This window comes from Acomys russatus, chromosome 25, assembly GCF_903995435.1.
Source record: "Acomys russatus chromosome 25, mAcoRus1.1, whole genome shotgun sequence".
Classification (NCBI taxonomy): Eukaryota; Metazoa; Chordata; class Mammalia; order Rodentia; family Muridae; genus Acomys; species Acomys russatus.
The window spans coordinates 23,965,024-24,109,202 of NC_067161.1; the positions used below are offsets into that span (position 1 = coordinate 23,965,024).

General features: G+C 36.6%; 1 protein-coding gene across 2 annotated transcripts; it reads right to left on the reverse strand.

The window, feature by feature from the left end:
- Nucleotides 1-19,649: 19,649 nt before the first annotated feature.
- Gabrg2 (gamma-aminobutyric acid type A receptor subunit gamma2) lies at nt 19,650-103,897 on the reverse strand. 2 transcript variants are annotated; one of them, XM_051167767.1, is made up of 10 exons: nt 103,444-103,895; nt 77,763-77,914; nt 75,773-75,840; nt 72,911-73,131; nt 68,591-68,673; nt 66,268-66,405; nt 30,488-30,640; nt 25,362-25,567; nt 22,746-22,769; nt 19,650-21,342 (listed from the first exon to the last, which is right to left on the reverse strand). In XM_051167767.1, exons 1-10 carry the CDS (start codon nt 103,545-103,547, stop codon nt 21,067-21,069), a joined length of 1,425 nt encoding a protein of 474 aa, XP_051023724.1. In that variant the 5' UTR covers nt 103,548-103,895; the 3' UTR covers nt 19,650-21,066. The 2 variants fall into 2 exon arrangements, with proteins under 2 accessions (XP_051023724.1, XP_051023725.1); XM_051167768.1 differs by lacking the exon at nt 22,746-22,769 and having other exon boundaries at nt 103,444-103,897.
- Nucleotides 103,898-144,179: the final 40,282 nt, after the last annotated feature.

A 144,179-nucleotide genomic window follows, 5' to 3' on the forward strand; every position in this document is an offset into this window, starting at 1 on the left:
GTCTCATCCTGGTAGCCTGCTTATTCTTTCTCTGAGTGCCACCAGGCATCCCCACCAAAGGGAAGTGGTCAAATATGGGGCACCAAACTTTTATGTTGTTTCAAATGTGGATATATAATATGAACAGTATTCAAATTATAGTCGCAATCATTAGTGCTTGATTGGCAGTGTCAACTTATGTATGCATTGATTTTCAGGTGGCATCAATACTATGATGTGGGGTGACTTGGAATTTGTAAGAAGCTTCTCATAGCTTTGACTGTTATTGCATGAGTTGTAATTCCAGCTAACATAATTCAGTAAATATGGTGTTAAAAAGATGAAAAATGAGACAAGTAAGCAGAATCATTGTCATGCTTATTTCTCTACTGTTGCTAATATATCCAAGTTTATTAATAAGAAATGAAGATGTAGATGTGTGGTTAAATTGAAAATCCAATAGCATTAACTGTGATGAAAGCAGTTGAAATGTGATTTCACTCCTCAACTCTTTTCTGCAATGGCTTTACTCAGTGGAATTACATTTAATCAACAGTGTGATAGCTTGGACCATCTGGTATTGCATTATTAGTACTAGAAGAAATTCAGTCATCTTCCAGCAGTTAGCCTATGGTGAAACACTTTCAAAAGAAAGCATAGTACTCTTAAGTAGGTGGTTCATGCAGACTCTAAAAACATATATGAAAACAAAGGGAGGTAGCCTTGCCATATCCTGCCAGGAGTTTAAATTACATTTAGGCATTTTTAAAAGACAAACAACTGAAAGCAAGCACAATGGAACTCATTGCTACTAAAGTCAAGAGAAACGAGAACAGAAAATGCTTTGCGGGTGTGTAGCAATTGCAGTGATTACACATTCCTGTTGGAGCTATGAAACTCTGCAATGTGCTAGGCTAAGTTCTAGTGATTTACAGTAAAAACAAGTATGTCTCTCCTGTGTGATCTAAAATTCCATCACTAGCTATCTGCTCAAGACACATAAAATCATGTGCTCCCAAGTGACTCAAAAATCAAAATCTATAGCAGATTTGTTTCTGATAGTCTTAATATAGAAAAAAGTTTAGAATGCATCGTGTCAACCTGATAAATAATATTTTATTTGAAATTAATCATTTTATTTAGAAATATTATAGAAAAGGGTACATAAAAATATGGTTGATTATCAGATGTATAGCCCCTTATAAAAAAAACAATTTGCAATAAAAAATTTCATGTTTTCATTTGAGAGGACATGCCAGAACAATTGTTCAAAACAATTGTTGCTTTTTTGGAAATTGATCAGAAGTTCCTGTGATTTATCAGGAAGATAGTCTATGGGGACAATTAAAATGGTATTGTTAAATTAGTTCACATTTATTTGGGTAGCAATGTCTTCAAGCTTGAACTCACCTCTACTCCTTGTGAATTTTGCATAGATTCCTGGTGCTCATTTCCAACTAAGTACCTTACACGTAGTCTCCGTCTCAACTCCATATTATAACAAACATCAGTTTCATCAATACCTTTGTAGATCATTCATCATTGAACAACATAACTTGAACCTTTTAATATCTCAATTCTTTTGTTAAATAAAATTTTAGTATTAATTCTTTGAGAATATCATACAATGTACTTTGATCATATTTAGCCTCTTTCTTCCTGCTACCTCCTTTCTGATCTATCCATCACCTTCTCATCCCTCCCAACTTTGTGTCATCTTTTAATTTTTGAAGTACTTCATCAAGTCTAATTTGTGTAGCTATCTCCTCAGAGGTGTGGGGCCATCCGCTGGAACATTGTTGACCAACCAGTGGCCACGACTTTAGTGAAATCTCACTGTCTCTCCCCAAAGCCAGTGTCAACAGCTGCTCAGTGTTGGAGGAACCAGGACTTGAGAATTACATCCCTTTCCATGCTAAAACACTAACCAGCTTGATCTCGTACAGGCGATCAGAGATGCAGTGAGTTCCTACCTGCAGCAATCATAGGATGTCTAAAAGAGGCTACTTCAATTCAATATCACTGGATTCCTGGCTCTTAAAATGTTACTGTTCCTCCTTATCCAGTGTGCCCTGGACATCTGTGAGAAGAAGGGTGATACAAATGTCTGATATGTAACTGAGTATGACACAGTCACCTTTTCTCTGCACTTTGATCACCCCTGAGTCCTAAAGTTACCCACAATCCACTACATGAATAAACTTCTCTGATGAGGTCTGTGAGCTGGGCTAATCTATGGGCATACAGATATAAATTTAGACATCTGCATAACACTATGTCCATTTAGCAACACACCAGTAGTAGGCTCTTCCCTAGGCACCCTATGTTCTGGACTGCTAATTTAGTGGTCCAAATCAAAGGACCAGGCATTTTATCTTATAACTGTTTCACTTCCTTGGATAGGTTTATTCCACAGCTTTTGTTTGAGTTTTGAGGCTATTGTGAGTGAGACTGTTTCTGTGACTTATATCTAGGTCTGTTTGTTCTTGACATATAAAGTGGGTACTGATTTGAGTATGTTAATTTTATGTATGGTTTTTGTTTGTGTTTGTTTTGTGTTTGTTTGTTTGTTTGTTTTGAGACAGGGTTTCTCTGTGTAGCCTTGGCTGTCCTGGACTCACTTTGTAGACCAGCCTGGCCTTGAACTCACAGCGATACACCTGCCTCTAAATCCTTATTACTGGGATTAAAGGTATGTGCTACCACTCCCAGCTTCAAGTATGTTAATTTTATAATATACCACTTTGTTGAGTCTTTGTCAGTTATAGATGTTTCCTGGAGGAGTCTTCGAGGGTATTTCATGTGTAGAATCATGTTATCATTAATAGGGATGTTTCAACTTCTCTCTTTTCTGTTTGCATCCCTTTTATTTATTTTCCTATTGCTCTAGCTAAAACTTCAAGCACTATATTGAATAAAAGATGTAAGGGTGGGCATTCTTGTCTTGTTGCTCATCTTAGTGGAAATGTTTTGTTTATTTTTCCTTTTCCCCAGTTGATATCATGATGAAGATTGGTTGGTTAGAAATAGCTTTCATTGTATTGAGGTAATCTGTATAATATAGAGGTAATCCCTATATAAAGAGGTGTGTACCTCTGTCCTAGCCTTTGAATGATTCAGATGTTATTTCTTCTTTGAAGATCTGAAAGGATTTTTGCTGACTCCATCTGCCACTGGGCCTTATAGTTGGGAAATTTTTGATTACTGCTTCTATTTTATTGTTTGTTATATGTCTTCTTAAATAATTACTTCATCTTAACTCAACTTTGATAGGCTGTATGTATCCAGAAATCATTTTTTATGATTTTTCCAACTTAGTGGAATATTAAAATTTAAAGTACATCCTCCTGACTATGAATTTCCTCAATGTCTACTCTAGTGTCTCTCATTTTATCTCTAATTTTATCAGTTTGAGTTTCCCCTGCCTTTTGATTAATTTAATTAAGGTTTTTGTCAATTTTGTTGTTCTTTACACATATATGCACAATTAAAAAAATAATATTTACAAATGATAAACAAGCTAAAGTTTTGTGATTTTTTAATAAAACATTCAATGTGTTATATGGAACTCAAACGTGTAAAGGCCCAGTTTCACGTAATCAACCACCTACCACATAGCTTCAACTAATAAATAAACAAAACCTTCTCAACAAACACTAAAATGAAAAGAGTCCTAAACTGAAATTCCCCTTCTGATTTGCCATTGGATAATAATCCAGATCTGGAGCAATATACCCACTTAAAACCTTGGGCAATTTATTTTCCCAACTCTCCACAATAAATCACAATTACTATAATTTCTGTTCTTTTGTTGTTGATGCTGTTGATTTTATTGAAAAATAGATTCTTTCATACACTACCTCTCAACCAGCCTCTTCCTCCACTCTTCCCAATGCCCTTGTCTGGAGATCTACTCTCCTTTTCCCTCCGTTCTTTTTTTTTTCTTCTTCTTCCAGAAAACAAAACAAAATACAGCCCTCTAACAGCAAACAGGACAAAATACCACAAGAATACAGTACTTACTCCCCACTGCTAATGTTCATGACAGTAGCTCTCCTCTGATTGCCTGTAGCGCTTTCTTAACTGGTGTCCATTTTTCAGGTCATGGCCTCTTCAATCCATTTTTCACAATTCAGTCTCTCTGATTTACAGAAGTCCAATCTTGTCATGTCATTTTTTTTGGCTTATTTAAAACCTGTCAATAGCATTCCACTGCCTTCTGGATGAAGTCCTGCTCCTTAGCAGGGCATGTAAGGCCAAGCATGAGGAAGCATCTGCTTAAGTCCCCAGCTACTTCTATCAAATGGATTCCTCTTGATTCTAAACTCCAAAGGCAGGAGACTTGAGGTATCAGCCACAGTGCATTTGATCTCAGTTTTTAAAAGATTTTTAAAAAAAGAAGTTAATTTTCTCCTGCTTAACAATTTTATTCTCTTCCCATACTTAATCACGTCATTCACAATTGGTTCACAGGCAATTTTCTCTTGTGGTCTTCTCCCCAGTGAAGTTTCCCTTTCCTTTTGTTCAAGAGAAGTATGCCTTTCCATGATCATAGAATTCACTGGAACCTTTCTTGTTTGACTTTTATCCCCACAGTTTCTATCCCTTCAAAGGTAAATAACTTGACTTCCTTTTAGCTTAGTTTTCTCAGGATGAAAATCCAAGTGATGGAATCAATGCAAACAATTTTGAATGTGACTAAAGGAAGCAATTACAAGAGTATAGGCATGGAGAGGAGAAGAGTTTGGATGTATTGCCACCACATGTATGTGAAGCTTACTATATTGGAGCATGCTAGGAGTTCCTGTAAAATCTGTGTCTCTGTGTCAGTCCAGCTTAAGAAAGGTTAATATTTACAAAAGAGACCTATTTGAACAATTTCCTGCTCCTAAGACCATCTCCCTTTAGTTATGAGTTGAAAGCAGAATAACTGTGGAGGTGAATAGCTATTAGGTCCTCGACACCTTGAACTTAAGGTAACTAGCAGCAGATAGATATGGACTCCTGATAGATTTCACTCCTGTGATAGTCTGCAGCTTTATAGGCATTCAAAACCATTTATTATATAAGTGAAAATGTAAAGAAAAGAAGCAAAACCAAACTTTTATGATTTTCTCATTATTTTTCTCGCCATCAAGCATTCTTTCTGGTACCAGATGCTTTAGATATTTTATCTATCTAACTACTGTCAGTCAGTCAGTTAGTGTCTGTCTGTCTGTCCGTCTGTCTGTCTATCATCTATCTATCTAATCTTCTCCCCACTGCTAATGTTCATGACAGTAGCTCTCCTCTGATTGCCTGTAGCGCTTTCTTAACTGGTGTCCATTTTTCAGGTCATGGCCTCTTCAAACCGTTCTTCACAATTCAGTCTCTCTGATTTTCAGAAGTCCAATCTTGTCATGTCACTTTTTTGGCTTATTTAAAACCTGTCAATAGCGCTTTACTGCTTTCAGGATATATTTCCAATGAATAATTTAGTAAAGGCAGATTATCTTAAAGGTTCATAGATGATGTAAGATTTCAATATATATTTACAACACACACACTCATTCACACACACACACACACACACACATACACACACACATCTCATCCTGTCTCTTTTCCTACTCTTTCTCTTCCTGTATTTCTCTCCTCTGTCTCTCTCTGTTCCTCTCTCTTTCCCTCTTTCTCTTTCTCTTCCTCATCTATCTATCTATTTATCAATCTTTCTTTCCTTCTTTCTTTCTTTCCTTCTTCTTTATATCTATATCTCATTTCATACTGTCCTTCCCAAACATATGGGTTTATTATCTTCTAAGCTTTTTGGTGATTTAATTATTCTTAACCAGCCCACATTAATGAAGAAGACTTTTGTAGCCTTCTTTCTTCAGTGTCACAGCATAGTGGCTGTGAATAATTAGCAAGAGTACCATGGTGATGGGGTTTGAGGGCCCTGTCACTTAAGAACATTTAAAATAACACTGTGGAGTGGTGGAACAAAGATTTACTGTTGCCAGCTGGCCTTCACCAATGGCATAAATGAAATGACAACCCCAGTCTCCAGAGCTACTACCCCCTGTGTTCCCAAGAGTTCTTTCTGTATTTTTTTAAACAGAAAGGAAAATAAAAATAGAAGCTTGGGTGTGGGAGAAGGTGTGTCTTCAAATAGTTTCTTGAAATATCATATAAAAAGAAAAGGCTTCCTGGGGCAGGACAAAGGGATTGTGTTGAAACATTAGGATAAATTGAATGCATACAACTTTAAATTGTTAAAACAATTGTCAAACCCAAAACAGAAAACTTAATTAATTTATTAATTTATTTTTGTTTTAGTGAATTTATCTGAGATCTAATTTTCTAGTTCTGTATTTTGTGGTAGAGTTTCCATTTGTTTAAAATATACTTCTATATTGATAATTTATATATCATATTTTTAGATATTCTTGTCATAGGAATTTCTAACTTAGTTCCATACCTCATTTTAAAAGATGAATTAATTTATACTAATGATTGTAGCAAACATCTGTAAACACCAGTGTGTTTATATGAAAAGCCATACATAACTTACAGAATGCAAGACATAAGAAGTAAAACCAGAATTAATGTGATCCAAAGCTCTCATAAGAAAATTCAGGATTAAAAAAACACATTTTTTCTTGACTCACAGTGATAGCTATTTTTAAAAAGGAACTAGAATGAAAATGCTTATTTACTGTAAAATCCCTTATAGCATGTCTTATGCTTTATGTATGATAAAATAAATACATATACATATTTAATAAATTTGAATTTTTACGATAGGTATAGAAATATATTCATGAATGTGCCTCTATGGACACTGATACATATATGGCATACATTTACATAAATACACACAGATATGCAAATAAAATTTTAAAACATTTCTTCTCGGAGCTTCACATTTGTTCTGCATTAGCAATGCCATATCCACCAACATCATTATGTATAGGACTGTTAAGAATTCTGTATTTTAGAACATGTTACTGAAACAATATGCCATATTTTTCAGACAAACTTTGACTAAGTGGCCTTTGCTAGCTTAGAACTCAATATGCAGATCATTCTGGTCCCCAATTCATAAAGATCTGCCTGCCTCTGCCTCCCAAGTGCTGGCATATTAACCATGCACCAGCGTTAAATATTTTTTAATCTTTTGTGCAAACAGTAGGCATTTGTAACATGCTCATGATTTGGATTATTTTTAACAAATAATGAACCCTCTTTCCTATCATCTTTTTGTGGACATATTTATTCTTTTAGAAAATCGAAAAATGATGTTTATATATAATTTATCTTCAATATTCTCAACAGTTTTCCACTATATTGTACAATATATGCTTTGTGAGACACATATATGTGTGTGTGTGTGTGTGTGTGTGTGTGTGTGTGTGTGTGTATGTAAACTTGATGCAAGCTAAAGTCATCTGAGAGCAGAGAAACTCAATTAAGAAAATGTCTCTACAATATTTGGCTGCAAGGCATTTTATCAATTGATGGGTAAAGGCATAGCCTATTGTGGGTGGTGCCATCTCTGTATTGGTGATTCCAGGTTCTATAAAAAGTAGGCTGAGCAAGCCATGTGAGCCAGCCAATAAGCCATGCTTCTTCATGCCTCTGCACTACTTTCTGCCTCCGTGTTCCTGCCATTCTAAGTTCCTGTGCTGACTTCCTTTGATGATGAATTGTGTCTTGGAAGTGTAAGCATAATGAATCTTCTGCTCCCCAATTTTCATCATGGTGTTCCATCTCAGCAAATGAAACCCTAAAACATTAGCAGAATATTAGTATTGATATTCTTCTACAGCATTTATAATGCTGAAAATTTTCTTTCATTTTGCTTAAATTTATTTAAGTGGTTCTGTAGTTATCTAACATTAACTAACTAATTAATTAGATATCTTCTTTCTTTCTTTCTTTATTATTAATTTATTCTTGTTACATCTCAATGGTTATCCCATCCCTTGTGTCCTCCCATTCTTCCCTCCCTCCCATTTTCCCCTTACTCCCCTCTCCTATGACTGTTCCTGAGGGGGATTACCTCCCCCTGTATATGCTCCTAGGGTATCAAGTCTCTTCTTGGTAACCTGCTGTCCTTCCTCTGAGTGCCACAAGGTCTCCCCCTCCAGGGTACATGGTCAAATGTGAGGCACCAGAGTACGTGAGAAAGTCATATCCCACTCTCCACTCAAGTGTGGAGACTGTTCTGACCATTGGCTATATCTGGGTAGGGGTTTAAAGTTTACCGCCTGTATTGTCCTTGGCTGGTGCCTTCATTTGAAAGGAGTGGTATAGTTGGTTCTTGAAGGAGCTCTAGTCCCAGCTGCCTAAGAAACTGCCACACTGTTTCAACAGTTCCTGTATAAGTTTGTGTTTTCATCAGCAATGATGAATGTTCCCCTTATCTCACATCTTTGCCAGTGTGAGTTGTCAGTTGATTTTTGTTTGTTTGTTTTAGTTTTTCTTTTTATCTTGGTCATTCCAACTTAGGTAATGAAATATCAAAATGGGTTTGATTTATACTTCTGTCATTACCAAGGATTTTCATTATTTCTTTAACTGTTTATACCCCATTATTAAGTTGGGCTATTTGTTTTCTTGATGCTCATATTTGTAGTAATATAAGATAGATAGAGAGATGATAGATAGATGGATGGATAGATAGATAGATAGATAGATAGATAGATAGATAGACAGACAGATATTAGCTCTTTTTGGATGTGTAATTTGTTAAGCTCTTTTCTATTCTGTACCTTTTGTTTTGTCCAAATGACAATGCCCTTTGTCCTACAGAAGATTTTACGTTTCATGAGTTCCTACTTATTAATTGTTCTTAGTACCTGTGATATCAATATCTTTTTGAGAAATTTTTTTTCTGTGCCAATGAATTCAATGCTATCCCCTGTATTCTCTTCCGTCTCTCTTCCACATGTTCCATCTTTCTCACCTCTCCATCACACATTTGTCTATCATAGTGGGGCCCACAGCAGGTGTTTGGGTGTCTTTCTTTGGGATGCCCCAGATGGCAAGGCTAGGGTAGATGTTTGGGTGTCTTTCTTCCTGGTTTTGATTCTGTTAATAAACATGTTTTCTTAACATTCCTCAGAGGAAGGATTGTGACCATGGGCCTTGAAGGGTTTGGTGATTCATATTACACATATATGAACATGTATTAGGATATCAAGTCCTGTTGTAGAAATTTTAGAATAACAGACAGACTCTGCTACCTTACCTTTAAAAAGCTTGTAGCCTCATAAGAAAGGGTTATTCCTTATAGATGATGCATATATTGCACCTGGTTTACATTTATTCAGCCAGCCTTACTCTGAAAATATTAAAGGAAGACACAGAACAAGCTGTTCACTTCAAACGACTCAGTTGTTGTCACTTTAGGTTAACTAGTGCCAATTAAAATGCAATTGTCTTTATAGTCATTGCATTTGTAAAAATAGGACTTTGCCTTAGTTATTTTTAGGCTTGAACCCATATAGAACTGTGCTCTTGGGCTTCCAATGACTCAGAGCTCTGTCTTTTTTAAGCCTTGCGATAACAGATGAAGGCTGAAAACGTCCATGCCTGGCTAAAACAGTGCAAGGCTGTCTTGGCCTGCGACCCCTGACTAACTTGGCAGCCTTGCTGTGGGACTAGACAGTGAGGTGGCCATTACCCTGCATTAACTTCTGGAAAACAGTTGCTTAAAGGCATTTATTGACCTTTATAAAACCATTTGGAACTTTAAAAAATGAATCGTATGGACCTCTAATATATATTTGAATATTCAAATACAATGTTTCTTATTAAACACACTTCTTTTTTCCATTTATTTTTTTTATTAATTTATTCCTGTTACATCTCAATGTTTATCCCATCTTTTATATCCTCCCATTCTTCCCTCCCTCCCATTTTCCCATTATTCCCCTCCCCTATGACTGTTCCTGAGGGGGATTACTTCCCCCTGTATATGCTCATAGAGTATCAAGTCTCTTCTTGGCTTCTTTATCTTTATCTTATATGCATGGCATTTTGCCTGCATATTATGTGCTTGGTGCTTAATGAGGCCAGAAGAGGTGATAGATACCAATAACCCAGGACTGGAGTTGCAGGTGGTTTTGAGCAGCCATTAGGGTGCTAGAAATCCGACACAGGTAAAATGGTCCAGTATTTTTTTTTTTTTTTTTAATATTTATTGTGCAACATGGAGGGCCTCACTCTTGACTGGCATTGTTTCCCAAACTTTTAAATTGATATTACTCTGAGAGTCTTGGCAACCTTCTTTTTTATTTTCTGGTAGAATCTTGAAGACAGTACAAGCCTTCAATAAGTTTTTATAATTTTATTATATTTTTAATTTGTTCGCTTTACATGCTTATTGTATCCCCATCGCCCATTGCCTCCTGGTCCCACCCTTCCTCCCTCATACCCCCTCTCTCCCTCCCCTTGTCTTCAGAAAGAGGAAGCCCTCCTTCCCTAATATCTGAACCCAGACTAACAAATCTCATCTGGATTGCATATATCTTCTTCCTCTGTGGCATGGGAAGGCCACCCTGCCAGCGGGAAATGATCAAAATGTGGTGACAAGAGTCCATGTCAGAAGCAGTCACTACTTTCCATATACTAGGTCCCCCAAGGAGACCCTTCTGTATATCTACTACATCTGAGCAGAGGGTCTAGGTCCTCACCAGGCATGGTCTTTGATTGACGCATCTGTCTCTGCAGCACCCCCTTCCTCTTCCCAGATTTGTTGGCTCCACTGGTCTCCTTGTGGAGCTCCTGACCCCTGCAGGTCCTTCTATCCCCTAACTCATACATAAGACTCCCTCTGCTCCACCCTGAAGTTTGGCTGTGAGTCTCAGCAGCTGCTTGGATCCCCTGCTGAGTTGAGTCTTTCAGAGGACCCTATGCTAGGCTCAGGTCTTGTTCCTTCTAGTCAACTGTTTCTGCTGTCTGTTCTGTTTGTCCTTCTGAATGAGAATTAAGCATTATCCCTAGGGCCCTCCTTGTTATTTAGTTTTTTTACATCTCTGTATTGTAGTGTGGTTATCCTGTATTATGTGGCTAATATGACCTTATAAATGAGTTTATACCATGTGTGTCTAACTGGGTCTGGGTTACTGCACTCAGGATGATCTTTTCTAGTTCCATCCATTTCCCTACAAATTTAAAGATTTCCTTGTTTTTAATAGCTGAGTAATGTTACATTGTGTAAATGTATCAGTTTCTTTATCCATTCTTTAGTTGAGGAACATCTACGTTATTTCCAGATTCTGGCTGTTACAAACAAAGCTGCTATGAACATAACTGAGCCCTTGCTATGCAGTGGAGCATCTTTCAATATAAGCACAGGAGTTGTACAGCTGGGTCTTGAGGTAGAACTATTCCCAATTTTCTGAGAAAGGACCAGATTGATTTCCAGTGGTTGTACAGTTTCCTCTCCCACCAACAAGGAGGAGTGTTCTCCTTTCTCCACATCTTTTCCATCACGTACTGTCACAAATTCCAACATCTAGTCATGTTAAAAGTCTTGGAAAGATAGGGAACACAAGGCACACACACAAACATAATAAAGGCAATATACAGCAAGCCTATATCCAATATCAAACTAAATGGAGAAAAACTCAAATCAATTCCACTGAAATCAGGGATACAACAAGGCTGTCCACTTTATATCTCTTCAATAAGACAACTTATAGAGATCAAAGGTATATAAATCGGAAAGGAAAAAGTCAAAGTATCACTCATGATAGTATGTGTGTATGTGTGTGTGTGACCCCCACAATTCTACCAGAGAACAACTGCAGTTGATAAATACCTTCACCAAAGTGGCTATAAACAAAAATCCATTTAAAAAATCAGTAGCTCTCCTTTACGCAAAAGATAAACAGACTGAGAAAAAATTTAGGGACTCAACATCCTTCACAAAAGCCACAAAAATCACAAAGTATCTTTGTGTAACTCTAACCAAGCAAGGGAAAGACTAGTATGAAATAAACATCAATTATCTGAAGAAATGGAAGAAGATAGCACGCAATACTTTTTTTTTAATTTGTATTATTAATTTATTCTTGTTACATCTCAATGGTTATCCCATCCCTTGTGTCCTTCCATTCTTCCCTCCCTCCCCTTTTTCCCTTATTCCCCTCCCCTATGACTGTTCCTGAGGGGGATTACCTCCCCCTGTATATGCTCATAGGGTATCAAGTCTCTTCTCGGTAACCTGCTGTCCTTCCTCTGAGTGCCACCAGGTCTTCCCCTCCAGGGGACATGGTCAAATGTGAGGCACCAGAGCATGTGAGAAAGTCATATCCCACTCTCCACTCAAGTGTGGAGACTGTTCTGACCATTGGCTAGATCTGGGTAGGGGTTTAAAGTTTACCGCCTGTATTGTCCTTGGCTGGTGCCTTAGTTTGAACGGGACCTCTGGGCCCAAATCTGCCTATCATAATGTTCTACTTGTAGGTTTCTAGGACCCTCTGGATCCTTCTACTTTGCCTTTCTCCCATGCTTCTCTCATCTAGAGTCCCAATAGGATGTCCTCCCCTCTGTCCCAGTTTTCTGGTAAGTGAAGGCTTTCGTGGAACATGCCCCTTGGGCTAGTATGCAGATATAAGTGAGTATATACCATTTAAGTCTTTCTGCTTCTGGGTTAACTCACTCATTATGATCATTTCTAGCTCAATCCATTTATCCACAAATTTCGGGAAATGCAAATCAAAACAACTCTGAGATTCTATCTTACACCCATCAGAATGGCTAAGATCAAAAACTCAAGCGATACCACATGCTGGCGAGGATGTGGGGAGAGAGGAACACTCCTTCATTGCTGGTGGGAATGCAAACTAGTACAGCCACTTTGGAAATCTATCTGGTGCTATCTCAGAAAACTGGGAATAGGGCTTCCTCAAGACCCAGCTATTCCACTCCTTGGAATATACCCAGAAGATGCTCCAGCACACAATAAAAAAATTTGCTCAACCATGTTCATAGCAGCCTTATTCATAATAGCCAGATCATGGAAACAGCCTAAGTGTCCATCAGTAGAAGAATGGATAAAGAAACTGTGGTACATATACACTATGGAATACTACTCAGCTATTAAAAACAAGGAATGCACGCAATACTTTTTAAAGACCATCATTTTGACACAATAACGGTTCAATTGAGAGAAAAATTTCTCATTTCTCCCAAAAGTTATAACAGCCAGATTGCAAACGAAAAGTACCTTTTCTTATATTACAGATGGTAAATGTTGGAGAGGTTTTCAGGATGATTTCCATTTGACTTCTCTGGATCCTCTTTCATCAGTCCTCATCACGAGGAGGAGGCTGAGTCTGACACCTCTGGGACCTGACTTCTTGATCCCTCCTGTCTGAGCACTACTTAGAAATGGCTGTCTTTATCTAGAGCTAATGCTCCAGGTACATGGTTTCTGTGCTTTCAAATCCCATTTAGGACTCTTTTCTCTTCTATTTAAGTTTTAACATTTACTCATTATTATTAATTTCTCTCTGAGTGTATGTATGTGTGTGTGTGTGTGTGTGTGTGTGTGTGTGTGTGTGTGTGTATACCAGGAAAAAAATGTAGATATTATAAGACAAGTTATAGAATTGAGTTTTCCTCTTCCATCAAATAGAACCTGGGGTTTGAACTCATCTCGACAAATTTGGCAGCAGGCAACTTTACTCACTGAGCTCTCTCATTGGCCCAGGCATGCTACTTTTGCTTAATCTTTCTTCTATGGTAGGCAGAAGAGTGGCCTCTAACAAACAACAACATTCTAATCTCTGAAAATGGTCAATAGATTATTATCTGTGTTAAAAACCCGGTTTTAAGCACTAGTAAGAATTTGGAGAAGAGGAGATTATTCTGGATTGTCAGTGTGGGTTGATGTAATTACTTGCATTCTTCTAAGTGGGAGCCATGATGTCAGACCTGGAGAGAAAACAAGGGCCACATTTGTGTAGCATAATTATTTTCTGACTTCAAAAGAGGCACACTAGGCAAAGAATAGCACAGGACTCTAAGTCATAGAAATGGAAGGGTAACTTCCAGAACAAATGCAGCCTCATGCACTCACCTCCTTATTATGCAATGAGGCTTCCAATGTTCAGACATGACCACTTGAATTGGGCTAAGTCACTAATTTTAGGTAATTTGAATCAACAGGAAGTATTGCAGTAGTTTTCTAATATTGGACCCATAATAGTATACCATCTCTTTATTGGTGGACATTATATTAGTAAGGAAGCCCTTCAATGTTTTTCTTATTATCCGTCAGGGCATATGATCTATTTTCTCTAAGTTCTGTAATTAATAAATGATTATACCTTTTATTCAACAAAACTCAGTTTGTAGACGTATTTGGTGGAATAGAACCTATGGAAGGCACACATAATGCCTAACAACTGTGCTTCCTGTAGCATTATTTAATTATAACAACAACAAATAAACATGCCAAAATTTCCATGGCTGAACTGAACAATAACAACAGAAAGCCAACAAATATTTTCTATATGAACTCATACAACATGAAAATTTTTACAATAACATAGATATGTGTAGTGTCCACCCCTATACCTAGAGATCCCCATAGTTGTATCTATGACTTTTTCAATTTACCTATTTACTTAATCTATGTGTTTAAACACATGCAGAGAGAAGAAAAAACAAGCGTTGTTTAAATTGGTTACCTTTAGCTAGTGAATTTGTGATACTTCATATTTTGCAAACTTCTTATACCTTCGCATTAGTAATTAGAAAGGAGGTTTTTAAACCAATGATAAGGTCCCACATATGACAGAGCTTTGTATAACAAATGCTTTCCTGGATTTACTCACAGATTAAACAATGGATTTTTCTACTGTAACTATTGTGTAGCCCCATTAGATTTATTTGTTCTTCTACCTATTCCGTCTGTCATCTTCTTGATGCTGCAGGGCAAGGCATGGCTGTAAATGTTCTCCTTCTGACCTCACAGTGCCTCGCATGAAGTTCATGCTTACGTGTTTGCTAAAAGCTGTCTGCTGAATTCACTTTGTCGGTGCTTAATCAAAATTTTTTTGATAAAAGACTTCATCTCAGAACCATAAAACACACAAGGTTCAGAGAAAATATGAGGCTAGTTTATGTAGCAGAGAGCTAGACATAAAGATAAACACCCTTATTTAGGATGCAAATGAAGAGTGAATTATGCATGCCATATTCTTGTTACAGCATTGTTCATTTAAATTTTGTTTACTAGGAGGATGGGTGAGTGTTCAGTACTTTGATAAAGTAAACATTAGGATTAGGTCATTCTAAATCATACCAAACAGTGGATGAAATGAAAAAAGTAGCTTATTGTATGTTAGTGAGGCCATAAAAAATATTCTAGATCCAGTAGCCTATTTGGAGATGAGAAAGCCTCTTGAGTATTTTTTGTTGAGAGGACTCATGATGAGCCACAGACAGAGTTCTGCCTGAAAATGGCCAACCTTGGGTGCAGGCAGAGTCAACAGCTGAACTCTGTCAAGACAGAGTAAGCAAGTCCACAATAGTTCCTGCCTCACAAATATGTCTGCAGATATATTGGGCCAGAAGGCTGAATACAATGATGCTTCAATGTCATAAAGAATTTTGGGTGACTGTTCATGCAGCAACCTTCCTCTGTCATTTTCTCACTTTTGAAGCTGCTAACCTGCACTTCTAGTTTACTCGGCTAATGAATTTTTATTCCTTCTCAAGTTTCTGATGGTGTTGAAGACCAGATAGTTTAGTTTTACAATTAAGCTTAGTTGTTCAGGGGTTAATATGTTTTTCAGTCTAGGTAGATGTTTTAAGTTGGTAAAGATGAGATATGATAGATACTGATTTACATTCATAATTTTAGACACACCAAGACAGGATGTTTTATTCAAGGTTGCTAAATACAAATGATCAAAACACTATGAATGTAACATTTATATAATTCCTGATTGTCTTCATGGCTTTACTTGCTGTAGGTAGTTTGCTGTATATATGTATAATAATATAAATGTGTATGTAAAAAATGAAAAATAACAAATAGGCCAATATGACCATGTGAAGACAATACAGCTTGATAGACTTAGGTGTTCATTTGAAACCAATAATATTAGCTCCTAATAAACTGCAGGGGAGATGTACAAAAAATGCCCATTGGAAACAGAAGGAGTCTAATCCCCTTATTTAACTATGAGAAACTAGTTTCACGGTGAAAGGGCAAATTCTTCTGCTATTTCTGGGGCCAATGATATTTTTCTTTCTCATATTGATGATAAAACAGTATTCATATAGATGATATCCATTAAACAACATAAACACGGTTGTAACACTCTATCTTTTTGAAATTTCATTTGTTTGCTGAGAAAAATAATTATCATTGAATCGTTTTTATGACATTATCTCAAATATTCTGTATAATGGAGTTATATAATATGTGGCAATATTGTCTTTATTTTTTTAGATAAGGAAACTGAATCACATAAGAATTGTATGACACTGAGCTAGGTGTGGAGTCACATGCCTATAATTCTAGCCCTTGACACACTGAGTCTGAGGGAACAAGAGTTCAAGGCCACACTCGACTATATAAGGACACTATTTTACAAACAAACTAACTGACATAACATGTAATGACAGAGCCAGGATTTGTACACATGAAATATGAAATAAAAGCCTCAGGATCTTCATTTTGTAATCTAAAGTATTTCAAAAGAGACTTCGAATTGATTATGTAATTGCCCTATTCTCTGTAGTCGTGGAAGGAATTATAATGGCCAGCCACTGCTAACTATAATACACAGCACCATTGCACTGCAGAAATGATCAGAAAAATATTCTGCAGAAAATAGCTATGAAAACACTTAGAAGGTTATCTCCTTATCCTGTGCCTTAGAGACAAAGCCAGCTCTAGGTCTGAAACTCTTCTCAATGATTTCAGGTCCCTTCCTCTTTGAAAGAGAATTCTGAAATCCATAGAAGAAATATTGAATGGTGAGTAAGTATCACATATGGTGAAGAATTAAAGGAAATGTCAAAATATCACTACTAAATATTATAAAAATTTAGTGTTTTTGTAATTAGTAGTCACGGAGAGACTTTAAAAAAGAAATTTCAAGCCCGACATATCCTAATGGGTTTATGGGAAAACTGTATTCTCCCCAGTTTTACTTTCAAATTCAGAAACACTGTGAAACAAGGCGGAAAGAACAAGTCATGTGACCTTAGGCAGTTCACTGAAAATACTGCAGCGTCCATGGTGTAGGTCATTACCTTTACATTCTATACCTTTCACAAACATCCACAGTGACAGAGCACAGAGGCAGCACGCCTTTTCCCAACATAGTCCCCACAGACAACACTATTTGGTTAATGAGACTTGACCTTCATCACAAAATTTAACGCTGCTGGTCGGGATAACATTGAAACAAAGGAGAAATGAAGGCTTTACCAAGGATTATGCCTTTAGCTGAAGATAAGGCGTTGGGTAAACAGCAGACAAGACCTCAGTGGGAACTATTCTGACCTGATTGAAGGTGAGAAATAGATGTTCAAATCAAATGCAGGAAGGCAAGAGAGCAACGTGCAGGGGAAGTTAGCAGGGACTTGTCAGAATCTGCTTTCATGATTGTATTCTCAGGAGAATTTCAAAGCCCTCTGAGAAAATAGGACACTGTCACTGAATCAGAGATCATCAGGTCTCTACATTTTAAAGTTTGGAAATGTGATTCTTTAGGAGGTTATCTGGGCCTTAAAAGTAACTATTCTGATTTATAAGATTTTTTTCAACAGATCTCAACTTTCAACCTATTTTTCTATTTCCTCTCTCTCTCTCTCTCTCTCTCTCTCTCTCTCTCTCTCTGTGTGTGTGTGTGTGTGTGCATGTGTGTGTATGTGTAGTGTTGTCTTCATGCATGTGTGGGTGTGTATTCCTGTGTGTATAGTGGGGAGAAGCAGAACACATATGCCATGGTGCATATATGGAAGCCAGAGATCACTCTTTCATGTCACTCCATAGTTTCTAACTTATTTGAGACAGAGTCTCTTTTCACAACACTGCATATGCCACAGTAACTGGCTCTGACCTTTTCAGGCATTCTGTCTCTACCTTCTGTCTCAGAGGAAGAGCACTACTGCTTCCAGCTTTACATAAATTCTAGGGCTCTGAATTTCGATGCTCTTCAAAGATTCTTTCTCCACTCAGCCATCTTCCTGGTCCCAGTATATAGTTTAATAAAAGAATTGTATAACAAATCTTCCTTAAAAAGATCATTACCCATCATCACCTTAAGCAGATAGGATATATCTCTCTCTTGCAGGCAGGCTGATTTGATTGTACTGGGGGGGAACAGAATTACATGGGTACACTAGAAGTGAGAGAAAATATTTGACCATTTGTTAGATATCATTAACTGGGTGTTATTATAATGTCTAATTCATAGCTTATAACACAGAGGCGTCTAAGCAGGGCATGGTGGCACATGCCTTTAATCTCAGCACTCAGGAAGGCAGAGGCCACCCTGTTCTACAAAGTGAGTCCAGGATAGCAGACGCTACACAGGGAAACCCTGTCTTGAAAAATAAATAAATAAATAAATAAATAAATAAATAAAGGCTGTTATGTCCAGCAGTGTGCCAGGGATACTTTAAATAAATTTAGAGAACAGGGTCAACATATCTTTACACGAAAGGTCTTGTAGTGGAGAAGACTGGGTCCTTACCAATGTCACTAGTGTTTCTGTCTTCCTATTCACTCCATCCACCAGCCACAAGCCCTTATGTTATTTGTTCCCTTCACCCTGTGTTGACGAGAATCACTTGCTGAATGCTGAAAACAGAGTTCACCAGTAAAGAGCAGTAAAAGGGTATTTATGGAAATGAAATTAAAAAAAGAAAGTAACTCTTGAGAAAAACAGAAGACAGTCCAACCAGACAAGTGAAGTGGTGTCATGGGTAAGAATGCAGCATTTTTTATTGGAAAAGTCCATATGTTCAGCAATTCTCTTGTGAAAAGGTTTGCAAATACATATACAGGGAGCAGCTGATGTTAAGAATTTGATGGTGTATATATATATATATATCCATATTGCCAATGTCATACACATGTTAGAAAGCCAAACTTTATTTTTCTCAGTGTCCCCAATGCAGAACACATTTCAAGTTGACAATAATACCATGTTTCTCACAACTGAAATTTGCCAACAACTCTCCCAAAGAGTCAACATCGACTATTTTGACAATTTAAAACATGAAAATAATCATCTATTTACATCTGTTTGAGGTTAGATGCTAAAGCACTGGTATATCAAAGGGTTTTTTGTTTTTTGTTTTTTTTTAAACCAGCAGCTGAATTTTTTCAAGATTCATCCAGAGGAATTATAATGACTTTATGTTCTTTTCTATTAACAAAGACACTCTTTTTAATTGTCTTTTCATTGTTTATAAAGTTATACTATGAATTAACTTTAATTTAAATCAATACTTTCTTTAAAGAAGAACTTACCATAGGGCAATATTTTAGAAAAATAAGAATTCAGGATGATCACATTAAGGTACAACTCATCATGTCTGAAGGCAGGCAATTACTCCATGTAATTACCATGGAGCAAAGTGAGCCCACAGTCAGAGGTTCAGGGTCCTCCACGCGAGTCACTCCATTTTGTGTCCAGTTGTAGCTTACCCTTCCATACATTGCTTCCAAGCATACTGTCTACCAGTCAGGTATGAAATTTGCTCATACTGTCATAGGTTCACAAGCAGAATTTTGAACAGATTAAATTAATTCTTTTTAAAAACACTATATAATCAAGAAACCATATGCTCAAATCATCAACTGGATACATAGGTGTAAGAAATAGATATTATTTTAAAATAAAATGTACTTTGTCTAAGACAAATTTTTGAGGATGAACATATGAGCTACAGTTCTTTAGATTCTCTGGTTATTTCTACAGATAAGTATCACTTGTTAATAGCAATGTGAAAAGTTGAATCCCTTGTTATGTGTCAGAAAAAGATATTCTCCATTCTACAAGAGGGTGTGTTGCTTTCAGCCATATTTACTGAGCACTGACTATATGCCAGGCACAATGTGAAGTGTTGAGAACCCAAAGAAGAGATGACAGGGACTCTGCCCACAAGGCATTCACAATCACCAGAAGCAGATATTGAGATAGAGAGCAAGTTCTGTTAAGAACTCACATCTTCAAAGAAAGGTAAAACATCAGCAAGCACATACATTTACTTTATATGCTAGTGATGAAGTTGGGCATATTTAGAACTGTCAAATGTCAATCAGCCAAAATTTTACTCAAAGTGTTTTAATGTCAAACAAGACAAACATAATTTTAAAACCTGAATTTTCATGCATGAGGGAGAAGGCCGTGAACCCCCTTCCAATTTCAAGCCCAAATCCTTGTATTTATATTAATATATTATTTCATAGCCCAAAGGAAAAAATAAATAAAAGACAATACTATATGATAATTACATCAGTTCATTTATTTTGGCTCTAGAGAGTTGCATGCATTAAACTTGAAGCATTCTACATTATTGAAATATTTACAGCATTATACATGTGATATTCAGGACATTTTCCTCCTACCTGGGAATAAAGGTATAATAGGGTTCTAATCTAGGCTTTTCTATTGTGATTCTTCATAAATAAGGGAGGTATTCTAATTTGATCCATTTTACCACAACTTGACCCCAAGTGAACATAGCACAAAGCTTTATACCTTTTGTACTAAACTATGTGTGAATCAAAGACTGATACCATCAGTTTAAACACTCATGGCTTTCACTGTTTTTGTTGCTGTTGCTCAAAGGTATCTTATTCGGTGTAACAAGTCTTGCTCTAACTTTACTTTGCCTTGCAGGTTTGAAAGACAGTGCACACTGAAACTCAAATTACAGTAACCAATGGAGAGTTGGGCACGGATAGTGTGACATTATACGCATTACTAGGTTGAGACAGAGAAACAAATTCAATGACCACATAGGGGATTATTATTTCACTGGATTTAGAAAGGACATTTCTCTCTCCATGAGGTTCAGTGAATAAGGACCCCTTTCAATACTACCCATACCTTCTCACAGATAAAGGTAGGAGACCCAGTAAACCAGGTTGAACAAGCAGAAGGCAGTGGGGAAAAAGATCCGAGCGTAGGAGTCCATTTTGGCAATTCGAATGTGTATTCTCCCATGTCTCCAGGCTCCCGTTCGGCAGTCTTCAAAACAGCAGAAGAAACTGGCACAGTCCTTGCCATCCAGACACTCATAGCCATATTCTTCATCCCTCTCTTGGAGGTGTGTGGCATTGTTCATTTGGATGGTTGCTGATCTGGGACGGATATCAATGGTAGGGGCCTGAGACGGGGTAGGGAACGAGAGAGACCACAGTTAGTCATGCCGGAGCTTTATCATCGTGTCTCCGCAATGTCATCAATGAGATGATGATTCTGAAAATGAGTACTTAGGAAATTGCTTATGGCATTGTGATCTATGATGGTAAAATTGCGCTCAGAAAGATAGCACGGTTGCAGGTTTCAGATTTTTTTTTTTTTTTTTTTTTGAGCTTAAGCAGCGCAGCTGGAAATAATATTAACAAGCTAATAGCTACAGCAAGAATATTGAACACCAAAAGAACTCAAAGTATAAATATTTAAATCAAGCTACATGGAATCTCATTCTGTTAATTATCAGATGTGAAGCTGGTTACATGAAGCTAATTGATGGTATTGCAAGTGAGTAATATTGAGAAATAAAAAATGCATTGGTTTTCAAATCAAATTGCATGTCATGCTAACTTATAGGCAAATAGGAACCCATCATACTGGACAAATATACTAAACAATTTTAGTAGCAAGTGCTAATATGCATGGAGAAATAAAGAAGTTCATTATTTTTATGCAGCAGAGATTTAATTTATGTATTAAGAAAATGTAGTTTGTCTAACATTCAATAACTTAAGATGTAGAACTGTCATCAGTGTTTACATACATTCAATGAGACTGATAATTCAAAAAGAAACTCATTACTTGTCAAGTTTTTCTTAGCAAGATAATTAACAACATAGGAACATAATATTCAATGCTTGACAAATAATAAAATTAAAGCAAAACTCAAGGCTTCTTTGTACATTTAGGGGTATATAAATATAAACTGAACTTTCTAAGTCAGCTATTAAAGAGAATAAAAATCTCATTTCAATATTTCACAGAGCCAACAGGCCTAGTGATCACCCTGGTAGAAAAGTGAGGGAGGCAAGTTTAATTTAAAGGTTTGTAAAAAAAAAAAAATTCATTATTATTACGTTCTCAGTCATGCAGAGATTAAATTGATAAAACAAATTTTGAATCTCATTTTAATTTATATTTACATAGTTATATTTTAGCTTGAAAAGTCTATATTATACATATATATTATAAAATGTATATGTTAAGTGTATATGTAATTTATAGATAAATAAATGGATCTTATTTAATTTGAGCAGGCATGGCCTGTTTGGGCTTTGGGTTTATAGAAGCCTTGATACCTGTGATAACTATTGGCCTTGTGGTTTTTGAACTGGATGTAGAATTAAACCTGTGCAAATGGTGTCTACTTGCTGAATCAACTCTAGAGGTCTATAGGTTGTTCCCCACTTTGAGTGGGCCATCATCTAGTAGATTATTTAAATGTAGACTCGTAAATAATAAGCACCATGGAAAGCATCGATAGTTAATTCAGCAGTGGCATGCAGTGAAAGTTCCATTCCAAAAACATTATACCTTGAAGGAAAACATCCGAAGAAGCTTTGGATTTGTAGACAGAAAAGAGAATTGCATTTTTTTTTTTTTAATAAAAAGAAGGAAAGAAAAAAAAAAGAGAAAGAGAAACAAAATAAGACAAATTAAAATACATTTTGAAAACACAGTAAGTAAAATGAACTGAAAGCATAGACACAGAAGATGGGCTTTGAGCTTGTCATAATTTGCATATCTATAATTAGAAATTGAGATTTTGTGATTGATAACCCAATCTTTTACAAAGTACCCCACAAGTATGGGACTGTGAAGGCCACTGTTCTCAGTGGCAAGGATGCTTCCTAGTGAAGGAATAATTGCCTGTAGGGAAATAGTATCAATTGTGTCATTTCATTAAAAAGGACCTCACAGTGAGTCCTAAAAATGAGGAGTGAAGGGTACATCACAGGAAAAAGTAAAGCTTCAGCTTCTTAGACCTTCACCATCTAGACTTAGCTTTGATAAATAAACAAATTGGCTTAAAAGAAGAGCATGCATAAGATTCACCAGGAATTACATTTCCTTGTTTTCTCTGGTCTCTTTTCCTGTGTGCCTTCAATTTTTATTCTGCTATTGCTATGAGCCTAGGTTAAGGAATCAAACTATTTCCGTCCCTGTAGTAGTTTCCACACTCAATTGACACTACTGATAAGGAGAACCAATGGGGCTTTTGCTAAAGGACTTCAGACTTCGCCTAGAAGACCGGCCTCCCACCCTCCTCACAGACGAGCATCAGCACAGCCCTCCGATTTGAGGGAGAGCGAATGAGAAAATGAAGGAGAGGAATGGAGTAGAGAAACAAAATTTAAAGCAAGAAAAATGAAGAATAGGAAAAAGTGGAAAGGTAGAGATTGAAGAGCTGACAAGGACAGGAAGGACCACAGAGTACAATAAATATTTGTGACGTTAAGTCAAGCATTTCCAGTTTTCATTAGCCAATAAGAACAATGATGCTATTTTAATTAACTTCCACCAAGCTTTACTTTTTAAAAAATGTGCTGTTTGTAAAAATTTCTTCAATATTTCTGAGGTATATAAGGTTATGACTCAGGTCCGGCTAGAGTTTCCTATAGTTACTGAACAGTTCATGGTCAGTGATGTTGTTTATGCTTCTCAGAGCAGATAACGAGTGATAGGGAGCAATCCAGGGAGGTAAGGCCGTTACCTTTGTCACCTTCTCAAAAAGAAATGGACTTTCAGTTTCACAGGGACTCCCGTGCCCCAAACACTAGGCCCAAGTGGGTTAGTGGAACCTACATGCTATCAACACTCACAACAAAAGAAAATGGCTTTACTTATTGATACTTATGCCTCATCCTTTCTTTCTATGGTTCGGCACAATCAGAAGTCATCTTACCTGTTTCTAAATCACGCAGCCACCAGAAAAATTTCAGGTTGTCAAATGAATAAGCAGTATCAACTTCCATTCCCATCCACCAAGGTTAAGAACCCTCAAGGGACGTTTTCTAATGTTTTCATATTATGTTGGTTTTATTGATCTTCATCACAAAAGTAACTTTTATAGCAGCCTTATCTGACATTTATTTTTAATATATAGATCTTATTTTATATGAAAATGCAGAGACAAGAAAGCACACACAATATTAACCCATTTGTTTTTAAAACAAATATGAAACATGTAGGTATTCAATGAGTAGAAGTCTTCTAGGAGTAAAATGCATATGCCTGCATAAACAGACACACACACACACACACACACACACACACACACACACACACACACTCCTACACATGTGCATGCATGGGTGGGCATGTGCCTATACATACATGCACTAAGTTATTTACAAATTGGCATGACTTGGTAAACTAATACAAGAAACTGAATTTTGCAATGCCTTTGGTGTGAACTTTAATTTTTTTAAAAAAAATAGTGATGTAAAAGTATTATAGTAAGGAACCGCCAACCAAAGTGCAAATGTGGACTGTTCCTAGGCCCCCTGCACACATGTAGCAGATGTGCAGCTTGGTCTTCATGTGGATCCCCTAACAACTGGAAAAGAGGCACTCTCTGACTCTGATGTCCCCTAACTGGGCTGCCTTGTCTGGCCTAAGTGTGAGGATCTGCCTACTTCTGCAGTGATTTAATATGCTAGGGCAGGTTGGTACCCATGGGAACTTCTCCTTTCTCTGAGGAGAAGGAAAGGGAGGAAGGGGGAGTGGGAGCATGGAAGGAGAGGCGTGGGGCTGCAGTCAGGATGTAAAATGAGTAAACAAATTAATTAAAAAAGAAAAAAAATACTATAGTGAGTTGGTCAGAAAGAAAAGTCTATCACATATACAAAAACTCAAACATGTATGTATCGCTGAACATCACTTTAGCCCCGCCCCCCCAATTTGGAGACAATGAGTAATTACATTTGCATAAAAGGTCAGATAGAGTATCTGGGAACTCTGGCCTAACTAATGAATATTACTTAACCTTTATGTTCTGGTCAAAATCTCACTTATTCTCTTTTTCACCGTGGAGATCAAAGTGCTGAACCTCAGTGTGGAGGTAAGCTAACCACACCAAACCCAAACTGAACCCAATGACCTTCCCTCATAAATGTTTCAGTTGCCCGGATGAGAAATGATACATACAGGATTTTTCTTCTTTTTGTCTTTATCCTTGCTTGGTTTCCGGTTGCTGACAAAATAATGCAGGGTGCCATACTCCACCAAAGCAGAAAATACAAAGATGAAGCAAACAGAAACAAAGAGATCCATTGCTGTGACATAGGAGACCTTGGGCAGAGACTTTCGGGCTATAGTGCTGAGGGTAGTCATGGTGAGGACGGTCGTGATTCCTGTGGAGGAGCACAATTAAACACATCACATGCTGGCACCAGTAAGGTGAGCATCTGAGAAGCTTTACTGGCATTATCGCCTCTATTCAACAGCCTCTGCAAGAGAGGAATAACTGAAAAATTGGAATTAATTCACTCCATCCAAAATACTGTCCATCGTTGTCATATCGATTATTTTGATTGGCACAGAGAACATACTGGGAAATGTAATAGGTGTGGCTCTGGGTATTTTGGATTTCTTAGAATACAGAGCAGTGTGAATCAAGGAAGGAAAGAATATGCTGGCTTCACTTTCTATATATGCCATGGAAGAGGCAGGCGCGGAGAAAACCTCCTTAAGACAGAGTTCTCATGGGAGGATCTTAGAGGCATTCGTGCTGAAAGACAAAGTGCAATCAGCTTTTCAGATGTTAATAAATTAAATGCAGGGTTCAAGGAAAGACCACGTCTGTGGAAATTTAGAATGTCTGCCATTTCTGGAGAGAAGAGGTGGTCAAGGAGTTGTTGGTGAAATAAAAATTGTATTAATCATGCTGTATACGTGTAATATAGGGCATCGGTTTTCTTCAAGAAGGAAAGACGGTGACTATGCCAGTGACACCATCTAATTCTATGAAGGTTTGTATATTAAAAATAAAATTACCTAAGGTGTAATTCAGCCAGCCCTAGTGCATACTGTTAATCCAAGAGCTTTCTATACACAGGATTTAGTAAAGTTAACCCTAGGTGGCCAAGAGGTGGAGCAGGAAGCCATCTGATAGGAATTAAAGAACAGAAGGGACTTTGAGTTGAGGAGTATTTGACAGTGTGTAGAAGTAGAAGGAGCTCTTGGGATTTTAGCTTTTAGTTCTATACCTCATGAGCTCTTCAGCTCCTTGGCCTTTGGCTTTTGGGGTTTTGGGGTCTTTAAGCTAGCAAGCTTTTGGCCTCGGCTTTTGTTTTCAGGCCTTGGGTTTTTAAAGCCATTTCTTCCTGGGCTAGTGAGCTAGTGGGCAACTGAGCTAGTGAGCATTTTGGGTCTTTTCCATCTGGAGGAGAGCTGAGTAGGAAGGTCAGCTGGATACTTTTTCCTCTGCCTCTCTGAGCTAACATGTTTTCACACCCTTCACCAAATAAAACTATCTCAGAGGTTACCAAAACCATCCTGAGCACGTGAGGAATGATACTCTGTCCAGGTTCCTATAGGGTAAATATAAAACAAAGATGTGGATGTCTGAAATTAACTGCTTTACGCTGGACTACAGTTTTAGTTTTCATACGTATTTGTAAATACAGGAAAATATGTAGAATGAAACCCCAGGAAGGTAGGAGCTATTGAATCATCCTGACTTGTGAAGTGATGTGGTTCTGCGAATCTCCACAACTGGTTATTAGAGAGGGAATTTTCTGAGGATTCCTACTGTTTTTTATGGCATTAGCTTTAGGATTGAGAGTAGGAAAAAGGGTTTAAGACTTTGTGAGAATTAGATAATGTATTAATACATGTGTAATGTGTTGTATTGAGGATCTTGAACGTTGGTCAAGGGCACATGTGATAAGAGTTTTCAACTTGACATTTTCGGGACACGGTGGAGCATTTAATGGCATGACAGGAAGTTAGGAAATTGGAGGTGGACACTTGGAAAGATCTTAAGACGCCAGCCCCATCCCCTCTCCACTTCTCATTTATCTGCATGACATAAGCAGACGTCCTCCTTTATAAACTTCCATGGCTCAGATCAACAAACCCAAAGGACCATGTTCTGAGTTCTTTGAGACCTTATACAAAAATAAATCTTTCTTCCATTCACATTGATTTATTTTATATACCTGTTGTACTAATGGAAAACTTACTAACACAGACGACTGACATCTAATAAAGTCTCAAGTATGGTTAGATGTTTGTGTTTTCTATTCCAGAGGTGATCTACTTCCTATACCAGAGGAAACTAATTAGGTTGGGAACACATTAATTCAAATTGAACTTCTTGATTGTACCTAATTACGTCTTATATTTTTGTAGAGAACTTAAAAGCTGAATTGAAAACTGGGCTTTCATTTTCACAATCAGGCTAGAATCTATACTTGAATTTTGAAAATGTGAAAATGTGACTATTTTTGGTAGACAACACAGATGAGTTCATTTTAGAAGATCTTGCATGTGACTTAAATCAAAACAAATTCTGACACATAACTTAAGTACTGATCTAGCAAAAGGGAAAGATGTTATTTAGGACATAAGGAAGTTCATCGCAGCTAGGCAATGTGTAGCTTGAGGAATTGTTTCACCACATTTCCAGTGCTCTTCCTGGAATCACAGAGAAGAGAAAATTATGACATTAGAAAGTAGGGAATTCGTGGTCTTACCTGACTCACCAAACACCAATGAGGTATCAGTGTGATTTCTGAAGCCCAATTTTACTAACTGAAAAGTTTCTTTTACCTTGGCAAGAGAAACAAGAAGCACAGCTTTTCCTAATTACTCCTGTTTAGGCATGAAGTGAGCTTCTCCCAGATACTGTCTCATGTCAGAATACTTGAGTGAAAAATACCAACTGTGCTTTCATTGTTCTGTGCACCTACTCTGGCTACAGCATGATTAACTTTCACCAGCTACCAGCTTGCACCAAACCACAGTCAAGTGCTGCACGATCCAGAAAGATGTCCTGAGAAAGGAGCCAATCTCTTTGAGTGTATTTGGGGGCTCAGACATCTTCCAAGTTAGCTCTATCTGTTCTCTGACAAGAAGTTCAAGGCAATCTATTGTGGAACTTCACAAATAATACAGCTATGTCGGCTCTTTTGGGATTAAAATTAAAACACAAAAGCCTAAGAGACGGACTAGGCTTGAGGTAAATTAAATAAGCACCTCATAGGATAGGAATAAGTTACCTGTACTTCTTAAACAGTTTTAGTGATTAAAATGTATAGTTACATTTACGAAGCACTGATCTAGAGAATTGAGATGAAGCTAAAAATCCATGAATGCTCAGCTTGGCTTCTTTCCTTCAGTGACAAGTGGAAGCAGCAAGTCCTCTCAGCCAGGACAAACCCAAGCCCAGTTTCCCAAGTGATAGGCCTGCTACAAACTGACTGTGGATATTACATAACTTTCAGCATCTCTGCGCACTTATCTCGACTCTAAAATATGAGAGTCATTACAACTTCTACATGTGATGTCTGCAAAACATTGAAACTGCATTAGACACGTTGCCTATCCCTGATATGTAAGTGTTCTAAGGGGAACCGGCTTCCTGTCTTATCAAAGGCCTTCCCTCAACCCAGCTAGAGCTCTGCTTTTCAAATGATTTGTTGCTGGAGAACACCTGTTACTGAAGGGTGTATTGAAATGGTCACGTGGTCATAAAAGATATATCAGTCAAAAGAATCCAGCCTTCAAAAGGAAAGACTGATTGAAATATTTTCTTTAAAATAATTTAAAGAAGAGGATATGTTGCAATATATCAGTACTTTTGATACTCCCAATCATAAACATGAAAAATTAACTGATTATTTACTGAGGAAGTAGCACATTGGAAGTGTTATGCCATACCTGAGCAACATATCTACTATTTCTTCTGAGAGATGGCGACATGCTAACAAATAACACTCTTGTAGTGTTTTAGGATTAACAAACTTGGAGTTTGTTTCAGTATGTGGCATTAGACAGTGTATTTGAATTGTTGAATAGGGTTTGTAACACAAAGTACTGCATATATCAGAAAAATCAAAATCACTTCATTTTGAAGCAGATGGGAACTAAATTGGGTTTGGAAGAGGACAGATATGCAAATGTTGTCTTTTTCACAGTAATCACTTCTGCCCTCAGTTTAATAACCTGGTACAGATCATTTTGTCAGAAATGATAAGAGTCACTACCATTTTTGAGGCTTTTCTCTGCTCAATGTGCTGTGCATAAAATATGTTACTTTAGCCCAATAAAGACCTTCAAGCTAGGAATCAGGAATATATGTCTTTTACCTGTGAGGAAACCATAGATTAGAGCAGGTGAAGTTTAGTGTACATCTCTATTGTATATATAGTTGGAAATTAAGATTACTGGACTTTATAACCCGTGTTCTACTATTACTTCCCTCATCAGAGAGCTAGCAAAGTGTGTGTTATTAGTCTGCACATAGCTAATGAAGGGGACTGAGGTTTTCCATAGAACTATTAACATTCAGGCTGTGGATGAAGACTATAATGGCCCTGTGAATCAGTAGCTTTGCTTTGGGCCGTAGAAGTCTTCTTCCATGAATAAGCAAAAGATGAAAATGTAAGACAGGAAACACCATATCTAAAATATTGACTAATTGCAAATAATTATGAAGTAATTCTACTCCTTAGATTTGTCAATAAGTGTTTTTCACTTATTAATCATTTAGATGGCTCTCCTGGAAAGTGTCAATTTAGCTAAATATCATTACACTAATGATTTATGCTGGAATTTACCTGAAGTGGGATGTTAGGAAAAGGGTAACAGTTGATGCTAGAAAACAAAAGTGCCTGATTCACCAAAACTAATACTTTCACCTTGGCAGCTTTTAAACTTCTTCTGCATCATCACTAAGCAGATAATTGAAAATGGATAAATGTGATCATCTCTCATGAATAGGTTTGGAGAGGCTAAAGAGCAGAGGAAAAAGAAAACCAATGTTCTCTTGAAATTAGTTTTAGTTTGTTTTTATTTTCAGGTAAATTTGTTATTTAATTGTACTAAAGAAAACCTATGTTACTTAAAGACTGTAAAACTATAGAACTAGTAAACTTTAAATACAATAAATACCTAAATAGCAATAGTGACTTTCTTTGACATAATAAACCATGGATTTTCCATTCCACCAATGATATCAGAGCAACCAGTCAGAAGCAAAAATGAAGACTAGTTTTCTAGGGTACTTATCTTGGGAGATCACAGCACCCAGAAATGCATCATCTCACCTAAAGATGTTCTCGCAGGAACAGCATCCTTATTGATCCAGAAGGACACCCAGGATAGGACCACGATGAGTGTGCAGGGGATGTAGGTCTGGATGGTAAAATACCCCATTCTTCTGCTCAGATCAAAGTACACAGACATGACCACATAGTCGCCTGGAACAGAAATACAGAGTTATGGGAAAGCTCAGCAAACACTGCGAAATGTGGACAGTATGCACATATTCAACTCTTTCACACACTTACTTTCAGGCTTTTCCTGAGGGCTTTCTTCAAACCACTTGGGGAAAAAAAAAAAGCAGTAACAAAAGTATAAAGTACAATCCAGCCTGAACTGAAAACAACCCTTCTAGCAGAAATGGTACTTTCAGAAAGAAAGAAGTACTTTTTGAGGCTTAAAGTATTTCTTCTTTTCCAGATGATTCTGGATCTTGCCATTCTTTATGGAGCAACAACGTACAGGTTCTTCTTTTGTGTGTGTGTGAGAGGATATCCTTTATGCACTCAACCTTTCTTGCTCGTCATGTATTGCACATTCTGGAGGAATTTTCCTTTATTACTTCTATAGAGAGAGAGCACTGGAGAGTATCTTGGTGATTGACAGTTATATTTGACTCAAAACTTATAGCCCTTTTCAAATGATGACGTTTCCTCATGATTTCACTGAATTACATGGTGGTTTCATAGCAATTGCTTTCGTGCATGGTTGTGCTTTTATTTGAGGGTGGTTATTGCTAGTGTTGCTATAGCTTGCTTTTGCCTGCATGAGTCCCCGAATGGTGCTTGTTTCCTCCACTACCACACAGTCAAGTACTTAGCACGGTTTTGGAGAGAAAATGGGAAGTCTCGAATATTTGATGGATACACTCATAAAGTTAAAATTATTGTTTTAAAGTTCAAGGTACATTATGAAACATTTTGGTTTTAAATGTGAGTATGGACATAGTATGACATTTAGACTAAGAAAGGGTAATATTGGGAATTGAGAAAGAATGGAATTCCGGCAAAAGGTCAGATAAAGCATGAAAGAATGTATACAGCTATTGTATCTTTTTTTTTCTCATTTCTACTGTTATAATACTATTTTTTCTTCACTTTTGTGGTAAATCTGTGTATAAACATGTGATTGATAATGAAATTTTAAAACCAGAAATAAAGCCCCCTTGCTTCTGAATGGCCATTTTAACGGAACAGAAGTTCACTGATGAATATAGATTCTGAGACAGTGCAAGTGTGTGTTTGAGTGGCTACCTTACTCTCAGCATGTGGTATTTGTATATGTGACTTCCTTGCAATAATCTGATCTTATCTTTTAAAAAGATTTTATTATTTGTAATATGTTACGGAACTTGTCTATAAGCACAGCATGAGGTCGGATTATTACCTAATTTAAAGTTTGCATAGCAGCCTGGACTACATAGAGAGTTCCCAGCCAACATGTACTATATAGTGAAACTTTGTCTCAAAAAGACAAGCAAATAAAATAAAAAACCAAACCAAATCAAAACAACACCCCTCCCAAGAATTTGTATTAAAAAATTCAAGGAATGTATTAAAAAGCTCTAAAGAATTAAAGAAGAATTATATAGCTTTCATGAAACTAAAACTTTAAGACAATCTAAGCCAATGGACATGGAAAGTGATTATTAGTAAACTGCTTGTAAATTGCCTTGTCCCAGTTTGTACTCTGCCTATAAAACAAACTAGTGCAGATTTTGGAATTACAAGATGTAGCATGGATCATCTATCACCTAATATACATTTGTATCTTCAAAAGTACAGAAATTCAAACACCACCATTTTAATAACTTTTTTTTATCATATAAACAAATGAGAGCCTACACTTTTACAGTAATGTTCTGACTTTTCAAACGTGAACCTGAATTTTGTCCAGCTTTAATAAAGTTTCTTATCTTGATTTGACTCTCCATTTCCCTTTAGGGCAGGCTCTAAGCTCTCACAGTTTGCTAATCTACTGGCCTTTATGAGACAGTGATGGCTTCTCAACACCTTCATTCCTTGTCTGCAAGCCCTACAGCTTTTCCACCCATGGATTATGGATTCAAACTCCAGACAGACTTAGCCATTTAAAAGCAAAGCGGTCTCACAGAGGCAGCATGATTGCTGTCTTATCACCGAGGCCACATCACATTTTATATGCTTAAAAACTCTTATGCTGAGGAGCCAGGAAAATCTAATCCTCTTAAAGTGCTGCATCAGTGATTTCCCCAAGCCCCAAAAGTTTAAATGCTAAGCAAGTCAAAGATGGTGACTTCCGATGCTTCAAATCTACTTGTTCTATTGGTAAGTCCCCTCACATGATACATAAAGTCATAAATTTTGCTTCATTAGTCTCATCCATGTTTATACTTAGCATGGAGAGATACATACAATAATTAAGGGCATGAAACATATACTCTGAATTTACAAACAGAAGTGTTAATTCTTTTTCTTATTTCTTAGGAAGCTTCTTACAACTGGTTAGAGGTGACAAATCCTCAAGGTCAGTGAAATGATGCGCTAGTTACGGTTATAGTAAAGGGAAATGGGAAGGTGGGAGGGATGGGAGGATACGAGGGATTGGATAACAATTGAGATGTAATATGAATAAATTAATAAAATATATTAAAAAAAGAGTTGTGTGAAAGTGTTGGAGTTCCATGGTTAGTAAGTATTTGTTCTCTTCTTTTATACATAAAACTGTTTACTCTGAAAAATCATAATGGTTTCATGGAGATTAGTTGTCTCTGCAGAAGCTCTGATGTAATGAGAAGTTACCTTGAAGTTGCCAGTACTGAGAGCTTGCTTCATGCAAGCACTGGGTTGAATGGTAGGTATGCCTTTTATGAAAATGTCCTAAATACTTTGTCATAATGATGAAAACATAAAACAAAACAAAACAAAAACAAAAACAAAAAAACCCAAAGAGCTTCAGATAAATCTTCACCTTCTTTACCTCTCATGATTTTTACTCTGCTTACATATAGTAGAACCAAGCAGAGTCTAGTAGGTTAATGGTGGATGCAAATAACATGTTACTCTACCATCTTTTCACACGTGCCTTCCCTACCAACAAACATTTTTCATCACAGCTCTGCAAAGAGTACTCAATTAATTACACCCAATATAAAGACTTGCATGATGTCACACTTGGTGCTACTTTAAATGGGTAAGATGGAAAGAAAGCCCATCTTTCTGCACACATGTGAGAGATGTGGTAAGATAAAGACCTGCCTTTATCACCTCCTTCAACCTTGAGATCTAGAAGTCACTGCATAGCAGGAGAGCTGATTGACGAACTTTCATTACACAAAATTGTTTTCTGAAATTAAATCTGTCCTTCACTCTAATACACAAACTCCCTATTTAGTCCATAAATAAACCCATAAGCAAATATAAATGCAAAACAGAGAAAATCTTCATAACACACAGACAAATAGGTAGACTACCTTTGTAACATAATGTAGAAAAGACAGCAGAAGCATCATGAATATACAGAGGACATAAAAATATAAACAATTGTACTTCTGAAAACTTAGAACTTCTGATTATAATGAATTCCATAATTTTTGTGAAAGGCAAAATGTTATCATTGAATAGGCTATTTCCCAAATAAATAAGATTTCAAGACTAATATCTTTAATATATACAAAATCCCCAATAGTAATTGAGGAAAGAAACTTTTCTTAGATCTCTATTTTCTCAAATAATTTGATTTTAAGATAGTCATTTCTCCTTGATAATTCCTTTTGTGCTCTCCAAACCCAAGCTAAATGAAGTTTAGAAATGTGATTTCTCTAACTTTGTGCTCTTTTGCTTCATCTTTCTCCTAGATAACTAAAATAATTTCCTCTTACTTTTTTAACTCATTTCAACCTTCTGATTATGCACAAATTCTCTCTCTCTCTCTCTCTCTCTCTCTCCTTCTCTGTCTCTCTTCCCCCTCCTTCCATCCCTCCCTCCATAGTATCTAGACCTCTACTCTATAGAAGAGTGTCCATAATTATAAGTTGAAAATGAGTTATATGAAAAGTAGTGCCCAGCTACCTAAAACACACTTCAAAAGCTCGATCCTTCTAGCGTCTGGCAATTAGAGAATGTCCTGCACTGGGAAGCTTATAGAACAGTTTCTTAACTCGCAACTTCTAGTGCCTATTGACCCAGTTCAACATAGCTTCTCCCCCTCACCCCACTTTATAACCAGCTATCTAGATCTACTTTACCCTTTTCCAAGGGGATGCTTTTCTAACCATTGTTTGTATTTGTCATATATTGTCTTTAACTTCCAGAAGGTCTCTTTGCACTCTGACCATATCATACACATACCTTGGAAATGATCAATAGTCACCCATTGATATCAGTACACACCGCAAGCCTTTACTTTATGTTCAAAGGCTTCACATTGTCTTCTTATGACTCCAGGCTCACTTGAATAGTGTTACTTCTCTAATTGGAGTTTCTGCAGTTCCTTAAATATCTCACCTCATTCTGGTGCTTTTCATCTTAAAGACATGTCTCAAGAATACACAAATAGCCAAAACACCAAGAATGTAACATTTATGTAATTCCTAATTTTTTTCATGGTTCTTCTTACTGTAGGTAGTTCATTGTATATATGTGTAATAATATAAATGTATTTGTAAAAAAAATTAAAAATATTTAATAAAGAAAATAAAAAAGAACATCTTGACACATCTCTAATGTCTTTATCGTATACAAATAGATCCTGTCATTATCAAATGACAACTAATTCACCCTGTCAACTGTAAAAGTCCTTAATTGTTCTAAAGCCCTCAGAAATGTATCAGTAAGATTGTAAAAATGATAATCTGATTAATATTAATTCTATATTACCATATGGATCAAAAAATTATTTATGAACCCAGAGGGATATGTAGTTGCTCCTATTTTGTCATGAATTTATTCTTCTGTAAATTCACCATGTTTTGTGGAAAAAGTCAACAATTACTTGTTAATGAATAAATGATGTAGTTATGAAATCTTTACAACCCCATGGAGCTTTAAAACTACCAAATTCTAGTTTACAAAGCAATTGACTTAGAACACACATTTTTGTATAGGTTGCTAGATTTAATCACCTATGCTATAGATACAAGGTCACATTGTATCTATAGCACAATTGAGCTGAAATAAAGTTATCTGCTTGCCAAGATAAAATAAGAGCAAGGACATCAACTTGACCATTTATTCTATGCAAAGACTGCAGTAGTAATTGAGACTGTTGGCTGGATCTATTTAATGAAGAAGATAACAACCAGACTTGGTTACTGAAACTACCAGTCTTCCACGTTAAGTCTGACAGGTGTGTTTTAGTTAGATAGTTAATTAGTTTTGTTTGTTTGTGTTGTGCCCATGGATGAATACATACACAACTGATATCCTGATTTTAGCTACTACTTAGTTTCTAATGTTGAAGCAAAAAACAAAACCCAACTGCAGAAGATGATAAAATGGAAAATTGTAAGTATTACTGATGTAAGTTTTCAGGGTTAAATGTGGCTTTTGAAGACTCCACCTGCTTCTCTGCTGAGGACAGGAACATGGAACAATAGTGGAAGCTGTCCTGCTTAAATTCTGGCTTTCAAAAAAAGATGAGTCCATGGCTCTTGTGAGTGATTTGTTGGTGTTTGACTCTCAGACTAGAGGAATGAGGAAAACAAGAGAGACTAGTGAAAAAAGACAAGTGTGTATTTGGTTCAGCTAACAGAAAGACCCCGGAGATTTGGGAACAAAATTTGCCACAGCCTTGGACTCACCTGGATAAAAGGCTCTTCCTGGTACAATAAGGTAGAGCAATCCTGCTATCCAGGTATGACAGTTATGTTGGCCAGAGAAAGGGACAGTCCTAAGCTGTTAACAGTAAACCATTGAGCATCCAAGAGACTAAGCCCTGAGTCCACAGAAACTGAGAAGCTGGCGGTGACATCAGGGATGAACTCTACAAGGGACCCATCAGGTCAGCTGGGGTGAAAAATTTAGTCATGTCATTAACTGGTATGTGACTTCACGCAGATTATTTAATTCCCTGAAACTTAACATCCTTATCTATAAAATAGGAATAATAATTGGGTTCCTGAGAAAATGAAAAGGGCTCATACATATATGGTGCTTGGTACACTTTCAAGCAAATAGTCAAAGGTTCATTAATGCTAGTTATTACAAAGTAAGATGACCTTTATAACATTATTAAACACCATTCTGAGTCATAATTTGAAGGCAGAGAAGAAAGATTACTAGACATGCAGCAGAAAAGTGACATTGGAGAGGACCTCAGCAGATGTCTCCCTCATCCTAGAAGATTAAACTTGTTAAGACTGGTCCATGAAGAAGACGCACCATCCAGAACAGAACGTAGCAGTGCAAACCCAACTGTCTTGTTTCTTTCGCCCTAATACTTGCCGCAGAAATAAAAAAATCTCTTTCTTTTCCACCCATGGTTAGTAACATAGAGACACAGAGAATGGAAAGAGGAAAAAGCTGAGTAACAGTTGACTGCCGTTCTTTATGACGCTGATTTGTGACACCTGAGCTCCTGGCTGCCCACAGGAGTTGCCTTAATTTACTGTTGAGCCTTCCACAGCGCACATTCTACCGTGTGAAGGCAGTCTCAAGCAGCGACTGCTGAGTTTTCCCCTTAGAAAAAGAGTTTTAGATGAAAGAAACGCGATGTTCACAAACTCTTCAGAGTGCAGAACATTTCCGCAGGGCCATGCCACGAGAGACCTGCTAATATCCGTTTTCTGCATTTCTTTACACAAAACTTCCCTCATTAAAGCAATAGCTTTCTTGCTTTCTAAAATCCCACCACAGATGCCTAGCCCATTGTAGACCTTTGTAGCACCATTCATTATTCTGAGTCTGTCATCCAACTTCAGAACAACGGCAGTCAAAGAGTCCATCCAGGGATCTATTTAAATAAAAATAACTCTCACTCCTATGTCTGAAGCTGTAACTTCAAATGAATATGTTTGTCACTGTTATCTATCAGAAGGGGAGACAATTTCCCAGCTAATTAAGTCTAACTCTCACAAACATCTGACTAGATATTAAAACATGTTCTACATAAGTGCAGAGTAGTCCCCAGTAGCAAATACAGTCCCAGAATCCAAGTACAAGCAGCAACAGTAGCAAGAAATAAGAAGGATGAAGAATAACAAGATATATAGACTTGGCTAAATCATCTACATTCCCACAGCAAAATAGTGAAACACAGACAGACTGCTCTTAAGAATATCGTGTAGATCACATTTGCTAATGGAAGAGAAGCATTCTGTAATCTGTCAAACCAATGTCCAAATAGAGTGTATCTTCCTGAGGGTAACTGTTCAGGGAAACAACTTCTGTGACATCAGTAAGTGGCAAGATTGGTAGTACTGTTAAAGCGGTGCATGGAATTCTCAGGAATAATAGAATGCCAAGCTATCTGATTGCTCTTGCGTTACAGCAATACAAATGTATCCATGAATACCATTAAATGTATTCCTACCTTAATATAACTGAGGGTTTTGAGCGGGTAAAATTATGTTCACTTGTTTATCTCAGGTTTTGAATGGCAGACTAATCACAGATCATAAAAAAATCTTTCGTATTCAGCTACTCACTGTTTTGCGTAGTGTATGGCACAATTGAATCCCCTGACATACCTCTAACAGAAGTCCTATTCAAGAGAAATGTGAAATTGTGAATTCTTAGTCTGCTATTAACTCTAACAGCTAAAGGCAGTTATTTCAAATAGTTTAAAAAAAAAAAACTATAGTTGACTTCTTATAGAAGACTAGATGTTAATAGGGAAAAGGAGGTATTTGCGAAGATCTGAGAAAGCATGCAGTCATTAACTCCTTACCAACTTCACAGTTATACAAGCACTTGCAGAGGAAGGACTCTGTGCACTGTTAAATAAAACACTGTGATGAATTTGTCAGTCATTAACCCAGAAACACAATAAAGGGGAGAACATATTATATGGAGTCATGCTGGCATAGGAATAACTGATTCCAGTAAATGTGGAAAACAACGGGGAAGCATCACACCCCACAGGCCTGTCGTGGATGGTATCTACAGCCACAGGCAGCTTCTTGATCCATCCTCTCTTAGGATAAAAGCTCTTTCTTCAAGGATGTTCTTTACTGCCCATCACTTTGTAAAGACAAAAAAGTTGACATTAAGAACTAAGTTTGTGCACCCAATCAGTCAGGGACTGTTTCGTAATTTCAGATTATTTTAAGTAATTTGACTGGGCCTTGAGTATTTCTACTTTTTTCATCTGTTATCTGATCTGTCAAGAGCTATTTAGATATTTCCATACTACATTGATCCAGATGATCCGGCATTTGTCCTCCATTAGAGAGGCCATCTGTGTGAAGCCACACACTAACAAAAGGGATTTCTCTAATGGTCTGAATCTGTTTCTGCCTGGGATAGCAGACAGCTAACCTAAGCAGGCACCTTTAGCCCACGAGTCTGCCTCTTTTTTTCAGTCAGCGAAGACGAAAGATGAGGCTAAGCAGAGAAATATTAAGCAGCCAGTCTTTAATTTAGCTAATTCTCCAAAGCAATGGAATTACCAAGATTATGATGCATCTCACAGAAGAGAAATGTTCTTAATGATCCTATCCCTGAGCCCAGAAACTATTTCCTGAAGAAATAAGGATGTTAATAGAAATGCTTTATTTTTCTTGTTGTTTTTTTCTTCCTCTTTCAATGAGTTTCTTATGACTTTGCATTGAAATTGGACTGAGTAGTGTAACCCAGGCACTGATGTTTTCTTAAGGAAAAGGTTCTGCTGACGTTGAAGAACCTGATGTTAGCAAAATATCAAGTTATCTGAAATGGCTTTCAAACAGCTTTGGGGGGAGGGAAGCATATGCGTTCAAATCTAGGCAACCACAGGTGGTGACTGCAAAAGGTCAACTGGCAAACTGGACCCCAAGATGTCAAATTATTCCTCAGGATGTTCTGCAAAAGTATAGGCTTAAAAACTTGGCCTTACTTGGCCTTTAGTGTGCAGCATTCAATTTTAGATTCTCCTCCACTCAGTGAAATTCTTTTACTCAAGAAGTTCTTTGGCTTGTGATTGGGATATTTTTAAGAATAGCTGTTCAGGAAAGAGTCTTCCCCAAGGATAAGCACACCAATTTGTTATCTAAGTCCAAGTCTTTTGCCCTGAAAACATGCATGCAGTGAACAGTATATAGGCTGAGCAGGATATATTTAAGAAAGTAACGCACGTGCACACACACACACACACACACACACACACACACACACACGTGCATGCATGTGCAACAAAAGTTATTAAAAAGGGGGGCCATGGATATGAAAGAGAGAAAAAAAGGGGTATATGGGAAGAGTTGGAGAGAAGAAAGGGAGGGGAATAATTTTGTAATTATATTAAAATAAATACAAAAACTAATTTCACACACAGTGCTGTGTAAATTATGCCATATTTTTGGTAGTTAGTTCCATAAAGCTTAAGTTTTCTCTCCAAGGAGACCATTTTATGAGGATAATAAAGGAATATTAGAAGTACTCGAATATAATTCCAACTTACTACCAGGTGACCCCTGGGTAAATATCTTTTCCCCTCCAGCTCTCTTTATCTATTCTCTACAAAATATTGTAGATTCAGCCAGATGATAGATTTAGTGAAAATACTACATAAATATTGATAATATTCTCAGTAGTTTTATATCATTTTGATATTTAATTCTGCACATTTGAAAAACATGTCAAATTACCAATAAAAGTTCTAATAATATTTATTTCTAATGCAGTAATAAATAAACCAGTTGTCAGAGAAGAATAAAAAACAGCTTTTTAATTTTTTTTAGTTTGATATTGAATAGTTCTCATATGGAAAATAGATATAATAGCTGTCCATCACACACAGACCAGTGGTGAAGATGACAGAATTAGAGTCTCAGAATGGTGCCTAGGTGGAGCAGAGAGAATATTGTTATCACAGGTCTCACCTTTCTAGTGTTTGCATACAACCCTACAGGTCTTTGACCTTGAAAACTGAGTTGTGATTGGATCTTATTTGGATTTATACTTAGGATGAATCTCTGCATTTTTACCTATTTTGATACAGGATGTGTTATAAAGTCAAAATCATGGTCCCATTCATTTGTGATTCAAGCTAACACCTGACTAAGACCTGGTTAGGACTTCTGAAGCCTCATATTTGACCATTTCACCATGGTGGGGAGGCCTGGTGGCACTCAGAGAAAGAATAGGCAAGGCTACAAAGATGAGACTTGGTAGGCTGTGACCAGATGGAGGAGGAGGAGGTCCCCTTCTGTCACAGACCTAGGGAATGGGAATAGCATGAAAGAGGGGGGAAGGGAGGAATGGGAGGAGACAAGCGAGGGGAAAACAGTTGAGATGGAATCTGAATAAATTAATAATAATACAAAAAGACTTCCTTTCTCATACTGTAATGCATGCTCGCAGAGATAAGATTCTATTCTGATGTAAAATTATGAGGCCAGAGCCCTGCCCTGCTTTAAGGAAGTGAGGGAAAGGAGTCTTTATAATACAGCCATAACTCTGCAGGCAAGATAGAAACTTCCACTCCTTCACTCCATTGGATGCTGTCATGTCCTTAGACCCACCCAAATGTCATTGTAGCATTTTTTTAAAATTTTTTATTAATTTATTCTTGTTACATCTCAATGGTTATCCCATCCCTTGTATGCTCCCATTCTTTTTTTTTTAATTTTTTATTAATTTATTCTTGTTACATCTCAATGGTTATCCCATCCCTTTTATCCTCCCATTGTTCCCTCCCTCCCATTTTCCCCTTATTCCCCTACCCTATGACTGTTCCTGAGGGGGATTACCTCCCCCTGTATATGCTCATAGGGTATCAAGTCTCTTCTTGGTAACCTGCTATCCTTCCTCTGAGTGCCACCAGGTCTCCCCCTCCAGGGGACATGGTCAAATATTTGACTTTAAGGGATTTTTTATTTATTTATTTTTTATTTTTTTGCACTTAGGTAAAATAATACGGAGGCTGAGAAAATATGTAGCCTCGTACAGTTTCAGATTACATTTTATTTTCAAAACTCAAAAGTTGTTTGTGTTTTCAATTCTCACGTCTAATATTAAATTATAATGTCTTATGAGTGTTATGTGTCTATCATTTTAGAAAGAACAGATATTGGAAATGGGCTATTCGCAACCACTCCCTTCCAGAGGAGATCTAAATAATAATATTTAGCAGAACAAGCTCTTAGTACAACCTCTCAAGAAGAGTCCAGTGAATCAAGATGCACAGGCTCTAGGCCACACCTAGTTCCCATGGTTGCAAGATTCATGTAGATCAGGACCTGGGGGGGGGGGGCAGACACCAAGCCATTACTGTGGAATTGGTACTTGTTTGTTTGTTTGTTTTGTACGTGTGACATTCAGTATGACCTTACCATCAAAAACAGGGGCATAATGCTCTGCTCCTCCAGCCAGCCTCACCGTATAGAAAATTTTCTATACTTTCCTTGATGATGTTAGGATTTAAATCTCATCCTATAGTAATGTCAGAGCTCAGTGAAATGTAGAAATGAGTAACCCCCTTTATTTTGTGGGTTCGCAAGTAGAGCCCTAAAAGAGACAGACATCCGCTAAGAGTCGCTGATCACACCAGGCTTTACATCTACAGCTAGGTGTTTCATTTCACCCAAAGTGATTTGCTTTTCCCAATATTGTCACTTAAGTAAATAAGAGTTGAATTATAAAATTGAGCCAAGGTTCATGCATTAAAATTTTAATAGACCTTATCTTGCCTTTCCTCTGTGTGAGTTCCTGAATTATCTTCAGAGTCAATGAATCTGTGATGTGGGGAAAAAAAAACTACTTATATGATTTGCAAGGAATAAGGCAAATAGTAGCTTCTAAATGGGAAAGAACCACATTATCTTTTGAGGCACTTCTGTCTCAGCATGGAGACAAAAGTTTGCTGATTGGGAGAGATCCCTCTAGGAAGACGTGATGCCCATATGAATGAAGAAGAGGTTGATCATGGACTGTTTGTGAAAATCTGTAGGTTTGTTATGAGACACTAGAGAAAAGAAAATCACTGGCCTCAAACATATTTTACTGTGTAATATTTTCCTCTGATAGCCAAAATACAGGCGATGCTGTCCAATCCTTAGATCCTGACCACGGTAAACATCCATCTATTCTCATATTTGCCCTGCATCAGCTTCTGTGGACAGTTTGTGGTTTTCATCTGCCACACTGTCAATCTCACCAAGTTTACAGGATTCATTCTTTACAAAAGGAAAAGAATTTCTCCTTAGGGAAACTGAGGCTGAGAAAAAGTATCTAATTAGGAAGTTCAAGGCCCAAGCTCTGTCTCTCTGTCTACACACATATATGAGTGTGTGTGTGCAGAAAGAGTCTGTTGACATAAAATTCCCTATGCCACTATGGCTATGCTAAGCAAAGCACCTCCCAATTCTGCAATCATTTATTCCAGCTACCGTCATTGTAAAGTAGATTTACAATATATACCAATTAGAAAAGAGAATGTATTCAATTTAGGATACTTTCGTTAAAAAGAATATCAAAGAAAATATAACTTAGCTACAATTGGAAACTGAGAAGTTGAGATTAGCCAGACTTAGAGGTGCATTTGGTAGTCCCAGTATTCAAGAAACTAAAGCAGGAATATTTTGAGCTCAAAACCAAAAGGCCACCCTAGCATAGCAAGGCATTGTGTCTAGACAAGAAATAAAAAACAAAGTGGTAGAATTTAAACCGTATACAGAGAGCCACAGTAATTTGTCCCGAAACTGTACCATTGACTTTATATTGCTGCTTCTGAATTTAAAACTTTCTGCCTGTGAGCTTCCACTGAAGCACTGTACATGTTTTTATAGGGTTAACACACTTGTCCATACAATTCAAGTCAGACAGCATCTGTGACCACAGAAACTGGGATTTTACCACAAAGCCATTTAATTTTTTTTCAAAGTATAAACGAAAAAACTAGAATCCTTCATGTTTCAGCCTTAGTTCTGAAGAATTCAAAATGCAAGGCCTCCTGTTTTTTCATCAGACAGTGTGTAACTGGGAAAGAGAGACGACAGAGGAGCCATTGCAGGTTGGCATTGAGATCTGCATGCCTGCTGAGAACTAAGATTGGGGCAGTGAGCATTTTGCAATTGCTCCTGTTTCCATCCTTGATGTGAGGAGAAGGAAATCCATGGCAGCTTCCAGCATTGTTCCCTGAAGAGTTGTGGTGTGTGATTATGTAAAGGAAACCCAGACAAGCCAAAAGGTGCCAGCAAACAGTGTCACCACACTTAGTCAGCTCTCCTCAAGGGAGAGACTGACAATGTCTATGGTCACTGTCACTTCCAGTGAAGGAACTGCACTTGCTGAATGTGGGTTGAATGACCCAGATGAGAATCTGAGATGAAATCAATACATTCTCTCCCTGTATCTCTGCCAAAGAACAGGCCTGGGACAGCTAATCAGAGCGGATGCTTGTCTTGGTTAACTGCCAACGCTGGTCAACTAATAGAAACTGGACTGATACTTGAAGAAAAGCCAAACATATATCATTTTCCCAATTCCCCACTCTCTCTCTCTCTCTCTCTCTCTCTCTCTCTCTCTCTCTCTCTCTCTCTCCTTCTCCCTCTCCCTCTCCTCTCTCTCTCCTCGCTCCCTCTCCTCTCTCTCTCTCTCTCCTCCCTCTCTCTCTCCCTCTCTCTCCCCTCTCATCCCTCTCTCTCTCTCTCTCTCTCTCTCTCTCTCCTTCTCCCTCTCTCCTCCCGTCTCTCTCCTCTCTCTCTCTCTCTCTCTCTCTCTCTCTCTCTCTCTCTCTTTTCTCCTCTCTCTGTCTCTCATTTCTTCTCTCTCTGTCTCTGCCTCTGTCTCTCTGTCTGTCTGTCTGTCTCTCTCTCTCCCCTCTTCTCTCTCTCTCTCTGTCTCTCTCTCTCTGTCTCTCATTTCTTCTCTCTCTGTCTGTCTCTGTCTCTGTCTCTGTCTCTGTCTGTCTCTCTCTCTCTCCTCTGTCCCATAAAACACAGATTTTCCTTCTGCTCCCTATGCAGTTTCACACAGGGCCTTTGCAAAGCTAGTTCACATCTGAATGATGTCTGAGCTCTCACCATGTCAATTCATGAAAAATATGTGGAATTTAAAATTTGTTTTGGTTTTGGTTTTGGTTTTTATTTTTCTTTTTTAGCATGAGTTCAAAGCAACTGTGTGCTCCTGACTTGGCTTTCTCTGCAAAGCTGAGAACTCGAATGAGCGGAGATTTGTAAAGAACTTTGGATCAGTTTTCTCTGCTGTTGAGTGTTCTCAGTTCTGAGCAGAAACTTACAGCATGATACACTGAATGAAACAGAAGCGCCCAGCATGTTCTCACTCCATTAAAATTCAAAATTCACCAGTTGAATTAAGTTAGCATTTACTGGGCACCTAAGTGCAGGCATGCGTGTGTGCCACCTCACTGAAGAAAGAAACTAAGTGACCATAATTATTTTCAAACATCTATATTGAGACATGATTGACATATAATAAGCTTTATAGATTTAAATCATGTAATTTATTTAGTTTGGTATCTTTACATTTTGACCATGGCTGTTTTAATTATAATTATTCTGCTGGCTGCATTGAGGAATCAAGAGGTGGATTTAGATATCCTTTCTCTAATCGTTAATCACGTGGTGTATCTTTTCATGTACTTGCTTGTCAGTCACTACATTTTCTCTGTGATATGAGGGATCAAACTCAGGGTCTTGAGAATTCCAAGACAAGTACTGTGTCTCTAGCTATATTCCCAGTCTCCAGCTACCTATATTCCTGAGGAAGTGTGCTTCAATATTTTACCTTGTTTATTAATGGCATTGTACTGTTAATAGATTTTGAAAGCCTTGTGTGTTCTACAAAGAGCCCTCTCTCGGAAAAAGTTTGCAAATATTTTCTTCCACTGTGTAGATTGACTTTTCTTTTTCTTGTTGTATTTTAAAACAGAGGTGTTTTGTATAAAATATAATTTGTTAGTCTTATGGAACTGGTAAATAAGAGAAAAGAGCATTCCTTATTCCTCATTTACAAAAGTGTGGCACTTTTAAAAAAATTATATCTACTATTTAGGGTGAATATTTTAAACATTATTAGAAATTCATATTGATGTGTCTTTTCTTTGACTTTAAAAATCAATTGTATTTCTGAGATTATAATAGAATTATATTACCCTTATTACCCTTTCCTCTTTTCCACAACCTCCATATAACTCTCCTTGTTCTCTTTCGGATTTATAGCACCTTTTTCATTTATATACTTTAGTGTATGTGCACCCACATACACACACACACTGATCAGCTAGAACACTTGTGAACCACAACTAGGATCAGCACAATGCAATAACCCCAAGGGTAGGAGCATTCAAACCATCATATTTAGTACTGGACACCTAGCCAACTACCAGAGCTGCTGAAGGCACGGACCTTGGAGGAGAACCTACAAATTACCAATTTACTAAATGATCATAATCCCCAATTACACTCTAAATATTTGTCAGAGCTGCAGTTAAGACTTATTTAAAGTTTCACTTTTATCTATTTTCTGTACATGTGTGTGTGTATGTGTGTGTGTGTGTGTATGCTTGATTGTCTACTGTATGTCCATGCAATACGTATGTACAGATGATCATTGCAGCAGGAAAGGATGTTGAAGCCTCTGTAACTTGGGTTTCAGGTAATTGTGAACCATCTTGTCACTGTCATGACACAAAACTGGCCCCTCTAGAAGAGCACCAATTGCTTTCAACAATGCTAGTTTTTCCTCACTTCACTATTTTTAAAAAGATGATTTTATCACTAATTTAAGCTATTGTATAATCATATAATTTGATGTGGTTTTTGTTCCCTTTCCTCTGATTATGATTTGATGAAATTGAGTCCTTGAGTTAATGATTCTCTTAATTTATGAATTATATGGATATTTTTCCTATTTTTTTTTCTATTCCTGCTTATGTCTTGTATCTTTGGGAAGGCTTGCAAAATGAGCTCAATGTTTTGTTCATGTTACCTACTATAATTTAATATGGAGAAGTTTAATTTGTTCATTAAAGTTTAAGATATAAGCCTTACACGTGCAACCGTTTTGATGACGATCTTTAAAAACTGTAATATGTGTGTCAATTTTGAATTGATTCCTAGTGAATCAAATTATTGCAGGATACAATATTATCCTACTAAATGCTCACTAAGAACCTTCTGGACATCTGTGCAGTTCTTTTTCTGCACATTTCTGCCCCTTCAAACCTCTGTTCTGTGCACTTTTCCTACATGGCTCTCCTGACAGTCTCAGCTCCCTCATCTCATTCAATCACCTGTTTATGCTGTAGCATATACTGCCGACCATCAGTATAAGGAGCTTCTCATATACCCAGATACATTTCAGGCCCAGACAGAGACTGCGAATAGAAGCAGCGTAAGTAGTCTCTGTGCGCTCATGCACACGCACACACACACTGCATAGTTTTCCTGTTTTAACTATTTCTTTTATTTTTTAGAGATCATAAGACAATTGTAATTCCATCATTATCACATTCTCTTTTCTCTATTTCCTCACATATACCTCTCCTGTAAAATCATATGTAGAAATAACATTATACAGACTGTGAAAGTTGTATATAGCAATATGTGTGTATATATACATATATATTCATATATGCATGTAACAACCATCAATGTAAAAATGGCCATGAATTTTCAAGAAAGCAAGGAGCTGTATATTGGAGGGTTTGGAAGTAGAAAAGAGAAGGGAGAAAGGATGTAACCATACAATTAGTTTAAATATAAACATAAATACAGAATATAAATACCATATGGCTACTACCTCTCTCTCTCTCTCTCCTCTTTGGATATTGGATTTTAGTCTTTTGTTGCTATAGAAACATCTACTTAAACTTATAATGTCTCTTGGCTGCATTACTCACTGCAGGAACACCAGAACCAGTGATAACCTTTCACCTGATAATACCTTCATTAGCTCTATTTTCCCTGGCTTGGGAATGGGTAGATAGACAGACAGACAGACAGACAGACAGACAGACAGACAGACAGGGATTCCAGAAGGACAAAGCATAGTGGGGTGTTCGCTAATATCTAATGTGTAAAATTTCTACAGCTGTAAGCAAGTCAAATGTTTCTGTTTGTCTGGCACTCCCATAGGTCAGATAGTGTAAGACAAAGGCAGGAAAATGGCACACAGAAACCACACAGCATCTAACAGCATTAAACTGGTACAACTGCGGAAAAACCTGCCTTAGTCATCATTCGCTGTGTAAGCAAAGACTCTTCAAGGAAGCAGGTGCTGCTGGAGTTCTGGTATGGCTACTGGACCCCTTCGATAATGTTCCTGCAGCAGCTAAGTCTGGGAGACACTAGTCATTGTAAGGATGTGAGAATTCCAAGTGCCAGGAAGAAAGGTGGGTGGAGGCAAAGAACTTCCTGAAATGAGCCCTGTAGTAATAGTTAACTACAATAGCTCTTAAACAAGATAATGACTGTTCTGATACCTTCCAATTATATTTCAAATATATATTGAGGTATTTTAAGCATTTACAGTATTTTTAGGATAATGGTTTTTCTCATTCAGAAAAGTAAAAGTGAAGATGCATAGTCTGGAAGCACATTTGAACTGATGTGTTCTCTTGTTATAAAAATGCATAGATACATATGGTCAATGCTTTGTAGATACATATATCAACTCATATAAAAATTCTTTAAAATTCAGTCAGATTCAGCTCATATTTATTCCAATGAATAACAGTCTGCTGTAGGGAAATTTATCTTTATGAGCTTTTAGTGATTTTATGAACATAGGAAACCCTAGATAACCAACGTGCTGAGCTGAGCTGAATTGCTCTTTGTACCCCTTTCAGGGGGCATCTTGCAGCATCCTGTACATGCATACAGGTAGGCTCTGAAGGTCTAGAATTCTAGTCTTTTCCAAACCAGTAATGTTACTTGGTACAGTCACTTTTGTTTCTTAGCATCCTAATTCTATCTACAGAACAGCTGTGATGACAATTCAAGGCATGGAGTAGTTGCAGACAATTCTGTCGTACCACGAATCTATTATTTAAATAACAACAGGGGAAATTTCTTTTGTATTTTTAAAAACTTTCCCCCAAGTGCTGGTACTAATTCAGAGATGAGCTTATATTTGCTTCAGGGCCAAGAATATCCAGAGGAATTTAAGAGTACAGAAACAGCCTGCCTATCTGAGATGGTGTGGATATGCTCACCCACTAAGACCCACAAATTCTTTGCATATATAAAATTGCTGACTATTTCTCATGTCAGTAAAATTCCATATTCGACAAGACCTTAGGAAAGAAGAAAGCTGGTGCATGGAATTATCTGTTAGCTGACCTTTAAGGTTTTCTTCTTGTTGTTGTTTTATTCCCTCAGCTAAAACCTGGGGAGAATTAAGGGTGTGAGATTCCCTGCTGGGCAGCCTGTGTCAAGCTAGGAGAAGCCTGACAAGCACCTCCCAGAAATGCCTGTGTGAACATATACTGTTTTTACAGCAAATTGTTCCTTGGAGAATTCTTTATGCCCCTCCCTTTATCTTCATTCTTTTTCCCTCTGGACACAATTTTACAAGAGTCTGACATGCTCAGAAGCACTCCTGCAAAGCAAAACTCCTGTGAACTCAGCCCTTGTTGGAGGCTCGGTCTGACTTCAAATTCCTTACTTTTCCTAATGGCTGTGAAGAGGTTGGACTAGTTACTGAACTGACTTGAGTCATAATGTCCTTATCTATGAAAGGTAGATAGTATTGATATCTACCTTCAGTTTTTTGTGGGCATCAAATGAGATTCCTTGGGGAAATTGTCACCCAGTTTGGAAGTACATGTTATTCATTCAAAAGTGAAATGTATTATGAATTATTACAACAATGACTAGCTATGACATTTGAAAATAAATAGCAATTATCCAGGGAGACGCAAATAACTAGGTCTCTGGTTTCCAAAAAGAAATAAGCATTCTCTCACTTAGTTGAAGAAGGAATATTGACTAGCATTAATGCATAGTCGTGTGATTTTTCCTTGCATAAGATATAGCACTTTGTGGCTAGAGCATACCATGACTGCTTTGAGATAAAAAGGAGAATGCTTTAAGTCTGTTCTTAAATCTTTCTCTGCAGAGACTAATTTGTCATTTCCTCCATTCCTGCATTCCATATTGTAAGTTTAGTTTTGATTTCCAAAAGAGGTAAAAGAATATTTTTTAAGAGGCATAGATAGTTATTTCTCATACCAGTGGAGACTTATGAACTAGGTAAGGTGACGGGCCCGTTATTGGTTTTATGTAAAACTGCATCAGTCCTGGGGCCATCCAAAACCCTATCTTGCCACAGGCGTCTTTTCCTTATTGTTTAACAGCAGCAATCCCAATGTGTGAGGCAAAGCTAGATCTATGCCTTTTGAGTGACCTTGATAACACACTGGGTGCTCTTCTTATCACTGATCTAAAGCCCAGATGACAATATCTGATAGCAGACTCCAGGGGTGAGAAGCGGCCGTTTTAGTCACTCAGCCCCCCCCCTCCCCTGGATTTTCAACAGTGAGTTATTGTTTTCATTTCTGTCTTTGTTCTTGTTTCTTTCATTTCCATGCATTGGTCCAAAGCATGTGTACTTTTAACATCTTAATCACAAAATCTGACTTCAGGACATCAAATCAGGAGATCTTTTCAGGTAATGATGAGAGAGATGACAATGCTGTGGCTTTGTCTCTAAATATGTTATGAGTTCTCCCAGCATTATCTCACGGGAGTTTCTCTACAGCTCTTTGAAAAAAGAGGGTTATTCCTGTAACCACATCTGGCAAGTGAAAATCCAATACACAAAGGGATAAAGAGATTTGCTTCAATTGGTCAGAGTGGGAGGCAGCTTGGTTCTCACAGAGAAGACTAATGCCTTTTACACTATTTTTTTTTCTGTCAACACTACATGACATTCCAATGAATAATTAATAATTACAAACACTACCAAGAAGTTTAGACCAATTGTGATGTCCTTCAGAAAGTAATCAATATCCAGACCCTCCAATTGATGATATTATTAGGCTGTATTTCTCATTGTTTTGCATTCTTAAATTTTATTATTCATCATTATGATTTGCTTCACTCTCCCAGGAACAGAGACTTAACAGTTCTTGAACTGGGCAGGGAGGATAGAAAGAGATTTATTGGATTAGAATCTAAGAATTAGTTTTTTATATGCTATCTTTTCTATGAGCTACTTGGAAAGCTATATGCAAGTCAATCTACTTCCTACATTTCATTTCTAAAAGTGTAGCAAATTATGGTCTGTAAGATGACTCATCAGGTAAAGGTGCACCTCCTACAAGTCTGGCAACAAGAATTTGATCTAGGAATCCATGTGCCACAGTTAGATTTTGTCCAGTTGACCAAAGTAGAGTCACCTGGGGAGAGAGAACCTCCTTTGAGGAATTGTCATATCAGCTTGGCCTATGGGAATATCTCATGGAGTTTTTGTGATCTCTAGTCAGTTAAGAGAGATTTGGGCCAGTGGGAAATGTTAGCCTTAGGCATGTGGGCAGAAGATATGTAGAAAAGGCAGCTGAGCAAATCAGAGGAAGCAAGGCAGTAAAAACCACTGCTCTGTGGTGTGTGCTCCTTCCTCTCCATGTGTGTCATGCATGTAGTAACCATCATCATAAAAATAAATTAAAATCTTTTAATTATCATAAAGGAATTCAACTAGGAAAGTCAAGGCTCCTACTGATTTGCACTCTTTTGTTTGTATTATGTGACCAAGATATTATTAATCATATAAGCAGAAAAAAAACAGATTTTAAATTGAGTGTATTAGATGACCAGTTCTAGTCAGAGTTAATCAAAAATCAACTTAACCTGGGTGTGGTAGTACATGTCTTTAATTCGAGTATTCAAGAAGCAAAGACAACAGGATAAATATGAGTTTAAGGCCAACCTGGTCTGCATAGAGAGTTCTGGGGCAGGTGGGTATATACAGTGAGATCCTTTCTAAAATAAAGTTTTAAAAAGTCAAACAAACAAACAACAACAAAAACCTCACAATACTTATAATCCTCTAACAACTTCTCAATCATGACTCTCAAAGTCACTTTATGGGACAACTATTAAGGCAGCATCCTCATCCACTGAGTTAATGGAATAGTCAGTCTTTCCCCTGACTTAATGGAAAGCTACAGAGCAAGACAGATTAGACCATCACATCAATCACTAGCTCCTATATACTGTTAATAAATTATGAATCACAATTCTTTTCTTGGAGCCATTAAATATGCTATAGAGTTTTCAGGAATTTTCATGCAAAAACATTTTAAGGAATAAAACAGTGATAAAATATAATTCTGTCCATATGGTTATCTGTTTTCAAGATATTTGAAATATTCTATGCATTTTAGTTACTGCGGTTACATCACTTAGCAACTGAGACAGGGTATATATAAGTCTTATCCATCTAATAAGCAAAGTGAGATATAAGATGTTTCTGTGACTTGCCCGCATATACACTAATCTTGATAACCCTAGCTGGAATGTCAGGCCTGATTTTTGTTTGTTTGTTTTATTTCAGCTCAGTATTCTTTCTTTAAACTTCTTGCTGAAAGTGATGTATTGCTAATTCTGTAGCCCTGTGATTATATCCAGAATGTTCCTTTGAGTCATAGATAAAATATTTCTAGTCAAGACAAGCATTTTAACAATCTTTACTTATGCTATGCTACAGACAAAGACACGTCTGGTTAGAGTGAGTTAAAGTATGCCAAATATTGCCATCAGCTTCATTATATTCAACAGCGTGTTATATTACGCGATTGTCATGGAAAGGTATTGTTTGTTTTACTCTCACACACACACAACTACAGACACACACACACACAGAGAGAGAGAGAGAGAGAGAGAGAGAGAGAGAGAGAGAGAGAGAGAGAGAGAGAGAGAGAGAGAGAGAGAGAGAGAGAGAGAGAGAGAGAGAGAGATTGCGAATTGGAAGTAATGAAATTAGGGTTTCAGCTCAGTGGTTCAAGCTGCTGTTGCTGAGGACTAGAGTTCAGACACCAGTAGCCACACAATAGTGCATAATCATCTGCAACACCACATGAAGGAATCCACTGCTTTCTTCTGAAATTTTCAGGTACACATGATACAGTACCTTTTCAGTACACACAAGGTACAGTTGCATATGTTACATGAATACAGACAAGACAGGCATGTACACATGTATATAAAAACTAAAAATAAAATGATCCACTATTTTTTTTAAATAAAAACAATTTAAAATATTATTTCATAGAGGAAAAGACTTAATGAACATCTATGATTCACTATAGCAAAATGTTTAATTTTTGTTTAGACTACTTAACTACATTGTAATGTTAGTAGAGCCTTAAGAACTTCTTTTTTTATAAACATAAATTAAGCAAAAACAAGGCATCAAGGTAACCTGGCCTTTTCATTACTTTTAACCATTATATATTAGATTACATTCAATTATTCCCTTTTAATGACAAGAAGATAATTGTAGTTCATTTTTCTCACAGGTTGCCACTAACTAGTATCTGTAAAATTGAATTTATCACAGTTTAATATTTATGAGCTTGATTTTTGTTGTAATTAATAAAGCTATCTTGACAGCTCATCAGGCATAGCCTTCCTGTGTTTATAACATACAGTCATTCTCATCACTATGTGACGATGTTCATGCTAACATCATGTATTCTTACCTATGCTATCTGAAGCCAGTTTTATATAAGTAAGAAATCCTTTATCAAGAAAGGCATCTTGACCCTATGATACCTTTCTGCAAGAGGGTAATTCTGAGGCTGAGAGACATCTTTTGTCATGTGCTTTATTTTCTTTCCTAGTAGCTTATTTCCTTCTTTTAAGGACAGTTGATATTAACATGTGATTTTAACATTTGGAGTCAAACAAAAAGTGAAAATAAGAAATTGCCAGCAATGCCTTTATTCTTCCAAAGCATGATGAGCACTTCCTCTCATCCTTTCTGAGAGGACAGATTATGAGAGGTACAGTGTCTACTGCATGAACAATTTCTTCTAAGGAGGACTTCATTGTAGCGAGAATTTAATGTCTTCAAAAACCCAGTTATGTTATATTAATATGTTTTTGCTTAATCTAAGGTATGGGGCATGGGGCTGCTTCATATTGTCCACAGAGGCAGACTATTTGCCTCTTGGTTCCTCTCGCAGCGGCATGATTCTACTAGCTGAGGATAGTTTAATTCTGGGGACCCTAGCAATGATGTAAAATGACCAGAACCCTCCCCAAAAAGGAGGCGAGGATATTCCTCCTTCTGGTTCCTTTCCCCTCTTGCTGCTGTGGTTAGTTTGTAAAGTGTCCGAGAGAAAAGAAACAAGAAAAGTAAGTTGGAGATATCTTAATGAGATGAAGATTGGACTTGCCTAAGGAACTCAACACCCCTATTCAACAGGAAGTAGTCTAAAAAGACATCAAAGCCTCTTCCTCCTACTAACCTTCTATCTCTCCTACCCAGTTGGAGGTGTTGGAAGGGATTGGATAGAGAAAGGTGGTAGGCATAAGAATACAAATAAAAAATATGTATGTATAAATACATGAACATTTCATGAGAAAGAATGAATAAACACATTTGTCTCTCTGGATCTATTTAAATGGCATGTGAAGGACGCGTTTACAATTCTAAAGGTTATATCAATGCAATGTTTGTTTATATTTCTGTAACTCAAAATATCTGATGCTTATTTTGCCAAAGTCCATTACAGAAGAGCCTGCCTTGGTGGTACTTTATGTATCAGCACACATGTCTCATCTCATGCACATCGGTCTTGCCATGGGCTCTTCTATAGCTTACAGAGTATCAGCCATAATGACTTACACCTTTCAAAGTAGAACCCTTCACATTTACTTTATTCCATAAAATTCCTCTTTGTCAATAAAACTCCCCTTCCATGGATTGACATAGAAAATAAACATCAAATATTTTGTCTTTAAACTTTAAAAGTTTTGAATATTATTTGTTATTATGGTCTAGTCTAGTTTAGGCTTATCAGTGCAGAGTGATTCTAAGAGATAGATAGATAGATAGATAGAGAGAGAGAGAGAGAGAGAGAGAGAGAGAGAGAGAGAATAATAATGACTGAAGACTTACAAAGACAGATTTATAAAGAAAGAGAGATATGGCATAATAACAACAGGAAAAATGTTGAAATAGGTAAAGTAATATTCACATATTTTTGCAAACACAAATTCAACAATTTCTTCACCTTAAGTAGAAAATGACTTGTTCAAGGTCACTCAACCATATGGTGTTATGATTAAAATGACAATCCTTACCCAGGAACTATACTGTTTTCCTCTATACCAGCTGTCACATTGCACGGTAGAAAATAAACAATAGGATTTTGTTGCAGACGCTGTAGATCTTCTGAACACTACAAGGAGACTATGTTAATTGGCTATGTAAGACTGCTGATCAGTAATGTGCAGGAAAACAGCAACAAAGCTTTGGGTTGCTTACATGGGAGCTGGGAAGGCAACACAATGCCTGTGGGCACAGATGGCTGTGCACAGAACTGCATGGTCCTATTTTTATCTAACCTCCATCTCCCATGAATGTGGATAGCAAAAGGAAATTGACTGAAATTAAAATCAACTTAGTTGTTGATGTTGGATGTTTATGATATATAATTCCAAGCCTGAAGGTGAAAATGACATAATGCCTAGAAAGTATACGCTCTGGCATTTCCTTGGGATCCATTTTAATGCCTAGTCTCAGGCAAATCATGGTTGTGTGATTTTCACATTCATTTTCCAGAGTGTTGTTCTGTGAAGTACTTCTCATGTCTTTTAAACAGACAATCATACTTCTTTCGCGATGTATGTGTTGCCACATAGGGATTCATTATGTTTAATTTTCAGCAGTTTTCAATAATAGCATGGTTAATATTGTATTCCAAAGTAGGGGACCATTAGATGAGAATCAAAGTCAGTACTCCTGAGAGGCAGGGATCAGGCATGATGAGGAGCTGGGTAAACTGGATCGTTTTCTACTCCTCATGGTGAGGTAGCTGAAGACTCCTCTCTACTCGCAGTGCACTTGTGGAAATAGGCTCAGAGGCTTATGATGTGAGAATGTCTAACTTTCCTATGATCTTCTTGGTTGTCTAATATTTCCTGAGATAAGCCAAACCGTACTCTGTTCATTCAGGCCCACTCTACTCTAGTTAGGAACTTGCTAAGTGGTTGCCATGTTCCCAAACTCTCTGACTTTTCCTCTTTATATTAAGTTCTTCATGAGTAGAATTACAAATGCTACTGATCCTTAAAGTGTTATGTTTTATAGTAACTTAATTTCACTCTTGGTCACTAATGTGCTAGCCAGAATCACCAGCCAAAGAACTGTGATTGTTTGGTATTACAATTGCTTCCCTGGTTTTGATATCTCTTTAACAACATGCCATTACACACTTTATGAGTGTGACACCATCATCCATACCTCAAGACTCCTCCCATTCAGCAGTGAGCAAGAGACATAAGTGAAGAAAAGGAAAGCATTTCGCCCTGCCAGTCACATGATTGTAAGCAGATCAGAAATTGTGTTTTGAAGCAACAAACTGAAATGTATAATTTGAAATGTTTGTATCTTATTGGCAATGCCACTTCTTCTTATACTCCATCATTCATAACTATAAGAGTCACTTTCTATATTCCGTAGTAGAGTACTGATGGGTAATAGTTGGTATTTTTAGCATAAGTTGAAAACTGACCATTAAGGAGATGACACTTTCTAGTGTATCTTTATGTCATTCTGAAAATAAAGTATGCTTCAATCAGCAGATAATTTTAGAGTAGGTGTAGGATGAATTGGAAGATAAATGTGCATCTATGTGGAATGTCTATGCTTATAGGAAACACGAGCAATTTAGTGTGTTTTCATCACACGTTCTCCAAAAAGCTCAGTCTATGGTATTAATAGTGGGTAAATGGACCTTAAAGCAATCACACTTACTGTTAGGAGAATGGTTCATTGTGGGTGTGCCCTTAAAAGGACATTTGGGACCTGACCATTTCTCTCTTTCCCAGATGCCATGAAGAGAAGAGGCTACTTCAATCCATCCTGTATTGATAGTATGGCATTCACCCTAAAGACATACTCAGGGCAAAAGAACCAAGTGACAATACGCCTTTAGACAATGAGCCATCTCACTAGTCCTGACTTATTTTTAAAATAGCTATTATGACATTTTTATGAGGGAACATATATGAGTAGTCAGTGAGTGATATGCTCAGTCTATCAGAAAATTATTTTCAAGACTGTGTAGGGGTCGAGGGAGATGCAATTATAAGAACCTGACTTCAAGCTTCAAAGTTTACATGAAATTCAAGATGTCTTGACGTGCCTTTGCAATCATGGAATTGAAGAAGTGGAGATGGAAGAATCCCTAGGACTCTATGCCACTCCAGCAATTATAGCAAGTTCTAGATCAGTCAAAGGCTTCGCTGCAAAAATTACACAAAGGATACTTACTGATGAATGCCACTCAAGCTTGCTCTTTGCCCTCCACATACAAGTGTAAACACATGCCTACATGTGTGCATGTGCAGGCAGTCCCACCTCTGTGCCTGCACATGCACATGACAAAGAAAATCTTTCCAAGCTCTTATTAAAGGCAAAATGCTGTGACCTTCATAGTAATCTTCTTTTAAAGAAGAGAGAGAGAGAGAGAGAGAGAGAGAGAGAGAGAGAGAGAGAGAGAGAGAGAAATGTTTTCTCCAGGTATTTGCTTTTTTTGATGTGTTACATACTTAAAAATTTAAGTCTGAAATAGTGAACAGCATATTTCATACAGGCAAATATAAAACAAAGGAATCATTCCTTCACAGAAATTAGAATAAAAAGAAACAAACTCACTTATAGGTTAAGTACTGATTATACCCTCTATCTCCATTTTCTCACTCACATTTGATTTGTCAAAAATGATTTGAGGCTTTACATTTATTTAAAAGCATCAGATGTAATGGGAGACATCTATTAGTTTTATATATTTACACTGATGTGTTATGAGGATTTCGGCTGACTTAGAAAACAATGTGAATAAATTTTTATGCCCCAACCTCATTGGCTTATGCCTATTGTGAAAACAAGAGATACATTCTTATATTTATTTTAAATAATAATCATAAATATCTTTTGTTGCATTTATACAAATTTTATTTTAAGGAATCAATTCATATAAATATACTGGATTCAAAGATTTCTTATGGCATATAGGAATTATGATGCTGAGATTTCTCTAGCTAGTAAATAGAAATGTCACATTAGCTGTAAATTTATTTCTAGAATGGATAGAATATCATTAAATGAAATGTATGACAATACTTACTGTTTCTAAACTTTAACATGTTACTAATGACTATAAGTGGTTGTCATAGAAAGTACTCTATATTGTCACTAATGGTTGCTCCCATCATTTTAGCTGTTGTTAAATTCAGCAATATGTTTGTTTTCTAAACCAATCTATGTCTTCATGTAAAATGCTAAGGAGTGGAATAGATGAAAATTACGTGTCTGGTAAATAAATCCATTGAATAATCTTGAGCAGAACACTTAACCCTGTAATTTCCATGTCTACATTTATCAAATGGGAAATAGTGATTACCATCCTCGGAGACCTGTGAAAACAGAACTCTTTTGTGCAGAATTCCCCGATGCTAAACCATCGTATGTCTTGCTGTCCCTACCTAGCAAACAAGCAAATGACAGTTTCTACTCATGCTTTGCTTTCTTGGAAACATGTAACTGCTCTTTGCCAAAGGAACACAAGCATAACTCAACATCAATAAGTAGACTTTGGATTTCATGAGACTTCTCTAAGCCGTTTTCCTTTGCCCCTGGGAACCCATTTCCAGAAAAGCTCCAAGTAAAATCAGAACAATATTGGAATTTAAAATTCAGATATTCGATTTTTATATTTGCAACACAAATAGTCCAGTATTACAGCTGATAGAAAATTGGCTATCTTTTTTGGTTACCAACATTTAAAAACATATATCTGTTAATATCTTATCACTAAAGCCAATATAGAGGGAGCTGCTATTTCCCTTAAACTCAATACCTGTATTATCAATCAACTTGTTTGCATTTGATTTGTTTTCAAAAGCATACTGAAAACTCATGGAAGGAGGAGGATCCCAAGACATCATCTACCTATGAAGAAACTAACTGGTACACTTACACATCTGCGAGGTGTCCTTGGTTACGGCAGCACAAGGGCTTTAGAGGCACAGCTATCGGAGTGCTCGCCTTTTATAGATAAGGGATTTTCATTCCAGCCGGAACAGCTTATCCAGGCTGTCCCAGGTCAATGGCTAGTTGCTCTATTTAATATTTTCCTAATATGAAATGAAATTTAACTTTTTAAATTGAGCTTAAAAATAAAATAAAAGCCTGTCATTTTACAGTCAGTTCACTGATTTATTTTTAGATGGCATGTTACTACCTCAAGTACTTTGGGGAATTTAGTGTTGATTAAAATAGATTCATGACTCACATAATCTCAAAAATACAAAGACCATAGGACTAATGTTACTGTAGCTGATTTTCCATTCAGTATTCTTTCCTCTTTTAACTTAATTAATTAAAAAATCCTATTAACTTCTATTTTTGCATTTTATTTCCTGCCTCTCCCTTCATTTCAATAAGATCCTTTGGTCTCTTTAGTTTCTTTAACAATATAAATTAACCTTAAGTATAGAACTTTGCTTTGTGTTCAGGTAACTATGTCATTGTATATAAAAATAATCATATGTTTAAAAGGTTGAACCTGAATTGATATCAAGTAACGAAGTTGAAGTAAGCAGAGTTGGTAGGTTATGTCAGCATATGTGCCAGCTCACAAAGAACAGTAATGTATGCTGGCCATGGTGTACAAGGTTTGAAGATTAGGAATAAATAGCAGGTAATTCCAGACAGCAAGTGATGAGCATAAACTTTATCCAAGGACTGTTACTTCCAAATGGAGTCTGTGTATCACAAATGATGAAAATTAAGACATAGTTAATGGTACAGGCTTTCAAAATTTGTGCATTTATGGATTTATTGCAATAAAATTAAGCAAATCTATTTATTAGTCAATTTTCTTGTTTCTGTGAAAGAATGCCAGACCAAAGCAGTGTAATCAGGGAATGGTTTATTTTGACTCAGAATTAGAGGGTTTGCCCCATCATGGTGGGAGAGTTCTGGTTGCAGGCATTTTAGGCAGCTGATCACATTCATCCACTCTCAGAAGGCAGTGAGTGGTGAACATGGTGATCACCTCTGTGGTTGCTTTCTCTCTCTCCCTCCCTCCCTCTCTCTCTCTCTCTCTCTCTCCTCTTTTTTTTTCTTTTTTCTTTTTAATTCATTCAGTCCAGGACTCCAGTTCACATGACCCTAGCTGCTACTCACATATTAGCTAGCTTTCTGACTTTAGGTAACTCTGAATCTTAGCTCAAAAAGTAGATGGAAGGAACAAAGGAAGTAAATAGTCACTAATCGATCGTTTTGACAAAGCTATGAAGGTGCTTCCTGACAACAGGTGTTTCAAGTGCATTGTAATCAGCCGTGTGGACGGTTCAGTGGTAGGAGGCATATAACAGGATACAACACTTTTCTTTTTTATTCACTGTGAGGGCATTTAGGTCCTAAGAGTTTAGCTTCCTCTATGAAAACCAGTTGTCATTCTTTTATTTTTTTTATTTATTTTTTTTTTTTTTTTTCATCTCAGAGTGAGGACATGGGAGAACAAAGTTCTGCTTGACTAATACACATACAAAAATTATGGAGAAAATTGATGGCCAAATTCTATGAGTACTAATAATATGAACACAAATAATCAATTAATTGTTTATATGATGCGGTTTTGGGTTTTTTCTTTTCTTTTCTTTTTCTTTCTTTCTTTCTTTCTTTCTTTTTTTTTTTTTTTTGTGTGTGTGTGTGTGTGTGTGTGTGTGTGTGTGTGTGTGTGTGTGTGTGTGTTTTGAGACATTGTTTCTCTGTTGGGTATCCTGAACTAATTTTGTAGATCAGGCTGGCCTCAAAATCACAGACAGCCCCCTTCCTCGGCCACCTGAGTGCTGGGATTACAGGTGTGGCCACCATGCCTCGCTTGTTTACATGAGGAACTCTAGGAAAATACACCAATGAATTCTTCATTACTTATTTTAATTGATGAAACAGCTGTTGTTGTATCAAAATACCTGTCATCTTTGATGGCCTGAAGGGTGAGGGGTTGAGGGTGAGAGTCTCCATGTAAAACTGGGCATTAAGTATGCTCTCACAGGGTAAAGTTCAAGGAAGGAAGTTGGTGGATGGTGGGCAAAGTAATTATTATGAAATTTCTTTCCCTTTACAAGCGAAAAGATGTTGTTTGTGTCACCTGTCAGAGGATCATTAGGGGTGTGGGAGTCTGCTCCTCTGGATCTACATGGTAAAAAGGAGCGAACCAAATTCAAGGAGTTTGGGTTGATACCACATACATGCACACTTCTGTCCGTCTCTGTCTGTCTGTCTGTCTGTCTGTCTGTCTGTCTTTCTGTCTCTCTCTCTCTCTCCCTCTCTCTCTCTCCCTCTTTAAATTAATGAAATTTGCTTTAAAATTTGAAGATCAGTTTAAGAACTATTACAGAAAGAAAACTGAGATTGAATACGATCGGAGGACAGGCGAGGTTGTTTTACACATATAGCAACAAGTAAATTTTGTGACAAGCTGAGGAACTACAGAAAACAATGCTGAACGTGGCCTAGTGCTGGCATTTCAAGTATGAGAGAGAGTAGAATGAGTTGGAATGGATTTACTGGACTTTGAACATCGCGGGCTCACAGCACCAGCAAGGGAACAAATAGTTAATAAAGAAGAAAACCCATGCGTCTGGAAGAAGACCCATGAAATGTGTACCCTGTACATGCACTCAACCCTCACCAAGAAACACAACCCTCTAAGTCACTGACCATCACATTAGCATCATTGGTAATTGTAGTTAGTGCTGTGCTTTGGGGAATTGATAAAAAAAAAAAAAAAAAGCCCTTTACACAGAGTGAATTCTGTAGCCTATTGTAGTGTTCAAGAAATTCTGCTGCATTTTGTTTAATTTACAAGGTACACGCCTTAGAAGAGAGGAGCTGACAGCAGGGACATGCCTTAATAAGCTCCCGACATAGTCCAGATAAGGACAGACAAATTTGTGAACTAGGACAGTGGCAATGGCAGCAGAAAGGAGGACAGTTACACAAGAGATTTCAGAGGCCCAAGTGCCTTCATGAATCATTAGGTGTGGGAGGCAGAGACACGACTCTGAGTGTTCATGCCTGCCTCACAGGGGCCACTGTGGTGCTGCCACCAGATAATGAGCCATTAAGAAGTGATGGAGTTTAGAAGGAGGATCCGTAGATCAGGATTCATGATGATACAGTGACTGAATAGAAGGTACTCACTAAGTGCTACACTAATCTACCACCCAGAAAATAATTTCCTCAAGGGATGCCACAGAGATACTGACAGTAGATAAGATGATTCAGGGAAGCAAATGCAAGAACTATGAAGAGGCAATGACTTAACTGGCGAGGAATTCTTTTCTTTACAAAGTTCTCCATCTGTTTTTCTTTATTAAAAAAAAAAAAAAAAAAAAAGGAGGACTGGTATAACCTGTGGCACTGGTTGTAGTATGCTCTGCCTTTTCTTTTCTTCCTCTCTTTCAACATACACAGTTTTGGGGGGCATAAATTTATATAACTACACACACATATATACACATACATATAATATTTATTTATTTATTGTACTTTATAGAAACTTATATTCATAGTAATTGATTCAGACTTGCTCCTTTTGCTAATTAAAAAAAAAAAAGCATTCATTTAGCTAAAAATACAGTAAGCTAATTCAAAGAAAAATAACACTGAGCACACAGCATCAAAATCAGCCATGACGAGCCAGGAACCACTCTGCCTTGTCTTCCCACACAGTTTTTAAACATATTCTCTAAAAGAACAACATCATTAAAGTAGTACATAGAACTCACCTCCAAAAACATGGCATCATCAGCACTAGGTATTTGACATGTTAGTTTGATGTCAACCAGGAAGATATTGGCTTTGACATGGGTCACCTTTCTCCTAATCATTCAGTTAATCTCCTCCTCTACCCAAATTTATAGATAACCTACCGGTCTTACAACTGCTTTTGGCCATGCTATCAAATCATCAAGTTTATAATGTGTTCAGTTCCATGTTGTTCTACATCGATCACTCTATTCATCCTACAATGCCTTTCATCGGTTATTTTACACTGAATTTTCTAGGGTTTTAAGAAATCAAATTGTTGTAAGACTCAAGCTGCACTATTGGTACTGATGAGAGTTTTCAATTCAGGCTCTATCTTCAATGATACAATTGAAATATAAATGCATGGGAAACACACACAAAAACAGGAAGAACACAGAGTAGAAGACATGGTAAATGTTAAATCTAGAGACTTATCATTAAATGAAGTTATCATATCAAACTTAGCGTTTGCCTTCCCTGTAGCTTCCCTGTGATCCCTTTGGATAAATTAATATGCTTATGGGACCTTGGTAATTGTCCCATGGTTAAAGTGGTTATATAATTCTCTCCTGTACATATATCTCAACAAAAGTTCCCAGGCAGTATCCAAGTGACATTGAGGGTGGGGGATTATCCTAAGGCTTTATGGTGCAGCATCAGCCTTCCTCTACTGCCATTTGATCTGAGCATCTTGCCGGAACAAAATGACTAAGCAAAAAGTGTGCTAGTCATGAGTTTGCGGATGCTGTTTTAGGGTGCTGGTGCAAATATAGAAATGTGAATATACAGCAGAACTTAATCCTATATTCTCTTTCTGGAAGAGACAACAACTGTAGATTATTTTTATATTCCTTTTATAGATGGAAGGCTTTAGAGCAAAGGTAGTCTTGAGACTTTTTTTTCTGCCTGAACTAAATGAAAATAAAATTGTTCTAGTACATGATGACCAGGGTCCTTGTGAATCAAGGAGAAGAAAGCCACCTTTCTAAGCACTGCTTTGACCTTTATGCTTCCTCTTCTAAAACAAAAAGCCTTTAAAAGAAATCTGTAGATGATGAAATCAGTGAGGAGATCAGATATTTATCTAGCTTGGAGAATGGTATACTAAAGACTGACTCCCAAATTTCAGTTTTGTTTAGCTTCTGAATCTATTCATCTCTGAGCAGCAGATAAGGCACCATTCAAAGCATTAAATACAAAAATGTGTCCTATGAATATTACAAAAAGGAACCACTGGAAATTTGATCAACACTTAGGTACATAATCTGACGGTTTGCCTTAATATTAGCAGACTGTAAGGTGAGAACATAATGTTTATGTCTGAAATGGGGACATAATTAATTTTGTACAATAACATTGAGTTGTTGGAATACTCTGGGCAGAGCATGCGTTCAGCTTTTCAAAGTTTGCATTAGTTACCCATGTGAAAGTTCTTCATCTCAAAATATGTCTAATTTACTCCCAGACAGAGGTTTGACCCAATAAATCACATCATCAGTATTTATTACTTTTACATTACTGTGCTAAGACACTAAGACAAAGGCATCCTATGGAAGAGTTTACTAGGGGCTTAGAGTTTTAGAGGGTGAGTCCATTACCATCATGGTTCAGGGTGTGGGAGCAAGCATGCAGGTGTTGTGCTGGGACAGCAACTGAGAGCTTGCATATTGAAAAAAGCCACCATGAGACCGAGCTCACTTGGAATGCTGTAGGCTTTTAAAACCCGAAAGCCTACCCACAATGAGATACCTTGACTTAGTTAGGATTTCTACTTTTTTAATGAGATACCCTGACAAAAACCAAGGTGAGGAGAAAAGGGTTTATTTGACTTGCATATCCTTCCATTGAGAAAAGCCAAGGCAAGATATCAAACCAGGCTGAAACCTAGAGACAGGGCTGGACAGGCCATGAAGGAGTGCTTTTCCCTCATGGCTTGTTACACTTGTTTTTGTATAGTACACAGGACTACCAGCCTCAAAATGGTACCAGCCATACTGGGGTGGACCCTCCCACATTTTTTATTATTATTATTATTATTATTATTATTATTATTATTATTATTATTATTATTATTATTACTTTGGTTTTTCAAGACAGGGTTTCTCTGCGTCCTAGAACTTTCTCTGTAGACCAGGCAGGTCTCCAATTCATAGAGATCCTTCTGCCTCTGCCTCCCAAGTGCTGGGATTAAAGGTGTGCACCACTGCCGCCCGACATTATCATTATTTTTTAAGAATGCCCTATAGTCTTGCGTATAGCCCAATCTTTTTGAAACATTTTCCCAGTTAAGACTCCTTCCTCTCAGATGGCTTTAGTGTGTGTCAAGTTGGCATAAAACTAGCCAGCACAAATTTCTTCCAACATGTCCACACCTCCGATCTCTCTTAAGCAGTTCATGCAACAAGGGAGCAAATATTCCAACATGAGTCTATGATGACCACTCTCATTCAAACCCCTCCACATTTAAAAGTAATGAGATTTCATATATAAACATTGGCTTTCAGCTTATCTTAATAATTTAATGTTCTGGCTATGTGTACTTAACAGATTCAGTTTTAGAAGCATTTAATGATTGACCTCTCCATAAATGCCAGTTTCAATTTATGTATATACACAAATACATATACATATACTCTCAGTGAGTAGTAATTTGACTACATATGAAGCATTTGGTAAATTTGGTCCCATGAGAATTTCAGATAATGTCCCAGTATCCCTAACTCATGACCAGTGGTGCTGTGGGGGATTTGAGACAGGTATATACAGTGTGTAAAGCTTGTTATCTTCTTATCCAGTTTTAAAACCAGTATAAATTATTAAATTGAACAGTGATTTGCAGACCCAACAGTCCAGCTGTACATATGAGCTCCTGACAGTTGTGACAGTGACAGCACGCAAAGGACTGTGCAGGCCCCAGGCAGAAGAAATCCTGGCATAGAGGGTGAGAGGAGAAGAAGCAATCCTTTAGATGAAGAGCTATTGGCATTTGATTGGCTATGGGAGAGGAGGATTTAGGTTTTGCATTTGTCTGTCTGTTTCTTTCTTTGTTTTATAATGGGAACTCTGATAAGATAACCTTTATACATAAGAATAGACGACACTGGCGATACTAGCTGGGCTACAGAAACTGGATGGGGAAGAAAAAAAGTAATCACAAAGTTGGGTTGGAAGGAGTGAAAGTGTAATAAGGGTGGGATCTGAGAAAGGTGAATATGTTAAAAAATACATTCCGTGAAGTTCTCAAATACTTAACAAAAGTATTTTTTAACATACTAAATTACCAGAAGGCGAATGAATCTTCACCTACTTCAGTTACTTTTGTAGTCATTGAAAATGTTGCAATTTCAATATAGTAAGAAACATACTCCAAAAAGGATTAAATTACACCTAATAAACATGATCCTTTTACAGATAATTGCAATTCATTTTTAGAAATTAGTACATAAAATCCAATTAGCCCATTTTAAAGCAAAGTTGCCTTAAATTAATAGAGTATGTGTATATTTATCTATGCTACTGGAATACCAGGTGTTGTTTTGTCTAGAAAATCTATTTGTTTCCTGGGTCTTTCTGAATGTCATTTACAAACGTACATCAAAAAGTTTTGCAAACTGTGTGAATTAAAATTCTTTTCAAGAAAATCTTACCAGAAGTTGTCTTCACTACTTCAGTAGTATTCCTCAATCCAACAAATGAAAACTGATACAGCCTCCAAGATCTTGTGTCGCCCACTTCTACAGAACTTCGCTTCCATTGATAAACAATTTCCTCACGTGGATAACCATCTACCATGAGATGAAAGCTCATATTACAAATGACAGTGAGTGGCTGGCCAGAGGTAGCAACCAACTTGTTTGAACATGAAGGATGAACAGAACAAAAAGTCATATAAGCACCCTGGGCTTGCCTTGCAGAAAATTAACAGAATTCATAGCACATCCTTCTGGAAAAGGCTGAAAATAACAGAGTCAAAACTGCCATTGAAAATCATGTTTAATTGCATGGAATGTAAACAGTAAGTGACATTCAAACATTGTATCCATACTTTATATCACGTGAGATAAGACACAAAACTGTCCAGCACAAAATGAAAGTAAGATTGTGTTTCATAGTGAAGGATTACCAATAGCTGAAGACTTTGATATTCACGTTGAAATAGGAGACAATTATAAAGATGCAAAAAATAGACTTCTCTAGCAATTATCCTAATATTATAACCATTTACATTATCAGATGTCGAGTTGTTGGGTCTTTTGGGTTTTTTTTTACTTTTAGATTAGGGTTTTGAGACTACAGAACTGCTAAATAAGTATCTCATGGCCTTGAGCCCATCATCTCTTATATCCACCTGATTACTAAGACTACAGGGGTTGTATGTGGCAGACAACAAAGAGAAGAGAAAATATAGGATGATATTAGGATGTAATTTGTACTCAGTTTTAAGATACAAAAAAATTTAAAATTAAAACCACTATGTTCAAATGCCAATGGGAACACACAAAAGAGCTTAGGGGGATAGAAGATCTTCATAAAAATAGTATTACACTGATGATCAGGGTGAAATAGTGACTATAAGTATGATTTCCCCAGCGATAAAAGGAATTTTCATTATTTACTGAAATAATTTTAATACAGATGGCCACTGTATATATCCTGGTGGAAAATAGTATTATGAATTAACTGTGAATTGTCCTTTTCCCAATAAAATATGAATATAAATAAAAATGCTGCCAATACAGCTCAGTAGTAGAATGTTCATCTAGCGTGTCACTCTCTAATATGGCCCCAAATGACTAGAAGCATGAATGAGCAAGTTGAGATATAAAAATTACGTCAACTGTTTGTATATTAATAATGTTAAGTGAAGATAACCATTAATTATAAAATATGAAATTCTATTTAAATAAAATGTTCTTTGCTTTATACTTTTTTGTTTGATTTTTGCTTACTCTTGTAAAATAGCAGAAAGATGATGTCTAAGGAATTGCTTGGAACATGTAACAGGACACCTTGAGAATGAGAAAAGCATGGTGCCATAAGGGAGCACTCTACACAGAGTGTAGTTGTGACTGATTTTCTTGTAGCAGTAAGTGGCATTACATTTTGTGTGGGTTCAGAGGAAAATTGTCATTTGCAACCTGGTGGCAAAAAATTTTCTTGCTTCTGAGTTTTAGCTGACTCAAACGAATAGCAACTCTACTTCGTTAATAACAGACACGGAATTAATCTCTCTAAAAGTTAAGAAAATGTCAACATTCTAACTGAACACATTCTACTCAAATAGATAGACATGAAATAAGATATATAATGAAAAAATTCTGAATATGTATTGTGTACATCTGATTCCTCAAATTGATGAAGTGATGAAGAGATGATTGGTTCTCTTATCACTGGTCTTTTAAAATTAACTATGGTTATGATCTTTTATTTTATTGATCTTAGGAGTCTCACTGACTGTAGAAGAGAATTATGTTGATAAAAACTTATGTTTGAAATCCATAATTAACATTTCATGCATCCAAATATGTCTAATGTCATATCCTCTGAATACGTTATATTATTATCTGATGAAAATAATAACAGTAAGTCATGCTTTTTATGGTGTTGCACATATTATACCAACAGAGCAGTGTTCCTGTGGGGTACATTTGGACTAAGAACATGTTATAACACTCTTCTGAGTTTACTGAAGAAGAGATTTGATGTACTGAATCAACCACTGTGTATTACAGTCCACTTCAACAGGGAGTCTGGGCATCCATTGTCTATTTCCTAAAATTTCCCATTCCATCAATTCTTCTGCAAAGATTGTCTTAATTGTCACAGTTTGGAATTATAATTAAAAAGATTTCAAAATCAATAGTGTAGCCCAATGCCACAATGCAGTTTCTATGATTCATTACATTAGCTGCCAAGGCAATTAGAATGACTACAGGTGACAGGGTACAGTATAGAGAGAATATTACTTACAACTGGAGAACTCCAGAGGGCAGGAGTGTTCATCCATAGGGAAGTTGTGTAATTGCAGCTGGCACTCAGCATCAATTGTCAGCCTAATTAGAATGACAATAAACACACAGAGAAAAATGCTAGCATCATTTCTAAAATGCACACTGGCATCCTTTCCAGAAAAATCTGACATTTGGATTGATAATACAAAGTGATCCTCATGAAAAACTTTCCAAGTTCCAGGTAAAAATTATTGCTGGGCAAAATTTTTCACATAGCCAGTAGGAAGCACTTAATTCATCTCAACTTCATTTGTTCAAAATATGTGATTACTCGTTTTGTATTTTATCTTATTTATTTTTGCAAATTAACTGCACACACTGGAGATTTCTCGGTGAATATATTTAACTTATTTAAGAGAACAAACTGTTTTAGGAACTTAGGCTCATTTAATGTTTGCATTGAAATGAATGCTGACAGTTCTCTGATCTTATCAGCTAATTAACACAGAGCCTTCTGTTGGCAAGAACTTGGTGTTTTTAAATTGCCATAGGTGGGTTTTAAAATATGTCTGCTGAGCAATGGAAATATGTGAACTTTTCCAAGAGGGCACCATGAAACCATCACATAGGGTGTCTTATAGCAGAGAGGACTGTCTAAAGCCAAACAAGAGATGCTAAATGCACATACAATGAAACATTGGGGAAGCCTTCACCAGTGGGTCTCTGTTTGCCCAAGATTAAAACCTCAGGATGTGCAGTTTCAAGCCCTGGTCTGAGACTCTAAAAGCTAAAGGAATCCAGATATTCTGACCACTTTTGGAGGGGCATGGAAAAAAAATCACACCGTAATAGAGATGCTTGGTAGTTTTCAAAAGTTCATTTTTATCTGCCGCATTTCTTACAACCTGCAATACTACTGCCTAAGTGATTAAGGTCATTATTTTATTAAAAAATTAATTTAAAAGATTTTATGATTACATAATTTTAAATAGGGGACATTTTAGGGTTTTGTGGTATAACAGAGCACTTAACGATCTTTCTGTATATCTTAAATTGCCTATGATGCCTGGATGAAGTGAACTACTTCCTTATTAAGAAAGTGCTATTATGGCTTCATTGTACTTGAACTTACTCAAGGTCATGTCAACAGGGACACAGTTACGATTTGTACTTAGACTTTTGACTCTTCACATAAAGAGGCTTTATTCTTTGTCTCTTTCTCATCACTCTTCAAGGAAAAATCTTGGTCTTATTCACAAATGAGATGTTAATTAAATTTTATTTTATTAGAATTATCTTTCAAAATTAAAGTGATATCATAATTAAAGATAATACAGTTAGATTGTAGATATAAATATAGATTCAGAACCCACAAATAGCTCTATAAATATATGAACATACACACTCAGACACAGCACAGATATGAAACTAAGTTAAAAGTCATCTTTTCTTCTCTACATATGCATGCATTGTTTCAAGCCTTAAGCAGATATTAATTGACACTTTAAGGAGATTTCTATAATTAAACACTGCAGTGGTCTCTCAAATTAATAGAACTGAAAATGAGTACAGCATTATAAAATGATAACAAGACTTGAGGTATGATGGATGATTGCATAATTCACAAGCCACAATGAACTCTGATTTATCATATAGACTCTGATTTCCACATTTCTAATTCTAGTCATTACATTATCAGTAATTTAATAAATTCCCAATGCATCTAAAATAGACACAAAGGATTTCTTTTCCAAATGGAGCTAACTTTCTCAGTAGCTAATCTAACTCTGGTAAAGATTTCAAGTCGTTTGAAAGTACTATGATTCATATGTTTAGTATTAAGCATTACAAGGAATAAATATATTTTAATAGTACCTACAGATGCTAACATAAATGCATATTCTTTACATTTTTGCTAATATACAAATAAAATTTACATATATCATGCCCCAAGGTTAGCATTGTGACTGTCACTACTTTCACCTCTAACAAACCTGTGGGTAAGAACCCTGTAAGGTCAAGAACGACTAGCTAACCATGCACAAAACTCAAGTCCAAGTGAATTAAAGACCTCAACCTAACACCAGAGACACTAAATCAGTTAGAAGAAAAAGTGGGGAAGAGCCTGGAACACATTGGCACAGGAGACAACTTCCTGGACAGAACACCAACAGCCCAGGCCTAAGGTCAACAATTAATAAATGGGACCTCATGAGGCTGAGAAGCTTCTGTAAGGCAGAAGACACTGTTAAAAGAACAAAATGATAGCCTACAGAGTGGGAAAATATCTTCACCAACCCTACATCTGACAAAGGTCTAATATCCAAATTATTATTATTTTTTTTAATTATTATTTTTTTTTATTAATTTATTCTTGTTACATCTCAATGTTTATCCCATCCCTTGTATCCTCCCATTCCTCCCCCCCCCCATTTTCCCATTATTCCTCTCCCCTATGACTGTTCCTGAGGGGGATTACGTCCCCCTATATATTCTCATAGGGTATCAAGTCTCTTCTTGGCTACTTGCTGTCCTTCCTCTGAGTGCCACCAGGTCTCCCCCTCCAGGGGACATGGTCAAATGTGAGGCACCAGACCAAACCAATTAACCCAATTAAGAAATGGGTCTGAGAATTAAACAGAAAATTATCAACAGAGGAAGATCTAATGGCTGAGAAACACTTAAAGAAATGCTCAACCTCCTTAGTATCAAAGGAATGCAAATCAAAACAACCTTACACCTATCAGAATCGCTAAGATCAAAAATTTAAGTGACACCACATGCTGGTGAGGATGTGGAGTAAGGGGAATACTCCTTCTTTGCTGGTGGGAATGCAAACTTGTGCAACCACTTTGGAAATCTATCCAGCCCTTTCTCAGAAAACTGGGGATAGGGCTACCTCAAGACCCAGACATTCCACTCCTTAGAATATACCCAGAAGATGCTCCACCACTCAACAAGGCCATATGCTCAACCATGTTCATAGCAGCCTTATTCATAGTAGCCAGAACCTTGAAACAACCTAAATTTCCCTCAGTTGAAGAATAGATAAGAAACTGTGGTTATATTTACCCTAGGGAATACTACTCAGCTATTAAAAACAAGGAAATCACAAATTTTTTGGACAAATGGATGGAACTAGAAATGATCATACTGAGTGAGTTAACCCAGAAGCTGAAAGACTCACATGGTATATACTCACTTATAATTGGACACTAGCCCAAAAGCCATGTCCCAAGAAAGTCTTCACTTACCAGGAGACTGGGATAGATGTGAGGACATCCTATTGGGACTCTAGATGAGAGAAGTATGGGAGAATGGGAAAATAGAAGGACCCAGAGGGTCCTAGAAACCTACAAGAAGAACATCATGATGGGCAGATCTAGACCCAGAGGTGTCTGCTCAAACTGCTGCACCAACTAAGGACAATACATGCAGTAAACATTGAAACCTATTCAAATCTAGCCAATGGACAGGACATTCTCCACAGTTGTGTGGAGAGCAGAGACAGACTCTGACATGAACTCTAGTGCCCCATATTTGACCACTTCCCCATTGTAGGGATGCCTCATGCCACTCAGAGAAAGGATAAGCAGGCTACCACAATGAGACTTGATAGATAGCCTATGACCATATAGTGGGAAAGGATGTCCCCCTGGGTCACAGACGTAGGGGAGGGGTATAGAGTGAAGTTGGGAGGGAGGGAGGAATGGGTGGATACAAGTGAGGGGAAAGCAATTGAGATGTAATCTGAATAAACTAATTAAATATAAAAAAAGAAAGAAAACATGAACTGGCAAAAATAATCACTAGCTATGGTCCATAGATACTAAAGAATGGGAGCTAAGTTAGTGGGGAATAGGGAGAAGTGTTTAAAGCACAGGGAGTGCCCCAGGTTCACTATTGTAGAGTAAGCCAAAATTCCATGCAGTCAAGAGGCACATATATGGCGGTTTATAGGTTCAGATGCTGTATATTAAAAGAAGGATTCTAAATATGCCAAATGGTCACTCTTGTAAAAATACAATAGCTACATCCTTCTTGATATTTTACAACTGTGTTCACTTAATACATTTAATTGAAAATGTACCAAAGGAAATATAGTGCTTGTTTCATAGGAAAGAACTGTGGTGTGCATTCTAGAGAGAAGTTCATTCTCATATACCGTCCAATAAGTTCTCTACATAGAAATTTTAGTTACTCTAGCCCATAAGACTGCAAGAAAGAAAGCCATACATCACCTATGTCCCTTTCTTTCCCTACCTCTTTCCTTCCTAAAAGCATGGGGCTGATTCTGTGTTTTATTTCTAACAAGTACCTCTTTCCCCACAGATAATACCTTAAGGTGTAGAGAACTCGACCATCGTTCCAAATTCTCAGCATCCTGTTTGGAGTGGTGATCCAATGGGCATCAGCCTTTTTGGAGTTCCTGAAGAAAGTGTCTGGGATCCAGATTTTCCCCACCATATTGCTATTCAACCGGAGAACTTTAATGGTACTGTTAAATTTCAAACGTCTGTCATACCAGGTTTGGGCAAAAAAAATGTCAATTGTATATTCCTGTTTTAAAAAAAGAGCAGAAGATTTAGAGTGCTTGTGTTTCTCCATCTCATTCTCATTGCCAGGATGAGACAGCACTGTTTTGGCTTGGAATGGTCCCAAAGGAAACAGTAGCTTTGCTGATGAGATTGCTACCTCATCTGCCTTTCACATCAGTTTCATATATTTATGGTTCCTGGCCAAATAGCCAATTCCTGGTAGTAAATAACTTCTTTCCGACACATAGAAAGTAGGCAGGCAGGCCATCACTTGATAGGAGAATTGGAGGTAGGTGCCTCCCTCTCCACCCTAGGATCTTCAGCATCATCTCTGCCTCTGTGTCCCGGGTACCAGTAGCGAACCTTCCACTCCACCCTATCCACCAATAGATTTTGTCTCCTAAGGGACTAACTGCTCCAGATTCACTATTGTAGGAGAAACCAAAGCCCATGGACTCAAGAGGCACTTAAATGGAGATCTGAAGGTTCAGTGTCTTACAATAAAAGAAGAATTCTAGCACTACAAAGGGTCACTCTTGAGAAAATACAAAATGTACTAAATTGTCACTGACAAATAGCAAACATGAAAGACACCTTACTAGAATTGATGATTGTTCATTCTATTCCTCTAAATGAGATAAAAATAATTAAAGGGCTTATTTACCGAGCTGTGCAATGCTTTTATTTGTGAATTAATTAGAATAAAGCGATTTTATTAAAATATCAGTAGTGATTCATATGCTGAATTAATCTCTCCCATGGAGCATGTTTCTTAAATGTAATAATAACAGGTGACTGCAATGATTCACCTCAAGAGGCTACCAAACATAAAGCGGGAGACTTCAGCCAAAGAACAGTTAGTACTGTGCGAAATTCAGACCCACAGGACAGGAGGTAGAATTCAGTAGATCTGGTGTGGCTGCCACAGTCACAGGCAGTCTTGAGAAAAAAAAAATACTTCTTTACTATTTGGGCTTTATTATCATCATGTTAAAAACAAAATGTCAATCCTAACTTGGCCATGCCTTCAAGGTCTTTGGATTTTGACTTTGTCATCTGTATGAGTGTTGTTAATTAAAAAAAATCCTGCTACCATTATGTATAGTTTTGTTGTTGCTGTTTTGTTTTTTGTGGGTGTTTTGTTGTTGTTGGTGGTGGTGTGGCGTGTGTGTGATTCTTGAGCTCTTCAACAACACCTACTCTGGGTCAGTTTTTGACTAAATGCTTCTCACTTGTCAACTCATTTAATAAACCAGGTTAGGTCAATAATGCAAAGAATCAATTCTCGTAACAATCAACAGTGTCTTTAATTATATAGTATCCTCATGCTTCCAAATAAACATCCTTGTGCCTTGCAGTACTTTTGTCTTGATTTCAAGCTGATAATTTGATCTAGGTAAAGCAGGACAAATAAGAACAACGAGGGGCCTTAGAATAGGACGGATTTAGAAGGGCCTCCGACTTATCCAGTGTTCCACACTTCAGTTATGTGGAAAAGTGTGAGGCATCAAGGCAGCAGTAGCTCTTCAGGACTACAGTCAGCATCAGAATGCACTGAGGTCGCTGCCTCCGCTCTGTTCTGTACTTTTCTTGCCTGCACCACCTGCTCCTGAGTCTCACTGTGGCAGACTGCAGCCCACTGCGAATGCCCTGCCACCATGTGCACAGGTTAGTTCTCTGCTTGAAGTTTTTAAGTAATGGGAGAACAACCAATTTTATGAACATTTTCATCCTGAGATGAAAAATAAACTGATGCAATAAATTTGGATATATTTTATTACCAAAGAAAGAAAATGAAAATACAAAGATCTATAAAAACACCATCTCACAGAATGAAGGAACAATTCCTGGAGATCTTCGTCCTGATCCAGAGCTAAGCTCTGTGTTTCAATGCTCTGCCAGCAAGAACAATGCTAAATTATTACTTACAGACAGACTTTAAATATTTATGCTTTGTGTCAGAACACTAGGGTTGTAACATCTGAGAATTATTTTTATGGTTATGTAAGTATAAGAGTGAAATTTTATGTCATTCTATCTGTGTCTATATGTATATATCAATATAGAATTAACAAAATTTACTTTAGCAGGGTAAATACCAATTTTAATTCATAACGTCATCATACTTCATTTTATTACTATCTTATTTTATGCTGTGCATTGATATACTATTTTCTACTATTACTTTAACTGCATTTATACTTTATTATATTTTACCATATTATTTATATTAAAATATACTATAAGTTTATTTCCTTATAGTATTATATTAGATATTCAATCTAGTTTTTCACTTCAAATTTTGACTGAAAATATTGTAAATATGCAATATTTATTGTGAGAAACATTTGTAATTTGAAGGAAACTATTATTTCTGTTTCATTAATCTTCTAAAAATTAGAAGACTTTCATATTTTGTTGTAGGTACAACTTGAGCATTATACCATGATAGTTAGATCAATATTGTATCACAATTATCACACTGATTTCATAGCTAACCATGTTTGATTTTTATGACCATAATCTTAAAATTTTAAAGAACTTCATTACATGAAAAAATAGTAGGTGTACACTTTGTCTTTTCCTTTTAATGTCTTGATTCCTTTAAACAATGTATTTATTATTTCCAAGCTAAAAATTGATAATTAAATTGTGCAACTCACCATATTGATAGCATTCACTGGACCAATGCTGTTCACATACATATCTGTGTGAATTAATGTTGGTTTCACTGCAAGGAAAATTATTGGAATAAATGTTTGTTGGTTTTGCCAGAAACAAAATTGCATTCATTTAGTCTGTTTTTCAGCCTAGGCTCACTTAGCTACTTTCAAAATGATTTATTCACAACTAATTTAGTACTACTCAATACTGCATATTTCAAAATAATTTTGTCTTGAAAGAAAAACTTCTTTTTAAGAGTGTTGTTTCAAAGAACAATAGTAGATAGAAGTTGAAAGATGTTTCTGTTTGCTTTTCCACAGTATTCTCTTAGACGTCCTGAACCATGTCACTTCTTTTCCTCCACGCTCTCCAATCTGTTTGAGACTCCTGAACCCATCGGATTTATGTACATAGGAAAGTGATCGATGAGTGACAGGAGAACTGAGTTTTAAACCTTCAAAGTAGGCAGGAGACAAGAATAATATAACATTGCTCTTGATGATACTATTAATCACCATTTTGCCTTCATACATTTCTAGCCAAACACCAAATCAAAATCTTCCCCAATGGCTTACTGGATGCTGTAACTGGAGGTAGTAGAACAAAGCTGTAAGAAAGCCTATTACATACCAATCTGTTAGAAAAAAAAATAAATATTACAACAAAAAAATAGGTGGTGAAATGTTCAAGATCAAATGAATGTGATCTATTTTAATTTAACATTTAATGAGCAGAAGATATGTGAGATGGTTCTGGGCTTCCGTTCAAGCATGCTTTTCTCATCTTTATTCATTTTCCTGGAAAGTACCATGCCCAGACCCTCTGTGGCAGACAGATTTCTTCATCAACACTGACATCCACACCCTTGCCTTCCTGTGAGTGAGGTTACTTCCTTGTCTCTTGACTTTGGCGTTGATGAATGTAGTCAGTTTTATCTAGACAAAAGTGAGCATGCCAATTCTAAGCCCAAACATTAAGCCTTATGATATTTCACTTTCTCTCTTGTTATTTTCTATTACTATGAAAGGGAGTTTCCTAGCTCAGGTGCTGATACTTTAGAAGAATAAGAGACTATCAGCCCTAGTTTAGCTTAGCCTAATTTGGTTCATCTGTCAGTGTGATGCCAAATAGCGCTTATTGCTAAAGCCACTGAAAATTTCTGCTGGTCATTGCATAGTTGCATGCATCTAATATTCATCTTTCTTTCTCTTTTCTCTGGTGCTATTTTATAACAAGTTGTCACTTTTTAAAAAATAAAGTCTGCATGTTTTAGATCTACAGAGATGTTCTAAATTAATAGAGATGAGAGATAATGATGTACATCCAGAATTTTAGACTCATCAAGATAGGAAAGACGTTTTCTTCTAGGTTGTCAAACACAAATAACCAAAACACTATGAATGTGACATTTATATAATTCTTTATTGTTTCCTGGTTTTTTTTCTATATGTGGTTTATTGTATGTATGTGTAATAATATAGATGTGTATGGAAAAAAGAAAAATAATAAAAAAAGAATACTGATAGTAAAAACAAAAAGAAATATCTAGGAAAATATCTAATAGGTTTTGAGCGTCACCATTACAACCCCATGCTTGAATGCTATGTGTATGCCTTGTATTTTCTCTTTTGGAGGATCGGGTGGGTGTTTTGTTTTGCTTTGTGTTTTTGTTGTTGTTGTTTCTTGTTCTTGTTAATGATCATTTTGTTTTGTTTTCAAGCCAATGTTTCTAGGTATAACCTTACCTGTCCTAGAACTCTGTAGACCAGGCTGGCCTCTAACTTAGAAATCCATATGCCTATGTCTCCATATTGCTGGCTTTAAAGGCCTGAGCTACCACTGCTTAGCAGGCCCTTTCTTTATATTCAAAATTATAGGACTATAATTTAAATCCTTCTGGCTCTTGAAATAGGCTTGTAGTTATTCTAATTCAGTCACTAGATCAAGTGCATCCTCTTGTATAGCACAGAATATGAAACTTTCTCATACCTCCTATGTCGGGTCGAAGCTTGTTGTCATACCCTTCCAGCAGGTTGTTTAGGATGACAGTGACGTCACCCTCGGGAACTTTTGGAGTCAACACCCATGTTTTATTAGAAGCATAATCTTCATAATCATCATCGGATTTTTGGCTAGTGAAGCTAAGAAAACAAAAACACTGGTCATGAAACATACAGATCACTCCTGAGTTGATTGTGCCATAAGCAAGCCAGAGTAAAGCAGGAATGAGTGAGGGTCACTGGAATGTAGAAAAACAGCCGAAGGTTTACCTGATGGTTAAGCTAGCCAATTAAACTTTTCAAAGGGAGACTTCAATGTATTAAAATGTTTCCTCTAGTTTTTCAGAGTACTCTGCCCTTGCGTCTATAAAGAAGCCAAGTGTTATCTTTTATTTTTGCCTTTCCATATTTGATAATCTTCCCTCCTACCTGCCCAGCCTCATAAGTGACATTTTAAAAACTTGTGAACGTGATATTAAATTATTATAACGTAGCCTAGTAATTCAGCCAAAGCATTGCCTTCATGTTCCTTTGGGAAGTTAACTTATTCCAACCTATTAATGAAAGTAAGAGAGTGATAATTAGATTCACTCCCACAGTCCTCAGACCAGCCCCGCCTCCCTCAATTGAGCCTCTAAGAAGAGTTCAGGCTTGCTGCCTTCTCTGTCCTCAGGCTACATGAGGTGTGTTTTCTCCATTTCCTTGCACTGAAGGCTGGAGTCATTCATTTATCTTTAGTTGTTAAGAGACTGGCACTATGAAGAAAAATGTAGTAGCCGACTTTATTTCTTCCTTTGTCACAGCTATATTGACTAAGCTAGAATCTCACAGCGGTGTTGGCTACACTGTAGTCATATGAATAAAATTAATTGTTTTGGCAGATCAAATAGTCACAGGTTTATAAGCCCCAGTATTACATGCTAAAACCTGTTGGGAAATTATTCACAATTGGTATAGAAGTAAGGATGGGTTTGGAAGATATATTGAACCTAGTGATTTTTACCTTTCCTGCCCCAAGTTCTAGCTCCACCTCTCCCATTTGCAAAATTATTGTACTTTTCCAGGTCTAGGAAAATGTATGATCTTTCGAAACCTCTTTCATTCACTTTTATCAGCACTCCAGAAATCTGTACTTTAAGATAAAAAATTTAGCATACAAAGATTCATACCCCATCCTTAGGTTTAGTTTTGTTTTCCTGATATAGAATGGATATTATTACATACTAGATTTCCAATTTGAACTGAATATTTATGGTTTAATAATTTTTATTGCATTTATTTATTTGCAGTTATTTAATGTGGGTAGGAGGGTGTGTCATAACACACCTGTCTGGGTCAATACTTGTGGAAAAGTCAGAAAACAACCTGTGGTAGTTTGCTCTCTTCTACCATGTGATAGCTGGAGAACAAGCCAAGTCATGATGCTGGGTGGGAGAAACATGTTCCTGCTAAGACAAGTTTTTTTTTTTTTTTTTTTTTCCTCATGTCAAATCTTATCTTTCTAGAACCATACCAATTATTTATAGACTCAACATGGAAAAATTAAATGTGTAGATAGACAGATAGATAGATAGATAGATAGATAGATAGATAGATAGATAATACCTAAGCAACACTATATAGATGCCTAAAACTGTACGATAATGGTGACTGGGTTACTAATATGGTAGAAAGGAAGAAAGAAGATGATGCTTTCAGAGTAAAAACTAACTCATTAGATTAGCTTAGAAATCAATGGCAGTAATTCTTTGGTTTTATTTTATTTTTTATATCTTTGGGAAATAGTACCTAAAATAAAGTATATCTGAAAAGCCTTATACAAATGCATTAGTTAGTAAGCTGACATGTGTGTGTATGTGTACGTGTGTGTGTGTGTTGTGCTTCAAACAAGATACTTTATTAGGCAGACAATGTTTCTCTCTGTAGACACAAGTTGGTAGATGAAAATCATAATACAATGCAAGAGACATCTTCTCACAAATTACCCATTGGGGGTACTACAAAAGTCTCCAAAACACAAAGGTGATTTTGGTTAACTATAGATAATTTTTAATCCAGCAACATGGCTGCTCTGGCAAGGTATCACTTCAAAATACCTTTTAGGTCTATGTGATCCTGCTAGAATGCAGACACACTCTGGATTGCAACATAATCTGACTGGAATACAGACATAGCCTTAGTATGCACCTTTATTCCCAAAAATGAAAGTAAGGTTAATTTATAGAAGGAAGCCGCTATGTTTGGAAGTCATATGTAATTGATATGCAGACCAAGTGATGAATTGAAGGGCCATTTGACAGAATGAGTCAGAGATAGGATATGCCAAACTCTCAGGAAAACAGAATGAGAATGATTAAGAAAATTAAAGCATATTTTCAGAATTAGTTTTAGGCAAGGCACAGCAATTCAGTCCTAAGCCAAGAATATATGGTTTGAATCAGTCAGCTTGCAGAGAAGTTTGGGCCAGAACAGCTGAGTTGAACCAGTCAATGAAAGTTCAGAAAGAGCTAAAAAAGGTTTGAAGGTGGCTCTCATCTCATCTCCTCATCAGAGGAAATCAAAACATAGTTAACCACCACAACTACATGATAACTTTTATGGCTTAAGATACCACACATTTTGCCTATAAGGCCTAGAGAAATATATCTCAAACCAACTGAGAAAATTCTGTCCTGCTAGGTATTTTTTATACTGTCAGAAGGGTCTATGTAGCCTGGTCAAGGAGAATTGACATCAAGGGTCCTATCTATCAGTGAATGCTACAGAGTACAATACTGATTCTGCAGGCAAGATTCACCTACTGGGATAATGATGCATGTCTACTTACTGCTTACACTTGTGGAGTAACAACATGCCTTCTGATTAATCTGCTGTCTTTTCCTCCAGGAGAGATTCATGCCTGGTATCACAATACTGCTCAAAATCCCATTGCTGGGGAAGTCATAGGCCCTAGAGTGGAACCTGATATTGTTATTTTCTTAAATTGTCAAACTGTTTCCTAAAGACTATGTTTACACCCGCAGACCTAGGCTCCTGCTCTCAACTTTGCTCAGAGATGCTTCTTTTCCTAGTAGCATTAGAGAGTGCAGAGACTCACAATTGGTCAACAAACAGAGAAAAGTGACTATGAGTGCTTGGCTTGGAGCCTCCCACCCAATATCCCTTAGTCTGCTAAGGGACATTACAGAAAAACGAATGTGAAAACTGGAAGACAGGGAGTGCTCTGAGATGGGAAAGGGTATTGTTATGACAATCATGAACTCACAGAGGTTGTGGCTACCTACAGAGACTCAAGCCAGCCAATAGACCTGGGGGGTCTCTTGAAGCCCAGCCAAAATGCCTGCATAGACCTGGGAGGTCTCTTGAAGCCCAGCCAAAGTGCCCGCATAGATCTGGGAGGTCTCTTGAAGCCCGCTCTTCTGAGGTGTTAATTGATAACTGCTGCTGAGGAAGGAATTACTTTTCTTTGCTAATGTGGCAGCTGGTGCATTGTCTATGTTGCAGTGGATGGCCTCATATCCACATGTATAAGAGAAAAACTAACCAGACTTAGTAGGCAATTACTTTTTGTAAAAAGAAGATAACATGAAGTTGGGAGGGGAATGTATGTCTTGGGGGTCTCATCATGAATAAAAAGAGAATGACTGATAGATATGATTAAATACACACACATGCACACACATATATATATATAATTTTCAAGAAATGAAATGTTTGAAGCATTGAAATGACATAAACATAATATAAGCATGTATGAAATTCTCAAACAAAGTTTATAAAAAATAAAATACATGAAGAAAGCATATAGCCAAGACACCATTTTACATCTTGTGTTTTAATGAGGACAGGAGCTTCGGACAACCCTTCGTTACAGGGTGCCTATACTAGATAGGATACGCTAGCAGTGTTTCTCCCAGGTCTCCAAAGAAAGACTTTACTGCAGCCTACACCAACACTTCGCTAGAAAATTGCCTCTGGTGGCTCAATTCCTCATTTCACCAAAGTACTGTTAAGCACTGCCTAATGTAGCTCTAATCCTTTGACCCAGATCGTACTAGTGTGAGGGGGGAGGCTTTCTAGAAGAAAAAAAAATCAAGTTATTTAGTTCATGAAGAAAGGATTACGGTTGGTCCATTAAAAGTAGTCATGATAGTATTTTATTACCATAACCATGCAGCAAAATTGCAAGTGCCCTTTAAATTTCTGTCTCTGTCTCTGTCTCTCTCTCTCTCTCTCTCTCCTTTCTTCTCCCTCTCCCTGTCAGACATATGGATGGATTATATTTTATGTAATAGAAGAAGATACTGATTAGGTGATTTAATTTGTTTATTTATAGAAACTTCTTGTACTAACAAATAAATATTCCAAGCACAGTGGTACCATATTGCTATTACTTTTATTGTCTAACAATTATCATAAAAAATCCAGTTACTATAAAAAAGTAAATATACTTGTTTAGAAAGATTGATGTTTTACTAAACTAAACTAATAATTTTCTCAGTGTCATCATTTTCCTATCAATTACTAAACAAATCTCTAATGTTTATTTTAAAAAGTGTATCAGTGGTAGTTTTATTTCCACACTTCAAATAGACATTGAGAATTAAAATACATCAGAGAAATTAAGAGGGTGTATGTAGGTGTCAGAAGAATCTAGTTTGTTTTCTATATATTCATTTTCACTTTATCAACTGGGATAGTTTATTCAAACCTGATAAATGACAAGTTTTCTTCTTTAAGCATAAGAGATGCTCATATGCCACTGTATAGGAATGAGAGGATTCTTTAGTGCTTGGGTCCATTGTTATTATGATGAGTTGAGTATTTCTGGGTTTAGCAGAACAACTACAAAAATGCAAATAAAGCCTGAATCTAATGATGCTGCTTCAAGGCATCCACCTAACATTCCTTCAGAATAGCTAAACACACAGATGGTTTCCAGGAAAAAAAAATAACAAGCCCCTATACTATAGATAAAAGACGTCTAGCTTCTCCATAGCTCTCTCAGCAAAGATCTACATGAAAGGGGATGATGCATTGATCTGGGATCATTTCCAGATTTGTCTGAAAAAAAAAATGGAAAAAAAACAAAAAACAAAAAAAACCTCCCTCGTTCATGGTAGGCTGTTTCTTCTTGTCGTTGGAAATGAAGCTTCTGTATTTACAGATGGGTTATGATAATGCTTGTTCAGTAAATGAGGTATCCTGTGGAACTGTAAGAATGTCTGGGCACAAAGTGATAATCACGTAAGAAAAAAAATCTATTAAACTGGTGTGTGGCTTAAACCAAACACAAACTTGAAAATCTAAGTTCAGGAACCAGTTAGAGTCCCCTAGGGACTATTTAGAGTTATCACTTTTTTTAGTTCATAAAGTCTCCTTATAAAGGAAAGGAAAAGCAATCAAAAGTATTTTAAGATACTTGATCATATTTTTTAAAAAAATCCACCGGAATGATGTTGTCTGTGGAGCTGTGACCACAAACCCTCAGTTTTCTTACTTGTGGAAAGCTGGGAGAGCTAGAGGCTGTCCAGCTAAGAGTTGTGGACTAGTAGCCTAAAGGGTCTCTGGGGATTTTTTTTTCTAGAAAATGCAGAACTCGAAGCTCCATCTATAGTCGTAAGTGAGGCTTATTAACAAATTCTATGCTGTTCCCATTCTCTTTAGTTGTAGGAGGAACAAGGCCTGCTATTGAGCAGGAAGAAAACCTGTTGTTAATAACAGTCATGCAAGGCTGGGCTTCCGTGTAAAGCCAGCCTGAGACCTGCCCACGCATGCCCGGAGACTGATGATGGCGTAACTGGTGGTGAGACAGCTTGCAGTCTGAGAGCCAATTGGATGTTGGGCGCGAGATATAAAGGGGTATCCTCTTCCTGGAATAAAGGAGTCTGCTTTTGCCACTTCCCCGACTCCTGGTGTCTGTTTCATTGACTCTGCACCAGCTCATCTCTGCCCACAGGGTCCTGGGCCTAGGTTCAAACAACAGTCATTGAATCCTTGCCTCCATGTTATAAATCACAATATTTATTTTTATTTCTGTCTTGGTTGGTTTACATGTGGTTTTGACTAAAACAAAACTATGAACATTAACTCGCCTTAAAACTGAAAATGAGTTATTTAGGAAAAGGTGAGTCTTGTAAGAAAAAAGTATAATTACATAAAAGACTTGAAATATTTGATTTTGCTATCTATTTGGGGTGTTTGCTGTGAAAAAATAATTATTTTATGGGGTTTTATATTGTTATCTATGTCATATTCTAATAAATTTACTAAAGTTCCAGGTTAAGGGGGGGGGCTCTCTTTATTATACTCCTTATAAAAGAGCAGACAATTGGACAAGAATTAAAATGCATTTGTGGCTTAGTTGACCTGTCTGTAAACCCACTAATACTCACTGTCATTTAAGTGCATTCATATTTTTCTTTTGATAATATAGGTAATGTGCTCAAATAATAAATGGAATATCATTTTTATGATTACAATACTTTTAAATGCTAGTGTGGTTTAAAAATAAGTCGCACTAATGTTGGTACTGGTTGCAAGTTTATTTTATAGACACAATTATTCACACAAATAGTATTTTGCATATAATTATATATTCCCCAAGTCATGTATATCAGAAAGGTGACAACTTTGAATCACTTATATTAAAAATTCTTGTACAATGGATGTTTTGACAGCCAGGCACTATCTCATATGGCTCCATCTACCCTCTGGAGATCTTCACTGAGATATTTAACTAATCCACTGAACCTTCTTGTTAGCCTAAGAATAAATGGTGTGTCTTGATGGGTGTATGCTTGGTTTTCATCATAGAAATAACAATATCAAAGGTCAGTACTATTAAACATCCATTGTGTTATAGGAAAAAAACTTTAAAAAATGTCAATGTGTCTCTCATTTTGAGCAATAAACATAAATGCTGCTATAGCTTCCATCTGTCAGAAATCAATACACGCATTCCTAATTATCAGTAATCAATTTGCTTTACCAAAATCACAACTTGTAATCTTTATATTGCAAGACTTTGAAAGGGTATTGGGATTAAAGAATCCTCTATGGCAGTGGTTCTCAGCCTTCCTAATATTGCGACCATTAAATATAGTTCCTCATGATGCGTGATCCTCAACCATAAAATTTTTTTGCTACTGTTTTATAACTGTAATTTTGCTACTCTTAAGAATTGGAATGAAAATCCTTGTGTTTTGCAATGTTTTTAGGGGACTCTGTGTGAAAGGGCCAGTCAAGCTCCCCAAGGGAGTTCCAACCCAGAAGATGAGAACTGCTGCTCGATGGGCAGTCATCCACTAGACAACAAAAAGACCATGTGCAATAAATGATGGTTACAGCTCATTTTTCCCTGAAGGATAAATCAGTTTATAATGAGACAAGTGAACAACATGGCACCTTCAGCAGAAAGTTAATAAAGTTCAAATTTCATACACTTGACATTATAGACAACAATGATTTGATCTTCCCACTCTGGAGGATAACAGCAAGCCTTGAAATTTAAGTTAATGGGTGTGACCAGCTGCTTTATTTCAACTTGTGTTGCCTCTGGAAAGCAACACACTCATAGAAGTAAGACAGTTGTATGAGGCACTTTCTCCCAGAGGATGCATCTGAAAAGGGAGAATTTAGTAGAAGGTTCATGAGCAAGTAAAATAGAGGCATTTAGAGCATATGGGAGTGCAAGAGAACCAGTACAAAACACTGGACTCTTGGACTCCATCCTGTTTCTAGATGAACTGGAGTTCTTGAAAGATGTCTTGTTTTTCACAAATAGTGCACTCAGGACAAGAGTTTTTCCATTTGTAAAGAGTTCAGTAGTCTGTACGTGTATCTGTCTCCTGGAAAAATGTGTAACTGACCTACATAGTCACTGCTAAGAAGAGTGTCAATGAATGGGTGTTAAACATGCACACATGTAGATCATTCTGAGACAAAATTGCCCAGAGTGGAATGGTTCACATAGAGCTCAGTTCTTGCAATTAGGTTTATGTCTGGTAATAAGTGTGTCTATTTCACTGAATCAATTATCATTCATATATTACAGCACATAAAATGAAAAATATCTATTAACTATCCATCACAAATAAGTTTCCTTAACTGAAATGAATCTTGACTATAAGTGTCAGCACTTCCACATTAATTTGGAAAAGGAGAACACAAATAAGTATAATGGCAAAGGTAGGATGTACTTCGATGTTTTAAATTGTACATTTAAACAAAAACTCAAGTTCAGGCTGAACATGGTTGTTCATGTCTGTATTGTTAGCACTTGAAGACCCATGCAAGAAGTTAGCCATGAATATGAAACCAGCCCATTGTGTAAAAAGTCTAAGGTATGCAGATTACATAATGAAAAGTTGTCTTCAAAGTAAAAACAAAACAACAACTCGAACAAGACCCTTTCGATTTGTCTTTTCCTATTGTCCTATGTAGTGTCAAAACAACCCTCTTGTCATGGATTGTTTTGGGTTTTTTTGTTTTTTGTTTTTTGTTTTTTTTTTTTTTTTTTTTTTTGGTGTGACTCTTCTCAAAAGAAATGTGGGATGATATAGAGTGATTAGGTTTCATACCCCTTTAGGAGGAAAGTATTTTACTATTATCTGTCTGTCATGGGCATCTTTAAATTTTATAATGTAGCCATTTAACCTATAATTTCATTGCAGAAAGATATCTATGCACATGCATTTTAAAATACATGCATGAGGATATTCATAGACTCATTACTGCATTGATTAACAGATAGAAATGAATATAATCCAAACTGACAGTAGAATTGGCACATAAAATGTGGCATCTTCATGTAATGCAGTGCTAAATACAATGAAGTTAGCAAACCGTAGTTACATACAGCAAAATAAAAGTCAAATATAGGAATCTAAGCAAAACATCCTGTACATATACACATGTACAATCAGATGGGATATAAAATTTAAGGACAGCACAATATAACTCTAGTGTTTAATGAGGAAAGAGGTTAATTGGAGACAACACAGTGAAGACACAGAATGGATAACTAGGTGGGGTTATTTCCCCAATTTTAGACAATATTTTCTTTCCAAAATTTGTTGGTAAAGATTAAGTTTTTGTTTCTATGTGCAATACCCCCATTTTTATTCATGCCTTATGTACTTATTTACATTTTATTTCACAAAACAAAGACAGCTTAAAATAACCAGGTTTAACCTGACAAGCTGGACACAGGAAGAGTAGACCACAGTGAGCTATTTCTGACCTTAATAATATTTTCCAAAATCATCCAAATACCTGACATTAACTAAGATGACCATTTGACATTTTCAGAAATATTGGGTGGACCAATAACAGCATGTGTTATTTGTATAATGACTTAAAATCATAAATTAAATTTCTCTTAACCTTTTTATAAAACAATTAAAGCTAATATGCAGATGAACATTCTGTTACACTCTATATCCTGTCAGCCACTGTTCTTTTTATTAAATGCCAAGCACCCCTGTATGTGAAATTGCAAATGATGTACATGACACACACTAGGAATAGGTTTTAGGTCCCAACGGCACAAGCTTAAGAACACAAGTATAAAATTTGAAAGTCAGTGATAGTTATCTCATAAGATAGAAATAAAAGTATTAAATAGAGTTAGAAAAAAACATAAATAGATAATTACTGAATACTCATGGTTTTACCTACTCATTGATTTATAGGAAAACTTCAATGTCTTTGTTTAGAAAACTGATAAAAACACCATTTTCTTAAGAATTATGCTGGGGATCAAACCCAGGTTTTCCATAAACTAAGTGAGCACCCTACCAGTTCAGTGATATTCCACCCTGAGACTCTGCATGCCTTGCTCTGATCTAAAAATGGAAATCAAAGGAATCTTCAACAATACATATACACAACACATAAAAGTTAATGTCAGAGAAGAGAGGAGTGTGATTATATGCACCACCAAGAATTAGTTTGCGGGGCACATAATTTCTATTTCTTTTTACATGCTAGCTATTGTACTGAAGACTACATAATGGGCCTTCTTCCACAACAAATATCCAGACAGGTTCTAAATATATTTGGATATCTTTATAAAAATATAAATATTACAGGAAAATATTTTTAGATAGTGGCTTAACCGAGCAAATGTAAAGTCAAAATATGGGTATTCAAGTGATTTTGAGGTGTGAGGAAAATAAGAGCTATGGAAATAGAATAAGACACAATGTCTTGGATATCCCTTCTTAAACTTTTTAAACTTAACTTTTACTTTCGGAGTGTATTTTTTGTTATGCAACTGAAAATACACTGACAAGCAAAAATCGTTGTTTTTAATATTTGAGTTCTATTCAGATAGTCTGTATTTGACCTAAATCTTTGAAGTCATTCTGGGAAAACAAACAATTTGAAGTGTCACATATAGTATAAAGACACATTAAAATGCATATTCAGAAAAGTTCAGAAAAGTTTCACTGTCCTTACTTTTCTTCCAGCATATCTAATCATATTTCATAAAACTCTCAATTGTCTGTAATTGGCATTCAACCATTGTATTCAACTAGCTAATGTACTTTCTAAAGAGAGTGATAACAAAATCAACTTGTCTGATAGACAATAACCATGTAAAAAAACATTGTAACGTTCTGTTTTTATTGCAATAACTCTGTGGCTGTCTTCCATTATGAAAAGTGATACTAATCTTCTAGTTCTTATTATTTTTAAATGAATTTACCAAGATTATAAAATTACACTGAACTACTGGTAGTTGCCTTTAAAAATATCAGTAAATGGGACCTCATGAGGCTGAGAAGCTTCTGTAAGGCAAGAGACACTGTCAAGAGAACAAAGCCACAGCCTACAGACTGGGAAAAGATCTTCACCAACCCTACATCTGACAAAGGTCTAATATCCAAAATATATAAAGAACTCAAAAAATTAAACACCACCAAACCAAATAACCCAATTGAAAATGGGGCTTGGAACTAAACAGAGAATTCTCAACAGAGGAATATCAAATGGCTGAGAAACAGTTAAAGAAATGCTCAACCTCCTTAGTCATCAGGGAAATGCAAATCAAAACAATTCTGAGATTCCATCTTACACCCATCAGAATGGCTAAGATCAAAAATTCAAGATACACCACATGATGGCGAGGATGTGGGGAGAGAGGAACACTCCGTCATTGCTGGTGGGAATGCAAACTAGTACAGCCACTTTGGAAATCTATCTGGTGCTATTTCAGAAAACTGGGAATAGGGCTTCCTCAAGACCCAGCTATTGCACTCCTTGGAATATACCCAGAAGATGCTCCAGCACACAACAAGAAAATTTGCTCAAGCATATTCATAGCAGCCTTATTCATAATAGCCAGAACATGGAAACAGCCTAAGTGTCCCTCAGTAGAAGAGTGGATAAAGAAACTGTGGTACATATACACTATGGAATATTACTCAGCTACTAAAAACAAGGAATTCCCGAAATTTGTGGATAAATGAATTGAGCTAGAAATGATCATAATGAGTGAGTTAACCCAGAAGCAGAAAGAATCAAATGGTATATACTCACTTATATCTGCATACTAGCCCAAGGGGCATGTCCCACAAAAGCCTTCACTTACCAGGAAACTGGGACAGAGGGGAGGACATCCTATTGGGACTCTAAATGAGAGAAGCATGGGAGAATAGCAAAGTAGAAGGATCCAGAGAGTCCTAGACACCTACAAGTAGAACATTATGATAGACAGATTTGGGCCCAGGGGTCCCGCTCAAACTAAGGCACCAGCCAAGGACAATACAGGTGGTAAACTTTAAACCCCTACCCAGATCTAGCCAATGGTCAGAACATTCTCCACAGTTGAGTGGAGAGTGGGATATGACTTTCTCACGTACTCTGGTGCCTCACATTTGACCATGTCCCCTGGAGGGGGAGACCTGGTGGCACTCAGAGGAAGGACAGCAAGTTGCCAAGAAGAGACTTGATACCCCATGAGCATATACAGGGGGAGGTAATCCCCCTCAAGAACAGTCATAGGGGAGGGGAATAATGGGAAAATGGGGGGGGGAGAATGGGAGGATACAAGGGATGGGATAAACATTGAGATATAACAAGAATAAATTAATAAAAAAAATAAAAATTTTTTAAAAAATCAGTAAATCATGAGGTGGGGGAATGGTTTTGTTTTTATGAAGACAGTACTCTTTCAGAAGACCTGACTGAGTCTAAATCCAACACCCACAGCAACCAGCAACAACGGCCTGTAACTCCAGCTTCAGGGAACTCTATACTTTAGGCATCCATGTCATCTGTACTCACATGAAAATACACACACACGTGCACATGTGGGCGCGCGCACACACACACACATTCACACACTAAAATGAGGTAAATCTATACAAATGCATATTCAATATATAAATTTCTAGGTGTCACTTAGTTGTGAAATCATGAGAGTGTGTCTGAATTTCAAAAGTGATGCTTTAGAGGTTTACATTTTTCTCATCCCTTCAGTTAATCAGCTTGTGTTCAAGATTCATACTCAAGACACAGCTGTAGTTAGAGAAGTGTTAAGTGCAATGCTGGTGTCAAACACCTTTATTTTTTTTTGTGAAGACAAACACTTGAGCAAGTAGAGGAAGGCAGCACTTAACATGAAAGACAATGCTATCACATTCTCTGAGCTTGGGCATGACTAATCTGTCTCCCAGTGCATCTAACTTGACATAGGTTAAAACTACTGAAGAGCTTCTCTCTTCACTTTTAAGTCTCAATATTTTGTGTGAAAGATGAGTATTTTCTTCCATAATGTGCACTATTTTAAGAAACTGATAAAAAGTTTTATTTCTTTTCTATCAATATAAAATGGAAATTGAAATAAAACCTTACATATATGGCTTATAACAGAGTCATAGATGGACAGGATAACCTGTCCTGTGTGGGAAAAGCCAAACCTACCCCAGGTCTAGAGAAGTCTGAAGGTCACAAAAAGCAGGTATAAGAAAAGAATGTCAGTGTGTTTTATTTTTCATATAATACCTGAATATATCCTGATACATAGTTAAATGTACCAAACCCAAAGATATCTAAATAAAGTTATGTTTATGTTGTCCATCTAAAAACTCCGTAGTGATGGCCTATTATTCTTGAACTGTACATTGGCCTTATGGCTACTAGCTTATAATGTTGAGTTCTTCTTATGTGACTTATATTTCTCAAAGTTAGATGAATTTAACAGGAGGTAAACTTTAAACCCCTTCCCAGATCTAGCCAATGGTCAGAATATTCTCCACAGTTGAGTGGAGAGTGTGATACGACTTTCTCACGTGTTCTGGTGCCTCACATTTGACCATGTCCCCTGGAGGGGGAGACCTGGTAGCACTCAGAGGAAGGACAGCAAGTAGCCAAGAAGAGACTTGATACCCTATGAGAATATATAGGGGGACGTAATCCCCCTCAGGAACAGTCATAGGGGAGGGGAATAATGGGAAAATGGGGGGGGGGAGGGATGGGAGGATACAAGGGATGGGATAAACATTGAGATGTAACAAGAATAAATTAATAATAAAAAAAATGTTAAAAAAATAAATAAATAAAAAATAATCTGATTTTCCCTTAAAGTTTATGTTACTTTCTGGGATTACAACAATGAATATTTTATTACTAAAAAGTAGAGTAGTTTTGTAAGTTTGTTACACAATTTAAATATTTGTTTTTGGAATTTAGACAGCACATTACATTTCCTAGTACTTCTGTATGCCAGTTAATTTCAGCAATGTTAAAAACAGGCTCCATGCACTCAGCCAGAACAAGAGAGAACTTGTGTCAAGTAGATCAGAGTGATAATATCCTAAGAACAAATACAATTTCCCAAAATACCCTGTTCTAATATGGACATGGTTTTATGAAGGTTGCTGGTGAGGATGTGGGGAGAGAGAAACACTCCTTCATTGCTGGTGGGAATGCAAACTAGTACAGCCACTTTGGAAATCTATCTGGTGCTACCTTAGAAAAATGGGAATAGGGCTTCCTCAAGACCCAGCTATTTCACTTCTTGGAATATACCCAGAAGATGCTCCAGCACACAACAAGAAAATTTGCTCAAGCATGTTCATAGCAGCCTTATTCATAATAGCCAGAACATGGAAACAGCCTAAGTGTCCCTCAGTAGAAGAGTGGATAAAGAAACTGTGGTACATATACACTATGGAATACTACTCAGCTATTAAAAACAAGGAATTCCCAAAATTTGTGGATAAATGGATTGAGCTAGAAATGATCATAATGAGTGAGTTAACCCAGAAGCAGAAAGAATCAAATGGTGTGTACTTTTTTTAAAGTTTAGATTTCTTATGTCTTTACCTCCCTTCTACTGATCCCCCCAACACTAGGTAGGAGAGAAAGAAGATTATTTGGGAGACGGGGCAGAGTTCTCTTTGATGACTACAAGTTGGTTAGAGTCATCACGTTCTTTGGGGTCATACCAATCTCAGTCATCAGAATAGCCAGCAGTTCAGTAAAGCAAAGGTCTTCTCCCTCCTCGAAGCCTCTCTCTCTCCATCTCTCTGTCTCTCTCTCTCTGTGCCTCTGTGTCTCTGTGTGTCTCTCTCTGTCTGTCTCTGTCTCTCTCTCTCTCTCTGTCTCTCTCTCTCCTCTAAGCATTCCTATCTCTCTCAGATATGGCATTTATCCTCTATCTCTCTTAGAGTTCTCCAAGTTAACCTCTCTACAGCTGACAAAGACCATGCCCCTTCTTAGCCAGCTGACCCAATTATTGGTTGCACACTAACTTAAAGTAGCCCCAATTCACACATTTGGGATTAAAACAAAACCATAACAAAACTAGCTTTTTAAAAAAAAGAAACCAAAACTTCCACTACAGAGCCTCTTTTGGGATGGTTGCTCATGAGTTGAAGAAAGTATGTTTGAGCAGAGCATGATGTTAAGCCATGACACGGCCAGTTCATAAACTCTTCTAGAGCTGGAGTGGCCCATTGGAATGAATTCAGATTGGAGCAAAAGAATCCTAAGTTGATCATTCACTGGTATGATGGATATTTTCAGGCTTGTTTGAATGTTTGCATATCTGTGGTTTTGGGGCATTGCTAATTTTATTTGTTATTTATTTAATTCTATAAATGGTGTGTGTGTGTGTGTGTGTGTGTGTGTGTGTGTTCATTGTCTTGAAGTATGACTGAAGAGCTGTACTCATCTCCTCAATATTGGCATTTTATTAATTCAGGTTTTCAAAAATAATTAGTTTTGTAAATATTATTCCACTTAAGACCTCCATTTTAGCTGTGAAATATAAAAAGAAGTGTGTAAAAACCTCTAAAATTCTGAAATAACTCTTACATGAAAATTTCATGTGGAAAATAGCAGCATGGCTGAAAGAAAATGAGAAATAGATAATAAACTCTGATATAGCAAATACAATGAAAACAGAGAATGAACCTGGTCATTAAAGGCATCTAATTATATTCAGTGTGGCATACAAAAAGTTCTGTCACAGATAGGAACACTCTTGTTAGAGGCACACCAGGCTAATCTCACATTTTCACTTCTGCAGTCCTGTGAGAAACTAATTTCCATTCTTGTGATTTTGCTCATAGTCTATGATACATTTATATGCCAGTTTCAACAGACCATGACAACATTTTTCCTTTGACCAGTACCACAACGTCAGAGTTTGTCTAGGTTAACTACAGCATAAATCGTGAGAAATAGTGTATAATTTGAAGAGTGTGAAAGAAAATTGTTTAGTGCATTTGAATATCTGTAGAACTCCCATCGCACAAATTTGAACTACAGCTACTTGTGTTTCTCAGAAAAAGTCTGAGAAAGACGTATTTATTTTAAACTGCTACCTTTTAGATAATTGACAATATACATACATGATTATTGCAAACAGTATGAAGTTTGAAGTAACTTTCACTGTTGGGACAGTGGAAAACTCTTCTATTTTATTGTAGTGTTATAACACATCTGTTTTTGTATCTAGAATCTTTTATGAAGGGAAATTAAAGCACGGTATAAAATATACTTACATAATGATGTAAGTGGTGACATTGTCCCCATTAGCTTCAATCCATATACACCACGAAGATATATTAAAAATCTCAATAATAAAAAGGTTTTGTGATTTAAGCAACATCATTGTATCTCAAATTGTTATGTGGAAGAATCAAATGAGCATAAAAGAAAATACATAGACATTTAACTTCATTAATACTTATTTCAAAAGTAGAAAGAAATCTATGGCCATCTAAATTAGAAGAAATGCTATCAATAAAAACTCATCTAACTATACCTTAAATCTTAAACAATTTACTAATTAACTAGGTTGTTATTGAACATACAAACTTGGAGAATTCTTTCATCTGTGTCATGAATGAATTTTCAGATAGCAAACATAGTGTCACAAGGGAGTTTTGGGGGCTAATCTAGTAACCTAAGTTACAATTTCCCCCCTATGATCACATCTATGAGGTACAAAGAAATTGGAGATTTAGTCATGTGCATGACAGCGAAATATCAGCTTGCAGTTTTATCTTTTCCTGTGCCTCCATCCATAAAGTACACATGTTCTAACAAAACTAGACTAGACTGTGAAGATAAGCAAACAAAGTTTGTCCTCAATAATTAGTTGAATAAAAATTTAAGAACAAATGATTATCAGTAGTTTGGTACCCTTTAATGGAAAATAAAAACCTCTCTGATTTTATTAGGATATGTTATATTCAGGTAAGAGTCCTATAAAAATATATTCTTATTGGATCTTTCTTCACATCATTAGAGATAGTCTCAGGTTCACAGAAATAGCATATTTAAAATGAATAGTGCAGAAATTCTAGAAATTACACTCTTTTCCCCTAGTTTGATTACTCCACTCCAGTTTAAAGAAGGAAACAGAAGTTCAGAAAACAAAGTAATTACAATTTTTAAAATTGTATCTTTTGCATGTTCGTAAAATTTAGAGTTAATAAAGGGAGATAGGATGATTTAAGAAAGAACATAGACACACAGGAAATAGACAATGACCCTTGCATTAGTAACAGAAGTAATAGGCACAAGTATACTTATCAATCACTGCTCAAAACAAAGATATGAGGAATAATAACCTTCCTTTATACATAAGTGAATTTGGCAAAAGAAAATAAAGCATGTGCCTGAGGCTCATTGTTTAAGTAAATGCCTGGCTATAAATGAATAACTGACCAAATATATTTCAGCAGAGTGTCCTCTTAAAGACTATATCATATCTTAGAATGTATTGCCTTAGTGTTGTTTTGCTATAGATTGTTTTCCATTGTTTTTTTTCCATACTTCATGGATTGAAAAGTTTAAAAGGAAGAAATTATTCAAGAGACTAAAATGTTCTTTCTTCCTTTTCAAAATGAAAAAATTTAACAGAGAAAATAAGATTCCCATTATCTGATTAAATAAATTGTTATTGGACATATACTTGGATAGGCAAAAAGATTCATTAAAATTATTTTTCCTAAGATAGAAAGTAAAGGAAAATATTTTTAATTTTTTTCTGCATGGTTTGTCAAATAAAATATAGTATCCTAAATTAGTATTTTGGTGGATATGTCTGTCCACTTATAAATGGTTCCACCCTTAGTATACTAATTATTTATTTAAAATTTGTTTATTCTTAGAGAGGGAAAATTTTAAAATGGTTTAAGAGAGCAGTCAATTTATTAATATGAATATATGTATTCATTTTTACCAAAATATTATATTGGAAATGCTAAAATAAAAAATTTCACCAAGGCACTAAGAGTTTTGTAAGTGTACTTTTATATGACACAAAATTTCTTTTGCAATTAAAATATGCATGCCTCCATCCTTATATTTTGGTTTTGCTGTATCCAAATGGCCTTGCTTCTTGCTTTAATGCTTCTTGAATTAACTGTAAAGTGAAGTTGTGACATACATACTTAGGATGACCATGGTATCTTTCATGACTGTATTTGACCATTTATATTGAATTAACAGAGGTTCAGAGAAGATAGACCAATAGGAGATAATAGGTAATAAATATATATGTGTGTGTATATATATTCACTTGCATGAAAATAACCTGGAGATATTGTTATATATCAATATATTACATAATATGTTATACAACAAAATTAAAGGTTATTTTATGTATTTTGTATTATATAGCATATAACACACACACACACACACACACACACACACACACACATTGAAGTTGTGCAAATTTACTCTATGCTAAGTCTATGTCATACACCAGAGTGTGGTTTTAATCACTTTCCTTTATTTTTGTTTTTGTTTTGTTTTTCCTTATATTTTAAATACTTATTTTCTAAATAGTAAGAGGACATTTCAAAATATATATATTTCTCTTCTACAAAATAAATCACATTAATTTATAATTTTCTTACATATTAGAAATATTGATATAAAATCATACTTAAGACTATCAGAAACAAGAAGAGAAAATAATTTCAGTATATTAAAACTAAATATTTGCAGATGAATTTCAGATGTTTGTGAATCTCAGGTACCTTGTCTCATGCTTTCACCACACTGGACTTCCCCCTGCCCTCTTACAGCATCATGTAGTTGTTTTGTATGTCATTTATCTGGTTAAAGTTTAATAACCTATATCCACATGCGCCAGATCGACGAATCGATGATAACAGATCTTGTGGCAAACGCTGTTCCGTGATTCTATACTCAGACACTATGGTAAATCTAACTTGAATACTAGCTCTTTAATAAATTAAGAAAAATTTTATTGACCTATACCTTCTTGCTTTTGTTTTTGAGATGAGGTCTTTCTATGTAGGCTGAGCTGACCTAAAATTTACTTTTGTAGACCAGGCTGGCCTCAAACACAGGGATGGTCTTCTGGCTCTGCCTCTGACTCGTGAGTGCTGGGATTAAAGGCATGCATCACTAGCGCCAAGTATTGTAAACGAGATTTTGTACATAGAGGGTTTACCAATTATGTATTTTAGGTAATATTGAAACACATCCAATAAAAAAAGACTGATAACTGCCAAACAGCACAAAAGACCATCTATCTCTTATTTTTTCCCTATCACACGTTTATGTTGAATGTCGACATAGTATATATACTTCGTTTGAGACCATTTACCTAAATTTGCTTCAATAAAGAACAGGGTTTATTTCTATTTGGCCTGCTACATAGACTTGTGGTTTGTAAGTAAACTTGTGTTCATGGCAGGGTTTCAATTACTACCAAGGATCTTTGCTTTTAAAAACATCCCTTGTTTTGCCAATGCTATGTTATTTTTCATTCTTATGGCTTTCTTTATGAATGGGTGGAAAGCGCAATGTCAGTGCCACTTATTTGCCATTTACATAGTACTTTATCTATGTACAGCTATATAATAATCTCATAATAATATAGAATTATTACCATATTTATGCACTCATAATATAATACTACGAGGATTAATATGAATTGGAGTTAAATTTTATTTTTACATTAACCCACAAATTTGTAACTTAAAATTGGCCTTTTCATTTTCTCTCAAAGGACATTCAGTCTCCAGTATATGGAACAAATAAAAAGGAAAAACTCCTCCAGGAATGCAATGTGAAGACTTCTTACACCTCAAAACAACCTATGTGTTGGCTTTTCTCCCCACTGAGGTTTGTTTTGATGTGGCTGTATATTTGTACAGTTTGGTGTGTATAATAGTGATATAACAATAGGAATCTAGGTCTTTACTAAAACTGATACTTAAGACTTTCCAGTCAGACCCATTAATCTCCTTGCTTCTGAGTTATTACAGTTCTTTGAAGGGGAAAAGTATTATCTTTCTCATCTACCTAACAAGTTTATTGAGGATAGAAGAGCACTGATATATGCACTCTAGTAAAATTTAAGAACTATAGTAAATTTCTAGAAACTGTAACTCCTTTTTCTTCTGGAAGTAAAAACAGTGTTTTGATATTAGGACACCCCGCAGCATGATGGAGGTGATTAAAAGTAGCATTCCTTAATATCCACAAATTTCAAGTTTAAGTCTTTAGATTTAATGAAGTGATGTCATTTCTGCTTTAATATTAATATTATTAATTGAACTTCATCTTTTTTATTTTTCACCTTTTAAATAATATTTGGAACAATGTTGAAGAACAACTTGGAGCAAATTTTCCTGTGAGTTTCCTCAATGGAGGACAAAGACTTTTAAAACGCTGTTGACATTACACAGTAGGTCCTGCATAGTGAAGGAATTGTAAACCCACTATTTTTTACTTTCATATACATGACCAGAAGAGAAATTTATTTTTTCAAATACAATTATAATTTGGTATCTAAACTGGTGAACCCAGTATTTTCTTAAATGCATTGAGACACAGAATAGCAAGATGTGTCTAAACATTTCTGTCTAGAGACTACAGAGTAATTAATATTCAATGATACTATAATAGGCAAATGCAAAGATCCCAATTAATCCTCTGAAAATTTAGATTAATAGTTTGGTTTTTGTGTTTGGTTTTGTTGATGATATTGTTTGTTATTTCAAGACAGGTTTTCTATGTGTAATATCCCTGGCTGTCTTGAGCTACCTTTGTAGACCAGGTTGGTCTTGAGCTCACAGAGATCTACTTGCCACTGAAGCACACATGCTGGAATTAATGGTGTGATCCACCACACCCAGTTGCTCTAGTGAATATTTTAATTTATCTAAGGACTATGTCTACCTAAGATATATTTCCTAGAATCCGTTATACCTGATGTACTACAATTATGCTTTATTAAAATGGCACATACTTGTGATTTTGCAAAAACAATTTAACCAAATTGATCACAGAAGAATGTTTAAAAGTTTTAATTAAACAGTCTGGAAATTAAACCAGTATGGATATCAAAACCATCATAATTTCAATTTGGATGGTAATTCTGTAAATTTTTTTTTCAGATTGATATTAAGAAGGGAAACAGATATCACCTGACAGGGGACGTGACTCAATCACAGTGAGTGCTTAGCATTTTCACATTCTAGACCACGTTCCCAGCATGGTGCACGCTGTGGGTCATTAAAGGAAAATAATGCATCTTCAAACTCAGCAATAAAATAGACACATTTTCAAATCTACTGTTGTCTTAAATGTAGATATAGTGAGTTACACATATGTGTGCCAGTTATATCTAATCTTCACTGTGACTTGGTGAAATAGTCATTGTCACCCAGGTTTAACAAGCAAGATAAGATAATTATAGACAGATTGAGTGATTTGCTGAAGGATAACCGAAGAATCAGAAATAGCAATATGAGAATGTGTGTCGATTCACATAACAAGATATGTGTACATTATGATGAATAAACACATGTCACACATTGTAAGTGCGCAAATGTGTGCACATATAACTGGTTTATTTTAAATCAGTCATTATTACCTGTGGTGTTATTGGTTTAAACTTACATGCTCTCAGTTATTTTAAGTATGGTAGCTGGACAAGATTACTTATGAGGTATTTACTTACATTTTAAAACATCTATTTTTGATCTAGTAAGGTGCTCTAACCAACAAGAAACTGTGGTCCTGTTAGCACCGTACAAACAACAGGAATGATGTCGCTACAATCAGTCTTGATTTACTTACAATTTGAGCAAATAGTTATAAAATATCTAAACAGGTTTTTACCATGAAGTTAAATTTTCTATGAATTAATTACTTTACGTTGAATACAATATGAATACAATATAACAGAAATACATTTCTATAGTTTAGTTCTTTAAGTGAAAACAATTTGTACGCTGGTGTGGAGCATAGCCTACAACCCAACCTGGAGTCCCAGTCTGAGCTACACATAATGAGACACTAAAAATAAAGCAAAACAAAACCATACCACAAAACAAAACAAAAAGTAGTCTTGAAATCCCAGCCTGCCAACTGGATATTTAGACTACAGTGTGGTGGAGGAAGAATTCTAGGAAATTCTGAGTCATACATATATCCTCTTATTTTATTCTTTCAGGTAGATGTTTAAGGCAAATTAATCAGAATCCTATGTCGATAACCAAAGCAATTGCATGTGCTTATGAAAAACAAAAATAGTTTCCTAGATAAAATAAGGTAAAATATTTGTAAAGATATAGAGTAACAACCGTGCCAGTGGAGATTAGCATTATACGATATAAAAAGTAATGTATTTCTATAATGATTATGGTTATGATTTGAAAAAGTGAAAAATGTGTGTAAAAGCATAATTATGACATAAAAATCATCCACAACATCTAATATTTCATCTGAAACATGTTATTCAACAACAGTTAAGGACAGAAAATAAATATGAACATTAAAATAATAGTCAATAAATATATGCATATGAGTGTGAGAATAATTATTTAAAGGCCATAAATCTGAGATAGAGAAACAGAGAGTATATGGAATACTTTGGAAGGAGTGATGGGAAGGGATAAATATTTAATTATGTTATAATTTCAAAATTAAATACAGCAAATAATTAAAAATATTATTCCAATGTAAAATTGAAGTTGATTATCAAAAATTCAATCTAACTTTTTTCTTACCAATCTAACCCTCTGAAAATAATTATATATCACACTAAGTATAGTATAAGATAATTTGTGCTAATTAACATAAAATGTCTTTCTTCATACAACTTCCTACAATTACTTTTGTTGTATTTTATTTTTCTACTTTTTAAAACTGTGACAGAATGCTGTTATATTAAAATAACTTACAAAAATTTAAAAATTTATTTTAAAACATACTTGTCAGTATATGTAGTTAGGGTATGTAGAATTTGGGAATATACATACATAGACATATATGTAGGTACATTTGTCAAAATAGTTTTTAATTTGCAGATGATAGAAATATAGTGACATCCTTTATAGTTTTCATTTGTAATTTATAGACATACTTCATTTATATGAAATTAGATTGTTTATGGATATAGAACTGATTTGCCATGCCAGAAAAAAATTGTGAAAAAGGAGGTACTTACGAATATTAACTTGGGTAATAAATAAACTTTTCTAAATAAGCAGACAACAGGCCTATTTCTTTAAAAAGAGCTCTGAGAAGTTGTTAAAATTAACATTTTTAGACTTCACTCAGACCTCATGACTCAGAATCATCCAGTGCGTGGTGTAGGAATTTCCATTTTAGTGAGTCCCCAAGTGATTCTCACAAGTTGTAAACAAGATACATACAAGTTTAGCAAATTTCAAGTTTGTGAAATTCTCATTCTAAGGAAAGGTGTAAACTTTTAATATGCTTATTCCAGTGTTTTGTCTTAAGATTGATTTTGCTTTTATGTTGACACAAGAAGTGAGGTTAGTCATTTGACAGGAAGAAAGGTTTGTTTGGAGTTTTATAAATAAAAATTTCCATTAAATGTTTCTTCTCTTCTCCTACAATGTTCAGTACCTTTCTCCTACTATTGTTTACAACATAGAACTTTAGGATTCCATTTTTTTTTCCAGTAAACTTATTGTAACCCTCCTCCCCAATTCTACACTATTTTTAGAAGTCAAAGCTTCTGTTTTCCCCATCCATACTCAGCCATTCTGATAGATCATTTATGGAAAGGCAGAAAATAAAACTTTGATCACATTCACTGCACCAAACAGCAGTGGTTACTTCCTCTATCATTACTGTGAAGACACAAAAGTTATTAGTCTAGAGTTCTCATGACACATAAATCCTATCTTTCAGAACTGTGTTAAAGGCCCATCTAGGCTACTTCTACAATGGTAATACGTATCATATGTAACCAAGTTTCAGCTTTTAGATGATAGTTGTATTTAAATAGTGGACCTGTTACCAAAACACAAAAACAAAGGTAATAATAAAATAATAATAATTTTGAAGTAAACTAGACTGATTGAAAGTGAGATACGTAACAATATACTCAGAAGTTGGTTACTAATTGTTTACTAAAATCAACATGAATAAGAAGAAAGGATACATTAACCCGTGTCTGATCTATATTTTATTCCATAGGCTTCATGGTTCAAAGAAGATAGGCCTTATTTTTTTAGGCCTCTGATTTCGAAAACAAAGTTTACAAGCTTTCATAAAATGTGTAATAGGACAAAGTATGATGCTTTTGCACAGAAAAGTGCTTAATGGTTCTACTATGACATGTGACATATGGCACTGTTCCAAGTACATGCTCATTTACTCTTCAGGGAAAACTTCTTACTCTTGTAATTTTTTTTTTAATGAAACTGTCATTACTCAAAGTTTATTGTAAAGGTAGAAGACAAGAAGAGTGGGGAACGGTAATGAGCCAAACGCATACTGCCTGCCTAAATCTACAAAGTGAGACTTTAACTCTTTGTTTTTATTGAATCGCTGCTGTGTTCAAAATCAACATGTTCCATCCACAGTACTAGAGAAAGAAGGTCAGAGATATGTACATAAATCTTCAACCAAACTAAAAAGTACTTAAACCACAACCCCTCAGCTTAATTATTACAATGACTATATCAGCTTCCAAAAAACTTTGGAGCAGTACCTTGATATTTTCTATAGATTTATGCTTTTATTGGAAGTTGGGGATGCCACCATCATAGGTGTAGTTTAAAAAAAAATGCTTTATTTCAAAATGGAAACACAGAAATGCATATTAAGAAAAGTGTGGACTTCTAGCTTGACATTGGTTCTAGTTGAAAAGTGTAACTTGGTGAGAGCTACTTCAATGGATAGAAGCATGGTGCACTGTGCTTGGAGGGATACTACTCTCATAGGAAGTTCTACATAATCTAGACAAAAAACATTTAAGGGAACACTCATGCTAAGGAATTTTACAGGTTCTCCTCCCCCCATTTTTGTGCAGAAATACTGTAATGCTCTCGTGCATACTTCACAATTTCGGCATTGCATTCATTTAGTTGAACATGTTTTCAAGACAGCAGCCAGGCCAACTCCGTTCTAGATAATCCACTGAACTATATTCACTACCTCATGTGCAGGAGCCCCCCTACCATCTGAAGGCAGAAGTAGCAATAACCAGTGAAAGGGTCACCGGGCTTCTGTGCTGTGCCTTGGCCCACTGGCCTGACTACATGCAAGCTCTTTGTAGATTTAGGGATGCTCTATGAGGTTTGACAAGCCTCTTTGCATGGGGCCTCTTAGCTGGACCGCTGTCCTTGGTGCTGAATCTTGTTTGCCCATCTGGGAATCAGCTGCCGGGTCAGTGGGGCTGGATAGAAAACCTGGGGTACTGAATGCTCCACGATCAAAGAATGTAGTGTGTAATAGAAACAGCTCTGCCCCTGCCCCCAATCCTCCCTCACACAGACCACGTTCATGTTCGCCAGGACCCCATTTGTAATTTTCTCCTCCAGACCCCCACCCAAATGCCTTCAATATGGCCTCAAATGCCGGCGTGTGCGAGTACAGCCCACTTTATATCAGATTGCAGCAAATTCAAATGCTATTCCCTGAACACGGAGTCTATGAGGTGAGCTTTAGCGCTCTGAAGCAAAACACAAATAACATCTAATTCATTAACAAATAAACCAATATGTCCTTCCTCTCTCATCCATCTCTCTCTACCCCATATACTCACTCTTCCCTAAATTATAAAGCCTAAATCCCCAAAGAGTGTCTCAAATCTAGGTGGTCTCCCTACTTCCACAACCATATCTCTCCCCCACATCTCTCTAGAGCCAAACGAAGCTGAAAACGGCTCATCTTACCCCGGGTAGAGCGATAGCAGGAGCAGAATCCACAGCGTCATTTTCTGTGAAAATACAGGAGAGTAGACTGTGCTTCCAATGCTCCATGTATTTGGCGAACTCATCGCTTTTTTTTCCTCTCGCCTCTCGCCTCTGGGTTGCAGAAGAATCCCTCCCCTTTGTATTATTATTATGCTGATGATTTGATGCTGGCTCCCCCTCACCTGCCTCTAGTAGGTCCCGTCACTCAGGAGATGTATTGCTACCAGCTTCGAAAATTAATATTCAGGGGCCAGAAATAAAGATCAGTACAAACGCTTGCAGATACCATCAAAGCGGCAGCTCAGGCGGCAGCTTCCAAGTCTGGGAGGATAATATAATTGAGGCAGGGGGATGGTAAACCCAGAGATGCACACGGAGGCAAATGAGAGAAACAGAAAGGCGCTCACATGCATGCCCTATGCACTCACACGAACTCCCAGGGGTTCGTCCTTTTAGGTTTGTTTATTTATTTGCTCTCTTTTCATTTCTTTCTTTTTAGATGGGCCTGTGCTCTCTTTGTGAACCTCTGTCGTGTTTGTTTAAAAGAAATAGAAAGAAAAACACTCACTGGAGGAAGCTCCATGCAGATTAACTCATGCAGATTAACTGTGAGGTCAAAGTGGAAGAGATTGAAAGCTGCAGCAAGAATTAACACATGCCTGAATTCTTGCCAGCACTTTTTAACCCTTTCCTGTAGCCATATGCTAGGATTTCCATTTATGGGACAAAAGGAGGTGCTTCAGTATTCCAAGAAACAGAATCATTAGAGAGAGGGCTTTTTTTTTTCATATTTGAGAGGAATCCTTATCTTAAATTCATACAATCTTAAATCATAATTGAGTTGGTTGGGGGAGGGGCAAAAGGCAATGAGGAAGAAAGAGCTGTGCCCAGTGAACCATCCTGCTGGGAGAAGGGTTGAGTACATTTAAATGGAAAGAAAGCATAAAACACTGATGGCATAAATCATGGGGAATGCCCATCTGTTGGAATGCTGACCAAGACAACTCCATTGAAATATGTGCTTGACTAAGGACCAGGAAATGGGGCCCTGAATTGCTTATGCATGCATGTACCAGTGGGCAAAACAGTGGGAGATTTAACAAGGCAGACACACTTCTGTTTCTTCCATGAGCTCTGACCTTTGTTACTTTAATTTTTAGATGTTCTGGAAACAATCTTGGAAATTCCCATATTAATATACTTTTTTCCTGATCAAATGAACCATAGAGACAGAGGAATTCTGATATTCCAACCTAGTTAATCAACCCCACAGGAAGTCCCTCTCTTATATCCTGGGGAAAAAAGGCAGCAAAATGGTTCCCACTTCCTGTAGAATGAGCATCTCATATGCAAGATATTTCTTATAAAGTACACATAAGGTAATTGTCTCAGCTTTTCATGGAAAGTGGCAGTGTGCCATCTCTAAATGAAAACTTTCTATGATACAGGATCATCCTGTAAAAATGGTATTTGAGCAGGAAGTTTAGGGAATGGGGATTGAACACAATGTAATAGGATCCCAGGTCCAACATTAACATTAGAATTACACCTAAGAAAATCAGAATTACTGATAAGTTCTGCCAATGACATAAGCCCAGCAGATACACCAAGGAAGCCTATAGGACACTTACCTTAAGCATAATTATTTGTTGCATGTGGACAAGATCCAATAAAAGCACCCACAGCATTCACATGAAGCCAGTAGGTTTCTTCCCACTGTGGTTTCAACACTGGCAGAGGAAATTTAAATACCTTTTAGTGACATGGTCCCCACTCAGCTAGAGTAGGAAGACCATGGTTCCTCCTCACAGTCAGAATTGTATCTTATTAAGAGCCGAGTCAGTCCTTAGTTACATGTTGTTGGTGACTATATCTAATGTGATCAAATGCGGCTTTAAGCATATTCTTTAGATGCCTATAAAAAAAGCAAGTAAATGCTATAAATATGAGACAGACTGGTTATTGATCACTAATATTACAGATAACCATACCCACTGGAGTGGCTAGTGAAATATACCTGTCACTTAATTCCAGTCAGAGTTGCTAGAAGAAATTGAAGTAAGACAGTTTTTTGCCATATCTTAAATGACCAAACCAAACAAGTAGATAGCCCTAACTCGCTAATTTTTTCTAGATGATGTAAGTACTTGTCTGGGGAGAATCTTTCTTTTTTCCTATGGGACATTTCAGGAATTTCAATGTCTGTTCTCAAATAAATACAATTTGTCATTCACATAATGAAACCCACAGGAATAATAGTTATCATTCACAAATTTTCATGTACTCATTCTTCAGCAAAATCATAATAAGCATAATAACCTCCACAAATTGTGATCTACTTCAATAACAGAATACCTTTTCACATATTAAGAGAACACATACAGAAAATTTTGCTATGTTTAGTGTCTGGGTACAATTTTAATTGTACTATTTATGATTAGTGTCCTTCATGTACCCCAGTGGATCTTCCAATCTGATTACTAGTCCTTGAATTAAGCTATTTTGATATGCTTCAAATATTTTTATATTTTATTCTTGATGCTTATAAATATACTATTTAATAATTTATTTTGTTATTATCTTATCCATTTTTGTTAAGTTTCTATCCATTACCTAATAAAATGAGGTTCATTTTATTGTAAACTATATGTATGCATATATCCATACATGGAGATTAAATTATATTAAAATTTGAAAAATGTTCTAGACAGTATATTGTAGGAAACTACCACTCACAACTTCTCAATACAAACAAATTGCCATTATATGAGAGTATTTGTATTTATTGTTAGTGTTGTTAATGTTGTTTGTATTAAATTTTCAATTTTACTCTTAATTTAAAGCTGTCATAATAGGGTTATGTTGTGGTCAATATCGACAGAAGCAAATTATGAGATTAAATATTGTGGGCCAGTAGGGTATTTATGTAGAAAAGGATGATAGTGTTTCAAACCCTGAGTTCAATTCTGGTACCTACCCCCAAAAATAAGTCAGATGCAATGGTCACCTTCTGTAATGCAGGCATTTCTAACATGAAATAAGACACAGAGACAAAAGAATTACCCACAAGTAAGCTTGCAGAATCACATAGGGAGGAGCAAACTGTGTAGTGCAGGAACATCCACAAAGACTACTCAATAAGATGGAAGAAAAGAACTGATGCTTGAGTGTTATCCTCTCTCAGAAGTTATATTCTGACCACCACAAGTATTCTCTGACACATACACGTGTGCACACACACAAAGAGATAATAAGTAAATAAGTAAATAAATTTCAAAAAATTTAAAAGTTAGATTGTATAGTTGCTCATGAGAAATTAAAATATTGCACTCAGATTTTTTACATATTTTATTAATTAATTATATTACATCTCAATGGTTATCCCATCCCTTGTATCCTCCCATTTCTCCTTCCCTCCCATTTTCCCCTTACTCCTCTTCCCTATGACTGAGACTGAGGGGGACTTCCTTCCCCTGTATAGGCTTATAGGGTATCAAATCTCTTCTTGGTAGCCTGCTATCCTTCCTCTGAGGGTAACCAGGTCTCTCCCCATCCAGGGGGCGTGGTCAAATACGGGGCACCAGAGTTCGTGTGAAAGTTAGACGCCACTCTCCACTCAACGGTGGATAATGTCCTGTCCATTGGCTAGATCTGGGTAGGGGTTTGAAGTTTACTTCACATATTGTCCTTGGCTGGAGCCATTGCTTGAGTGGAACCCCTGGGCCCAAATCTGTCTATCATAATGTTCTTCTTGTAGGTTTCTAGGACCCTCTAGATACTTCTACTTTGCCATTCTCCCATGCTTCTCTCATCTAGAGTCCTAGTAGGATGCCTTCCCCTCTGTCCCAGTTTCCTGGTAAGTAAAGACTTTCATGGGACATGCCCCTTGGGCTAGTGTGCAGATATAAGTGAGTATATACCATTTGACTCTTTCTGCTTCTGGGTTAACTCACTCATTATGATCATTTCTAGCTCAATCCATTTATCCACAAATTTCGGGAATTCCTTGTTTTTAATAGCTGAGTAGTATTCCATAGTGTATATGTACCACAGTTTCTTTATCCACTCTTCTACTGAGGGACACTTAGGCTGTTTCCATGTTCTGGCTATTATGAATAAGGCTGCTATGAACATGGTTGAGCAAATTTTCTTGTTGTGTGCTGGAGCATCTTCTGGGTATATTCCAAGGAGTGGAATAGCTGGGTCTTGAGGGAGCCCTATTCCCATTTTTCTGAGATAGTACCAGATAGATTTCCAAAGTGGCTGTACTAGTTTGCATTCCCACCAGCAGTGAAGGAGTGTTCCTCTCTCTCCACATCCTCGCCAGCATGTGGAAAAATGTCTTAAACAGTGTGAAAGTATAAAGAAATTGGTAGAATGCAAACAGAATTGATTTAAGCCTAAGATTGTGGCTTTTTCTGCTAGACTTACATGGCTAGTACCTGTTCTCTATTTCCCTGGGCTTTCCTTGTTTGTAGCCCCACATGAAGAAAACTCATCAACTTCAGAAATTCAGGATGACTATATAGAATAGAATATGATTGACAGGTCACAGAGGATTCCCTCAAATGCACAAATTGAGGAGAAAATCAGAAAATGACGACAGAAAGATAATATTTCACATGTCAAGGTAAACTCCTCTTAAATGTTTGTTTCTCTGTAAGAAAAGGCTAGGGAAGTTAAAGAGCTCAGAGAATGCAAAACTGAAAGAGTGTAAAAACTGTGTCAGTGTCAGCTGTCACTGTCTGCTAGGAAGCATGGCAACTGAATCCCATAAAGGAGAGGATCTTGTCAGCACCTCAGAGTTCACTCCAACTCCCAGAACCATGACCTTCTTGTGTTTCCATGAAGTACTGAGTTATCACAACGGTAGTGACCAAACTAAGACCAACTCACATGAAACTACTGCAGTGCCGTCTCCACTAGGTTACGGTGATTGGTAAGTAATTTAACAGTTATTACACAAAAAAAAAATCAAAATTCTTCAAAGAGACATAACATCAGAATCTTGTTTATATATCACATAATGACACATGGTAATGCCACAAACTATACTTAATACAGAGCACTAGGACACAGCAAAAGTAATTACAGTTTGCAGGAGCAGATATACTCATGATTCCTAAATACCACAATTAGCAGATAGGAGCATTCTGTCAGCCACAAAATACAGTTCAAGGACTTAATGAAAATATGGTCATGATTTGTATATGGCCAAAGGAATGAATGGAACTGAATCTCAGCAGAAAATGGAAATTGTCAAAAAAAAAAAAATATGAAACAGAAATGCCAGAACTAAAATTTCCAGTGACTGGAAAGAAAAATATACATAGTAGCAGACAGACAAGAGGGTAACAGAAGAAGCAGGGAGTAACAGAAGTGATTAAGAAACATTAAAGAAATGAAACAGGATTGGTGAAAAAAATGGCTTCATATAAACACTGGAAAAAATACTAAAATAAGAGTTTAAGTGTCCAAGGAGTGCTGGCTGAAATAGTAAGCATCCTACAAAGTGATGTTCATGGAGAAGAAGAAACTAAGCAGACACACTGAAGGCAACAATGCTTCAAATTCCCCAAATTAGCATGAAATATTAACATATGGATTCACAAAACACAGCAGTTTTCGAGCAGTGTAAACCTAATGAAAGCAGCACCAAAAAGTCTTCATAGTCACACATATAAATTAAAACATAGAATTCAGTACTCTGACATTACAGGTCAGCTGTGTGATGATGGATGTCATATCAAAAATGATTGCAGCCCTCCACTGGAGTGATGGAAACCTACCACCAGTATCTATAAGCTCAACAAAGAATGATCTTCCTCCTGGCAACTATGCAATGTCCGTAGTAATTCAGCAAGGGTTGTCAAGCACACAGGGTGGAGCTAACTGGACTACATGCATCACCATAAAATAAAAATACATAAATTTGGGCAGGCTTTTGGGGGACATAAGGAAATTTGAATGTGGAAATAGAAGTATATATGATTGCATATGTATATGTGTATGAAATTCTCAAAAATATAGGATTATTTTTTAAAAATTGAAGACAAGAGGCAGCATTGACGTCTTTGAATACTAAAAAGATATATACACATTAAATTTCATAAACCTTTATATATTAAAGAAAAATAAGAACATTTTAGATAAGGAAAGACTGAGAGACCGTGTCAGCTAAACTAAAACTAATGCTAAAGACCTCATGTTAAGAAATGTACCAGATAGAAACACAGACCCATAAAAAGGAACTGTAGAAACACTTAATATAAGAGAAAACATAATATATTTATCTGAATTTTCTGAAAACCCATTTTACTATGTTTTTAAAATTAAAAATTATTTCACCATTGTAATGCAAATAAAAATATTAGAGTGTATTGTATAGCTTATAGCAGACACGTATATAAAATGTACACAAGTAGCATCACAAAAAAGCCCAGGCATTGAGTCAAATAAATTATAGTGAAACAAACTTCCTGTATATCCCTTGAAGAGATGGTAGTGTGTGCATTTTTATGATTTAAAATAAGATGCCAGGCAACAGATATTAGATGGAGAAGTTTATTATGGGTATCCCAGAGAGAAACATGGAGACAGAAAGAGAGAAGAGATGAGAGGAGAGAGCAGTTAGAGAGAGAGGTAGAATAAAAGTGTTGAGAGAGAGAGAGAGAGAGAGAGAGAGAGAGAGAGAGAGAGAGAGAGAGAGAGAGAGACATAAGGAGGGTTGTCCTTTATAATCTTGGGTAGGCAATGACATCACAGGTAGGCAGACTGGGGCAGAATCCTAACATCTGTAAATAGACTTGGACAGGACAGAGATAAACATTCTCATCCTTAAACACCATAACAAAAGTTATAATAAAGATGTTATTCTAAATGCCATTAAATAATTGAGCACAGTAAAAAAAATACTGAATACAAAGTTTAGAGGATGACTTAGTGGCTGAGAGCACCATTAATTTTTCCAGAAATTCCAAGCACCTACACAGTGCCTCACAACAATTTGTAACTCCAGTTCCAGTGATGTCACATCCTTTTCTGCCCTCCAAAGGCACCAGGCAGTCATGTAGTGCACTGACATGCAAGCAAACAAATCACCCACACACATATAATAACAATGTTTAAAAAAAAGTACTGAATACAAGGGGAATATAATACAGTGATAATGCATAAAATAGCTGAATGCTGCATGAAAGTACCTGTGAATAAGAGGCACCATGAGTGTGGTGGTTTGAGTGAGAATGGCTCCCAGAGACTCACATACCTGAATGCTTAGTCACTTTGATCTTCTAAAAAACCTACTGTATTGGGGATTCTTTATTGCCTCTACCCCCCTTCCAACCCACTCACTCTAGAGAGGGAAAGAAGGTTAATATGGACAGGAAAAATAGACCCTTTTTTTAGACTCAGTTTCTTGGGGCAATTCCACTCTTTGTTGTCAGGATTCCAGAAGACCCATTAAACACCAAACCAGAAAAAAAAAAAAAAAAAAAAAAAAAAAATGACAGCAACAGTTAGCAGCCTAAATGCCGAATCTTGAAGCATTCTCTGGAGCAGGGTTTCTCTTTAGGAGCATCTAGAGGCAGAACAATGAGCAGCGAAGCCATGTGAAATGATGCAAAGCTGATTCTTCTTTGTTATTTGTACTATTTATACTCTCCTATAGTCCATATAAAATGTTTTGCAGCTGCAGAAGGCAGTTTCCCTTCTAGCGGACAAACACCACAAGTCTGTTAAACATCCCATACTTGGGATCAAACCAAAAACAGTTTTACATCCACTACAAACTCCTTTTACCAAATCCTCATTTAGGGATTCAACAAGTTACCAGTGTCACACCATCTACTAAATGCTGAAAATGTGTAAATTATTTAATTTTCCCTCTAATACTCTATTATGCTGCTTAATTAGCAAACTTCTTCATACACATTTTATGCAAAGTGACTTAAGCTGAAATATTTATTAACTAACAAATTTTTGCGACAAATTAAGCAATTTTAATATTGACTACAATAACAAGAAACACTTTTGAAATTACTAAAGCTTGTCATAGCTATGGAGTTAAGTGATTTAAAAAATTTTAATAACTTGGCCACATTCTAGTGAATCAATATATAGTTGAGAATTCATTGAAAAATTACTGAATACAATTTCTTTCTTTTTTTTTTTTTACTGAATACAATTTCAATAATAAAATTCTCTTCAGGAACTATCTGACTTCACTTTGGGAAAGAGGGAGGGGTAGAGAAAAATATTTTTTTTTTAGTTTTAATTTTATTAATTTATTCAGATTACAACTCAATTATAATCCCATCACTTGTATCCTCCCATTCCTCCCTCCCTCCCACTTTCATCCTATTCCCCTCCCCTAGGTCTACGACTGAGGGGGACCTCCTCCCCTACTATATAGTCATAGCCTATCAAGTCTCATCTTGGTAGTCTGCTTATTCTTTCTTTGAGTGCCACCAGGCCTCCCCACCAAAGGGAGGTGGTCAAAGATGGGGCATCAGAGCTCATGTCAGAGTCAGTCCCTGCTCTCCACATAACTGTGGAGAATGTCCTGTCCATTGAGTAGATCAGAGTAGGGGTGGGATATTTACTACTTGTATTGTCCTTGGTTAGTGCAATGGTTTGAGCAGACCGCCCTGGGCCCGATCCACCCATCAAGATGTTCTTCTTGTAGGTTTCTATGACCACTGTGTTCTTCTATTTCTCCATCTCATATATTTCTCTAACCTAGAGTCTCAGTAGGATGTCCTCACACCTATCCCAATCTCAGTCTTATTCATAACAGCCAGAACCTGGAAACAGCCTAAATGTCCCTCAGTTGAAGAATGGATAAAGAAACTGTTGTACATTTACACTATGGAATACTACACAGCTATTAAAAACATGTGGAGAGAGGGGATTGACTCTGACATAAATTCTGGTGTCCCATATTTGACCACCTCCCCTTGGGGGGGAGGCCTGTGGCACTCAAAGAAAGAATAAGCAGGCTACCATTTTGAGACTTGATAGCCTATGACCATATAGTGGGGGAGGAGGTCCCCCTCAGTCTTAGACCTAGGGGAGGGGAATAGGGTGAAAGTGGGAGGGAAGGAACAATGGGAGGATACAAGTGACAGGATAACAATTTAGTTGTAATCTGAAAAATTTGATAAAATTAAAATTATAAAAAAATTAAAAAAAGGAAATCCCAAAATTTTTGGACAAATGGATGGAACTAGAAATGATCATAATGAGTGAGTTAACCCAGAAGCAGAAAGACTCACATGGTATATACTCACATATAATTGGGCACTAGCCCAAAAGGCATGTCCCACAAAAGAGGGAGAGAAAAATCTTTTAATGTTTAGTATTTAACGTTCTTAAGCCATATTTTCACCATCTATAAAATAGAAGTAATACTGGTAACTATCTTGTAGCCCATTACAAGCAAATGAAATCATCTCAATCAAGTACTAATAATTATGTGGAGCAGATTACTAGCCCTTTGAAAACAGTAAGGGCCCCCTGTTGTATTGTGTAATGGTATATTTACATAAATCTTGTATAATTGTATTAATATATAAACATGTATATATATTACACAATTGGATCTTATTATATACATATGACCTTTAAACTTTTAATTTAATTTCATAGTTGCATAAGATGTAAATTACATTCAGAGTCCCAAATATTCCTATAAATATATATGACAACAATAAACTGTTATGACCCAGGATGGATTCTTAACTCCTGTTTTGAAGGAAATTGAGCATAATGCAACCAATAAGTAGTAAAATACCCCCACACATCTACTCTCTTCATAAATTACCAGTATTTTCCTTTTAAGTCTAAATATCTTTAACATTGGGGACATTTTAATTTTACTCTCACAGAATCTAAATGTATATAAAAATCTCACACAAATGTTGGCATTGTCATGGACAGTTCTCGTATTATTTACTTTACATTCCAATTTTAGAACCATTTCTGAAGCATTTAGTAATACAAATTATTAAGTGTACATGACTTATATATACTGTGCTGTATGTACAATGCCCAGTGTCTACATCATGAGTTCTCCCACAGTCTGTGTCTAGCTAAGGATGGAGATTGACCAGGCACAGATCATTAACTTCTAGGGATTTGATTTTACCTGTTTCAAAATCTGTAAAGCTTTCCTATGATAAAAACAGAACAAAACCAAAAAATATTCTGTGGACTTGAAAGTGAAAAAAGTAATTTTTTTCTTTACTTTAGAATAATCTAAAGAGTGCAAAAATTATTTCCTGGATTTTAATTCTTTATTATGTAGGGATCATATACATACTGTTTTACAAACCATTTGGTTATGATATTTTTTTCTTTACAAAGGCTGTATCATTGGAATTGTTTTGTGGAATTAACATTGAAAAAAAGATACATTTTATTCTAGTCTATTCTGTGTCCTAAGAGAACACAGTGATTGACAAATTACAAACATTTGTGATACAATATTTGCTTGTATTGTATGGTGGCAGAAGGAGCAGATAACCTGTTTTGGTTTGAATGCATGTGCTAGATTTTTATGTCTTGTGAACTTAGTCCAAGGTGAAATTGTTGGGAGATGTTGCCCATCGGAAGGTACTTTCTTCATGACTTCTCTGCTTTCATAAAGGGGCTGCAGTAATCAATGATCAAGTTCAATCATGATTTGTACTCTAGAAATTCTCCCTTATGTCCCACAATGGCACAGCATGTAAACCATTGCTGCCTCCCAGCTCCATGATCATGTTTCCTAGGAAACATAAATGAGAGCAAAGGGATGTTATTTGTTATGTAGTTCCCTCTTTCTGGGGTGCTATCATAGGAATACAAAACAGGCTGTGGCAGAAGCAATGTGATGCCACAGCTGAAGAATATTTTCATTGACAAAAGATATAAAAATGTGTTTTAAAATATGCTTTTCTTCATTGAGCTCTTCAGATGATGTTAAATGTATTCATGTGCCCTGAAATTTAATCGTCTATTATTTGGGTTCATGGCTAGATTATATTTTCTTTATATTTAGGACAAAGGATGTTTCCTCTAAATATAGAAAGGTGTCCCACTCAAGATTCTCTACAAACACCATGAGAACCACATCCTATTTTGTTGATTTAGATTCTTGATCTCTGTAAAAGGACAAGACGGAGATGTGAAAAAAGTCAGGTGAATGTCCTGAATTGAATGGAATTAAAATTAATTTCACACTCCATCTGAAACTAAGTTGAAGTGTGAAACTTGTTGAAAATAGCTGATAGTGTTATTACTGCCTTATGGGTCTTTAGAATTTTAAAACTTAATTCTCACAGGCAACACCCTTCACAATTTTGACAAGGCTGTGTATATAGATGCTGATATAGATAATTGTTCTTTCATTTTCACATAATGATGTGGAATGGTCAACATGCACAATGCTTAGATGGCCAGAGTAAAGTCTCAAGAAATACTTATTAAGTGATGGACTTAAATTCGATGGATATTATGAGCAGATTGCTGATCTTACACCATTGGTTTTTTTACCTTGGTCATTTTCTTTAGTCATTACTTCCCTCTGGTGATGTCAAGAAGGGTATACTGTGCACATCTTAATCTTCTCTGAAGTAAATTTTTTAATCAGCCATTCATGTTTAGGTAAAAATGGTAGCAAGCAGCAGTTAAAGGAGTATTGTTGTTTTTGTTCACCTTGCTTGAGGATGAGTAGAGCGCTGTGGTACCTCCAAACCATCAGATTAAGCTTGAGTAAAGTTCATGATCCTCACAACATTCACTGTTGCATCATTTTCAGTGAGCCACATATGTATTAAAATAACTTATATTATTTCCCATAGAAAACAATCAAAAACATATAAATATATACATGCATGTATAAATCATGTATATAGGACATTATACATAATACATCTCATATATTATACTTAATTTAAATTGTATATGTTCTATAGATTGCTATTGTGTCTGAGTTTTAAAATTTTAAAAATCTGAGTGGAAAATCTAAATATAGTTACTAATAAGTGTTGCAATGATTTTATATTACTATGGGAAGTACTTAAGAGATGGTGTAAGGCTACGTATTCTTAGTCTACACATAAAAGAAAGTGTCTCAGTCACAGTCATAGGGGAGAGAAGTAGGGGGAAAGCAGGAGGGAGGGAGGAATGGGAGAATACAAGGGAGGGGATAACTATTGAGATGTAAAATGAATGAATTAATAAAAAAGTGTAAAAAAATCTATAAAGAGAGCAGCAAAGTTGAAAGGAAATGTTATTAAAACAGCAGTATTTTGGGGCTAACAGGGGAATATTTTTTTTCTTCTTTGAAAAGAAAAGAAAAGAAAAGAAAAGAAAAGAAAAGAAAAGAAAAGAAAGTGTCACTTTCTTGTGCTTGAGACAAACAAACTTCTGCCATATCAAGCAACTGGGACTTTACATGGTAAAGAGGGCTGTTTTATCCACATTTCCTCCTCAAGGCTTTTCAAGAATGTCATCAGCTAACCACTATAGCCATCCCATATTCATATGTCCATTTGACAAAAATATCCATCTAAATCTAAAAGTAGACTCTGCGCAATTTACAAGATAGGTTAAATATTATTTAGAATTTGAAATGCAGATTCTAGCTTGCTCATTTGCCTGCATTGTGATAGCAATTCACGCTTAAGCCATATGCAGGAATAGGTAATATAACTCACCAGGATCTAATCCTGAGTGGCTTTTTCTACTAGGAATTTCTGTGTCAAATTAATGTTTTGAGAACAATTCAGAGAAGCACAGAATCTGTGCCTCTTAGGAACAATTGGGAAATTGACCATGGCTAGCAACCAACCCTTTCTATCAGAAGTATTTTGGTGCCAATCTGATGAGCATAATGGCATCATGTTATTGTTTTAATATGCAATTCCCTGTTTACTATTGTGGTTAAGTCTTTATTTTGTACATTTATTGGCCATTTGAAATTCATTGTCTGTTAGAAATTTGTATTCTTTTATCATTCTATGGGCCAATTAAGGGATGCTCTTTGAAAGGAGAATTGAAAGACATTTATATCAAATGCATTAAACATTGTATTTTAGAGTTAAGAGTTTTAATTTTTCCTAGCCTACTTTCATATATAAGATTTCCATACTTAACTACTATCTTTGTGGATTTTGAATTTTGAAAAATTTTTTAAAATTGTGTGTGTGTGTGTGTGTGTGTGTGTGTGTGTGTTTGCATGTGTGCAAGCCATGGATATTCTGGTGCTTTTGATGGAGAAGAAAGGGTGATATTAGCTAAGGCTGGAGTGACAGGCCAGTGTCACTGTCAGTTCCCAGTGTCAGTGCTGGGAGCCAATAAAGATAAATGAATTACAATAGTGTGTAGGAAGGCTTATACTATGTACAGTTTATGTTTGGTGTTGAACAAACACATTAAAAAGTATAATTAAATATGTAGTATTAAGAAATGAAGTAACATCAAAACTTGGGTAATTGTATTATTTCACATAAAATTTTTTATGTGGACTAAAGAGTAAGTATACACACCCCCACTGAATATGGTAACAAATACCTGACTAAAATACTTCACAAGTAGGGGGCTGGAGAGATGGCTCAGAGGTTAAGAGCATTGACTGCTCTTCCAGAGGTCATGAGTTCAATTCCCAGCAACCACATGATGGCTCACAACCATCTATAATGAAATCTGATGCACTCTTCTGCTGTGCGGGCAAAACACTGTATACATAATAAATAAATCTTTTTAAAAAATACTTCACAAGTAGATGCCATTCAAAAATATGACTGTGTAATTCTAGTGAAGTATACAGAGCACCAAATGTAATTAGCACATAAGAAGCTTGTTTGCGATTCTGATAATCTTAAAAGCTCTGCTGTTTAGTACATGGAAGCTGTGCTTAGATTGAATTAGAATCAAAGGCATTGTTAACTTCAAATTTTCAAAGGTGTAACTCAAGCCACAATGTGACGGTAGCACAGAGTGGGAGGAAGGGGACATGATTTAGATGGCAAAGACGCTGAATGAATTCCTTCTAATAACATGAGGACGTGCTTCAGGACACAGCTCTTGATATCAAAATGATCATTTTTTCCAGACTAAGCCCTAATACATATTAGCTATATTATCTGAACAAAGCAAATGATTTGATACTACTCCACATTTCAAGGCAATTTTCTGAAGAATGAGATATATGTATGAATCAGTTGATCTAGAGCTTACCACAAAACATCCTTCAGTTCTCTGTAGATTTCCTGCATGTCCCTTTTACTGGACCTGTAAGTCTATTCGCTGACAGGAACCTAAATTTTACACATGCTGGGCCAATGACCCTACCTTTCAGAAGAAAAAAAATTAAGAGAAAGTGAAATAATATGAAAGAAATCTTTAAGAATCACATCAAAGGCACGGTGTTAACCTTATTGTGTGATTTTATGTGGGCATGTTTTATTTCTTTCTGTTAGTTGGTCAAGTGTGTACGTCTTTAAGTTATATGAAGGAATGGATAGTACTTTGTACTAGTAAAATCAGTTTGAGAAAACGCTCAAGGTTTGTAACTGAAAAAGCAATCCCCATCGTAGAAGAGAAGGAATTGTTTCAGTTGTCACATGAACATTGAAACACTTTCCTTCTTACAAGTTACAAATAAAAGGGCATTTTCAACATTATACAACTTAGGATATAGTCAATATAGAGATACACAATTAATCCTAGTGCCCAGAAAGGACTGAGTTCTAAGGCTATAATGGGACACCTTTGTTGACTACCCAAGGAGACCCAAGGAAAATCTCCTGAAAAGAAGATAGAAGAACGGAAGAACTGACGGATGGCAAGAATACTGTGAGATTCTGTTTGCTGGACATATTATAGCTGTAAATCTCATAAACTGATGCCAGCTGTGGCTGCCTGCACAACACCTACACAGGATCGAGGCTGCCAAAGTGTTTCCATAGACGAAAAAGATGATCTGTGGTGTTAACTTCCTAACAAGGAGTTATCTGCAGTAGGTAGATTCTGGAGAAGGGAATATCGTTTTTTATTGAGCACATGGCCACTGGTAGGTTTCCCATGCTCTGGCAACAGGCCTCACATCCACACATATCTGAGTAGCACTGGTGCGCCTCTCCCTTATTACTTATTATATGCCTAGTAGGCAGCCTTGAAATTATGAGCAATACAGACAAATAACACTCTATGACATGAGAATATTGTATTTTATATATTTAGGTGTGGGGTGGTGGTTTGAGTGTGTGTGTGTGTGTGTGTGTGTGTGTGTGTAACAATTAATGAAAAAGAGTCTATGAACTTCAAAGTACAAGGGGACGTACATAGGAGGAGTTTGAAGGAGTAAATATAAGGAAGAAATGAAGTGATTATATCACTTTTTAATATCAAAGTATTTTAAAAATAAATCTAAATGTTCATATAGCCTAGCGCCTGAAAAATCCTCTCCATGGAAATGAAGCATTCCTAGCACCTCAGCCCTAGCCAATGATGCTCACTCACCCGAAAACCCCTATCCATTTCCCCAAGGTTCATATAGCTCTTTCCCCGCCCCCATTAAGGAGAGCTGTATCTCCATCTGATTTCTACCCTGCTACCCTGTTTCCTCTCTTCATGTGGGAAGAGCAGGGGCAGAATGGCAGAGGTCTTGGAGAGATAAGGGAAACCAAGGGCAGGAGCATCCCTGAGACAAGCTAGAGACCTGTGATAGAATTGGCTCCTGGGAGGATCTGGGTGTGACTCTTGCTGAGATTCCTAATACTAGGGGTCATGGAGACTGAAAAGACAACCTTAAAGACAGGACTTCTAGTGTAGGAAGGGGAACCCATAAAACCTTCCACCTAAAATTTACCCTACCTACAAGATGTGAAGGGATAATTACAAAACAGAGAATGAGAGAATGCCCAACCAATGCCTGGTACATCCTGAGACCCACCCTATGGGATAGAGCCAATCACTGACACTACTAATGATACTCTGCTATGCTTGCAGACAGGAGCCTACATATTTGTACTCTGAGAGGCTCCACACAGTAGGAGATGGAAACAGATGCTAAGACTCACAGGCAAACATTACTTGGAGCACAGCAGAGAGTCTCACTATCTGTGCGGATCCCCTGATGGGTGGAGGCTCTCAAAGGACATCTGTGTTGGGCTAATATCCACTTATAAGTGAGTATATACCATGCATGTCTTTCTGGGTCTTGGTTACCTCACTCAGAATGATCATTTCTAGAAGTATGGGAAGATGGAAGGACCCAGAGGGTTCAGCAGCCCCACAAGGAGACCATCAAGGCCAGCGGATCTGGACCCAGGGAGGCCTACACAAACTGTTTAATCAACCAAGGACAATGCATGCAGTAAACTTAGACCCCCGGTTCAGATCTAGCCAATGGACAGCTCATTCTCCACTGTCATTAGGAGAGTGGGGACTGCCTCTGACATGAACTCTGATACCGCCAATTTGATCACTTCCCCTTGGTGGGGAGACCTGGTGGGCACAAATCCAGACAGCAGGCTATATGGATGGGACCTGACAGGCTGTGGTCATATAGTAGGGTAGGAGGTCCCCTTATGTCAGAGGTCTAGAGGAGGGAAATAGGGCAGAAAAGGGAAGGAGGGAAAAAGGGAGGGAACTGGAAGATACAAGGGAGGGGATAGCAATAGGTATATAATCTTAATAAATTATAACAAATTAAAAGAAAATTAGCCAAAGCCCAGGTCTCCTGTGGAAGTGTTGGGAGAGGGATAGAAGAACCTGAAGGAGATAAGAACTCCACAAAAGACCCAACAAAATCAACTAAACTAGGCCTGGGGGTGGGGCCTGCTTACAGAGACTAAAGCACGAAGCAAGGACCATGCATGGACTGGACCTAGGCCCCTATACATATGTAGCTACTGAGCATCTTAGTCTTCATGTGGGTCCCTAGTAAGGGGAGCTGGGGTTTTCTCTTACATGTACTCTGTTACCTACTTTTCAATGGAAAAGGATGTTCTCAGTCTGTATGAGACTTAAAGTGCTGGGGTTGGTTGGTAGGAAGTGGAGGCTCCCTTTTCTTAGGAGAAGGGTAGGGGGAATAGGAGGAAGACGGTGGGAATGTGGGCCTGGGCAGAGAGGATGGACAGCATTATGTAAAGTAAATAAATGAATGAATGAATAAATAAATAAATAAATGGGAGGGAGGGAGGGAGAGAGAGAGAGAGAGAGAGAGAGAGAGAGAGAGAGAGAGAGAGAGAGAGAGAGAGAGAGAGAGAGAGAGTTGTCTTACTGGAGGTGCTGTGTTGTTTATTTCTGGGAGAGCTGTGTCTGAAAGGGCTGTGACACAAAAACAGCTATATTTGAGACAGTGATCTCCACCCCAAGCTCTCACTGCCAAATCAGAATCATTCCTTTGAGTACATAACCTGTACATATCCATGCCTGGACACCCCAAAGGGAAGAAGCAGGTGCCTGGTTCCAAGCAGTATAGATATAAACAGGAAATTCTTAGAAGAATGTCAAAATGGTTGAGAAGCACTTAAAGAACTGTTCAACATCCTTAGTCATCAGGGAAATACAAATCAAAATGACTCTGAGATTCCATTTTACCCCTTTAAGCATGGTCATGATCAATAACTCAAGTATCAGCACATGCTAGCAAGAATGTGGAACAAGAGGAGCACTCCTCCATTGCTGGTGGTAGTGCAAACTTGTACAACCACTTTGTAAATCGATCTGGTGCTTTCTCAGAAAATTAGGAATAGTGCTACCTCAAGACCATGCAATACCACTCCTAAGAATATACCCAAAGTTTGCTCCATCATACCACAAGGACACTTGTTCAACTATGTTCATAAAACTTTATTTGTAATAGCCAGAAACTGGAAAATAGTCCCTCACTGGAAAAATGGATAAAGAAAATGTGGTACACTTGCACAATGGAATTTTACTCAGCTACTAAAAACAATGACATCATGAAATTTGCAGGCAAATGGATGGAGCTAGAATATATCATCCTGAGTGAGGTACCCAAACCCACAAAGACAAACTTGCTGTGTACTTATTTATAAACGGTTAGCAGCCACAATGTACAGGATAACCATTCTATAATCCACCGATCCAAAGAAGCTAAGTAACAAGGAGGTCTCGGCTGGGGGGGGGGGGGGCACTTGAATCTCACTGAGAATGGGAAATAGAATTGGCGGCTAGAAGAATGGGAATGGCTGGGAGGCTGGGGAGGGGAGCAGGAGGGATCAAGTCAGGGATGGGGTGAGAGAGTTTGAGGATAGAGAACTGAGAAGCGGAGGAAGCCTTCTCTGAGATGAGCTAGAAAGGTAGGACTATGGAGGCTCCTGGGAATCTAGGAGGGTGACCCTGGCTGGGACCAATAGCAAAGAGGATTTGGAGCCTGAAATGGACATCTCCTATACCCAGAAGAGACGACTCGTAGAGGACCTGGGACACCAGAACAGACACAAATCCGTAGAGCCACAGTTTCTCCTGCCAACAAAATACGCAGGTGTTAAAGGTGAGGCAGAAATTGAAGGAATGGCCAACCAATGAGTGGGCCAGCTTGAAACTTATTTCATGGGAGAGAACCCACCCCTGACACTATTAATGATATTCTACTCTACTTCCAGAAAGGCAGCTGGCATGGCTGTCATCTGGGAGGCTTCACCGAACAACTGATGGAAACAGATGAGGAGACCCACAGCCAAACATTGGGAGGAGCTTGGGAATTCTATGGAAGAGGAGGGATAAAGGATTGAAAGAGTCAGAGAAGCCAAGAAAACCTACAGAATCAAATAATCTGGAAGCATAGAGGCCTGCAGAGACAGAACCACCAAACTGAGAGCACAGTTGGAAGAGATGAAGGTCCTCAGCACATGTGTAACTGTCATGCAGCTTGATTGATCTTCATGTGGGATTCCTAACAGTGGGAGTAGGAGTTGTATATGACTGTATTGCTTGCCTTTGGATCTCTTTCCCCTAGCTGCTTTGCCATGCCTAGCCATGGTGGGAGAGGATGTGACCAGTCCTACTGCAAATTGATATGCCTTGTAGGTCCATATGCATGGAACATCTCTTTTTTGCTTTTTTCTTTTCTTTCTTTCTTTCTTTCTTTCTTTTTTTTTTTTTTTTTTTTTTTTTGAGCATTTACTAAGGAAAGGGGAGGACAAGGGGATGGTGGGGTGGGGTAGGGGATGAGAGGGGGAGATGTAGAGGAGAAGTGGGAGGGGAGACTGTGATGGGTGTAAAGTAAATAAATTGATTAAATAACTTTAAAAAAGGAACTCTGTGGCTTCCAAATAAAAACAAACACTTATACATAAATCTAGCTGTAAATGCCTAGATATCTATATATGTATGTACGCATGTATACATATATATAAGTATTTTATATTAGAAAGATTATCCCAGTGTGGATTATATTTTAATTATTGTGGTTATTTGCATATAATTATTTCAAAAAATGTAATATAAAATTAGATCTCTACTTACCTTGTTTGAGATATATTTTGCTCTTTAAGTTACTAGAACATATCCATTTCAATAGATTTAAACATTAGTGAAATTCATACTTTTCACTGATTGAAATAAAAAGGTAGAGTTTCTAGCAAGAGCAAAAGTGTTTCACTTTTGTTATAAAACCCATCTACAGAACTGGAACAGATTGTGTCTGATACAGTGGTTCTTTTGAGCATGTGTTTTATAATAATTTTTAAAAAGCCTCAGTATGTAAAATCTGGGTTGTAACTTGAATATGAAATATAATATTTTGAGATTCATGTCTATTAAGATACCTAATTCATTTTTTCCCACTCTCCCCTGTGAGTGTGTGTGGCAGGAGACAGGAGATAGCAAGATTCCTCATAAATAAACAGAGCCAAAATAAACATTAAGTTAGCTGGTGTTATGTATGTGGCCACTGAAGTAATGCTTGATTCCTTGAACACTCTCTGGGAAAACACAATTTGTAAACTTCTATTTAACACAATTTTACAGAGAAAATGAAACAGGAAAGCAAGAAATATCTACTTCCCAAGTAGCATCCACAATGAACTTATGAGAAAAATGTAGAGAAAAAGTGCAGGGTACCTGGAGGAGGAAAACTAAGTTTGGCATAATGATTGTTCAGAAAAATAATAAAAGCAGAATTCTGGAACCCAGACCTTGCCTTCATGTTGAAGAGGCCAACATTTCATAAAGGAGATTCAGATCTTTCTCATCTACAGATGTTAAGCTTCACTTGAAATTTTTTATCACTTTCATAAACATGTACACAATCCACAGGCTCAGCTCAGCAATGTTTAGACACTCAGTCCTAAATTCTTATAAGGTGAAATTCTTTGTAATAAACCTCCAGTAACACCTTGTCAAATCGGACGTGAAATAATTAAAGGAAGAAAAGAGAGCAGATGGCTCTATACCTGCCCGTAGAGATTATATTACTTCAATTGGGAAGTAAAAGAAATGATGTGCTATATTTTTGCTTAACAAGAATACAAATATTATTATAATAATAGTTACATACAACCAAACAATGTGCAATTACAATTCACAATGATTTTTTCTGAGTTTTAATAGGCTTTGAAAATCTCGTCCTGTAAATTGTGCAACCTTTCTATTTAATTTTCTCAGTGTTGAACATGTTTCTAAATGCTTCTGGATATGGAGCGTTTTATAGATAGTGTTAGATGCTATTAGAAAATGTTACAAAAATTCAATTCAGTTCTAATATAGTAAAATGAGAAGACAATACATACAGAAGTATGGTCTACAAAAGGTCTGTTTTTAAATGTGCTGAATTATTTTTGTCTTATTTTCATGCAAATTTCATCAGGAAAATATTGGTTTACACAAGTGCTAAGAGCCAACTGAGGAAAAACATGACAGTGTCTAAATAAGTATCGGATATCTTAGCTACACTTATTGTTCGTCTTGTTAGAGCATTTTATTTGTTTTGATTGATCGTTCATTGATTTGGTTTGGTTCGGTTCTCTGGACATTCAAATAAATAAATAGACTGACCACTAACTTAGAATTAATGTGCCATTTCCTCTAACTATGATCATTCTGTTTAGATTGACAAGTTACTCATTTATAAAGAGTAAAAATCGCAAAGGTGGTGAGGAACAAGCAATGGAAAATGATTTTATTTGAAGTTACTACAGATTCTTATTATTTCTTCAAAATAATATTATTACTAAAAAGCAATACTTGTTATTGAAAAGAAAAATACTAGTGGTCTATAAACACATTCCCACCTGAGGAACATGGAAAAACAGAAAATTTGAATTTGAATTAACCCAACTCAAAGCTCAACAACAGTGAACTCCAGACTTCATGGTAGTAAATTCTGCAGTTATCCAAGTTCAGAGTCACTTCATAACAAAGATTTGTCTTGAATACTCTCTACATATTTGTATCTATATATCTTACTACACACACACACACACACACACACACACACACACACACATATGTATTAATAATGGATATTACATTTAAAATTTTTATTTGTAAGGCTACTAATAATTTTCCTAACTGGGATCTACTTTTATTAAGTCAAGGGTGTTTTAGGTCCCGTTTGACGTTTCTAATCCCTAAAGAAACTTCAGTTATCAACATTTGTTAATGAGTTAAACATAAAAAATTCATGAGCAAAATAATGAAATTGAATAAAAGTGGTCTCACATTATCTGAGCTTGTCTTTATCTAGTTTCGTGTTTATGCTACAATATCTTGGAGAAAATGGCAAAAATTATTGAGATTATTAAATGTCAGATCCAGAGACACCTAACATAAAACATTGCCATCTAACCATACCTGTCCTCTTTTTGTTACATGCAACACTGAGATGACATTTTATGATGCCTTGAAAAGAAAATAAATTAAATAATTTCTGTGAAATACTTTACTTTTTAAAAAAAAATGCTGCATGCATTGGTTACTTTTCTGGGTCCTGTTATAAGATTCTGACACAAACAAGGGATGATAGGATTATTTGAGCTCACAGTTGTCAGGTACGGTCTGTCACATCTGGGAAGACATGGTGGCAGGAGTGATAGACAGCTCATCACACTGCATCTGCAGCCCGAAAACAGAAAGATGAGGGTTAGGGCTCAGCTCCCTCTCTGTTGCGTTCAGCCCAAGGTTCCTGCTCATGGGCAGAGTATTATGCAGAGATGTTCTCACCTCAATTAACAAAATGTAAAATCTCCTTCATAGGTATGCCCAGAAGTCAGATTCCATGGTGACTCTCATGAACCTCAAATCAACAATTAAGTATGACACTCAGCAAGTGGTTTCAATATTTTGATTAGGAATTTATGTGACTTCTCCTCCCCAAAGTAAGTACATCTGTCCATGGTCTTCTGCTACAAATTTTAAATGCAAGTTTCCAGGATGCTTTCTACACTTTAATTTCACATTAATAAAGCTTACATTTAGAGTAGGCGCAATAGGCAAGGGGTTACCACAATACCTAGGGAGGACTTAAATACTTTTTTTTTTAGAGATAATTTGTTCATTACCTTTTAGAATTATTTCAAATCCACTCGTATATGAGTGTACAAAGCACAATTACACCAAGAAATATAATTTTTCCCAAGTTAGTACAATTTATTTTATTTCAGAATAAGTTCAAGGAAGGTGAATGATAAATCAAGGACATTTCTTTGCAACAGACCTGTGATTTCAAAAATGAATTGCTGTTAAACACAAAAGACTTAACTATTTTTAACATTGACAAATCAGTGTGGTGTGAGGATAAGGATATAACCTGAATTTAAAAAATAAAATAAAATAAGAATAGCATTTAGATTTATTTATTTTGTGTATATGAATGCTTTGGCTGAATATATTTGTATGTGGACTCTATTTGTGCCTGACTCCTGTGGAGGATGCCAGAAAACCCAGAACTATAGATTATTTATTGTTATAGGTTATTATGAACTGCCTTGTACCTTGTAAATATAGGTGGGTACTAGGAGGAAACCTCATATCTTCTGAAAGAGAAACAAGTCCTCTTAAATATTGAGCCAATATTCAGCTCCTCAAAATTACTTTATTACTTAACTTTACTATCAAAATTTTCAGAAAACATTAAAAATTAGGATACATAGTAGCATCTACAACTGAGTCCATAAGTTATAGATATTAATAGAAATGTGGAATGATTCAGAAAATCTCTAACTTCAAACATGTTTCAAATTATTTCCATATTGCTCTAAGGTATTTATAAATCACTCTGGTCAGAGTACTTCTAAAACTGATGCAAATCAAATGTGAAAGGAGACCAACCCAACAGACTGCTTCAAGCAGGAACTCTGGCTATTTTCGGTGCTCACTTTTGGAGACAGAGAGACAGTTTACTATCTGCCTGAGTTGAAACAAGGTGCAAATAAGGATCCAATTATTGGTTTCATTCAGCATTTGCTCCTGTGTTCATTCTCTCCTTCATTATGTTTTACTCTACAGAATTAATCAGAGAAAATGTAGATGTACAGTGTACTTGGAATTTACTTTTTCTATTATACGTATACAATGGAAACACTTCTGAGAACACACACACACACACACACACACACACACACTGCATATCAATAAAATTAATGGAGTGATACTTTCCTCAAGTAACATTAGTCGTGTTAAGTTTTTATGTAAGAATTTTAAGAAAGAAGGAATGATATAAAAAATTTAAAGATCCCTGCGCACCCATAATACATTGAGTTTACATTTATCTGAGGACCAAATAAAAAACAGATGCATTTTAATACGTATTGCTGATGCTTGTGAGGACAGCCTCAAATATATTGAACCTTGAGGAGTCAGTGACAGAATGCAGTCACCCAAAGTTAATTTAGACCCCTATTAATAGATGACTGCCAAAATTAGACTCTTCCTTTGGAAATGACATGATGACAGCTGAAATGATGCTTGATGCCTCTTGAGAAAAATCCCAGGCCCAAGGTGGAATCTGGCAAGTGCATGTGCACATGTCGCTGCAGAAGATTGTATCACGTCCTTAAAGTGGCCTCAATATCAACAGTTCAAAATTTGAAAAGGTTTAGTTAGTTCATACAATATGTTTATACTGAAAAGTTTCTCAGTATTTTCTGGAAGAGTAAGGTCACAAGACATATCTCACATCATTCAAATCAGCCATAGTGGTGAAACTGACTGAAGCAAACACATAGTGCAGTAAATATTATATGAGTCTCTTAATGTGGGTGGCTGTTCATCTTCCCATTTATGTTGAGTAAGGTGACAAAAGGTAGCATGCGGGTTTTGAATATTTTCCATAGAAAATAATAAAACCTTTTAACCTTGTGTGGCAATACATACCACTTGGCTGCCTCTCCTTCTTCCATTTGGTCTCTGAATTACTCCTATAAATGATTAACTAAAACGACAATTTGATGATGTCTAGAATGGAACATCAGGCTTTTTCTATGCAATGTTTATGAAAGAAAAATAATAAAGCCACAGACTATGTGGCAGCATCAGATAACAATAACAGCATGAACTGATAGAGACATGCATGTAAAATTCTTAGACAGAAATTCTATTTTGTCATTTAAAACTATCCTGGTTTCCATTACTCCAGTTATTTTAACTGAAAAAGAGAAACTCTTTCACTCAATCATAAACGAACAAACAATCAAAGGGTGGTCATTTAGAACTTTAGCCAGTCATTGTTATCAACAGAACAATACACAATCTATGAGAAGTCTAAAATTACGTAGCAAAGGCCAGTGGTTATGATGGTATAACCAGCAGACAACAGTCAGGAACGCTAAGGCTGCATGCAAGCATTCCTTCACAGTTCTGAAGGCTGAAGGGACAGTTGAAGTTCTTCTTTCAGATTTGCAGATGACTAATTGGTTCCCTCATGGTGTCCTAGTTTACTTTCCGGTGCAGTGATAAACCTAACTAACCAATTCAACTTAAGGCATGAAAGGCTTTATTTGGTCTACAATACCAAATTTCATTCCTTCATTATTGGAAGCCATGGCAGTAACTTATGACAGAACTTAAAGGCAGGCCTACTTGTTATATCACAAGGCCCGCTATTTCACTCTGACCAAGGAACTCAGTTCCAAGCCCTAGGAGTATAGCAGGAACCATTGAGAATGATGCTTGCTACTTGGCTTTTACTCAGCTAGATATACAGCACAAGATAACATACTTAAAGGAAAACACACTGAGAAAATAGTTTGTCCCACAGTGGGCTTGACTCTTCTACATCAGTTAATTATCAAGGCAAGGGAAATCTGATCTAGGCAATTACTCAACTCTCCACAGATGGATCTAAGTTGTGTCAAGTTGACAATAAGTTACCCAGAACAAATGGTGAGGAAGCTCAATTATTTTATGATCTTATTAAAGGTTAATTTGTCCTTCAATGTATCCATCTCCAAAGATAGCCACGTTATATATGACATTCAATATATGAATTCTGAAGGAATGTAAGATTCAGTCCATAGAAACATATATTTTTCCTTTATATTTTCATATATATATATATGTATACATTACATACAGGATAAATCCTAGATGATGTATACACAATTCTGGATTTTATGAACAACATTTCATGGTTTATTTTATGGGGAGGGTTGCTGGAGTTCACTTGTGATGTAAGTTTTATCCTACACTGTTCTTCTCCTGAACATATCAGCATGGATATATTAAAATGAATTGCTTTTATTTTAAATATTATAAAGGTGTAATTTTTAATTGGATCTCATTCCATACACATGGATTCAAGGGAATTACAATGTATCGGGTCTTGTATGTGATTCTTTGATCATTCATTCTTCTCTTCCTTCAAGACAATGTAATGCTATTTCTTGACTCTTACTCTCCCAATAGCTGAAAGTACAGACTTAAGAATTATAGATGTTGCACTCAGAGGAAGGATAGCAGGTTACCAAGAAAAGACATGATACCCTATGAGCATATACAGGGGGAGAAAATCCGTCTTAGAAACAGTCATAGAGGAGGGGAATAAGGGGAAAATGGGAGGGAGGATACAAGGGATGGGATAACCATTGAGATGTAACAAGAATAAATTAATAACAAATTTTTAAAAAAGAGTTTAAAGGCTCACAACACACAAAAAATCTAAAAATAAGTAAAGGCAGAATGATACTTTCCTAGGATTTAAGGGAAGTTTTTACTTTTTATAAAACATTTTAAATTTATTATTTGATAACATTGTATATTTTTACACGTCCATCTACTTTTTCTCTCCAATATCCCTGGGACTCCATCTCCACCGATAACCCCACAGCTTCATGCCATGCCCCATTTTATAACTCATTAAGACCAATAATTGGAAATGTGGTTTTTATCTTATGTATTGTGGTCTTACTTAAGAAAGAAGGAAGAAAAAGTGGCGAATGAGATTGTGACTCTACCATTGGATGAAAAGTCACCTCATTTAAAGTATCTGTTTTCTTTCCAGAGTTTAAACTATTTTGGAATTTTCACTTCAAGTTTTAAACTATGGAAAATCCCTTAGGTAGTTTGGACTGAGTTGACCAAAGCACTGACATTTCTAGATGATGCTTAGAAGGCACTTTAGCCTGAAACTTTAAAAATAAAACATCAGTTTTAGCCTTGCTTCTGTTTCAGAATTGCAATTAAACATGCCATATGTTGGCTAATCTGCAAATAATACTTCTGTGATCTTTTGTGGAATTTCCCTCCTCCAGATATCTATTCCAAGCTCCATGGAGTTTAGAAGCATCTTCTGAATTATAGTTACCACTGTTTCCCTGAGCAAAAGGGTTGAAGACATCAGTGTATCATGTAGAATATATATTGCATGAAAAAATAGTTTCTAAGAGGTCAAGCCATAGGAATTCTTATCATTTTACCCAAAACCAAATATTAGCCATTTTCGTGTACCAACACCTATTAAATTTTTCTCACAAAATGACGATATATACTTTTGCATTCAAGATATGTGTTACATAATGGACAGAACACACACACACACACACACACACACACACACACACACACACACACACACCTCACACACATAACCAGAAAGTATATGAAGGAATAAAATAGATACATAGGAGCGTTAGATGAGTTAAGAGACATTTAAGAAAATATCAGTTTTTTTTCTTTCATTTTTGATGAAATTTTCCGCTTCCAGAATACTACTTAATGCCATGACCTCTACACACACATTCCTTACTCACGTTCAGCTATCTTTCAGCCACGGAGAAAAAGGTTGCCTTCCCCTATTTCTAAGATCTTCCGCACCAAGAGCAGTACTTGAATATGCTTACTCTTCTTTCAAGCTGGATGAAAAGAGAATCATAATTGTATAGACTGCTTTTCCTTTCTTCCTGTCTTCCACAGTACCTAAAAAACTGTGTCTCTTATTGTCAAAATATACAGTTTAGATCTGGTAACTTTAAATAGAATGAGGATGGGAAATGGGCAAGAGCAATTTGATGGTTAGGGGAAGGATGTGTTTGTCTATGAACACGTAAGCAATGCATTACACATTTCTCCATGTACCTTCTGCAATGGTCTCTAGAGTGCTGGAAAACTGGAATCCCACCTTCATTAATATTCAGTTATAAATTATTCCACAAAGAGCAACAGTTTTACAAGATTGAGTCATGAGGACCATAGCTTCTTATAAATGTGGTCATAGTTCATGGGTATCCAGTGTTACAGACAGTACTTTCACAGTACACTGAAATAGTTATTTCTGTTTAGGGTGTAGTGATACTTCTGTACAATAACACTTAGTGATATTGTTCTCTTTCAATTATCCCTGTATTTGTAGCACTTATACAGTATTCACACTAAAGTAGATTGGAATGGTGAATAACATGGATGGAACAAAGATTAAAGCCAAAAGTAATACCTGAAATATCTTAAGGCATTTTTAAACATAAAGTATAATGGAAAACTTCTGAGTTTGTATGATAGTGCTATTTAGAATTAAGTAGGAGGAGCCTTAAAAACAGAAGTTTATATCATAAAAATGTTTGAAAAAAAAACAAAAACAAAACAAGAACTGGGCATGGTGGCTGTAATGGGGGAGGCAGGAGGATTGCTATCAGTTAGAGAAGAGACTTGTCTACAAAGCAAGTCAAGGACAGCCAAGAATACATGGAGAAAACCTATCTCAAAAAAGGAAAACAAACAAACATTTTGGTGCCTCTTATATGACCACGTTCCCTGAATGGGGAGACCTGGTGGCACTCAGAGGAAGGATAGCAGGCCACCAAGAAGAGACTTGATCCCCTATGAGCATATACAGGGGGAGGAATCCACAGTCATAGGAGAGGGGAGTAAGGGGAAAATGGGAGGGAGGGAGGAATGGGAGGATACAAGGTAGGGGATAACCATTGAGAAGTAATATGAATAAATTAATAAAATAAAATTTAAAAAAAGAAAAGAACATAATCACAGCTTATTTTCCTCTATGTAAGAGGCATAGTGGAGAATAAAACACTGGAATGAAAAATCCCAGTTAGGAATTCTGGTGAGACCCTGGCAAAAGAAACATAGCCTCAGAAATAATCAGCAGCACTTGATCAGGTCAGTGAACCAGTGTGTGCAGATGAGGGGCACACTCATATCACACTTCAGTGAATGTTAGCTGTAAGGATGTCATAGTCCATTTGAACAGGACAAGCCATTAGGAAGGAGTTAATATCTGTTATCTATCAAGAGCATATCTAAGCTACACTCCAAACAAGGTATTTCTGCTTGGCAGTGCTGTAAAACACTGACACGCAGTAAAAAACAACAACAAAAAGTATCCAAACAATACCATTGTCTTTAATAAGAGCAAGGAAAATATATGCATACCCAACAGGACAGGTGGATAACTTTCAGAGCAGAAACCTCCAATTACATACATGCACATACACATATACACTTGGGTATGCACACATGCATGCACACATGCATGCACAATTATAATGTTTTATCAAAATTAAAATATAATTTTGATGGTCGCATCAAATTCTTCCATGGTATCTTCTATATCTTTCCTCTATCTCTTGTATTCTGTTGGCAATGCTTACCTCTGCAGTTCCTGTTTTCATCCTTAAGTTCTCTCTTTCCAGGCGTTCCTCAATTTTTGTTTTTATCATTGTTTCCATTTTCATTTTCATATCTTGAACTGTTGTATTGATTTCTCTCACCCAATTGTTCTCATTTTCCTGAATTTCTTCCTAGACCTTCTTTTATATATTATATAAGATAATGGTAGATTCAAGGTACCAGATATTATGTTGTATGGAGTCTATTAAAGAGCATGGGGAGAGAAGGAAAGGGGGGAGGGCTACCCTAGAGAGAGAGACAGAGACAGAGACAGAGGGGCCACATGGACAGTTTGTCCTATTATATGGCCCTAGGCAGGGCCACGCCCCCATGGCAGGTAAGCAATGACTTCCTGTGTAGGCCGACTGAGGCAGAATCCTAACACCCGCTGTTCAGACTAGCCAATGGACAGCTCATTCTCAATGTTTGTGGGGAGAACTGGAGGAACTGCCTCTGACATGAACTTTGGTGCCCCAATTTGATCACTTCCCCTTGGTGAGAAGGCCCAGTGGCACACAGAGGAGTGGGTGCAGACTTTCCATATGAGACCTAATAGACTATGGTCTTGTGGTGGGGTAGGAGGTTCCCTTCAGTTGGAAGTCTAGGGGAGGGGAATAGGGTGGAAGAGGAAGGGAGTATGGGAACTGGAAGATACAAATATGTGGATAATAATCAGGGCATAATCTGAATAAATTAATAAATTTAAAAGTAGTAATAAAATCTAACATCTATGAATAGCATTATTTTTATGTATGACAATATAGCATTTATTGCTGTTAGAAATTTCCCCACAACTTAGAGGTGGAAAACAAACATTTATTTTCTCTCAATTTCAGTTGCCAAGTGGGCTCAGTCTGTGACTCCAGGTCTTTGATGATGTTGCAAAGACTTTGTCAGGCAGAACAACAGACATATCAAGACTTAACTGCGTGTAAAGGACCCACTTCCAAGCTGAGATGTGCAATTTTCAAGCTTATTGTTTCACAACTATGAACCAATCATCCAGGATTCAAGTTATCCAGGAAATTCATCCCACGAAAGAAGAAGATAGAAGGGAAGGAAATCTTTTTAAAGTTGAATTTAGTTCAAAATGAGCTGACTTTCTGGACTATTTCCTCCTACATTGCATTGGCAATAACTACATCATATGGCCACAGCAAGTGAAAAGCAGATGGGGATATAGTCGTTTATTCTGTCGGTAACATGTTCAGACTTTGAAAAATTCTGATAACAAAATGGAAGAGAAAATTCGACAGACAACTAGAAATACAGTCATTTTGCTTCACTGAATTATAAAAGTGATGCCTTGTTATTAAAAGTAATATGCCCATTACAAATTAAACAGTAGGAAAATGCTATAAAGCGGCATCTATAATATAATTTCTTTAAGAGAAGCATATGTAATATTGCTGTGTGTTGTATCCCCTTGCTTTCCTTAATATAGATTTTGAAGATGTTAAATTTATTTGGAGAATACTCAGTGCACTTAAAAAAATAATAAAGACAGAAAAGTTTGACCTGACTCTAAAAATGGTTCAGGAATAGAGACAAGAAAGCTAGACTAGTTTTGACACTAGGTACAAGGGAAAAATGGTTAATGGTGCCCTAAAAGGACTTATAAGTAGTTAGGATTGCTTAATTCAGGAAGCAGAGTATCTTAAGCACCTTCTACAGTGTACTTTTGAACATCTATTTTGGGTATTTCAATTGGAAGTTTGGAATGTTCTATGAAAAGAAGATACTGAAATAAGACGCTTGCTTTATTTATCATAGTGGTGACAATCCAGTCATGAGATGCTGCATTCACAGGGAGCAGTGCAGAGTGAGATGGGAGGGAGGGAGGAGAAAGAAAGCCACATCACAAAGGTAAGAAACTCAGGAGTAGATGTAAACAAATCATCATTTTAACTGTTACCCTTAATATTTGCGTGCCTATTATAAAACAATAGATAAAAATATAATTGAAGGAGAATGGAAGATCAGCTATAAGAAGTATTTAAGATGATACAAGAATTGCAAAGCTCTGAAACAGGATTGTTACTAGAAGTGTGTAATTCAGAGGCAGAAGTCTGAAGAGGTAACTTATTATAGGCTATGGAGTGTGTTAACCGGACATTGAAAATACCAAAAAGTGATAACTAGCAACAAAGATTTGTTTCTTTCATTTCCCATGGACGTTCAGAAGATGTGGTTTAACAGTTTTTGAGTAAATGTAATTTGGAAAATTACATGACTCCAATGGCCCTTCATGGTGCTAGAGCCACATTCACTTCTATAGGAAGCTATTTTTTCCTTTTTCTTTGTAGTGCTTGAATACATTATATTTGTTCAACATGCAGAACGATGATGAAGGCCACTTAACTGAAAATTTTGGCAATGACACACTTATTCACATTCTGATGGGAATAGGGGTGAAAAAATGATGTTAATTAGTAAAAACATATTCATTTACTTGTGCAGAACATTGGCTACAAATTTTAAGATATTGTTAAGATCCTGCTATTTCCTAAAAACTGTATGAGAATAACATTTTGTGCATCAAATAACAGATGGCCAAGGTATATTTTGTAGCACTGAAAATAATTGTGCAAACTAAATGCTAACTGTTTTCCAACTCAGGAATATTTTTAAATTATTTTCCCAACAATAGAAACAGTTTTGAAAAGTAAACCTTTTGTATGTCATGACTCTTCTACTCTAGACCTGTTGGTCATGACCCCTTTGGGGGCTGAATAGCCCTTTCACACAGACCATCAGAAAACTCAGATTTTACATTGCGATTCATAAAAGTAGCAAAGTTACAATTACAAAATAGCAGTGAAAGTGCTTTCGAGTTTTAGGGGTCATCAAAGCATGAAGAACTGTATTAACAGGTTCCAGCATTCAGAAGGTTGAGAACCACTGCTCTAGACCATAATTCATTCAAAATCAGAATTTGAATTAAGTTTTTGAAGTAACTCTGAAGCACTGATAGATCTGGCCTTCTTCCCTGTTTTGAGAAAGCCACGGACAACAGCATGATTCCATCCTTATTAGACATAAGATGTATCTTCCTTTACAGTGCATTCATTAGAGTTTTAAAAGTTAAGACTGAGTCCTAATTCTATGAAGTAAAAGTGATTTGGTACTTCTTTCATGGATTTGGGGAGGGGAAACTAAATGAAAAACATACTTAAGACTTTTAGCAAAGATCGTCATTTGCTTGCATTTGTAAGGGCCAACCAAACTAATTGGTACCAAGTATGATTCAAGTTAGGTATTTTACAGCTGTAATATCAATTATACAACAGTCCTGGGAAATGTGACATGCAAATTTCTCCCTATAAACTAGAAAACAACAAATAACAGTAGAGTAAAAATCCAATAACAACTAGTTCAAAACACAATTGTTGAGGCTCAAAATAAGTTTCATTTCAGGATGTAATTTATGTTAATTTCAGCTCATTAGTCCCCTATGATTACCACAACTCTTAATCTAGGTATAATTATAGGTTCTTAATGAAGTAATTGCTTAAGATATCATGAAGAAATATTGATTTCATGAAACTGTACTTTTATAACTCTTAATACAAACCACAGAGTTCCAGGTTAATATGTATTTATTCAGCCTTTTTTATAAGCAGCATTGGTTCAGAAATAGGGTAATCAAACAGAAACACCAAATTTACCAAATATCAAGACATAATGTGTTAGAAAGTTGGGAGTGTTATGACAGGGTGGGTAATTTAATTCACCGATAGCTATTATCTCTCAGCTGCCATTATGAAATGTAGTGAACATCTGATGTCAGTATAGGCTCACACCCTAGGGATCCATCTCTGAACATGAGAAAAGAGACAGTTGAAAGACATTTGCGTCAGCATTTATTGTAATAAGAAAAAAAAAAAAACAGAACCTCTGAACATTCAGCAATGAGGTGCATGGTAGTTATGATAGTTACTGCAGTTGGGGTACAACTTACTGTGGTACAGTTTGGAGCAGCTATGAAGACTCGGTACATTTTTCTGTTCAATTCCAGACTTTTTGAAAGAGGAAAGTTCCAGGGAAAGACTATTAGCACCAACTTGACAAACAAAACATAAAAAAAAATCTATTTCTCTCTCTCATTTTTCAAAAGAGGAAATTCTACATAGTAACATTTAATAGCTGTGCAAAGATGATAGATATCTCAAACACAAAATATGGAAAGAAAATTGAGGTTATTGAGGACAGTGGTTTGTTCCATGTACACGTAAGAGCCTAGGAAAATGAATGAATCCTGAGAGAAAGCACACTGGCCCTCACTCTTTCCTATCATTGCCACTTTTACGTTAACTAAAGAAGTTTAACATCTTACTGCTATTAATTAATGAGCTCTTGGAACTTTATAAAGTATTATCTGATTTGGCGTTTTGGCTTATGTTTCAAATTCCAATATTTACGTGGTAGAAGCATGGGGATTGCTATAATTCTGAGGATAGCATCAGCTACATATTCAGATCCTGTTTCAAGAATGAAAGATAGATAAAGAGGAATGAAGGGAGGAGAGAAAGGAAGAGAAGAGGAGGAAAGGGAAGGGAAGGGGAGGGGAGGGGAGGGGAGGAGAGGAGAGGAGAGGAGAGGAGAGGAGAGGAGAGGAGAGGAGAGGTGAGGTCAAGACAAGAGAAAGCAGACACTGCTCCAAAATACCAAATTAAATAAAAGTGCTACACCTGAAGCATTGGTTCGCCTATTAGTGCTTACCTATAATGCATGAATTCCTGGGTTTGTCCCCTGTACCACACGAATTGGGAAGTGCAATCTATTACTATATGCCAATACTGGCTGATGGAAGAAAATAGGCTCAAAAGTTCCAGATCATCCTTAGTTACATGAGTTTGGGCACAGTCTAGGATGAGGATCTGTCTTGAAATGAATAAATAGACAAACCCAGAACAAAAACAAAGAATCAGAAAGGAGAAAAAAAAAGTCCAGTTTCAAATTCAAAGTCCTTTTCTGTTTGGTGCTCTGTCTGTAAAGACTAAGACCTTAACCTCACCAGCTTTCTGAATGTGAAGAAAAGACCCCGCTACAAAAGAGGAATCACCTGGAATCATTTTTGGGAGGCACAAATTACTAAACACAGAAAGCTGGGTCTAACAAGGGAAGATTCAAGGATCCTTAGACAGAAAAGGATGAAAGGACTCTGCGGTGGCAATTGCTCTCATTGTACGTTTTCAGAGTTTTTGTTTTCTCTCAAAGCAGAGACACGTTTCAAAGGGAGACGATTGCATGGTGCCACTGGAGCATTTGTTTCTTGGTTTAATTGAATAACCAGGTTGGTTTCCACCACTTGTTTGTCTTCTTCGGGTACTAGAGACTAACTACAAAGGGACAAACAAAAGAAAGCAGCTCTCTCTCAGACCAGAGCTGAGGGGGTCTAGAATGGAAGCAGTCATCCCTTGTTCATCTGGTTGTTACATGCATCAGTTGGTACTTCCTTCTGTGGCCTTCAGCCTTGACCAATGAGCCCCAAATGCTAGCTTGTTGTAGAATTAAATTGCGGGCCTAGAAAACATGGTATCTACTTTAACTAAACCTAAAAAAAAAAATTCCCTTCTTACCTCACTCTATATCTCTTTTGTCATATACAATTGAATTCATTCCAAGAAAATTAACTGATTAATTAATTGATTAGTTATTTAGGAGGTATTGCTATTTTCTTTTCTTTTCTTTTCCTTTTTTATTGTTCAAGCATGATGCCAACATTCTTAAAATGGAGAAGAAAAAGACCAAAGCGACTCATGTCAAAAGATCATATATCTGAAACAAGACGTCAGGGTCAAATATAAACAGAATGACAACTTGTCTTTTTGAAGGCTTTATGCTCCCGAGTGCTGGAATTTACAGGTATGCCCGTCACAAACTATTTTTTTCATAGCACCATTTTGTTTTTATTAATTTATTCATATTACATCTCTATTGTTAGCCCTTCCCCTGTTTCCTCCCATTCCTCCTTCCCTCCCACTTTCCCCCTTCTCCCCTCCCCTATGTCTGTGATTGAGGGAGACCTCCTCCCCCTATATATGCTCTTAGAATATCAAGCCTCTTCTTGGTAACTTGCTATCCTTCCTCTGAGTGCCGCCAGGCCTCCCCATCCAGGGGATGTGATCAGAAAAGGGACTATTTTCTTACTCTATCCCTTCCACTTGAAAGGAGATTAACTAATCCACTATTTGGCTTATCTCTGCCCCTTATCAATACTTGAGGAAGAGAATCCTTGTTTGGTCACAGTAATTGAAGGCAGCTCTCTTTACTTGTCTCACTCCCCAGGGCAGAACTTCTCAACTTTCCTAATGTTGCAACCCTTTAATACAGTTCCTTATGGTGTAGTGATCCCCAAACATAAAATTATTTCTATTGCTATTTCATAACTGTAATTTTGCTACATTTATGAACCAATATAAATATCTGTGTTTTCCAATGGTCTGAGGTGACCCCTGTGAAAGGGTTTTTTGACACACACTCCAAAAGAAGTCACATCTCACAGGTTGAGAACCACTGCCCCAGGGCTACATTTTATGCAATAATCCTGATCCCATTCAGTTATTATCTGAGCAGAGGAGATAGATCCTAAGAGTGTCCTCCTGTAACTCCACAGCAAGGCATCTTTGAATTTCATCGGGAATGCTCTTAGTTTTGTCTGTGTGTTTTCTTTTCTCTTTTGCAGAAGCACATGTGAAGATATGAAGACAGATCCCTCAGAGACCTCTCTGTACCCCTCCAATATGTGGGGATACACTGGGGAGAGCCACAGTTCAGTATCTTCAGAGGAGGCTTGTCTCTTAGTGGAGAGACAGACACTGAAGCACTATTAACTTTACAAATGTCTTAGGTTAATATTATACATAAGAGTGATTGACCCAAAGGGTTTATTGCAGAGTACATTACAGTAAAGGGTTAAGGTAGGGTATTAAAAGAGAGAGAGATAGGCTAGTGAAATTTTGAGAAAAGAAAATTGCAAGGAGTAGAAAGAGTAACTAAAACTGTTTTAAATTGTTTAGGCAACAAACAGAAAAGCTAATTTGACCTGGAATAAAATGACTAGCGGGAAAAAAATGTATGCAATTTTTATTAAACTGACAGGCAAAATCTACCTGTCCAAGTGGGGGAAAAGCAGAAGTATATTACTTAATGACACTCTATGGGAAAGGTAGAAGATAGACATCCAATATTCCAAAGGACATAGATGAACATGCAATATTCAAGTCACACTTTTTTGGTACATTTTAAAAGTTGGGAAAACAAAGTTCAATAATACAGAGTCTCCAGAAAAAAATATTTTGGACTTTGTTTTGCATTATTTTCTCATGTATAATGAAATTCTCTAGCTAAGTATCTTCAGACATAATCACATAAGTTGCATGAATCATGTGAAAAATCAAAAGAATCTCAACTTTTCCTTTAGCTTTATCCCATAGAATGTAAACAATTCCATTCAATATTATCACTGAAATATTCTCAAACAATTGCTTGCCCCTCCCCCCATTTTAAATAGACAGCATCTTTCTGGGGTTTTCAGTTTTTCTTTTAATCTGTGTTTTGCATCACATTATTTTTAAAAATGCTGCAGAATTAGTAATTCAGTAAAGAATGCAGAGAGCAAAGAAAAGTAATAAAGAACAAGATTAAAGTATTCAGCTCAGTTGTCTAAGAAAAAGCACAGTGCTCTTGTGAACTTACTATGGCAGGCACATGGGTTGAGAAGGTAGAATAAACCTGCTTAATTCTGCAGAGCTTACATGAGTGAGAGCTAAGGTGTTTTTGCTGTTTAAAATAACAGCATTCAAATATTTTGTTTCGGCTACATAGACCTGTATTTTTAATCAACTACACTAGAATCCAATAGTTAAGATGTCATCATTTCCCTATTAAATCAAAGTATAGCAAATCAGGTTTCTGAAAGCCTGTCTCACTGACCTCATGTGTCATGTGCTTTCTGACCAGCCGCTGTGCACAGGAGATGGTGCTAACTGGAAAGGCCTGGGCTCACAAACTTGAGATGCCTGACCTCTTTTAAAAAAACTGGAAGATCTGGAATACACAGGCTGACTTTTTTTGTTTGTGTCTCATTTGGAAAAGATATTCACACTGACTACTCTGTTTCTTTGTCCTGGCTTATCCCATGCATTTGTATTACCTTCCTCACTTTGTAAAATGACAATGGAATTTGTTTCAAGATAAAGCAGATGTAGTTTCTCATTTTTCTTTTTTTTAATTAATTTTATTAATTTATTCATATTACATCTTGATTGTTAGCCCTTCCCCTGTTTCCTCCCATTCTTCCCTCCCTCCCACTTCTCCCCCTCTCCCCTCCCCTATGTCTGTGATTGAGGGAGATCTCCTCCCCCTATATATGCTCTTAGAATATCAAGTCTCTTCTTGGTAACTTGCTATCCTTCCTCTGAATGCCATGGAGACCTAGTGGCACTCATTTTTTTCTCTTTACCTTATTTCCCCTTTAGGCATGAACGAGCCCCAAAATTCTGATTTCTTCCCTTCAATATGAATAATGAGTAATGTTTTTCTGAGTGTTTTGAAGTATTTGAAGGCATAGATGCAATGGGTACTGTTTATTCTCAGCTTGGCTGGATCTAAGATCCTTAAGAGATGGGACTGTCATCATTTTAGTGGAAATTTATAGTGATTACATTAACCGAGGTGGAAGAACATAAACCCTGTTTACAGCACGAGTCCTTGGTTGGGATTCTGGATTATATACGTGAAGGGTAAAAGTGCTGTGTGCCCATACTGATGCCCCAGCCAAGCATGACACATGCAGACAGCCTAGATGCCCTATTCAGATGTGGCCTATGGACAGATCATTCTCTACATGGGGGGTAGGAGAAGGGAGCAGGGACTGCCTCTGATGTGAACTCTGATGTCAGTGATTTGATCACTTCCCCTTGGTGGGGCGGCTTTGCAGGCACAGAAAAAGGGGATGCAGTCTATACCGATGAGACCTGATAGGATGTGGTCAGAAGGTGGGAGAGAATGGAATAGGGTGGAAAACGAGGGAGGGTGGGAACCGGAAGATACAATCTAGGGGATAAAAATCAGTGTGTAATGCAAAGAAATTATTTTTTTTAATTAACTTGAAAAAAATTCAGGGTACCAGCATATCCCCATCATTCTCTTTTTGCTGATTGTGGCTGTAACTTGAACAGTTGATTCAATCTTCTGCCCTGTGGACTCCCAGCTATACTGAATTATATCCTTTATCATATTAAATTCCTCCCTCATTGCTTTTGTCAAAGTATCATCACTGCAACAGCAAAACTAAGACAATATTAGTATAATGAAATATCGATTTTACTGATTAAGTACTTATTCTTAGAAAGGAATGGGCTTAAATTGTACTCCAAGTTATAGGTTTTTTAATACTTAAAACATGTGAAATGAATGTTAATCCCCCCAAAGGAGAATAAAGAATTTTTTTTTTGTTTTTGTTTTTTGTCAAATTCAGCAAAATGTATTATCTGTGCAGAGGACAGTTCCCCTACAGGGTAGTTTGGGGACAACAATGAGTTAACTTGTTAGGCCTCTTTTATAGGGAAAAGAAATGCAAACTGGGGATTTTCAGAGAAGTATGACAATATAACTTTGTAAGTGGAATACAGAGTAGATATCAGGTTGAAGATTAGTTGGCAGAACATCTTGGTAGAACATCTCACATTTTCCCAGCAGAACATCTTATATTATGTATGAGGAGAGAAGTCAGAGTAAGATCTGGGTATGGGGCAAGTCAAATTCCATGAACAGGTCAATGGAGGGTGAAACTTAAGTTTTACAGTAAACAGAAAGAACTTATTTTAACCTTCTGAGAAGCTGGCTGCTAATCTAAAATGGACTCAGGCTGGTCCATCATGATGTGAAACCTGCAGCATAATAGGCAGTGTTTTTGCAAGATCATTTTTTAAACATCTTGAGCTTTTCACTAGTGAACAAACTTCCATAATACTTTGTTTCAAATAGTGATGTTGAATTTACCACTGACTGATGCTAAGAGAAATTGTGTGACCCAGGATGACCAATCAGAAACATTGCAAAGCCTTCTTATTTTCTTTCTTACATACACAAAGTGATTGTTCTGGGGACGGGGGCTATTTTTAAAGCAGAGCTACTGATGCAGATAACGCACGTGATGCAGTTTTTCCTTGATATGTTTAACAATTTCTTTCTCTCTGATGCACTTTTGTCCTTGCACTGATGAGGATATATCTCTGTCCTGCCAGGGGCCACCCAATAAAGAGAGCCTGACAACAAGACATACCCAGCACAAGCCAAGCAAAAGCTGAAAGATATATGGAAAAGCAGCAAAGAAAGAGCATAAAAAGTCCTCGTGATACTGTTGTACGTGGTTATAGGTGCTTCTAAATCCAGCCCTTCCCTGTGTATTCCCTAACTCTTCATTCTGACAGAGATATAGTTAAATTTTGTCTTGACTAATGTTAAAATATAGGCTGCTAATCATATCTACAATGTTATCTGTGTATCATCTTCTGAAAACTTTCTTGAATTAGTTATTTTAATATCATCTCAGTATTCCTAGCTCTGCAGTATATTATACCACTGTTTTTTAAGTCTTGGTAAAGATTATGTGTATCATATGAGATAATATAAAATTTTGGTTAATATCATTAAATACGGGGTGTAGGGATACATGTTGCAATTTTTAACAGAGTCTTATTTAGCCCAGGCTAACCTAGGATGACCTTGAATATCTCATCTTCTACCTATATATACCCAATATCTCTCACCTGGCTTATGTAGTGCTGTAGATACAAGGTCTGTGCACCCTGTTAAGCAAGCACTCTATCAATTGTGCCAATTGAATCTTCATGCCCTTATCACTATATTTGAAGGTCAATTGTCATGCTCTCTGAAAAGTTTGCTCTGGAATTTTGTACTATTCACACAAACATACTCTGATATTTGGTAATGGACCCTCATTACTTTAGTTTTCCAAGTTAGGAGGGTATAGGACCAGGCCTGTTTGCTCAGCAGCGTCTCCCGTCCATATTAATTGATTCATGATGGGTGTGACACAGGAGACCAGTGAAAAGCATCCTTCGAACTTTGACTTGTGATATCTTGAGACTATGAGAAAAAAAAAAAGATAAACATGCCAATTTACAGTCTGGTCTTCAGTACTCAGTGCTTAGAAGTACTTTGCACAGTAATCCACTACTTATTTCATGTTTCTGATAGGCAACAAATGTTAACATCTATTAAGCCCACTGTTAAAATTGAGTGTATCCAGCTAATTCTGATTCTAGAGACTGGTTACTTCTCAGACATCATTGTTTTCCTGATTTTGCTGACAGAGAAGTTTATTTCAGACCTTACCTCTGTTTCCCAGGTGCTGCTACTGAGACTAAAACATAGATCAAATCCTGGACTCCATAGACTGGTTTTGGCAAAAGCACCAGAAACATTTTTACCGTAAACCATGTATTTGATCATATTAACCCTTTCTATATTACTTTTTCTTAACTAGCTCCCTCTTTTTCCTTTTATAGGTTTGACATTCCTTCTTTTAATATCAATCCACTTTTTACACCTTAGATTCTGAACATTATAAGAGCAACAAGTAAGAAATGCATTTTCAAGTCTTGCTT

Bases quoted from the DNA above. Each gene is read 5' to 3' on its own strand.
- Gabrg2 (XM_051167767.1), bottom strand. From the start codon at position 103,547: ATGAGTTCGCCAAATACATGGAGCATTGGAAGCACAGTCTACTCTCCT. The intron at 68,674-72,910 runs GTATTATCTGTG...CATTCTAATTAG, and splicing joins CGAGTTCTCTACACCTTAAG to GCTGACAATTGATGCTGAGT. The intron at 22,770-25,361 runs GTATGTATCATT...ACAAATCCAAAG, and splicing joins ACAAAAAGAAGAAAAATCCT to CTTCTTCGGATGTTTTCCTT.